General features: G+C 46.4%; 1 protein-coding gene across 1 annotated transcript; it reads right to left on the bottom strand.

Annotated features, from left to right (window-relative positions):
- Positions 1-13,900: 13,900 nt before the first annotated feature.
- Positions 13,901-100,871, bottom strand: ENPP6 (ectonucleotide pyrophosphatase/phosphodiesterase 6). Its single transcript, XM_045552432.1, has 8 exons — positions 100,550-100,871; positions 66,187-66,366; positions 44,288-44,399; positions 35,901-36,042; positions 35,010-35,189; positions 32,300-32,437; positions 19,210-19,333; positions 13,901-14,724 (listed from the first exon to the last, which is right to left on the bottom strand). Exons 1-8 carry the CDS (start codon positions 100,788-100,790, stop codon positions 14,519-14,521), a joined length of 1,323 nt encoding a protein of 440 aa, XP_045408388.1. The 5' UTR covers positions 100,791-100,871; the 3' UTR covers positions 13,901-14,518.
- Between the last annotated feature and the right edge of the window lie 1,591 nt (positions 100,872-102,462).

Genomic DNA, 102,462 nt, shown 5'->3' with positions numbered 1-102,462 from the left:
ATGCCAAGACTGTTACAGCATCCTCTTAACTGGTCTCCCTGACCTAGTGCCTTCTCCTTCTAATCCATCCTTCATCCTGGGACTAGTCTCATCTTTCCAAAGCAGTGCTTTTCCCAGTGGCCTTCCCCTCACGCCTCTCTCATGCCTGCAGGGCAGCGTGCTAACACTCTAACCTGGAAACCTAAATGCTTTGCTAGCTTGCCCTCGTCTACCTGTTCAGTCTGCCTTTCCCATCACGGTGCGCGTTTGGCAGAACTTTTAAAAGCCCAGGACGCAGCAGCTAGAAGGGTTGCCAGGTAGCCAGAGGCACCCATGAGCCTGGCTTGGACCCCGGCGTGCCGCCTTTCCCCTCTCCAGCCACCCGCCCTGCCCGCTGGAGCAGCGCGGCATGCAGACACAGGGAAGGAGGGCGGAGTGGGAAGAGCTGTGTCTGGCAGCGGGGCCAGGCAGTTTGGGTCCAGGGGAGGCTGTTCTAGGACACTTTTGAAAGCACAGGTGACAGGGGAGGCGCTGCAGGCAAAAGCCGTTGACTAGTAAACACACTTAGAAAGGTGGAAAAGAGGAACCGGGTGTTTCAGTGGAAGACAGAAAACAATGTGCTGGTGTTTGGCCCTCATCACTGATGGCCACAGCAGGATCACCTTGGACAGGGCATCTGCTTCACCAAGGACTGTCACATCCCTTTTCTCGACTGACCTTGGAGAGTGGGGATTTAAAACTGGACAGTTCCTCTTGGTGCAGTGACATAACCTATAGTCACGGTGACATTTGGAGCAGCCTCATGCCCATTTTCTGCTTGCCACTGGAGGCGAGGAAATAGATCCAAACCTCCTTGTGTGCTGGAACTTTGCAATCACTGCTTCAGAAATAGCTGAGTCTCCCCGGAAAGCGTGAAATGAGCACTGTTTTGAGTTTCAGTTAATATCTCTGGACCACTGGTAGGGTGACCAACTCGTCCGGGTTTGCCAGGTTTTAGCACTGAAAGTCTCACCTCCTGGAAATTCCTCAGTCCCCGGCCCACCTGGACAGTAGGTCACCTTGCCTCCCAGTAATCCGCTCTGGTATCCTCCCTTTAACAACTAGGTTCATGGAGGATCTGGGTTCATTGTGTGTTTCAGAGTGTGTTTCCTTCCTGCTCTCGGAGAGTGCTCTAATGAGAAAGCAGGCTCCAGGCACTGCCTCCTCCGGGACAGGTCAGCTACTTTTCAGCAAGCAATGCCAGGTAAACCCGGAAGGCCGTGGGTGACATATATGGATGCAGCAGCACCTTTCTCCAGAATGCGGAAAAGCTAGTACTTGGCACCAGAGAAATTTTGGTAGAAAAACTGGAAAAAGCTCCTGAGCTTGTGCTGAGTTGGGAAATGCTTGGAGAGGAAGTCCCGGGAGAAACTGAATCGTGGAGGGGTCCCCAGGGCCTGGCGTTGATGCTCAGAAAAGAACCCGCCCGGGGGGAGTAGGAGGGTGTAGTCTGTTCCAATCTTTAGCTGAGGCTTCTTCAGGACTGTCACTGTTCCTGTGCCTTCTAAACAGCTTAGATCTCCAGGACAGGCCAAATGGACCCCTTTGATTTTCTTAAAATTGCAGTATTTATTTGTGTTTATATCATATCTGCAGACATGCATTACGTGGATTTCCTCCACTGTGTTTCCTCAGCTGCAGTCTGATAATTTATTCTGCCAGGCTCGGCATGTCCTTGACATACCAGGCCATTAACTTGAAATTAGAAAAGTTCTGTGGGGTCTCTAAATTCTTTCCTCTGATTATCAGGCTTTACGAGAGCTGAAAATACAAATCACTGGGCTGGGAGAGAAAAAAAAATAATTGGCCTAAATGGTCATGGAAAAGTCTAAACAGAAGGTTTTCTTTCTCTCTCCACTTGCGATGATTTATTTTTATGGTTTTATGAGACTTTAATGAGGAAACCTTATCTGTACGCCTGGTAATTATCAACCAAATTCCCGTTTCCTGTCAGAAAATCCACACTAAGTAAAACAAAAATGGTGGAATTGGGAGACTCTCTGGCCTCTGACCTGTGTGGCTGAGGCATAACTCACTGCCACGGGGAGTCTGTGACTACGAAGCATGTCTGTGACTTTTCTTGTACCCTGTTGCTTAAACTAGATTGCCACATTCCATTCAGCGTGGCTCAGGACCGCAGCCTGGGGTGCGTCCTGTGGGGCAGGCATGGGGCGAGGGAAAGTATGGTTCCCCCTGTATGATTTCATAGCATTTCTAGTCTGCTCCAGTTCCTTGTGTTGGGTGAATGAGGTCACACCTGAAGCAAGGGCCTAACAAGATGCCGTGAGCTTTGCATTTCAAAAAGTTGGGTTTTGTCCACCATCAATCACAGCTCTTGCCTATGAATAAAGATGCTACAGTGTGGGTTGCTCAGCAAAGTTGCCATGGCCACTGACTCCAAGACTTAGGGGTCGATGCCTGGAAGCATCTTGAGATTCAAGCAGAGAGCTTGTCAACGCCACGGCAGGTGTCTCCGCAGCCTCTAGAACAGGAGGCACAAGCAAGGGGAACTCAAATGAGCACGGCAGACAGCGGGAGCCTGTTGAGAGTTCTTGAGTCTTTTTAGAATTTCAGGGCACTGTAGCACCCAAAGCAGCCAGGAAGTCAGAACAGATCTGAATTTTCAGTTCTAGCTTAGTTAACAAGGTGAGAATCTTTTTTTTTTTTTTCTCACACTTTTCTCTAGGTGTAAAATTTGTCATGCTCCCGAATAACCTACAGATTTATCTCTGCTTGTTCTGTCATTTACAAAGAATCTTGCTAATGCTTTAATTGTGTCTTTATTGGCATCTGGGCCAGTGGTAAAAAGAACCTAAGTAATAATGTAATGACTTATTTTAAATTAAAGGAATACTTTTCAAAAATGTCTTTTTAAGTCATTGCAGATGGGACCAGATAGGTTTGTATCAGATACAAGGTCTACCCCAGGAGAAAATGAGATGGCCCACACTTGCTCTTGTCCTCTCTAGAGTAGGAGCTACCAGTTCCTTCACTCTGTCCCTGCGTCCCTTCCCCATTGGAAAGGTGGGTGCAGGTCACCAAGAGATAGCAGCTCTGTACAGCACACAGTGGTCACAAGCTTTGGACACTGCTGGATTTTTATTATCTTTCCCATTATTAAGTGTACCCTTGACTCCTTCTCTCTATAGTAGGGGTGTTTATATTTAACAGGCTTTCTGGACTGGTGAGTGAGCTGGGCCAAGCCTGTCTGCTCCTTATCTCTCTTGAGAGGCCACTGCAATTAAGTCACCCCTCAAGGTAGCAATAAACAAGGGGCTCCTGACACAGCAGGATTATCTAGAAGGAGCACTGTCCAAGGTCAAGGAATTCTATCCATGAAGACCTAGACAGTATATTGGTCTAGAACAGTACTGTCCAATAGAAATATAATTCAAGTCACGTAAATATTTCAATTTTCTGGTAGCAGCATTTCGAGAAGGAAAAGGAAACAAGTGAAATTAATTTTAATGTACTTTATTTAATACAATATGTCCAATACATTATCACCTCAACATGTAATCAATATAAAATATTAATGAACTATTATATGTATCTATCACCAAGTTCTTGAAATCTGATATATATCTTGCATATACACTAAATCTCAATTCTGACTAGCCACAGGCGGCTGGTGGAAACTGTACCAGACAGCATGGCCCTAGAATACTTACTCCAGATGACTACGTAGCCTCAGCTACCGTTGTTGCTCTGGGTACACGAGTGACTGTATTTAGCAATGGTGGAGAGTCTGCCCTAGAAAATTTTGCTTTTCCTGTCCCCTGCTATTATATTTCTCTCCACGATCCGTTGTGGAACAAAATTTAGGACTAGGGTTAGAATCTGGGTAGCCCCAGCTCTTCTCTGCCTTCAGAGAACCATGTGCCCATCAGTTCACTGCAGACCTTTAGGCTGCAAAGTTTAGACCCCTGGTGGAGAATAAGGATTTTCTTATTAAAGTGCAGATTCCCTGGCACAACTCCAGACCAACCGATGAGCATTTCTGGAGGGAAGGCATGGAAATCCGCCTTGTATCAACATCACCAGGTGATCTAGTACACACCAAAGTTGGAGAACACTACCACAGACTCTCAGCGTGAGATGGTTTCTCTAGGAACTTCTGGTTTTTTCTCACTCCGCCCTTGTTCAGCTTCCTGCGACAGACAGCCCACGTTCACACGTATGCGAGGCGTGTGGCGCCTTCCTCCCGCTGCCCATCAGCCCCGTGCCGTGTGCCGTGAGCCCCTTGCTCTCACCCACTTGCATGCGGAGACCTATATAACACCCACGACAACTGAGAAGCCGCTCTGTGGTATATTTTTAAGACTCAAACTCTCTTTTTGGACTTATTCCCTCTATTTTTGTGTATGCCAGGATAGCTCTGCATGTGCGACACCTCATGCTTACACAACCACTTGCTCTCAGGGGAGTTTGGGATATTTATAAACATCTGCTCATTATTCTTCATCGCACCCCTGGAAAGTATATAAGTGAGATTGCCTGCATTTGGCAGGAGGGAAATCGAGGCATCTGATACTTGATGTGTAAAGAAACTTTGGGTCCAAGGTAATTGGCTGAATTGCCTCTCTCTTTGGTAGCCACCGTCCTTGCGCCTTCACGTCCTTGGCCACTGAACTCTGTTGTGGTCATCGAAACCCATTTTGAAGGATTCCTGATAAAGGCATTTCACTAAGACGCTATGTGTGTCAACTTCCTGCCTCAGGTGAAGAGAGGATTGTTTTAATAGCTATGCTGGAAGACTTCAGGTGGGAGATGTGTTCTTCCATTTCATACCTATGTGGAATGCTATGTCTTCTGGAAAGAAGTTACCTATAGCTCCCAGCTCCCTGGGGGCAAGTGGTAAGCATTTGGAAAGCTGGTGTCTTGCCACCTCTGTGTGTCTTTGCTCCCTGGCAGAGCTGACACAGCGTTACTCATTCTGGGCTGCAGGGGGCGCTAGTCTGCATTTCTTTCTGTATCCCAAGGCCATTTCTCTCTCCCTGCCACAACTATGGAAGCAAACCTTTGCCAATTTCATAGGCAAAAATCTTATTTATTTACAATTTGGATTATTCATGGAGTTATATAAAAATTCTGTTTATTACATATTTGTATGTAGTAATATATCTCCTTTCTCCATTTATTTACTGAGGTCTAAATGATTTCTGTTTGCTTCATGTGGGCTTTTTTTTTTTTTTTTTTCTGCACTCTACCCAGGGTGACAGAGCAAGACCTTGTCTCAAAAAAAAGAAAAGAAAAAAAGAATATCAACAGTTGAGACCCCCCCACCCCCCTCCAGAACATTCAAGTCAGAATCTCCAGTGTGGGGCCTGGACATCAGTCCTTTAAAATAATTTCCTCAGGTAATTTTGGACAGCCAGTTTTGAGAATCAGTGACTTTGGTTAAAACATTTTTATTTGTTCTGATTATCATACGATACCCATAGATAAACAGTACCCACTTTTAGGAGTTTATAAAGCCAATGTGATGGGGTCTTTGGGGTTATCCAAAAATAGTATGGAGGACCCTGGGGTGATGGTTTGGGCGGGGGCTATGCTGAGAGTAGGTCTGAAGCTGTTTGCAAAGAAAGCCCCCTGCCTTGACTTCTTGTCTCAGTGCGTTTGTGCTACTATAACAGAATACTCCGGACTGGGTGATTTATGAGCAATAGAAATTTATGGCTAACAGTTCTGGAGGCTGGGAGGTCCAAGGTCAAGGCCCTGGACAGCTTCAGTGTCTGTGGGCAGCTGTTCCTTGTAGATGGAGCCTTCCCTGTGTTCTCACACAGCGGAAGAGGGTGAGAAAGCTCACTCAAACTGCTTTCATCAGGCACCAGAAGGGCTTCTGCGTCTCGTTTTTGCAGGACTGGCACCCCCTCCCTCTCTGCCTCTCCTTCCCAACGGTGGGAGCGAGGAGGTGCTCTGAGCACCCCCTCCTTCAAAGATAGGGGTTGGAGCACAGCTCCCTGCTTGGCCAGACTTTCCTCACCAGCAGAATGCTGGGGAGAGAGGAGAGGTGTCAACAAGGCCGCCCCCACTTCCTGGGGCTGCTGGAATCAAAGGCAAATCCGGCTCCCAAGGCGTGGGCGGGAGGAGCCGGTGTTGGAAGTCTTCCTTCTCCTCCACGTGCTCAGCTGTGGGTGTTCAGGACTCGGAGCTCTTTCCATTGTGTCTTTCCAGGCAGGGGGAATTGACAGTACGCGCTTGTACCACAGTCTTGTTGAAAAGTCGAATTAAGTGTGGTGAAGACAAAGCTAATTTATCTTGTCTTCCTTTCTCCTCCTTGCTCCGCTTCCTCTTGTACATGCCTAAAGAGGGCAGCTGCTGAAAGGCTGAAACAGAAACTCCTGCCCCCTGGATGCCGTGTCACACAGCCCGTCATTTCTCAAATCCTGATACTTTCTGCAAAACATTCCCTGCACCTGGCTTCTCCGCCCCATGGCTGCTATGTCCAAATTCAGGCGCTCTTCTGACCAGAGCATCCTAACCCTTCTGCTTTATTTGCTCATTCAATCACTGGATCATTTATTCAACAGACAATTATCCACTATTTTGTGGCAGATGTTGTTGGGTGCTGGGGCAGACCCCAAAAGTGAAAAGATACTAACCCTCTGGCTACCATCACACCCTTCCTGTCCTGGGCCTTCTGGGTGGACACAACATTTGCCTCCCGTCCTGCCTCCTGCCTTTGATTTCAGTCCTTGGATTCTGAGCAGCTTGTCTCTGCCTTGGCAACGCTGAGAATTGTAACAAATGACAGAGCCCCGGGACAGCTGACACCTAAGAACGGGTCTGTGGGCAGCTCCTCCAGCCAGGCCAAGCCTGCGGCTTCCCGGGTAACGACAGCAAGCGAGGCAGCTGTGACCTGGCCCAGGGATCTCTGCGTATCCCCAGCAATGAAAGGCAAAGGTTAAGAAACAAAATGAACTATGTGGATGTAAGTGTTGTTGTCTGCTATAACCTCAAAATAACCGGGAGCGACTCTTCGTCTCTCTCCAGCTTTGCACTTGAAGATACACGATGCATGTATGAGAAGGAAGGAGGGATTCTTAGGGGTCATGGTTTCTGCACACAACTTACAAGCAATAAGTCAATAAGTTATGGTTACAGTCAAAAATCCTGTCCAGTTTCTCAACTATCACTCTACCATAGGTATTAGGATTTTTTTGTTGTTCTTTAAAAAAACATTTATTTATTTATTTATTTTTTGAAATATTTGTATATATTTAGGGGGTTCACATGCAGTTTTGTTACATGGCTATACCACAGAGCAGTGAGGTCTGGGATTTTAGTGTAGCCATCACCCAAATAGTGTACATTGTACCCATTATGTGCTAGGATCTGAGTCATCATAACTTGCAGGTAAAGTTTAGTATTCAATAAAATGGGCAGCTGTCATCTCTGGCTGTCGCCCGGTATACTGTAGGTTGGTGTTTCCTACTTATGCTATAAATGGACTTCCTGCCCTTATTAATTCCCAGGCTGGGGTTCTAGACATCAAGCACCTAAGAAAAAATGGCTAGACTTCCCCCCGAGCTATCAGAAGTGCTTTCATAGTATTTTGTATTAATCTGTTTGAGATTTACATTCATTTACCATTTTTTTATTTTGGCATACTACGGGGGTACAAATGTTTAGGTTACATATATTCTTTTACTATTTTTTAAATCCTTCATTCTAAGACTTGAAAATGAGTTAAGGAAATCCATGGGCAGTGCATTTAAGTTCAGGACTCACAGCAAAGCACTGCAGGTGGCCAAGGTAAACTTTTCACCAAAAAGCTACGGAAGAATCCAGATATGTGTGAGGCCGGAAGCCCTCTATAAGATGTTTTATTCTGCTGACCTTGAAATACTTCAGTGTGAGAAGCAGAGAAGCACAGTCCACGCAGATATAAAACAATGAATTTAACCAATCAAATTCAGGCCCGCAGCCATCCCTTACGGCTACGCCCCGTGAAACCTTTGTCCTTGCAGAGCCCGTGATGGTCCTGCGCGATGACATTCTGGCTGCACTGCTGTTCTCCAGGGCCAGCCTGTGCTTCACCCACAGACTGCTACCATTTTCCACACTCGTCAGCCTCCCACTGCTGTCTGGCCTAGGCTGGACCTTGCCTTTGCTAAGCCTTTAACAGCATGTCTCACGGCTGCTTCTGATCTTGCAGCCTCTCGTCCTCTCGGTCAGGGGTACGTGCTGCGGTCATATTCCCAGGGCTGAAGAGGCCCCGTGCAGTGGGGGAGCATCTGCCCCCACTCCTGGCGCCTCTGTCCTTTGCAGAGACCTTTGCTATAGTTCCAACTGTGGCCTTTCTCTGCTCCCTGCACCCATGTCTCCCCAGGAGACGGGAAGTGATTTACCTGCTGGGTGAGCGTGGGAAGGAGCCGCTTCCCCTCCCTTCTCTCTGAGTGACCTGCGCACACCAGGCTCACGGTCCTCTCAGCTCCTCCGTGCTCTGGGCCTTACAGGTGCAAGGCTTTAGGGGGCAAGTCTGCGCAATTCAGAGGTGTGCCGCTGTAATCCATGTTTTCCAAGTTATCAGCTCTGTTGTAAGAAAGGGAGTGCTTTATTCTCCATCTGCCAAACCCTGTGTCTACCGCAGTGAGTTCCAAAATGATTAGGGTGCAGGGATGTCAACCCATGTAGTGTCCCTCAAAGCCTGACGTTCTAAAGAGAGAGAAAGAGAGAGAGAGGAAAGAATTTTCTGCTTGTGAGAAAACTATGATGACACAGAGAAGAAAAATGTAAACGTGTATGAATGCAAGGAAATAGAAATAAAAATACTTGCGAAGTGCAATATTTCTCAGTGCTAAAGGGAAACAACAGTGAAGTGATTGAGGAAAAATGGGGTTGGATCAGAAAGCTGGAGGTTAGATTAAAATGGTGAAGCATAGACATTAAAAAACGGAGCTGGGCGTGCGGTGGATGAAAATGGGAGGAAAATGCAATAAAATGCAAGTAGAATGTGTAGTCATTCACGCATTCAACAGGCTGATAAATTCATTCCAGTCCTGGCAAACCATGCTGAAATTGTTCAATTAAGACAACAGAAGGTCACAGAAAGGTCTGGAGCCTGGGAATGGCCTGATCTGACTTGCATTTAAAAGGTCCTTCTTCAGGTGGCCGAGAGGAGCGAGAGCTGCAGCCCTGAGGATCTCAAGGAAACAAGGAGGCCACTGTACCAGGATAAGGCAGAACTCTGGTCGGGGCGCCGGCGAGGAAGGGCTCGTGGGGCTCTGCTGGATGCCCTGGGAGAGACGGGGAAATTTGCCTGGTAAAGCTGGGGAGAGACTGGACTGGGGCTGTCACAGCGGTCGTGGTGGAAACAGCCTTGATACCGTCACAGCTAGAAGATGGCACAGGCTCCCCTTGGTAGCGTCTTTTGCCCTTGGGTGCTTCCCACAGGCATGAGCTATTTTCAAGAACACCATTTGTGTTCGCCTTCTATAGAGGATATTTCTCCTTGAATTTATGGGACACTCATTTAAGTGTTGCCTATCCAGTGTGGTGTAACCAGAAGTACAGAAATTGAAATTTCTAAGTGATTTGAACCTTTTTAAAAAAATTAAGTATTTTGTTCCACAGAATCATTTTAACACCTCTCTAAACTGTAAACATGCTTTGCAACAAATCCTGCTGGGACAACTGGATATCCACGCGGAAAAGAATGACGTTGTGTCCCTTCCTCATGTCAAACACAAAGAATGAATTCAAAATGGATCATAGGCCTAAATGTAAGAGTTAAAACTGTAACACTCATAAAAAAATTAGAGGAATAAATCTTCATAATCTGGGGTTAGACAAAGCCTTCTTAGATATGACACAAAAAGCAAAACTGACAAAAGAAAAAAATAGATAAGTTGGACTTCATCAAAAATTAAAAGTTTTTGTGTCTCAAAGGATGCTGTCAAGAACATGAAAAGAAAACTCACAGAATGGGCAAAATATTTGCAAATCACATGTATGATAGAGGACTTGTATCCACAATATATAAAGAATGCTTACAACTCAATAATAAGAAGATAAATAACCCAATTAAAAATGGGCAAAGTATTTGAATAAACATTTTTCCAACAAAGATAGGTGGGCAGCCAATAGGCACACAAAAGATGGTCAACATGACTGATCATTAGGGAAATTCAAATAAATCCACAATGAGATACCACTCTGAATTCACAAGGATGGCTATAGTTAAGAAAGACAGATAATAATAAGTGTTGTCAAGGATGCAGAGAAATCAGAACTCTCATACACTGTTCATGAAAATGCAAAATGGGGCAGCCAATTTGGAAAATAGTCTGATAGTTCCTCAAAAGTTTAACATAAACCTATTGTATGACCTAGCAATTCCACTCCTAGTGGTATTCCCAAACATACCTCCACAAAAATGTGTACACCAGTGTTCAGAGCAGCATTATTTATAATACCTAAAACGTTAGAAAAAACAAATGTCCTTCAATGGATGGATAAATAAAATGTCATATATCCATAAAATGGAATATTCTTTGCAAAGAAAAGGAATGAAGTATTGACTCAGGCTGTAACCTTGAAAACATTATGCTAAGTGAAAGGAGCCATCCACAAAGGACAACATATTGTGTTATTTTATTTTTATGAAATATCAAGAAGAGGCAAATCTGTAGAGCCAGAAAGCAGCTTAGTGGTTGCCTGGGGTGGTGGTGGAAGGAAATGAGGAGTGACTGCTAGTCTACTAATGGGCATGGAGTTTCTTTTTGGGGTGATAAAAATGTTCTAAAATGGATTGTGTGACAGTTGCACAACTCTGTGAATATACTAAAAGCCATTGAATTGTACACTTTTAAATAGATGAATTGTATGGTATGTGAATTCAATCTCAATAAGGCTGTTAGAGTTTTAAAAAGTTAATAAGCATCGTATATTTAAAATCTAATCTCTCTCCTTCCTTCTTCCTTCTTTCTTTTCTTCCTTGCTTCCTTCCTTCCGTCCCCATGTCTAATTTATAAGCCTGAGATAGAATATGTTTAGTCCATGAAATAAAGTGTAATTATATTGTCAGTTGGGTAACAAAGAAAGATATCAAGCCCAAAGTGGAAAGTTCATTTAATTTGGAAACTACAGACAGAGAGAATATCTAAGGTTTAAGCAAGTCTCCTTAATGATATTTATTCTTTTTCTCATTCAACACATATTTATGGGACATTTATTAAACATTTGAGGCACTGTACTAGGTGCTATTTTGTGATTTCAAAGCAACACATAAGTATATTTTCCGTAGCACAAACCTGAGACCAAGTTTCAAATGCTTTCTACCTAGTCTGTCAAAGCTACTGCCTCCTTTTCTTCTAGCCAGTAGTTCACAGTAGCTGACTTTGGTTTATCTCAAATTGCTTACAAAGATAAAACACACAATCACATTTGGAAATCTCTTGATATTTACAGAAATGCAATGCACTTTCTTAGAAAATTCATAAAATAGTTGTGTGTCTTGAACAATGTCTGAGTTTGTCTGATAGCACCGTTGGGAATCTTAGAGCCATAAGGAATGGGTGGTGGGGAAGCCAAGTGTGCCTTTCTGGGATTATTCCTCCTCCAGGAAGGCTTGCAGGCCTACTTGAATCTCTGGAGGTGAGTCAGATGACGCTTAAAAGCCCAGAAAGTTTGAAAACTCTCCTCTGTGACTGAACTCAGATCTGCTGTGGATTTCCAAGGTCCCTTTAAAAGTAAAGGGAACTGAGAATTTATAATTCAGGACTCTTCTAGGCTAAAAAGAATTCCCTGAGCCTATGCTAGTTCATGCTTAGGTCTTCAGACTTAATGGAATTGGATTCTGGAGATTAGGCACACAGGTAGGGAAAGCAGCCTTCATCTCATCTTTAATTTCAGGATCGTTCCTTTCATTTATCCTTGGTAGGTCAACCCGATTATTTTCTTCCTGGAATTAGCATGAAGTCGTAAAATAATCCAGGAGAAAAGGTGTCTACACACAGTCCTAGCACATTTTGCTCCTACAGAACAAAACACATTCAGAGAAAGTAGGATTTTCCTGGGGAGAACAATGTAACTTTAAAACAAAAATAAAAGGGAACAAATTTTAACCAAATAACTGAGCCATCAAAATGTATCCATTATTTTAGGCAAAAAGGTTTTGTTTCCATTCAGTGTCTGAATTTTCATTATTGTTTACCAGGATTCATGATTCCTTTTGTATCTTATTCTCATTCATTTATTTAACATTATCTATTGAATAATTACACTTTTTCAGATAAATATGTGAAATTTTATTATGTAACTTACAGATTTTTTCAGGATAAGTGAAGGAGGAAAATGGCAGGAGAGCAGAACAGGAAAGACAAATGCCCGACAGTGCAAGGCTGGGTGTGGTGGCTCACAGCTGCAATCCCAACACTTTGGGAGGCTGAGGCAGGACAATTGCTTGAGGCCAAGAATTCAAGACCAGCCTGGGTGACATAGCAAGACCCCGTCTCTGCAAAAAATATGGTGGTGCGTGCCCATAGTCCCAGTTACTCAGGAGGCTGAGGCAGGAGGATCACTTAAGCCCAGGAGTTTGAGGCTGCAGTGAGCTGTGATCATGCCACTGCGCTCCAGCCTGGATGACAGAGCAAGACTGTCTTTAAAAAAAGAAAGAAAAAGACTGTGCACATATTTAACCCCCTCTTGATTTTGATGATCTAGTGTTAATTTAATCATGTGGATATATCTTAGGGATCCTTCCTTCCGAAGAGAGGAAGGTGGGCCCCACTGAATTCACTGGAACGCTGTCCTTTAAGGAGAAAGAAACTTTGAACAATAGATGTCTTTTGCAACAACTACTGCCCATGTTTTGAAAGTACTAATTTGCTTTCAGCCAGATAACAGAGGCTGATTTGCCTTCTTTCCAATTGATTTGATGGTTTGCCGGAGCTTTAAAAACACATTACATAAATCCTTAGAAATCTTTTGTAAAGGCAAATTCAATATTTGTAAGCAGTGATCCCTTGCTCTCACAACTCAAGGCACAGAGTCGGCTCCCAGCCTTCCTGAATCAGGCTGAGTGTCGACATTCATTTTTCAAGGTAAAACACCATATAAGGCTGCATCATCCAGAGGAGACCTGGTATGTTGCCTTTTCCTGACAAAAAGTCTCTCTTGTACTGTGGATGTGCCTCGTTTAGGGCAGACTTGTTTTTAATGCAATAATAGGGAATGTATGCGTGTGTGTGTGTGTGTGTGTGTGTGTGTGTGTGTGTGTGTGTGTGTGTGAAAATGCACGTATCCCTTGTTTCACAAGTTCTCCTACAGCAAACTTAGGTGACTAAACTAAACTATTTCAAGTCAGGCTCAGTGGTTCTTCACAGGGGTTTCTAAAGAACTGAGGTGGCATTTTGACCAAACTGTTTCCTAATCAAATGGCTGGTCAGTTGGTTAGGACTGGGACCTGGCTCCCATTCCCTACCCGCCACCATTTTTCAGGAATTCTGTGTCACTCGAAGGTTCTCTTTGCCAGGTTAAGCAAGCCTGCTTCAGGACGACTCCAGGCCACGAACTGAGCACCTGCCGATAGGTGCACCCATATTCTCACCGGGGGGACGCCCCTTTCCCGGCCTGTGATGCCGTGTGAGGTGTCCCTGTGCTCTAGACCCTGAATCTGGGGCCAAAGCATGGCACTGTCTGGGGAAGCCTCACACACGCAGGGGGCGGGCAGGCGGCCCACCAGTCTGTTGAAGGCTTCAGCCCGTGGGGCACCAGCGGGGTGAGTCTCTCGGAATCTCATATCCATTGGAAGCTTTGCTGCTCCTCAAGGCAAGGGGAGAAACTTTTGTGCAGTCAGACTTTGGGAAGGGACCCACATCTTTCACCGTGTTCTATGAATTCTTCAATTCTTAGTGGTTTATATTTTCTTTCCTTATTTCTTTCTTTCTTTCTTTTTTTTTTTTTTTTTTGGTTGGTTGGTGGTCCATGCTAACATACATCCTTTCTGGGACTTTGCATAAGATGAAAAAATTCTGCAATCTGGGTGAGAAACAGACAGTAGCTTTTGCTATCATGCTCTTCTTTTCTGGGATGTAAGAAACAGTCTGGGATTGTGGCCACAGACCCCGAGGAGGGCTGCTAGGTGTGGACAGGGAACAGATTAGGGCCCGGTCCGAGGGCCACTGTGTACAACGCAGGGCAAAGAGGGGCCCAGGATTCCAGGCAGTATCCACTCAGAGTTTGGTCGCTGCAGGAGCAGGCCCCTGTTCAGACAGTTCATCCTATATGAACTATATGAAAAGAAAGGAGAAAATGACATATAGCTGAACAAATGAAAGGCTAGGATTTTTCCTACCTTCAAGGGAAACAAAGTTGTTTTTTTCTTTTAAAGAAGTAGGTACTTTTATGTATAGAATCATCCGAGAATAATATATTTACACTTTTTAAGGCCTTGATTGTGTTAATGAAGCTATTATTCACACAGAAAATGAGAATCATTCCACTTTGGAGGCACACTTTGCTGACAGTGTTTTGGGACAAGTAACGCGATCAGTTATGCAAACAGTAGGAGCAGAATCAGGACCAAGGCGTAGCTGCTCGGCAGGACAGGTGTGGCGGTGCTGGCCTGGCCCTTCAGCATGCACATCACCCGGGACCAGGACCCGTTGTTGGGCAGAGGGGCAATGCCCGCCACGTGGCACATGACATTGTAGACGTCCACGGATCTGATTGGCGCGGCTCTGAAGTTGGATTTGAAATCTGAAATGAAAAGGCAAACAAACAAGCTGTCATAGCCGCCCACTGGGCACAGAGGGTGAACCCCGCGTGGAGGAATTACATTCAGGCTCCAGGGGACTTTGGGATTGGGAAATCAGCTCCACCAAGGAGGTGCGGCATGGTGATTGCAAACGTGGACGAGTGGAGGGAAGGGTATCTACTCTTATGAAGGGAAATAGCTTTCCATTTCTATGTAAAGAGGAGTTTCTTTAAAAGATTAGTCAGCAAACAGACTTTCTTTGTGCATAGCTGTGCTCTCTTTCTGACAACAGCGCTTTCCATGCGGGGCAGAAGGGCCGTCTGAAGCTGCTCCGTGTCTGCAGGGCCACCGGGGAGCCAGCGTGGTCACAGAGTGACTGTCTTGCTGGGCTCACCTTAACCAAATTATGGCATGCTCATCTCCCAGAACATCTATCCAGCCAGGACCGACAGCCAGGGTCGATTCCTGCTGCAGAGACGCCACAGCAACTCAAGAATGGCTTCTCCTCTTTCGGGTCACAGGTCTTGACGGGATGTGAAACCTACAGCTTCCTCGGTGCTGGCTAGTTCAGCAGCAATGGCAACCGTTCCCTAAATACGCTTGGAAGATCAGTGGAACATTCCTTGGGAGCCTTTCTCCGACAGATAAAATAAATTAGCCACGTGGAAAGTGAGCAAACTGGTACTGGAGTAAGGGATCCAGGTGAGGGCTCTGACTCCACCAGAGCACCGAACTCGAGTAGTCACGGAACAGAAGGGAAGGGCCGGCCATTCACAGCATAATAAGGGCTGAGGATGACTCTGTAAATTCTTGAAGGAGTTTTAATCGAGCACATCTTCTTCTCCACAAGAGGCACATAAGATGCTAAATGCAAAGCACTTGTCCATTTAAAGAGTAAATATAAGACTTTAGGGATACACATAAGCAACCTCACTTTTAGGTGCCAAACCAGGGCTTCCAACAAAATACCTAAGACTACATTAAGGTTGAATTCAGGGAGGAGATTTGATCCACGATAAAGCCCTATGCATGTGCTTTTAGTTCACCTGAGATTTTTAAAGGAAATGAGTAGTTTGGGGACTGCAAAGCCAAGTTTTTTATCTTAGAAAATAATCTGTATAATTGCTTTGCTGAAATGATCACAGATACTTTATTTAAAAAGCAAACAAATAACAACAGCAATAAATTCCAGAGGTCCTGACACCAAATCCTGCTCCTGTATTTATCCTGGAATGGCAAGTTGGAAAAAAGTTATGTGCAGAAAACTCTGCCTCACAGTATGTTAGATCCAGGGCAACTTCCCAAGTGACAGGATTTGCTCGCTTTGGAGAATTAAAGTAGAATTCAATATAAAGAGGTGCATGGGCTCGACCGCCAGCCTGCACCCACTTACTAGCTGGGTGACCTCAGGAAATGGACGTGGGAAGTCATGACTTCAGTCACACTGTATATGCTCAATAAATGATAGCTATTATTATTAATAAACACATATGGCAACAGAAAACTGTGGATGGAATATATTCACCTTATAAATTATTTGGAGGGGTTTACTTTTCTTTCAAGACAGGGAGGTTAAGGGTCCCCATCCCCTTAGAGTAAAAACTGGCTATAAAATGACTTAAACCCTGCTTGGGGTGGAGAAGGGAGGGCTGCCCTATGTCCCGGCCCCTCAGTATGAAGGCAAATTAGACAATTAGGTGAGGAATCAGCTACAGCGTGAGAAACCAATCTGAAGGTTGTCCCCGAGACACCAAAGCAGCTCGCCTCTCTCCTTCTGACTTTCTGTGTGCCCTGGACATGACAATCCCACTGCCACCACTCGTGGCCATGTCCTTGTCGTGTGTGGGGATGGGAGGGCATGTGAGGCGGTGGCCCATCGGAAGCCTTTCAAAAATCCACTTCCTCAACACTTTGCAGGAAAAACCGAGATCAAATTCTCCTGACAAAAGTGTTAGAAAATATTCTCTTTTTATATTGAAAGTATAAAATCCGATTCTGAGCACGTAAGCAGGAAGGAGAATTGGGTTTTCTTTCCCACCCCCTCTAGTGTGTGGCTTCCTCTTCTGCAGGGATGGGACTTTGGGCTCCACGCAGAGCTGATCCAAGCTGGAATGAAAGCTTCTAGAAAATTCCTGAATAGCAACTGGGGAGGACCCGGACAGGCTCCACTAGCACAACATGGCATTGCTAACCTGGACTGGGAATCCAAGTTATCCTCATGGGTTTACATTCTTTTTTTTTTTTTTTTTTTTGAACATCGAAAACGTGTCTCCTAAACAGAGAGGGTTGTGCAGCCCACGCCTTGCCTGGCTGCCTTGGGCTGCTTTCCCGAGTGAGACTGGCTGGCTGTAGGCAGCTCACTAAATCACACCCCTGCTGTCTTATCTCCAATGTGGAGTTCTCCAGGGCAAGATTAGGTTGTTCAAATTAGAAACTGGGATTAACCAGAGAGAGGCTTTCTTCCGGAATTATTTCCCTTTCTCTTTGCCGGACCAGACTTAGTGACTTCTAAGGCCGTCTCTGGGCAGCTGCAACGATGCCTGCTTGCCTCCCTAAGCAAGACGCGCACACAGTTAATCAGGAGGCTTGCACCTTTATCTCACCGTGCAGCTAGATAGCTATTAAAGGCCTTGCTCTCACATTTTCTCCTCGGTAAACAGTCAGTGTATAAAGCTGTTTAATCTTTCATGAGACCTGGAGCCAGAAACGTGATGGCGTGCGGGAGGCTCTCAACGCTCTATCTGCCTGGAAACACTTTGCAATTAGCCCAGTTCATTTTCATCGGGGGTCGTCTTTCTGTCTGTGAAAGACTGAGGTCTTTTAGTTTTCAAGAAACATATAAGGAAGGCCTCTGTTTGTGGATGAAATCTCCCCCACTGAATTTAACTTTAAGTTAATGCAGCTTTGGGTACTTTGTTGAAACATTTGGGTTTGGGGCTAGATTTGGTTCTGCTTTACAATATGCCTGAAACTCTTGCTCATTTACGCCCCCAACAGATGACTGTTTTGCATTCATGATCTTATTTGTCTCTTCCAGGGAAAGAGGAGAGGGGCTTCTGAATGACAGCCCTGCTGCCTGATGTTCCCCCACAGGAAGGCCACAGCCCTGGAAGGTCTCCAACCTCATCTAGCAGTTGACCTCAACATTGTCTGTTTCTGATTCCTTTAGCTTTGGGCTCTGCACACCTGCCCCTACCTGGTGGCTGTTACTGGTCGATGACAACATGCTCAGGCATCCTCCCAGCTCTTTTAGGCCAATGTTGTGAACCCAGTTATCGCTCCATAAATGTTTGCTGCTCCTGCTTCTGATGCTCACTTCAGGACTTGGAAACTTGGATCACATGTGGGAAAGTATTTGGACCAAGGTGTTCCCTAAGCTCAGGTTCCCAGAAGCACTTGTGAAGGCTGCAGAAACCGACACCTCATAGTTGCTAACAGTGATTTTTATGGTAAGTGGAATGAACCAAGGCAGACCGAATGAGGCACGTTGACATATGTCTTTGGCCTTGCTACATGGGAGAGAAAAGCAGAGCTTGTGAGTGTGATGTCTAACCTGTAATTTGAAAGGAAAACATGGACTGTTGTGGGCTGAACCATTTGATCAACATCCAGAAAAAGGCATTTGGAATGCAGACCTCAGGGTGGGCTCATGATATTCAACGAAGTAGGGAGAACAGTATCGAGAAGGGAGAGTAGCCCATGAGCCACTCAACGGATGGTTGATGGCTTTTGAATGTTTTTTTCCCTTTTTTATTTTTATTTTTTGGAAGAGGGCAATGTTTAGATGGTAGTACAATCTTCAGAGTGTTTGGTAAATTTTTCCCAAGTGTGAGCCTACAGTGCTCTATCAATTAAATCAAATGACCAGATAGACCCTCTCCATCTCCCTCTCTTCCAGCCCCGGGAATTAGTCTGATCAAGAAAGGGCGCAGCAAATTTGCTTTCATCCAAGACACCTCTAGTCATCCTGGCTGAAAGTCATTCTTGCGGTCATTTCCGAGCCTGCCCTTGAGCATGTCCAAGCTTCTGGTTGGGCCCTGAACTGAAAGAGCCCCACAGGGTGGGTGCTGTGGACGGGGAGGTCCGTGGAAGAGCCAGACCCCAAGAATTGATCTCATCAACTTCGAGACTCACAGCTGTCAGCAGCCTGGTGTCCAATAAGCTTTCCTGGACACCAGATAGCTGTGAAATAACATTTTGATGAATTAAATAAAAAACGAATCACCAACATGTGGAATACATTTTCTTCACTGCACTGAGGATTTAAAATTTACAAGGAAAAGTTTTTGGCCATATTTGCCAAAACCAAGAAGCATTTGAAAGGAAGCCAGCGCAAGATGTTTTCCGGAGCCCGGCCAGGTTTGCTGGGCTCTGCCCAGAAAGGCAGCCGTAAGGAAGTCGTTGCAGCCTCTGCTGGCACCAGCCCCTAGGACAGACACCCCCTGGGGAACAGCATACTGGGAGCATTTGGTCATGTCCTTGCCTACCAGGTCCAAAGGCCAGGAAGATGCCCCGCATGTCCATCAGCTCGTTGTCATATCCGTGCCACCCACGCTGCCAGCCTTCCCTCTTGCCGGTGCTGTTCATCCAAAACGGAAGCATCCCTCGATTCTGAAATCAAGCAAGGCAGTTACATGACTCTGCGTCTCAGCAATGGCCACGAGTGGGCGTCTGCTCCAAACTGCCACCCAGTGTGGGACTTCCTCCTCAGCACCCCTGACTGGGGTCACCCCACCTGAGCTGGCTCACTTGTCACTCCAGGTAGCTCAGATCTCGGGCAGCAGCCTGTTATGTTGCCAAGAGCTCTAGTTCACAAGAGCTGAATTGTATCTCATCATCAGTTTTAGGTCCAGTAAATACGGCATGTTAGTGACAGAAGGGAAATTAAAGTGTATATGTGGTATAATAAAAATGTATTTGGTCTTTGTCCAGGTTCCTGACCTAGAGCTCCTAAAACCCATGGAATTTCCCGAGTGGTGGGAGTGTCTTTTGTTATTCATAACAAGCCCCTTTCTCCCACACCTGAGTTTATCCTAAGATGAGTTGGGGTGGGCTTGGGGGGCCAGGTAGCTTCAGAGTGGGGTCACCAGAGGAGCCAACCCAGGGGAGGGGAGAGGCAATGGAGACTGAGAGCAATCATGTGACCATGGTTTACTCACTGGCGCCTACAGCGTGAAATCCACGCAAAGCCCACGGGGCACCCTGGGTCAGGAGTTTCTGGGGCCTGGGGGCTCTGAGCTCTCCCCTCCCATACTTTTTGCATATCTTTCACTTGGCTGTTCCTAAGCGACACCTTTTATAATAAAACTGTAGTCATAAGTACAGTGCTTTCCTGAGTTCTGTGACTCACTGTAGTAAATTATTGAACCGAAAGTAGGGTTGTGAGAACCCTCGAATATGTAGCCCAATCCAACACCAGTACTGGTAGCCTGGGGACCCGGAACTTGCGGCTGGCATCTGAAGCGGGGCCCCATCTCGCAGGACTGAGCACCTTAACCTGTGAGGCCCACTCCAGCTCCAGGTATTAGTGTCAGAGTTGAATTGGACTGTAGGATACCCAGTTGATGCTAGAGAATTGTTGTTGGAAAACATAGTATCTGGCCAATCACTTCACTTCACTAGCAAAGCAGCCAAGGCCCAGAGGGGTCCCCTCGCGACCTGCCAGTGCCCTTTCCACCGTGCAGCCCATCTGGCCTTCCTCCCTCCTAGCGCCACCTGCGGGAGCCATGGCCTCCTCCCTCCTCTCACGCAGGCATCTGAAGACGGCACCCACGCTCCTTGGCCAGGCCTCGGGCATCCTCATTTCCCTCAACCACTCTTCATTTGGGATGGGTTCCAGACCCATCACTTCCCGTCACCCTCCATTCCTTCAGGACCAAATTCTCTTAGCCTCAGATGCTCACTTGTTGCGAAGCAAAGGCTTGAAGGTTTTGTGAATCCTAACAAGGATGCAGCCGGTTGAACGCAGCCCCAGCCGTTCATTGCAGACCAACCATTCATTCCTGACACTCTAGTCATCTTCCTGGTAAGCAAGTTTTAATATTACAAATATTTCAAATGCAGGAGGTAGACGTGGCTGGTTGTGAAGAATGAGCAGAATCAAAACAGCTAAACTACCAGCAATGTACAGGTCGGCTGTCAATGCCAGTGACAGGACCACGTATAATATTTAGGGAGCCAAGCAGTTCCTGGAGAGCTGACACTGATGTCCACTTAATCGTCAAAACATCCCAGCGTAGTTATTTTCCTCATTTTGTAGTTGAAGGGACTATGGCACAGAGAGGTTATGTGACACTCAGGGTCACGCAGCTAGTGCGGGGCAGGCGGGGATTGGAAGCCAGGTCGTCTGCTGCCCGGTCCTTGTGGCCTTTCCACTGCCCACAGCCAGAAGTCACAGCAGTGCTCCTGCTGGCACTGGGCAGCGAGGTGTCACCTAGTCCCTTGCATTCTCACTCAGTGTGGCCAGACGCAAAGCACTAAAGAGATTTTGGAACCGGATCAGCGTAGGGTAAATGCCAGGTGCCACCTTCTGGCTGTGTGATCCCGGCTAGCTACTTCCCTTCTCTGAGCTTTGGTTTCCTTGCTGGGTATGAGGATGGTGACCCCTGCCCTGCAGGGTCCTTAGAGGACAGCATGACTGTGCGCTAAGTCCCCACCCACCCTAGGTGCTCAGTGAGTGGCTGTGGTCTGGTCCGCAGCTGCCGCTGGCAGCGGGGCCGGCGCTCGGGCGGTGCGTAGCAGGCAGCGGGGGCTGGGAGGGCTGAGCCCTCTCTTGCTTATTCAGCTGTCATATCACATTGCACACCCATCCGCTCTCACCCCATAAATCGCCCCCTTGCATTGCTGCTATCCAAGTCTCTCCGTTTCCTGAATTTCCATCATCCCTCGTCCCTCCTTCTCCAGCTGTGGCTTGTATTTTTCCATGGGAATGCTTCGTTAACCTGGTGCATCTCTGACTGTTTCTTTTTGTTCTTTATCTGTTTGTGGTGGTGATCACACTACTTCCCAGTTTAGCTTCGTCAGCTAACTTAATGTGCTGCTTCTGCCTCTCGCAGTCTGCAAGCCAGTGAGTCCCGAAGCACTAAGTAGGGCATCTTTGTCGCTAACGACCTCGCCAGTTATGACCCCGCAGTGCGTGTGTGCCCCATGACAAGCGAGTGGGGGGATGACCACTGGTGGCCTGATTAAAAAATTACTCTCCAAGTTCTATAAATGAGCACATACACCTATGAAAACTCAGCCCTGAAGGTAATTTGGCATCTGTCTGCTCATAGGCAAATCCACTAGTTGTCATTACAATGACAAGTTGCCCCAGCAAAACAACTGCTCTCACTGATTTAAAACAATAATAATACCCTGGCTGGTTACATGAGAAGGTGACCGTTTCGTTTAAGTGACCAAATGGATCACACTTCATGCACAGCCTTCATTTCAAAATGGTGCGTTGGTGATTTTCTTCCTTTGTCTCTCCTTGTGGCTTCTGGCAACTTTGTTTTGTACCCCACATTGTCTTTTCAAGGGCATAGAGATGAGGCCGTGCTGATGAAGGGTTGTGCGTCACCCCCCTCTCAGCCTCCACAGCGGGGATCCCCAGCCTGCCCTCCTCAAGCTACTGGTTGGGAGGCTGACCCCACCCAGCCCCTACCAGGCCCATGGGCTGCTACATAGTGCCACCTGGTGACACCCTGGGGAGGTCCCCAAACCCCCCAACTCTGTCCAAAAGTGAGAAACAAGAGTAAAGGATGGGCTTGCAGGGGCAGAGGGAGGGGAGAGGAGGGCCCTAAGTGGGAGCCCTCAGCAAGCCAGGCCTGTTGTAGGCTGGGCAGCCAGTTCCCAGGGTTGCAGGAAGCACCTAGCCTTCTGCACCATGTGCTGGAAGGGGCAGTTCCCCACGGACAGACTGGTGCAGAGGGGAATCATGGAATCTGCAATCCATGAAGGCAGAGAGGAGTGGGGTGTCCCTGGTAGGGAGTCCAGGTGATGGGGTGTCCCCACCAGAATGGGGGAGAACCAATGATTGCAGGGCTGGCTTATTCAATTCCATGGATGTCTGCTGAGCTGTGAGTCTCTGCCAGGCACTCTGCTAGGCTTTTGGGGTCGAGGGCACAGGGGAGGAGGGCAGCTCTTTCACCTAAAAGAGCTCCTCCTAAGTGAAGGAGGGAGGAGGCTGCAGGGAGGTCAGCGGGGCAGGGGCTGTGTGCATGGGTCATGTGTGCGTGCGTGTGTGCGTGTGTGTATGTGTAGTGTGTGCATGAGTGTGTATGTGTATCCGTGTGTGTTAGTGTGTGCGCACGATTGTGAGTGCATGTAGGCGTGCGGGAGGGGGAGGGAGGGGAAGGTCCACAATGAGGAGGCTGCACAGGAGGCCCTAATAAAGGGTGGGGATGTCCCAAGGCCCTCAGTAACAGGACCTTGGGGACTCTGATAGGGGGGAAGTCCTGACACCAGAGCCCCTGTAAGGAGAGGCCCTGCGTGACCACACACGGAAAGAGCATCCGTCAGAGGGAGATGCCAGAAGGGGCAAGGAGGTGAGCGAACCCGGGGTTTCTGCTCGCAGCGGCTACCTGGGGTCATGCCACTCAAACAGGGTGGGCAGCTGTCCCGGTGTGCGGCTGAGAGCATTGCAAGGATGCACAACTTTCAGTTTTAAAACCAGGACAGTCCCAGGCAGATGAGGACAAGTTCATTACTCTACAGTCAACACCATCTCTACATAAAATGCGCACCCAGTGCAGCGTGTTCACGCTTCCCAGAGCCTGCCGTACACAGGTGGACAGCAGTGCCGGGACCCGGCTTGGCGAGCCACTCAGCCAGGCGATCACTTCCAACAGGAAAGAGCCAGAAGTAGAGCTATACACGAGGAAGCGCTGCGAGAAATGCGTGAGTTGTTCTGCTTGCAGTTTGGGCTCTGTTTGGGTTCCTTTGTGTCGGAAGCCAGGGAACAATTCTGAGATAAGAGTTATCATTCTTAGACTAGAGCTTTGTCCCAATCATCCTTAGCAAAAAAAAAAAAAAGGGAAAAAAGAGAAAGAAAAAAAGAAGAAAGAAAGAAAAAGAAAGAGAAAGAAGAGAAGAGAAGAGAAGAGAAAAGGAAAGCAAGGTAACAACCACTCTTCGCCCCCAAATCGGAAACCCAGTAAATGAAGCTTGTCCGCCCTTGCCAGGGCCGGGCTGTCTGAGGTCACCGTGTTGGGACCCTTCACAGTGCTGGGCTGAACTGCTTGGGGAGCCCCCTTAGAAGTGTGGGGCCGGCTTGGGCATGAGGGCGAAGGCTGCAGGAGGGCTGGAAGGGCAGGAAAAGAAGGAAGCACCGAACAGTCTGTGGTCATTATTCTCTACGTTTGCACAGGGGCCAGGGACTTGCTTTGGCCGACACGTGGGGTGTTTACTCGTTTTTTTCTTGTTATATTTTTAGAATATGTGAGCACGAGTATTTCTCACCTGTTCCTTCCGATTTCTCCTCACTGCAGATCAGATGGTTGCTAAGCCGCAGAGAAAAATACCCCTGAGGAGGCGGGAGGTTCAGCAGCTGCCCGACATGTGGCCCCGGCTCTGTCCTGCCGTCCCCAAATGACTGCTGGCAGGGTGGCCGGGGAGGTTGAAATCGGTCCTCCAAGGTTTCCCTCCCTGACCAGAGGAGCTATTGCGGGGTCTTGTCTGGTCCCTCCTGCTCTGCTCGCTGCTCCCTCTCTGGCTGCCTTCCCATGCAGGCCAAGTTGTCACTCGTTCCTGGAACCCGGAACACGCACTGTCCACAGGGAGCTGCCCACGCCTGGTCGTGCCGGGATGCCTTGAGCTGGCTCTGGGCCAGGCACTTGGATATTTGCATTGGGTGGGTCAGGGTGAGGACGGAAGTCTCTTCTTAATAGTGTCCCCGGGTGATTGGGATGTCAGAACCCCTGGAAGCCATGCACCACCTTCAGTGATGAGTTGTCCTTTTCCTAGGAGATCCTGAGATCGGAGACAGTATCTCACGTCCCTGTGTGTGGCCCCGGGCATAGCAGCATGGGCCTCCCTCCCAGAAAGTCCCTGGGGCCTCAGTGACCGCAGAACCAGGCACAGCCTCAGCTGACACTGGACTGCTTTCCCACGGGCGGAGCCAATACGGCCTTAACCAGCTATTTCCTCTGCGCTCCATTCTCAGCAGCCGGCACCCGCGGGCATTGGTTGTCGCACATTGAGCCATCATCCCTCCTTCCAACTACTAAAAGTATAATTCTTCCAGGGTGTGGGGACAGGGACCCAGCTTTCCCCTTTTGTCCCTTGAAGCGTCGCAACAGATCTCTCTAGGGCAGTGGGAACACCACTGAAATCTGGCCAGATTAAAATAAAGAAAAGGTGAAAACCTGTTTAAGGTGTGTTAGGGTCTAACAAAAATGAAATCGACTTTATTCTCCTAGGACATGGTTATAAGCGAAGCCTCCCACCTCCCCAAAAATACAATAACCTTCTGACATCACCCCAGGCTGAAAAACGCACCCAGTGATGTTCAAGTCAGGGGCGGCTTCAAGCTTCCATGAAAACTCCTGTAACATGATGACAGTTTGGTTGGCTCAGGAGTTTTTGCTGCTAGGGTTGAGGTCAAGCTGTAATTTCTGTTACAAGCCATGTTTTCTCCGATTTTGTGGCATTGCTGTTTTAAATTGTCCTCCAGAGAGGCTCCCAGTGAGCGGGACTCTCGGGAGCCCCTTGGGAGCGTGGTTACGAGCCTCTGCCATGTGCTCGCCACACGCCGCTCCAAAGAGATGTCCCTCTAAGCTTCCCTTTCTCTGTCTTTCGAAGACAGAATTCAATCCCTGGGGCCTCAGGCCTCTGGCTTGACATCAGAGAGTGCCTTGCCACAAACAGCTTGACCCTGAGATGGAAAAGCCACGCAGCAAATCAGCAGGACAAAGGAAGTGAAAGTCCGTGGGATGGAGCAAAGTGTCGGAGGGCACTAAGTGGACGGGGTCTCTTTTTTCTCTTTTTCCCAGGATCACATTTACAGAAGTGCGGTGAGGAGGGAGGGTACGCATGTGTCCCACGGCGCTTACACACACAGCCCTGTCACCCCCAGAAATCCCGCAGCTTCTGCGCCCACGTCTGACTCCCTGGGGCTGTCAGGTGCCCGCACGGCACCGTACTCACTGCCTCCAGAACACAGAAGCCTTGCTTTCCAGATTGTCTTGATTTCCCCAAATATTTTGGGTCCAGGCCTAACTGCCATCCAACCACAGGCTTCGGAATTGAGCCTGGCATCTCATATCCTTTGCCAGTTTTCAAAATAAATCTTTCCTCTGGAGAAAAACATTGGCCTCCCTTAGAGCGTGGGCCTGAGTTTGCTGCCTTCCTCCCGACGCAGGCAGGAGGCCAGATCAACAGCCCCCTGGTTCTTAATCTTTCCCAGGCCCTGGTCCCAGCCCGCCTCTTAACACGGGAATGGTGGCAGGAGGCGGACACTGCCCAGGAGGGGCCGGCAGGGGGTTGGGGAGAGCGGGGGTGTCTTGCCCTTGGACGGCAGCTCTGGGCTAACCGAAGCTAGGAGAATTGCCATTAGTGGTTTCAACACCTCGTCCCTGTTGAAATGTCTCTTCTAGGCCTGACTCAGGCTTCCTCTCTGTTTATTCCACAACCAATTTGCAAACCCACAAAGTGAACAACCTGTCAGTAAGTAACCGAGAGTCCACTGTCTCAGTATGTATTAATTCATTCAATCTGCTAACCTGCACTGAGACCCGAAGGTCGAGATGCCAAAGACCTGCCCGCAAGGAACTTCCGCCCCAGGAGGGCAGAGCCCACAAGCAGGCGAACACGCCAGGTGGACTGAGTAAGGCCTTAAGAAAGTTCTGAGACGGAGGAAATTAGGAACTCCTCGGGTGTTTCCCGGAAGAGGTGGTATTTAAGTTGAGCTCCGAAGAACGAAAACGGGCCGGAGTTGGGATGGAGAGGGCATCCAGGGATTCTACTGACTGTTTATTGAGCTGATTGAAGTTATTTGGAAGAGCACAGTTACCCCACCCTGGCCACTTAAATTCCCAACACTTAAGTCTTGGAGTAAAAAATTACTTCCACGAAAATGAACATGTTGATTCAAATAGATACAAATCGCCCATGTTGGTGATGGGAAAGGAAGAGGGCTGGGGTTGGGAAGAGGAAAAGGGGGCAAAGTGAGCCGCTGAGCAGCTGCAGAGGTTTTACAGCAGCACGTGAGCAGGGAAACTAACAGAGGAAGATGATCTCAGAACTTGCGTTCTACTAGTGTGAAGGAGCCGAGACGCATCTCTAGACCCCACAGGAGCCAGCAGGGTGAGTCTGTCGCCGGGAAACATGAAATCAGGATACACTGAAAGTTCTATGAAACATTTGGGAGATCTTTGGAGAACTGGACAGGACTTTGTACTTAATGGCCACATTTGAATTCAAATCCTGGCTTTGTTACTCAGAGATTTGCAACCTTAGGCAAAGCGTCTAAAACTCAGTCTCCACAAAGACACCTGGTCCCTGCTGAAATTTCTTTTCTAGGGCTGTTAATAATTAGCCAACGTTGAAGGCCTGGCTTAGCCTCCTTAAGACTCAGAGTTTCAGGTGCCTTGCCTAACTCAGTGAAATTGAACTCAGTAAAATTGGGATAACAATATCCACAATGCAGAGGTAGTAACCAGAAAGTACTTAATTCAAGATAGCTATTATTGTCATTGTTGTTATTGAGTTTTTTTAAATTCTCTGGATGTAGTTATTAACTGCAAAATGCAAAATAACTTTGATGTGTATGCATTAAAACTTTTTTGGGAGTCGTAAGGAGCTCATTCTAAAGTCTGTAAGGATCCAGGATGATAAATGAAGGCTATTTTTTACAGCACCTGGTATTGCTAATTAAAGGTGTATGAAATAGCATTAGTAGTCTACTTAGTGGGTCAACATAAGTTATATAAAAATTTTTGTGGAAGGGCTCCATCACCTCAGTTCTTTACCTCTGTTTTTCCCATGAACTGTGGATTGTTTTACCCTGAGGATTATGGATCACCGTCCTTCCCCACCCCCATTAAGATTCCCTATGGTTTCCCATTGGACTTACGATAAAATACCAATTCCTCTAATTTTCGAAGGACTTTCCAACCTCCGGCTCTTCGAGCATCTAGTTCCCTCCCCTGGAGGGGAGCCTCTCCCTGCCCGATCCCTGCCCACTCATCCTTCTGGTGTCAGCCGGGAGCTCCGTTTCTCAGAGATACCGTCCTGCCCCTCGTCTACATGGGCCTCCTCCCCCAAGATACAGTTTCCTCTTTCATGGCAACCTCTTTGTTCATGACAGCACTTACATTCTGCGGTTGCATATTCGTCTAATCTTAGGGCTTGCATGTGTATTTCGTATTTGGCTCCTTCACTGGGCCTTAAGCCCCAGTGGGGCAGGGACTCCCCGTGGTTCCCCACTATGGAATTAGGGCTTTGCGTGGTATGTTACATGTAGTAGGCACTCAACAAATTGACATGTGATTATTTAGACATGTAGCCTTCCCAGCTGAGGGTGGGAGAGGATACTTGAGTTTGGTGGAATACCAATACCCACAGTATTTCTCCACTTGGCGTTGTGCTGTGTTGTTCCTGCCTATCCCATATGCCAAGGACATTTAGCACCAAGGAAATTTAGCGTTGCTGGACCTGCCTTTTCATTATCCTTGGACCCCCAATAGGCACTGTGACAACCCAGTGTGACCCAGCCCGCTGGGGCAGGGAGTGGCAGGTGGCTGACTGAGAACCCCAGTGGAGGTGAGTGAGCGACAGTGGAGCCCACCTGTGGAGGGCTCCTGTGCTCCAGGAAAGAGTGGCCCTCATCCCCTGGCAGGAAGAAGCAATGCCAAGGCTTTCCAGAGGACAGTGACCAGGCTTCAGGTGGGACATCAGTTAGGAAGCCCCATTTCCTGTCCCTGAAGTCTTGGGCTGGACCTATGGAGGTGGCCTGTGTTTTTGCCTCTTTCATCCTCTGGGAACAGGAACCCCTTCAGATTTCTGCCCTTTCGGGAGGGGAGATGGGAGAAAGGACTGACAGCAGTTGGAAAGCCAGTCTGTTTATTAAGAAGTGAGGGGCAGGTACATGCTGGGGGGCCCCCGGCAGGGAGCTTGCTTTCCTACAGCAGTGTCAGCAGTCGTGCTGGATCACTGTGCAATTCCAGGTGACAAGTTAAATCCCTTTCCCTGTCTTTATCTTTTTCAATGACAGCTCTCTAAGCAACCAGAAGAAAAAAGGAACTCAATTAAGTCTTCCTGTTAGAGCAGCTTCCTTAGAGTCTGCGGAACTTACATTGGTGGCAGAAAGTTAGTGTTTGTATGGGAATGGCATTTTTACCAAAGAAGCCAAGTCGCACATCTTGATGGGATGGCAGCTGGGGGGAGAAAGGAAGGGGCTGGGGCTCTATTTTTTGGGCTCCTGCCAGCACCACCTTGCCCTGACTCAGCTGTTCTGCTAATCATGTCTAATCCAGAGAACAGTCTTGTCTGCCTCCAGACCCAGCGAGATTGCTTTCGGGGCTGGGAATGTTCTCGCCCTGCAGATGTGAAGTGTAACCCAGCACAAGAACACCATCGCATGCACTGCGGGCTGGATGTAGGTTACACAGCCAAACGTGACATTCTTTTACCATTTGGGGAAAAATTTTGCAGATAGGAATGTGAGAGATTAGTAGCCCTGGCATAGAGCAGGAACTCCATATAGAACAGAGATTTTAATTCTCTGTAGCTAAGAAAGTATAACAAACAATAGAATGATGTTAAAAAAAAAAGTCTAAGCCAGTAGAGAAAGAATGGGTGCTTGTTTTTTAGGATTTTTCAGAAAGCAAACAAATAAAACCTCAATGTTATATATATTAAAGTAGAATCAGAAATTACAATTTTTACATGTGATGTCTTAAAATCCATAAATTCAAGGATGGGAGTAAAATAATTAAGGTATACAGTCTGGAGGACTACAAAGGTACAAATGGGCGTCACTAAAAAGATACATACATTTTTCTCAGGACTCAGGGTCAAGTATGGTTTTCCAGAGAAACATTTGTGTTCCTACGTATAGACAATATAAGCTATAGTAATAGAATTGATTGTGCTTTCCTCTTTGCGTTGGCTGCTAGGAAGCTCAAAACTGCATTTGCGTCCCATTTTATGTGGTGGTATGTTATTTTCAGAACAAACAATACCCACGATGTAGAGTCATTGGAAGAATTAGAAATAGTAACCAGGAGGTACTTTATTCAAGATAGGTATTATTGTTGTTGTTCATCAACGTTTAAACAGAACATTTTCTTGATATATTTACTATCTGCAAAATGTACAATAACTTTATGTGCATGTCATTGAGACTTTGGGGCAGAGGTTGTTCTAAAGTTTCTAGCGATCCAGGCGTGACACACGGAGGCTGGTGTCACAGTACTCGTCATCACTAACTCACAGTTAGTCTGTGTATTTGTGAGTCACACTAACCTTTCGGAACTAATCTTGTTTTTTCACATCATGTTTATTTCTGATTTCTTTCTTTTTTCTTAAACTTTTTGCTTCACATATCTTTGAGATTACCTCAAATGTCTCTTTTGAAATAATTATATCTTTTTAAAAGCTGCTCAGGTGATTGTTAATAGTTCGGCAATTTTCCTTTCTGTTCTGTGGCTTCTCCCCTCTCCTTAGGACATATGATGTAATAGTGGGTGGCTCTTGCTAATTCATTGAGTCTTACCTCTGATTTACTCAAACAAAAGTGTGTGTGTGTGTGTGTGTGTGTGTGTGTGTTTGCACAGTACCTGCAAAATGATATACAATATAACATAACATGTCCCATGTGGCTTCACCCTTAGAAGGCACTAATTGGCCAGTTTCCTGCAGGGGAGCAGGTACTTGGACCCCCACAGGGTGCAGACTGTGGGGCAGGGGTGTCATCGGGGAGGGATGGAAGCAGAGCCGGGGCAGAAGGAGGCTCCTGGGACTTGTTGCCGGACTTCCTGGGTGGGCCCCGGGAGTGACAGTGCTCTGGGCGGTGCACTTTCTCGCTCTCTCTCCTCACCTCCTCTCTGCTGTTCTCGCTTCAGGGACCCCATCTGCCTGATTCTGGCCTCTGCATCATTTTCGTCTTGTGACTGTGGCCCCCAGGTCTGCACTTCAGACTGTGTCAGGTCTCAGAACCAAAGCTGACCCACGGCAGGAATCTTCTAGCCACCCCAGTCCATCAATTGATGAGACCCTGGTGGAAGGTGCCAGTGGGTTCCGGGCTGAAGTAGGTTGACCATGCAGTTAAAGAAGTTTAAGCATCAGGGTCCCTACACCTAATTTTGTATTCATAATTATGTATTTTTTTTCTTAAAGAGAGATTTCCCTTCATCCAAATTCCATAATCTTCAGAGTCTCACAAAACCTGCATGTGGCTCTGGTACATGTATTTGCTCCCTGATAAAAGTAAGAGAAGTGCAAGGAGAAGCCACACCCCTTCTCTCCTGCCTTGGGGGTGTCCTGAAAGCATGTGATGCCCGGAGCAGCAACAGCCACCTGTGACCTTAAAAGGAAAGCCTAAAGGACTGCACAAGAGCAGATGCAGAGACTTGATATCACTGAGTTGCTGGGTTAGCACCCCTGGGGCTGCCTACCTCCAGCCAATGCGAGAAAGTAAACTGAATTCGAAACTGATGCTTCTAACCAGATCGCTGTGTACCAGGTGTTCCTCTCTGAGGGAACACAGGGGCCACTCGGTCCTCCTGAATACCTGAGATTCGTGTCATGAAACCCCCATTTCTCCAGGCCCGTGTCCCTGGGCTCCCACCCCTTCCCCAGTCAGTATTTCTGCTGATCGTCCTGCCTCTCTCTGCTGGCTTATTCACGAGTCCTGGGTCTTACACTTCTTTGGCCTCAATCCACTATTTTCTTTTACCCTGTAGTGTGATCTAATTGCGACCCACCTTCAAATGCATATCTCAAATACCCCATGCTCCCTTCAGGAATTAATTCCACACATGACATAACCACAGATTCCCCTGGGGGGGGCAGGGTCTTCCCATCGTGGCCCGATATCCTGAGCTGATACAAGAGCCAGGTGCTCCTGCAGTCCAAGCAGACTAGAGGAGGCTGTTGAGGTCATTCAGGCATGAGGCAATTAAGGTTTGGCCCCAAAATGCAAGACAATCTCCCCCGTAAAATCAAGTTTTCAAGCTGGGGACCCGGATCTACAGAGTCTCGTTTGCCAAACATTTTTCTTAAAGGTGAAGCGAGGCTGAGCCTCTCCCTGCCTTTGACTGCCCTGGAGCGATTGCTTTGGTTCACAGTGATCGTTCCGCTTTAAACTGAACAGGTTACACTGTGAGCCTGGGTAATCGAGTTAAGGCCCGTTTGTTAAAACACAGAGAGTCTGGAGCCACGAAGTCTAAACCATGACTCTGGGTGCACGGCTACAGTTGTGTCTACAGAGTCACTCGAGCAAGGCTTTGGACTCTCTGAAGAAGGCAATAATGCAACGAACGGCGCTTAAGTGGAAAAATCTTTTACATGTACAAATCAAATAATTATCATTTGTCTTTGGACTGTGTGATAGAATTTGTAGACTGAATAAATTGTCATATATTTCATAATTACCTCAGTTATGAACCACCCTTCGTCGGCCACTAACGTCAAAGGAGAGACGAATTTCCCTTTCTTGTAATAGAACCTGCTTGGAATGGCTTCTTTCTCGTAGACGGTCATGTGTTCCACGGTGCTCAATTTGTTATATATCTGCAAAGAAAATCAAGAATGATTGATTTTGCACTCTCTTTCTTAAATATATGGGAATATTTATTGGACCTTGGTAGGGAAGAAATTTAAGTAGAAGACCAAAGAAAGAAATTACCAAAATACCTGATAGATTTGACTATGTAAAAATGAGAGACTTTTCTCTGTCTCAGAACACAAAGTGGCTTTATCTAGTAAAGCTGAAGATGCACATACTCTCTGACCTGTCACGTTAGCTCCTAGGGCTATACTGAAAACTCCCGTGCACGTGCACCTGTAGACATGTAGAGGAATATATTAGGTCATTAAATATGAAATGTCCGATTTTGAATCAAAGCTTTAGTTTATTATATCTCAAACAAGAAGCAGTACAATTAACGAAAGTATGCACCTAAACTATCAACGCAGTTTTGCCATCTTAACGGTAGCTGGTTTATGCCAGCAGTGAAGAAGCCTGCAGAGCGAGTAGTAATGAAATTGCGAAAGATGTTATCCACAGCTTGTTGAGAATTGAATACTTTTCCTGGCAAAGAGTGGTCCAAAGCCTGGAAGAAGTGGTAGTCAATTGGTGCAAGGTCTGGTGAATACAGTGGATGACAGTTTCCAGGTCCAGCTGCTGTACTTAGAGCAGCATTGTTTGTGTGACATGTAGTCTGGCAAGAGGATTGGCCTGTCTCTGTTGACCACTCTCGGCTGCTCAATCACAAGTATCTCATCATTTCATCCAACTGGTTGCAGTAGACAACTGCTGTAATTGACTGACCAGGTTTCATGAAGCTGTAGTGGATAATACCAGCGCTGGACCACCAAACAGACGCCATTAGCTATTTTTGGTGAATATTCGGTTTTGGACTGTGTTTTGGCACTTCGTCTTTATCCAACCATTGTGCAGAATGCTTGTGATTGTCAAAAAGAATCCATTTTTCATCACACATAACAATACAGTATAGAAATCGTTCGCCTTTACATTGTGACAGCAAAGAAAGGCAAGCTTCAAGACAATTTCTCTTCTGACGCTGGTTTAATTCACATGGAACCCATCTATCCAGTTTCTTTACCTTCCCTGTTTGTTTCACATGGTCCAATATTGTTGGAATAGTCACATCAAACCTTGCTGCTAATTCACACGTAGGTTGAGATGGATTCACTTCCACTACAGCTTTCAGCTCATCATTGTGCACCTTGGTCTCAGCTCATCCACGTGGGTCATTTTCAAGATTAAAATCACCAGAACGGAACTTCTCAAACTGTCCACATACTGTGTGTTCATTAGCCACATCCTTCCCAAACACTTTGTTGATATTTTGAACTGTCTGCAGAACACATATTTGAAAATAACACAAATTTTTGACTTATCCATGGTTTCATAAAAATTGCTCTAAAAATAACTTTGAAAGCTAATCACAAGCTAAAATATGCATTTGAAAGACTGAGGATGTACCTTCACAATAAACATAAAACAAGAAGTGTCAGAGTGAAATGTCAGAGATACCAACTGTCAAACTTAGTACTTAAGGAAATCGGACATTTCATACTCAATAAGCTAATATATTACAAACAGGAACAGCCCAGATGCCCAGCAACAGTGGGAGGATAAAGAAATCATGATGTGGTTCGACAGTGGAATACTATACAGCAGTAAAGATGAATGAATTATGGCTACAAAGACACCTGTTAGAATCTCAGGGATCTCAGCTTGAGGAAACAGAAAGCAAGTTGCACAAGAACGTGAACAAAATTATTTCTATTATAGTTTGAACAACTAAAAAAACTAAACAACACATGTGATAAGACTATAAAGAGAATTACAGAAATGTAACTCAAAGTTTAGGACAGTAGTTTCCTCCGGGGGGGCAGAAGAGGTGATTGGGTCTGGGAAGGACACACAGATGTCACAGGTGGTGGTAATGCGCCGGTTTCCCAAGTGTTTAGTGAATTTAAAGTGCTTGTTGTAATATTGTCCTTTACACCTTACACCTTTTATAATAGTTCTTTTCTCACTCAATAATTAATAAACAAATTACAAGAACTTATGTATGTCAAAAAGTCCACGCTAAAATTAAAGGGAAACTGAGAAACTGATCTGCCTGATCTTAAATATCACAAAGATCAAATAAGGGGGATTTTTTTCTTTTAACTTGACCTAGGGCATTTCCGATCTACACGTGAATCTTTAAAGAACTAGTAATTGTTTGCCATTAATTTCATTGCTAATTTGATTATGAAGATGTAAACGTTGTATCTATAGTATTAGCAGCAGCTTAAATATTTATGGCTAGAATTAAAGTCAACTGGTTGACGCTGACGTGGCCTTTGGCTGAACTAGGCATATATTCCTGGGGATCACGGAATATAAAATTGAGTTTATCCACTCAACTCTGAAAAAGAATTTACTATAGGGTTTCTGATGGCTCCCTGGGTTATGATTTCCTACTTAAGAAAATCCAGAGTTCTGAAGGAAAGTAGGGTGCGTTTGTAGAGAGATTTTGTGTAAGTGAAAAATCTGGTGACAAACAAGAGGTGGCAAATGGGGGTGTATTCTACCCCCCCCCCCCAACGTCGTGGTGTCTCTTGCCTCCGAGTGTCTCCCAGGGGCTGGCCAGAGGCTCACGACAGGCCCGCGGTCCTTCACTTGCTGCAGGTCACTCAGGCTGATGTACTTGTTCAGCTCAATCACTTTGTCCATCCAGAAGATGTCAGTCATCCCATGATCTGAGAAAATGATGACATTCAGGTTGTCCTGCAGGCCCCGCTCCTGTGGGTGGGCAAAGCCATCATTATAGCACAGACAGAGAGAGAGAGAGAGAGAGACTCTTACACTTAGAAAAGCTTATAAACTACAAATGGTAGGAGAAGGGTATCAGGAAACTATCTGCCCTGATGAGACACGGTTTGAATCACAGCAGAGGCCCTCTGGGGAGGGGCGTGTGACGGCACGGTCCCATGGCTGTACGTGCTGGTGCACCAACAGTGCTTTCAGCTTTCCAAGGTACATTCTCCGTTTTCATCTTCCGTGGTTTTTTCAACAAAGTTCTGTGCTAATATGAGCACTATCACCTGCTCATATTACAGAGGCAAAAAATACAGCGTGGGAAAGTAAGACAAAAGCAAAAACAAAAAAACATGTGTGTTAAGTCATTCTGCAAGTGTGTGGCAGAATCGGGACCAGAACCCACGTCCACGCCGAGCTTACCAAACTTATCAGGATTCTAAGGAACTGGGCCGCCTGTCCACCTACGCCAGGTCATGGTGCACATCTAGGTCACTGCCACCCCCCTGGCCTGGCTGTGGCACAGGGCTGTCCTGGTCCCTCACGAGGCATCGTGGGAAGCAGAGAGACCGGTCAGAGCCGGTGCTGGCCCCGCCAACCACCCTCGGTGAGAAGGAAGACGCTGGGGGCTGGGGGAGGGGAGGAACAGAGAGTGTCAGGGATGAGGTCAGCCCAGCCGCCCTTGCATCAGGTCACCTGGATCCACGTGCTCATGTACTTCAGGACGGTGTCCACAGCCTTGAGGGCGTCCTTTCTCTGCGGAGACGAGGGGCCGTAGTGGTGGCCTTCCACGTCGATGCGCTCGTGGTAGATGGCTGCCAGGTCAGCGCGGCCACTCCTGAAGGGGGCAGGAGAGAGGGGCGTGGTGGAGGGAGGCCCTGCCACCCTGCTCCCTTGTCACCCCCAGTCCTCCATGAAGGCGTTTGAATGCCCTGAAACCCTGCCCGTGGGCCACCACCTTAGAATGCGCAGAGGGAGACACAGGCACATTGAACCGCAAATTGCCAGGCCTGAGCGCCTTGGTGATGAAAGTCAGAGAGTGTGTCTACTGTCACCACCTCTCGGCCATGTGGCATTGCTCATCGTGCTCCGAAGAGTGGGAGGAGGTGGCATCAGGCAGAGGCTAGATCTCATAGCTCCAGCCTCACACCTGCTGTGTCGCCAGGTCGGAACACGAGGAGCGAGCATGAGTAAGTACTGCTCAGGTATTGCTGGACTTCAAGGACGTCTCTAAGTAAAGTGCTACATTGTGTATCTACTTGACTGGCAAAAATAAGAACAGCAATATTTCAGCAACCCTACGGGAGGTGGACAGATGGGTGTTTGGGGCCCAGTGTCAGCAGACACCCCAGGTTCAGGGCCTGACATGCTACAGGGTGCTACAGGGACGTGGTGCTACAGGGACGTGTGAAGGGTCAGCTCCAATGTGGACAGAGAGTGACCACACTTCCAGGAGCCCAGGAAGGCTCAGTTCTGACAAAACTCTCCCTCTGGACCGGAGTATTGATTGTAAAACTCCAGACTATTTCACCCTCGATGCTGGGCTCAGAGACGGGCACTAGTGACGTGAATCGCAGGAGGAGGCTGGCAGAGCCGGGCGCAGAGGGGAGTGCTGTGGAGCAAGCTCTCCTTTCTCCACGGTGCTTCCCACCGTGAGTCCCTCCCCAGCTCTGGCTGTGCCCACGCCCTCCCCATAAAGCACCTGAAATAGATCAGAACAATGATGATGATGATGATGATGATGATGATGATGATGATGATGATGATGATGTTAGCAGTGACCGACACAAGGTGAAGCAATGGAAAACAAAGCTAATTTCTCTGCTTGGACTTTACAAGGGTTCATAGCTAATACTCCTGGCAGATTGCCTTATTTCTCTTGAAAAACTGTATGTTAAACACACACACACACACACACACACGCAATGAACTAGCATGGTTCCCCCTGCCACGGCCTCCCAACACTTGCAACACGAGGACTGAAACGACACATCCTCAGAGCCTGCAGTGCCTTGGGTCTTGCCGTGCACGGGGGAGAGAAAAGAACCCGGTGTTCAGAGAGCTGGGTTTGCCCGCTCAGGGTTAAACGGCTCCTGCTCACCCTTCAGGTCCCAGGGGAGGTATCACCTCCTCCAAGAAGCTACCTCTGATGCCCGAGGCTTGACTGGGTGGCCCTACTTTGTGCTCCCCGGCACTCTAGGGTCACTTCTGGGCTGTGAATTTTCATACTGTGTGCTGTAATTACCCATTTATTTGTCCTTTCCCTCTCTAGATTGTGAGATTCTTTCACCCTAGGGGCGATGATTCCTTGTCCGTTGTATCTCAGCGCTAGCCTAGCATTTGGCATACAGCAGGAGCTCTGTAACTGTCAGCTGAATGTATAATAACAGTAAGTGCTTGATAAATGATAGCGCCTATGGGTCCGGCATTACGCTGAGGGCTTTTACATATATTACCTTATTTAATCCTCAAAACCACCCTGAAAGGTAGCAATGTCTTGAACAGAGAGTTCGAGACAGTTACCAGCATCACACAGCTAGTAAGGGATGGAGCCTGGATCCCAAACCAGGCAAAGCTGCCTCCAAGGCCCTGAACACAACCACTGAATACTCTCAAAGGACTCAGCAGCCCATGTCAATGGGGAAACGTTCTGCTTAGCCTAGCTGGTCTTTTGGAAATGGTTCTTATTCACTTAGAAGGATCCTACCAACCCCTAGACAGCTGCAAGAGCATCACCGTGACGCTGAGTCGCTTCCACTTCCGGATGCTCTGCACTCTGTGTCTGTGTTCAATATGCCTCTAAAGTCTGGAACTGCAACGCCAGGAAAGCATTTGCAGGTACAGATGAGGAAACAAGCCTGAAAACGTTCTGGAAGTTACTCAAGGCCTCACAGATTTCTGAGACAGGGCTAGAACTGGAAATGCAAATCTTCCACCTCTGTAGTCAGGGCACTTTTAACTCTACCAGACTGCGTCTTTGAACATCCACATCTACTCCATCCAGTACGTTGGGGAGCAAGTTCCACATTGTCCTGCCTGGCATCGTCCCTCATTCTGGCCATACTTGCAAGTAGGCACACTTGTCCGCAATGCTGTGATGTTCTGCTGGGTACCCGAGGTGTGCTTCATTAATGGTTTGGAGGATATATCGGTTTCAAGTTAAGTTAAGTGAAATTGCTAGTCAAATGTTCTTTTCTCTTTTTGGAATAAAACAAACTAGCCCCCCGTTAATAAGCCCCATTACCACCCTCCTCCACACTGTGGATTGCATTAGGTTATTATGTGGGTCTTTCTCACAAATGATATTATCATTATTCATACTCACTAATGTGTGAATGACTAATCCAACTCCCTCTGCATCTATAGACAGCAGAGAACAAAAAGTCACTTTAGGGTCCCACAAGTGTGTAGGTGGTGGGTAAAAGCTCGTACTAGATAATATAGCATTTTTATACATATGCTGAAACTTTTTTGCAGCCCATGTTCATTAGCCTGATTGAGTTGATAACACTTCCTCTACTGCTATATTTGAACATAGTGGAAATTTCTATAAAATCTGGCCTTCAGAGAAGCCTCAGCACTTAGTTGTTTTAGGTCCTTGCATCTTTAGCATTCCAGGTGTGCTGATTCACACCTGGTAGCGTATCCTAGGTATCCACACTTCCAGGCCAGGGCTTCTATACAAGGAAAATCCTATTTAATACAGTGGCGACTTACTACGTTGAGGAGTTTTCAGGAATAAAGTTAACTGTTGCACTTTAGTTCAATGAAATACTTTTAGGTCTCTTTCCGTTAGACACCTCACCTTAAAGCAACAATCACTGTGCTGGTTTCTTTAGGGCTATTTACCATTTTCCCAAATCTCCATGTGATCAGAAAGCCAGTAACTGTTGGAATTTACCTGATGGCTTTGCATCAGGAAGCCATCAACCCCAGATGCCAGGAGCACTGGATTTGGGATGCTTGCAATTCGGGGATTACACACATGCCTTTTGTGAAAGGATTCTACGCTGAAGTTTCGTTGATTCACTAGAGACCTAAGTCTTCAAGGGCTGAGAGCACTTGCCTGTCTGGAGTGTAGCTGGCAGACTTAGTTGCAAGCTGTTTTCCACATGGGTCTGGTCTCTGTCCCAGGTTAGCTCATCTGCAGTGGGTTGGCTGGGTGGGGACAGACAGGTGGCTACGTCTGCACATCTGCTGTTGGCCAGTGACGGCTCTAGGGTCCAGGAACCAGGCCAGAGGACATGTGGCCATCAGCCTAGTTACCTGAGAGCTGCAAGGGGTGCCCAGCCCTGGGGTTTCAGGGACACTCGAATCTCCTATCACCTTAAGGTTCTATTCAAATTTCTTTGCCATAAAAAAAAAGTTCATAACGTTACATCCATTTTTCCTACTAAAGTGGGCTGGAAAGAGAAAAGGACTAGGGAGAGGGAAATAGAGGCAGTTTAAAGAAATGGCTCGTTATTAACTGTTAAGGAAAATCTTTCATAACTTAGAAATAAGGCCCCCAAAATGTCTGTTCAATGCCCTGTTAGAGCACTGTCTAATAAGCTTTCCGGAGTCACAGATTTAGCTGCTGATTGTGTTTCAGACTCTGTAAACCTAGCTGTTAATTTGTAGGACACCAATGAGATACAAATTATGTCTGTCTGAGAGAGAAAGCGGTCCCAGGGATTGTGGCTGGATTACCCTCTGTCACTATCGTATCTGCGTCTGACAATGGCCACACCTCATCATCCTCCACCATTCTGTGCCTTCGTCTGTGCGTGTGCGTCTCTCACATCCTCCTTTTCACCGGCCTTGTCATCCTCCCGGCTCCCCGCTGTGGGAAACCGAGCTGAATTTTGGCGTCATCCTCATACAGAGATGTAGTGGACACACAACGAAGTTTTGATTTTGAAAACTCTCCTTTGACAGGGGCACTGGAACTAGACAAATCTGGGATGAAACCCTGGCTTCTCTTCTCACTAACCCGGAGGTCTCAGATGAACAGCAAAAGTATCTCCAAGCCTCAGTTTCCCCATCTGAAAAATCTACTCAAAGGGCTTTGCTGGGTATTAAACGAGCTGATGTTTGCAAAGCGCTTGGCACACAGTGAACGGGAGGGAAGGGGGAGAAATGCCTCCTGTGTCCCCTTTCCTCCCAGATGTCCCTCAATGACTTTCTTGAGTATGTGTGCAGAGCAGGGAGCAGGATCCAGGCTCTGCTGAGTCTGAATCTGATTCTTGCCCTGTCTTCCCCGCAGTCCCAAGGGAGGAGGGACCAAGGGCAGGACCCAAAAGCCAGCTTTGTCATAGCTCATGGAAAGAGCTGTGTCATCATCCCTCCATGCCCTCACTAGTGCCAGCAGCCTCTGGGGCCCTCCAGACAGTCGGGCCTCACTGTGGCTGCCTCCCGTTCCCCCTGGCAGTCTCTGAGCCACTCGAGGCTTGTTTGGGCTTTAGCACCAAGCACCTCTTCCTGCCCATGCAACCATGAATATCCTGCAAACAGAACTTCCAGGAGGATGGACTAAGTGATGCCGATGACAAACTGCTTCCCTTTTTGACAAGGGAGGGACAGTGTGTGCAGGGTGTGGGACTGCATTCCTCCATAGCCCTTCCGAGCCCTAGGCCCCGGGATGGCCCCAGGAGGGGAATTGCAAAGAGGTGGTTCTCAAACTCCTGTCCCAAGCTGGTTCTGCTCCAGGGCATCTCAGAGGTGTGGGTGCAGACCCGGGTGCAGGGCTGAGGGGCTGACTCTGGAGTAGTTCTCAGTCACTGCACACTCAGAAGGGCCCCACAGACTGGGCCCAGAGCCCCTGTGGAAGGAGCTGGGCTCTGGCTCCACCACCTGTGAGCCTGAGAGAGCCCAGGCAAGGTGTGTAACCTTCAGGGAGGCGGCGGCCTCTTCTGTGAGCTGGGGAGAGCAACAGCTGCATAATGTGGGTGTCATAGCAAAATGGGTCACAGGAATAAAGCCCTTTGACACAATGCTAGAAGACGGGTGACAACCACGTCAGTCTCTTTCTCTCTCCTTTACTCTATGCTAGAAGTTGTCTGAGTCCAAAGGGAGCACCTCCCAAGGTACGACTGGGCCAATAAAGCCGATGAGCATAGACAGCCGTGTCCGGATCAAACATGGATGATGAGTTGTCCTTCCTGCAGACAGGTGGCCCTGCACCCACAGGACCCTCTGCTGAAGTGTCTCTGGCAGACCTCCTTGTTCAAGATCTGAGCAGGCCCTCCTGCTTTCTGCCGAAGCCCACCTATCCTGGGTCCCGTTCTCTCTGGTGCTCAAACTAATAGCACAGTGGGCAGAGAAAGACACCTCACAGGCAAGTGCTGACTCAGAGACACTCGTGTACGAAAACTCTGAGTGCTCTTCCAATCACAGCCGGGCATTTGACACAGAGCTGGACAGAAAACAAGAGGTCAGCTGCGGAGTTCTAGACACGCTCCTCCTTTCAGGGTTCTTGGTCCAGACAGACATGTCAAAAGCATTAATGATGCCGTCAAGCCACATTATTGCATGGACAGGCTGCTACATGCAAAGTGGTCTTGACTGGTCTAGACTGTTCTAGACTGGGCACTTCTCTTACTTTGCTCCTAAAGAGGACTAAGTTTAGATTCTTTTAAAGAAAAATGTTGACCTACAACTTTCAGTCCTTTACTCTACTTTGTAAAAAGGGAATACATGGGTTGGCTGAAGGAGGTGCTCCTTTGTCTTTGGGGGAGGATCTGAGTCATCTTGCTGCCTCCCCCCAGACTATTACTGCTCTTCTCTCTCTCTCCTTTCAAGCACTGACTAGTTTTAGAGATGGTGGGTCTCCGTCTTCCCACCTACTATGCAAAGGGGCTGTCTCTGGTGTCCTGTCAACTTTGGTAGCATGAAGACGCCTAAGACAATTGCACTGGCCTGGTTCCATCCTCCCAGGGCATCATTCACGTCGTAGACTACGTGACTGCCATCCCTGGGGCTCAGGGCCAGTTCCATGGACTAGAATACTCATGGTGTTGCGCTGGGTAGTGTGGCAGCACCAGGACACATCATATAGAGGCCTGGCCTGGGGCCACTTTCCTGGGCTTCTGTTTGTTTTTTTTTTTTTTTTTTTTTTTGTAGCCTTTTCTTTCTAGTGGCACCCAGTGCCTTTGATAAAGACACACACACACACACACACACACACACACACACAGACACACACACACACCATCACTACCACTACCAAACCCTTCTCATTCCTAAATGTTCTCCAGGGTAATGATGTAATTCCCCAGTATACTGTTGCCTTGTCATGCTTGAAAAGGGAAAAAGAAGAGCTTCTCTAGAGGAAATAGAGCCCAGTACTTATTCCTCCGCACTCTAGTGTCGCTCACCACAGGGAAATCTGGCAGCCTGTGGGCCAGCACTGGCTGGGGGTCTCATGGCTGTGGGCCATGTGCTCTTCTACCTGTGGTCACTGGGTGGCAGAGAGGGGGAGTCATTCGGCTGTTCAGGCGAGATACCGTGAAAAGGATGACACTGCCAAACAGACTGTTGGGTAGTTTAGAGGTATTTGTATGATATCTATAATCCAAATTTTCCCATTTGGCAAGGCAGCGGGCTGTGGGGATGGCTAGCGTTTTGGATATGTTGGAAGCAGCCGTGGTGAGACGTGGAGCTGTCCCGGAGTTCCAGCTCGGCTCGCTGCTGCGCGTGCTGTGCTATTCTGCTTGCTTGGCTTGCACAAAGCTAGACTGCAGCACAGTATTCCAGCCTGTCCTGTGTGTGGTTTTCCAGCACTTGTGGGCAAGGAAAAGAAAGGAGAGCAGGTAGGAGGCAGGATCACATAACACACAGGATTTGCAAACCATCTGAAGAATATTTATTTAAAGGTTACTCTCCCAGACTCTGCTCCTTCCTTCTTCCCCCAGAAAAAAAAACTTATACTTTTAGATTTGTTACTTCTCAATTTTTAAGTATTTTAAACCCATTTTCTCTCCAACCTGTCAATCAGAGCATGAACCTTGATGTGCCCAAAGGACCCTTTTGATAGGTTTCACTGGAAGTGGGATCATTCTAAGAAGCGGTGAAGGAAGGGTGGTGTTTTCTCCTTTTATAGATTTGTGGGCGTTGGCTGCTCACCAAGATGAGGCGGGTATGGCAAGAATAAATCCGTATCGGGTCAGCTCTGTGTCTGGAGCAGTCTTCGTTGTAGGCCGGTTCATGTGGGTAGTGCTAATGATCTGCACACTGAGCTTAGGGTACCTTGGCTGTTGGGGCGTGCCCGGCTTGAAACCAGGCTTCTTCTTGGGGAGGATGAAGGTCCTACCCTGGTCTCTGCTCTCTGATTCCTGTGGGTCTCCCGCCTGGCCACACCCAGGAAGCCCACTCTGCAGCCAAGGTGACCTCAAGTCCACCCCCGGAGAATTGAGAGCCCCCAACACCCTGAGCCTCTCGGTTGCTGGTTTCTGATGCAGACCCTCACCTGTCTCCCATCTTAACTTCCACTTCCAGTGATTTCTGAGACTGACTTGAGGCTTTGTCCTGACCTGTCTTGCTGATCAGTTTCCCTGACAGACTCACGTGTGCTGTTCAAGATAACATTACTGATTTCTACATTTTTCAGACTGTATGTCATGATTCCACGTGGGAGGGAAGAAACAGATTCTGTGTTCTAATATACTAATAATGTACTTTAACATTTCCAAGAAGGGTTAGGGTAGGCAATTTTCCCAAAGTTATCTGACCACAGATCCTCCCTTTCTGCCAAATACTTATTAATATCTTCTGAGATACAACTGTTCACTATATCATTATTAGGGAAGTGCTGACATTTACATTCCTTCTCTGTTGCCCAATAACATATTAATAAAAAAGGAGGTCCCAACCCCCTGGGGACTTTTTTGCTCTCAATTAAACATTTCCAGAGATTGCCCTGCAAAAGTGAAGTCACTTGCTCACAGTTATCTCCTACTATCAATTGACCATCACCATGCAAGAGGCTCACCACTCTCTGAGACACTATTTCACCCCCACCAGGCCCTCTCCATTCACTTTGGGATCCATGTTTGCCCTGGAAGCAAGGAAGAACAATGGTACGGCAGAGAATTCAGGGCACTTACTTGAATGAGTCAAGAGCATCGCTGACTGCATTGGCAAAATTGATATCCGTTGGGACATTTTTATATTCTAGGCAGTAAGTAGGTCTGACACCAAGAATCTCAACCTCACAGCCTGAGAAGGAAAAAGATGGTAAACAGTTACTCTCTTCATTAACCGAGGTAGGGTATGTGCCTATTTCAGGAAGCAAGCACCATCAGTCAAAATAAGGGTTGTTATATTTTCACAAACTAAAATAACATTGCTGATAGGTGGTGTATTTAACTGTTATCTTGCTTAACTGGAGCAGAGGTTCTCAAATGCCACTCCTATGCAACACTGGTGTCCCATGGCAGAGATTGGCAAGGGTTAGATAGTGGCTATCTTTCTCAATTTGAAACAATACAAACATTAATCAGTGTGCACAGTACCTCAGTTAAAACTTTTTTCCTATGGATTTTTCATGGTGACTAAGTCTTCTAGTGTACTTTGCTTATTCTAGAATCAAGTATTAGGTAATATCTGATTAGTCAAAGAATTATAAAATAAATATTTCAGTCTCCTGTGGTATTACACAAAGACTTAGAGGTAGATTAGCAAGCTAACAATCACTGGGTTACAGCAAGGATTCTGAGCCATGACCTTGCCCGTCCCAAAATGAAGTAAAGGAATCAAAAGTGTTCAGGTGTGAATAAGCTCAGCTTCTCTGCTCCAGATTCTTGGACAAGTAGCAGTAGTGGCCCTGAGGAAGAGATTCCCAACCATATTAGGAGAACATAGAGCAGGAGAGGCATGAGCCCGTCTCAGTTTACGGTAGTTGAGTAAGTACTTATGGGGCACCTACTACGAACTAGTCTCCATGTTCAGACGTAGTGGAAACAAGAACAATCAGTCGGGGTCTCTATCCTGGAACATCCCAGAGTCTAGTGTAGCAGGAGGGGACACGTAGGAAGCAGTGTGACGCATGAATGAGGTGCACACTTCAATGTGGGGCGTTTACTTCAGGTATCATTTCCTCCTGAAAGCCTTCCTCGAGTCCCCACGTTGGGCTCAGTCTTACAGACTTATGGACTTGGTCGAGGCAACAGGGGATGAGGTGGGGCTGGAAGGACGTCCCAGGCATAGAGAGCAGCATGACCAAAAGCTCAGAGAACAGAGGATACTGTGTGTGTGGAGAGCTATAGTGCAATAAGATGCGGGCAATGGTGCCCGGAGACCAGATTGGCTCTTCCTGGTAGCCCAGGGAAGATGGTTCCCCAGGTGGAAGCGAGTGAAGTGGGACAAGCAGGGAGTGTGGGAGGAAGGAGTCCGTCTGTCAGGAAGCACATCAACCCCACCCCAGGCACATGGACCAGCTGGTTATAGCTGATTTAACAGACAGCAGGGCAGCCTTCCGGAAGAATCCCTTCATCCGGCATATCATGGCAAGACCGGGTGCACCATGGGAGACGCCATCCCGCTCTGCCTGATATTTTATCTAGGGAGCAGGGGCTGTCTAGGACAACTGAGAGAGAACTTTTCATAGAAGGCAGAGAGGGATGCTCCCTTTCCCAAGACATGTTTATGGAGGAGGACGAATAGGCTAGGTGACCCAGAAATAAATCCTGCTCATAGCTTCTGGGGAAACACTCATTATCACAAGAAATGACAGTGGAATCTTGACTGGTTATATCACTTTAGATATCTATGTTTTATTTGTTGAAGGTTATTTTTGAACCTCATATTCAGTGCCAGAAACCCAAAAGCAAATAAGACATTTCCTACTCTTTCAAAGTTTAACAGCCTTGTACAATGTGACCAGGTGTCTGCTTCTGGCATCTCTGACACATGTGTGTGTGAGCTTGCAGCTAATACAGTTTTGACCATGGTTTTGCAAATAAAAGAAACAGCATGCTTTTTTATTTTGGTGTTTGCACATGAACACCAAACCCTAAGTGTTTTTTGTATGATCAACAATAAGCATGTTTGTTACTATTAACAAATCATTTCATTTGATTAAAATGAATCTGGACTGAAGACTGGCATAGTAATACAATTTACCTGAGAAAATTACCCTTGCCTCAGGTTAAAGTAGGGGAACAACTACTTTTTTTAAAATTAATTACATGTAAAGTTCTATAGTATGGTTAGAAGCAATAGGTGACAAAGTAAAGCTATTGTTACACTGTTAGGGAATTCTTTATTTTTAGAAATCATAATTGATTTTAATTTAATCAAGGGGCATGTCAGCATCCTACCAAAAGCTAAGCATAGGATAGAAGAATTGAGAGAAATTCCCCCAAAGTATACAAAATTTTCACTGAGTACAAGGTAACAGTTTATCAAAGACTAGGGATAGAACATTAGATTGGAGAGAGATCTTCCGACTTGCAGAACGTTGTGGATAATGCTGGAGAGAAGGAGAACTCCTCAATGACCCAAAAACTTGGCAGCATAAATTCTCTATGTAAAACAGAGAGTTCTCCACTGAGCAAATTCCTGCTAAAGTGATAAGCCTTATCTTTCCTCACATTTGATGCTAGTAGCAAAATGAATCTAACTAGATCTTCAAAAAAGCCTAGACCCAGCTCAGCTACAGGTTAGGTTGACTTTGATGCCACCCTAGAGGCCTGACATAGGAAGGAATATGGACTTTTCTGGGGAAAATATAATTTGCTACACAAGCTATTGTTCTTTTTCATACAATGTTCAACATATAATAAAAAAGCATGAGACATACTAAAAAGCAGTAAAATGTACCCCATAATTAAGAGAAAAAATAATCAACAGAATTAGATCCACAGATGACATAAATGTTGGCCAGAAAGGGTAAATGTGAAGAAAATTCTTTAAAAAATTATTGACTATTTAAAGAAAAATTAATAACAATACATTATGGGGTTTACAACATATGTATGAGTAAAATTTATGGCAATAAGAATATAAAGAGTGTATATGTGGACAAATTGGCATTATAAAAGTAAAAAACTAACATCATTTGTGAAGAAGCAATATAATATTTCAAGGTAGAAGATCAATAAGTTATGGATGTGTGCTGAAATGTCTAGAGTAACAATTAGAAAAAACATAATAAAATTCAAAATCAATAGAGAAGTTATAATAGAATTCTAAAAGTACTCAATCAGTGGAAAAGACAGGAAAAGAGAAACAAGAGAACAAAAACAGTTATGACAAGTAAAAAAATAGTCAATATAGGGGCTTAAACCTTCAAATATCAATAATTACATCAAATGTAAGTCAACTGAACAAACTGTTTATTTAAAAAGCAGAGATGGTTAGACTGGATAAAAACACAAGACCCAAATATATGTTGTCTACAAAAGAAAATTTTTAAAAATGTAAATATATTGACTGGTTAAAAAGAAAAGGCTGGGAAAAAAGCTATACCATGCAATACTAAGTATAAACAAGTCGATATGGTTATATATATATCAGACAAAGTAGATTTCTATAAAATACCAAATAATTAATGATGAGCAACTGGAACTCTTATAATTTGGTGGTGGGACAGTAAAATGATATGGTAACTTTGTAACTGTTCAATGGTTCCTTATAAAGTCAAATATACATCTACCCTATGAAACAGTAATTCCACCCATGGGTATTTACACAAGAATAATGACGACAAAAAGCCTTGTACAAGACTGTTCATAGTAATCTAGTCATAAGAGCTCCAAACTGGAAATAACTCAAATATCCATAAATGTAAGAATGGAAAAACAAATTTTGATATATTTTTGCCATGAAATACTACTGAACAGAATAAAAAAGAATAAACCACTGATATATGCCATACAGGGGTGTACCTCTAAAACATTATTTTGAACAAAGCAGACACAGAGAGTACTTATATTATACTAATAGTGTGATTTCATTTATATGAAGCCTGCGATTGGACAAACCTAATCAATGACAACACAAATCGGGATGAGAAGTAATTGCCTGGAAGGAGGATTGCCTGAGTGATGGAAAAATTCTCCATCTTGACTTGAGTGGTAGTTGCACAGATGCATGCAATTTTCAAAATGCATAAAAAAAATACTCATATAATCATATGATCTGTCCATGTTATTGCATGCAAATTATGTCTCAAAAATTAAAACAATAATAATTTAATTGACTACCTATAACATTCATACTATTTTATTAAGATGTGAATAAACAAAGACAGTAGTGTGCAAAGATTAACAGTAACAATCTGTTATTGACTGGCTGCTATGTGCCAATATATACTTAAGTGGACAAGCACTTTGCTCGGTACCGTCCTTACAAATCCTGTAAGGCAGCTTGTGTGACCTCCATTTTACATACAAGGGACTGAGTCAGAGAGGTGAAAAGATTTCCCCATTGTCACAGGGCCAGCACCAGGAAGAACTAAGATTTGAATCCAGTTTTTTCTGACTCTAAAACTTTAGGTATTATTTTAAAATGGGATCTGGTAACTTCAGACATGCAAGGGCAGAAAATATGCTTTATATACTATTAATATTTACTCAAGCTTACTGAGAAATAAGTCAAAATAAAGAACTCAAGACTGAACACCAGTGGGGTTTTAATATAAACAGCATTAAGCAATGAAATAGCAAAACATAGTTAAGCCTAAGCAATAAACAATAAGGTAGCTATGTGAAAATATTTTATTGAAAAATGAGGTGCATATTAAGCATTTTAAATGTAATAATCTGGATCTAAAGTTCAAAATTATTTCAACAAAAATTGGGAGCATGTGCCAGGGAAGGGAGGGAAGGCAGCTTCATTGTTGATGAAGGGAAGGGATGGTCAATAGATAATGTTTCATTCTAGATATTGATTTAAAAGATTTGAATATACAGAACAGCAGTTGTATGCATAACTTCCAAATCACTAAAGGAAGAAAAAGGAAGCATAAAAAATTAGTCAAATTTAAATGTACATAAAAGTGAAAAAAAGAAAACATCCAAGAAGCATAACAAAGGAGAAAACCAAATCTACTCATTTCAAAATGATTATGAATGGATTAAACTCTATTTTTAAAGAATGTCAAGGTGATGCAAGAAACAAAATCCAACTGTAAACTATTTACAAAATTCTCATTCGAAATAAAAGGACACAGAAAGAATAGACACAAAAGAATGGACCAAAAGAATTCTCCAAAGGTAAACCAAAAAATCGGGTATGTCAATAGTATTAAAATAGATGATGGTATCAAAAGCCTGAAACAGATAGAAATCCACATAAATAGTTGTGAATGTGTGTGATGGTTTATATATCATAAATACATGCACACACAAAGAAATCTTGGAAATGTAAAGTGCAAAATTGCCATCTTGGAAGTGGAAGCTTTTAGTGAAAATTCAAGATATAAAGAATAAATAGAAATATAGAGGATTTGAATGTTAGTACCAATCGGCTAGATTCAATAGATATTGAAAATTTTATCTTATTAGCATAGAATGTGCATTCATTTCAAATATAACTGTTGGAAAAACTGATCATATTCTGGTCTCAATAATTTCCCCAAAGCAGAAATTTTATAGGCCAGAATGCATATTATCTGATCACAAGTAATAAAATTAGGGATTAATCATTAATAGTTAACTAAAAATAAATCCAACTACTTATAAATGAAAAAGAAACCTTTCTGTGACTTGATGTAAAGAGGAATGAAAACTTTACTGACAGGCTAGTTATTAACCACGGTGAAAAGTCTACATTTCAAAACTTCAGGGGATGCATTTTCTTTTAGGTCAGAAGCAAATCAGGCATGTTGCTGTCACCACTGTAATTTATTACTGTTACAGAATTTCTCATCAAACAAGAAAAACAAATAAGAAATGAATTCTGGAAATCAGAAGGCAGCACGAAAGTTCCTCTGCAGGAGCACTGTGAGAACTTTCTATCTGTAACCATGTCAAAACACTCACACTGCTTCATGACACAGTCGTAAACACGCACTCGGCAATGGAAACAAAGTTTCACCAGATTATGGGCAGTGCATACAAATACTTTCTTCTTCTATTGTATTCTGTTCCATTTTTTTTTAATATTGACTTAAATCAACCTCACTGCCAGTATAGACCAAAAACTGTGTTTGAAAAATACCAAAATGAGGCAGATATCTAGGGGTGTTTTCCTGAATCACTTGCATCTGTTGAGACTACAACTTTTACTGTATACATGCTTTGCCTAGCAAACTACTGCTAGGAACATATTCTAAGAAAATAAAGTTGTATATATAAGCATCTTCTTACAATGTTATTTATAAAACAGAGAAGCAATTTAAACGTTTGAGAATATGGTTAAATTATATTATAGTATATCCACATAATGAAATACTATGCAGGCATTAAAATAATCATGTCTTTGTATTTATTGACATAATATTTGAGTGAAAAGGGGCTACAGAAATAGTGTATAAAGGATGATCTCCTTTTGTAAATACTTAAAGCATATTCATGGCTAAAAAAGAATGAAAGTAATTATAACAAAATTTCAGTGGTGACTGGTTTGGTAGACTTTTGGGGGTTTTTAAACTGAAGACATTCCAAATACCCTTCTCCCTTTCCATTTAGTACCATAACAAAGACGAAAGCTTTCTCACTTTCCCAGGTTCCCTTGTAGCTAGGAATGGTCATGTGACCTCGCACAGGCCTGGAGATCTGCTGAGGAGCTCAGGGTGGGAAGCTTTGCTTCCCTGTGAAAGATAAAGGTGCCCTGTGTGCACGCTCCCCCCGCCCCCTCTTTTCCAGTTTGGAATGTGGGGTGAAGAGAGGGTCCCTGCACCTGCAGCAGTCATCTTGAAACTCCACAGCCACAAGCATGAAGGTAAAAAGTCAGTGTGCTGAAATGAAGCAGAGGTGTATATAAAAAGCCTGGGTTGTTATGATGCCATTGCTGAGTATCTGAACTGCATAAAGTACTTCTTGCTGTGTGATACAAATAAACTCCTATGTGTTTATCCACTGTAAACTAGTTTCTATATTACTTGCAGCAAACAGTTCCTAACTGGTACAGAGAGATCATGGTGACTTTTATATTCTTATTTATTGCTTATCTGAACTAACTTTTCCAAAATAAATGCTATTTTTATAATAAGAAACCAAAAACTTATTTTTTGATGACAACTTCCAACTTCCTTCTAATATACCAATTAGGACACACAAGTTCCATTGTATGAATATATCACGATTTATCCATTCTACAGTTTTTGCACATTTGGGTTGTTGCCAGTTTTTAAATATTATGCATATGAATATTTTTGTGCATGTTCTTTGGTGCATTCGGTGTGCATTTCTGTTGGGATATGCACATGAGTAGAAGTGCTAGATTTGGGGTATGTATATGTTAAATTTTATTAGATAATGTCAAAAAGTTTTTTGAAGTTGTTACATCCATTTGCTCCCATCAGCACTTTGAGACTTTCAGTTGCTCCATCCTGATCAACATTTGGATTTATTGGTTTTTAAAATTACTGGTTTTCCATTTTAGTGGGCATGATTGTCAAGGTCTAGAGAAACAGGACCAATAGGATATCCACACACCTATATAAATAGATTTCTTATGAGGAATTGGCTCGCATAATTATGGAGGCTGAGAAGTCCCACGTTCTGTCACCTACAAGCTGGAGGTCCAGGGAAGCTGGCGGTTTCAGTTGTCTGAATTCAGTCGGAAGGTCTGGGCACTAGGGGTGCTGAGAGCAGAAGATGATGTTCCAGCTGAAGCAATCAGGCAGAAAGGGGCAAAGTCTTCCTTCCTTAGCCTTTGTTCTGTTCAGGCCCCCAAAGGATTGGATGGTCCCCCGTACACTGGGGAGGGCCATCTGCTTTACACAGTCCGCAGATTCAAATGCTAATTAATCTGGAAACAGACACATCCAGAAATAATGTCTAATCTGGGCACCCCTCAGTCAGTCAAGTTGACATATAAAATTAACCATCACAGTGGGTATGAAGAATTATCTCATTGTAGTTTTATTTTGCATTTTTTCTAATAACTCATGAGGTTGAATATCTTTCCATATGTTTATTGACCATTTGAATACCCAGTTATGTTAAGTGTCAGTTCAAATCCTTTCCATATTTTTTCTATTGAATTAGCTTTTTCTCTTTTATTTGCAGGAGTTCTGCATATATTCCAGGTGGGCAACTTTTTGTTTGTTTTATTTCCTCCCACTTTGTGATTAGCTTTTGCCCTTCTTAAGGATGTCTTCCCATGAAGAGAAGCTTCTTGTTTTAATGTCTCCTTCATCATTTTTCTATATTAGTGCTATTTTTTTCTTGCTTAAAAAAATATTTTTCTTATCCAAGATCATAAAGATATTCACCCATGTTTTCTTCAAGAAGCTTTATGTTTTACAGTGTATATTGAGATCTACAATCCGCCAGGAATTACCTAGAATTAATTTTCATATATGGTGTTAGATATGAGTTAGAATATATGCATTATTTTATGTATATATCCAATTGATCTCTTATAATTTTTTGAAAAGACCACCTTTTATTACTTCTCAGCAGTGTCATTCTTGTCACAAACAAGACATTGGACCATATATTTGTGGGTCTATTTCAAAAAACTCTAACCTTTACCCTTAGATTATTTGTCTGTTCTTTCATAAGTATCATTTTGTCTTAATTTTTGTGTCTATTTCTAATGGAGTAAATCTTCCTGTTTTGCTCATTTGACTCAAGATATTAATAGTTTCTGCTATTCTTGAGACTTTGCATTTTTATGTAAATTTTAGACTCAACTTGTCAATGCACATACACATGCAGAAACACGTACACACATGCATACACAGAGGTGGGATTTGGATTTGGATTATACTGAATCTATAGATTAATTTTCAGAAAATCGATATAATATTAAGACTTCCAATTTATAAGCATAAAATATTCCTCCGCTTATTTAGATTTCTCTACATTTTTATATAAAGTTTATTACATTTATTCCCACGCCTTTCATGTTTTCTATTTTATTATGCATAGCATTGGCTTTTAAATTTCATTTTCTAATTTTTTTGTTGCTAGTATATATAAATACAAGAATTTTTAAACATTAATTTTATATCAAAATGCCTCTTATTAATTCTAAAAGTGAATTCTTTGGGGCTTTTTCATAAACAGTCATCTGTGAATAATGACAAGTTTCCCCCCTTCTAATGGTTTTACTTTTCTCCCTGCCCACTCCCCAGCTCCCCCAGCTGAATAGGACCCTCAGCATGATGCCGGGTAGAGGTCAGATTTCTGAACACATTTCACCATTGACCATGATGCTGCTGTTGGTTTGGTAGATATTCTTTACCAGATTAAGGATGTAGTTTACTAGTTACTCAAGTTTATTCTAATAAATTCTAGTTTAGTTTACTCAGTTTTTATTGTGAATGGTTGTTAAATTTTATCGATTGTTTTTTATGTGTCTACTGACATAATCAAATGATTTTCTCCTTTATTCTATTACTACTATGAATTATACTGATTGATTTTTAAATGTTAAACCTGGGTTTTCTTGTAATAAACCCAACAGGTTGGCCTATATTATTCTATTTATGTATTGATGGATTCAGTTTACAAATATTTTGTTTAGAATTTCTGTGTCTATGTATATTTGAAAAAGGTGGTCTTGTGATTTTACTTTCTTTTAATATGCTTGTCACATTTTAGTATTAAGATTATAATAACCTCATTATAGAAGTGATTATCTTTATACATTCTCTGAAAGAATTTGTGTAATATTGGTATTTTTTTTCCTTTAATGTTTGCAAACTTCACTAGTGGAGGCATCTGATACTGAGATATTCTTTTAGGGAAGATTTTTAAAGGTTTAATTTAAAAATAGATATGGAAGTATTCCAATTTCATATTTCTTTTTGTCAGTTTTGGTAATTTTTTCCCCCAGAAATCTGTCTATTTTATCTACATTTTCAAATACATTGATATAACAGCAGCTTTTCTAGTTGTTCCTGGAGAGACAAGTTGTTCCAAAACAACTTAGCCTATCATTTTACCAAATAGAAACCCAAACTTCAATAAATAATTTTTAAGCATAAAAAGTTATATTTTATTAGAATTTTTATATTTTATTAGAAATGCATCTCTTAATGAGAGGAATAGGGGTGCTTTTGTAAATTAATTCATATGTCCATGGATGAATAGGACTGATCTCTAGAATGAGTCAAGTGCTCAGAAAGTTGTTCACATAAGTAAGTAGATGGAAATAGAAGTAGTTTGTTGTACCAATGTCATTTAATTCTTTGAACTGCTTCTTTGAATGCCAAAATTCACACAGTGATCTATCATCATAAATTTTTAAATAATATTTCAGCTGACAATTAAGTTTTTCTTAAATAATTTAAAAGCAAACATTGAAATGCCTTTTTTAAAGTTTTGCTATTTTGTCACTAGATTCATTCAGTTTCTCAACACTTACACCAATATTTTGAACTGTCCATCTGTTTGGTGCTGGAGGCATTTATATACTGCAGCAATGTGCCTTAGTGGGATTCTTTATGGGTGACAGGTATGCAAAGTAGGAGAAGGGCATTTTTCAGTCAGCATGATTATAGCAATATATATGAAAGTTGATGATCTTGGAACTGATTCCCTTAAAACTAATATTGTTCTTGGAAGTTCTGGGGAACCCAGTTTGAAGCCCCCTGAACTGGGAAACTAGGCAGCAGCTCTACTCTATGGGTCCTGTAATATCCAGAAAGCAGCAGGGCATGAAGTGGTATTGGGAGTTGGAGGGGAGAGGTGAGATCAAGTTACTCTCTTCAGGGTCATCCCACCACTGAGGCTCTGTCAGCAGAGCAGAGAGGGGAAGAATCTTCATAGCAGAGCAAATGGGGCCTTATAATTTACTATCTATTCAGACAGTCAGACAGCCAGACAATGGTGTGGGAAGATCCCATCTCAACTCATCAGAGATGCCCTGGATGCAAGTCCTGCACATTCCCTGAATTTGGGTGGAAACTAGACACCTCCACGGGCCTGTGAGGAGGGACTGGACCAGCACCCAGGTGGACAGAGACTTGGGCAAGTGCAATCCTTCTCTGTCTGTCCAGATGGTCTCTCCCTGGGGAAACCTCAAAAGGAAAAACATTTTACTTTACATCTAATGTTAAAACCCAGCATGAGTGAATGACTGGCAAAGGAGACAGCCAGCAATAAACGACAGTGACAACGCAACAGAACATGGAATAAGTTAAATTGGTAGTTTAAAGAGAGCAAAGTTAATTATTCCAAGGTGAATTTGTGTGGGTGCTTTGTTTTCTTTTCTTTGGTCTTTGTCAGACAGAACTCAGCAGTCAGGAGCAGGTAGCGTTGTGTGGATCCCATGAGATAGCTCTCTAGGCGGGAGTCTGTGGGCTCCTCTGCTGGGTCTACCGCAGGCCCAGTCTGTGCCGTGGGTGAGCGTTGCACAACCTTGCAGGCTGCTGCCTCCAGGCTTCTGTCGTGGCTTCAGGGGAGGCGTGGGGCTTGGTCAAATGAGATCATTGCAAGTCACTCCGACACGACCCAAGGAAAGCAGGGGTTTCTGAACCTCTGCCTCAGGGATCCGTGGGGAAGAAAACCTCAAAGGCAATGGCCTAGATGTTGCAGTTTCAAAGATCAGTCAGGAGCCTGGGAGCAAGATTTTGGTTTCATGAAAATTTTGAGCACATGTTTTAGCTTTCTTCCATCTTGTTTCCTCATCATTCCTAGGGAATGTTGAAGGGAATTGCACCTAATTAGGGCTCATTTTTTAGGACCTGTTCTTATCTCTGTCTAGAGTCTGCCTTCCCGCTGGGTATTCCCACCTCAGGCTGGCTCCTTCCATAGCCTAACAAACAAATCCTGAGTCGAAAACACAGAGTTAGAGAGAACTTAAAGAACAACCAATGAGGGCCGTCACTAAGCACAGGCACTTTTGCACATGCACAAAAAAATTTTAAAGCATTTCTTCTTCAAAACACTTAATTTCCATCCATCAGAAAATTATTTTGGTATGCTTATTTTTTTCATAACACTATTGGCTTGGGCCAAAAGTTGTCAAAACAAATATGCAAATCTGCCATGTCTACCGTGGGGATGCACAATGCCCCTTAGACGTGGCATCCCTGTGCAACTAACAGCGTTCGCAGCCATACCCGGCAGTCTTACATCAAATCCTTTCACGTGCAGCTGAGAAAACAAAGGCCTCGGGTGGCAGAAGTGAGCGTCTCAAGGTCTCCCTGCCTGCCGGCCACTGGCCCCAGCTCTGGTGCCTCCCCACTGCGCACACGGCTTTCCTGAGTGAGACTTGCTTCCTGGCAGCTCTCTCCGAGGACCACCACGTTGAGCCCATAAAAATCACATTTCTCCAAACTTCCTAGAGCACAGGTCTCCCCTTCCAAGTGCAGCTCCTGCCTGCCAACCCTGACACATCTTGTAACAATAACCCCTGTGAGCTGCATTTTATGTGATGCGAGACAGGTGTGCAACTGTTGAATGCATGTCTCAAGAGAGCTTATTAAAACAGCTAAGCCAATTAACTCTCTTGGAAGCATGTAACCTTTTCCAGGAAAACACATCTGAGGCACAGAAGCTTGTGGGAACAAGTCCTTGGGGGAAAACATGGCCTTTGATCTCAGAGACAGTTTCCCCAGGGTCTGCCTGGCCCACGGGACCTTTGGCAGTGGCTCCCTTCTGATGTGGGGGCTGGGAGGTGCTGGCCTGGGCACGGCGTGGCCCTGCAGACAGGCCTTGTGCGCAGGGCTGCAGGCAAGCTGGGGAGACAAGCTAGATGACAGCCAACTTGCCCGTTAGAGCTGATTCTAAACTCAACTGAAAATGACCCACTGAGCACAAAAAGCAGCTAATAGGAAAGCCAGATGAGAGGAGAAGTGTGGCGTGCCCAGGCTGAGCACTTTAGGAAGGGCAGGTGGTGAAACCACGGCAAGGCATAATGAGGCCACGGGGAGGGCTTTAATCTCCGTATCCGCTGGTTAGCCTCCAATCGGGAAAAAGCCTCTGGCCCACGGTCAGGGACTGCACTCCTCCCTCGTGGGACCAGGTGGGGGATGAATGGCCTGACTGGAATTCCAGCCCCTGGATGCCCCCAGCACAAGCGATCGATAGCATCTTTGTGTCTAAGGCAAACACTTTAAGATCGTCCAAGTTTTGGAAACAATGAAATGATTACAGTGACTCCTTGCCCCAAACAAAGGAAGCCCCCTTGACTTTCTGCAGCACATGGTATTCCTGAGCGAAGCCTCCTCTCTAGGGGGCTGGTTCCCTGGTACCTGGGTCACAGCAGCCTGGGCCTGGTCAACATGCCAGGTGCCGACACGCCCTTTAGTGCAGAGCGCAGTGGGGCTGCCGGAGCTCTAGCTCCTACCTAGGGACTCCTTCCCACCCCTCCACTTTGAGCTTGAGGTCTCTAAGCCTTGCAGATGCCCTCGTCCCCCATGCTGGGGGGGGCCCCTTGGTCTCCGAGGCTCTTAAGGTGGTTCTGAGTCACACCCAGGCACAGCTGGGGCAGAGTGTGTGTGGCACACCTGGACGCTGCACAGCCTCTCCTCTGAGACCGTTGGGCAAGCAGCTGGAGGGCTGGCACCTCTGAGAAACTTGTCACCCCAGGGGCCATTCTGCCCAGGACCATAGCTGCACCCCTGCATCGTCCTGTGTACAGTGCTCTTTGCCCACTGGTTTCTGCCCCCTGAGCCCTGAGACAGGACACAGTCGGGCTCTGTCCTCTGCCCCTTCTCCAGGGACCTGGTGGCCGGCTCCCTCTGCCCATCCCTTCCTGGGAACCTGCTGCCTGTCCTTTTCTGGTCCTCACGGCCTATTCCAGAATTTTCTCAGTAGTTTGAAACTGGGCTTGTGTTTTACTCTGCAGCCTTTGCAGCAGAGGGCGTGCTCTGCAGAGAAGGGAGGAGGAAGGGATGGAGAGAGGCCGAGTGACTGTCCCCAGATCTCACAGTGGGTAAGTGGCCGAACAGATCTGGAATCCACGTTCTGCCTCCTTTCCTTAAATGCCCTTGCCTGAGTTCCCCGAGTGCTCCAGCGAAGTGCCGGGAACGGTAGGGCAAGCGGGAGGGACCAGCAGGGAGGGGCACGTGTCTCTGAACACAAGGGGCTCAGGTGGGGTTAAAGTACCACCTCTGTGTCCCACCATGGCAAAATCGCCCCTACAAACGTTGGATCTGATGGCCAGTGACCCACAGACCCAGGAAAGGCACAACACCAGCCCCCTAACCCACCTTTCTTGCTCCAGGAGGTGTTTGGTGATGACAGAGACTGTGGTGCAGGCTTGGGGGGAGGCCAGACAGTGTGGAGAGGGTGCAGGACGGCCCCCAGCCACCAACAGCCCAGGGCTCCCGATCCTCGACTGAGGACTGACTTAATGCGGGACGTGCCTGGTTGGAGCTGCTTCTTCACTTGGCCAGGACCCCTCCCCTCTGAAGCTGCCACTCCCAGGTGATGCTCTGGGGAGGCCAGCAGGTGCCCAGCAGCCCCAGGCCCTCTCCAGACTTGGGCAGGACACAGGTCACAGCAGCTGGGCCCTCGCCTGGGGCTGCAGTCAGACAGCTGTGGCAGCCCAGCTCGCTCGCTTCCTACTGCCTGTCCTCTGAACTTCCCTTTCCTCAGCCCTGTAGAGCTGGGGAGGGAGGCGGCAGGGAGGGCCTTTCCCTGGGGTCCTCTGGAGAGCCCCTGCTGGGAGAGGGGTCCTCACTGGGGCGGCCCAGTCCAGAGTGCGGGGCCTGCACTGGGCAGGAGGCACATGGAGGTGGTGGGGCTCCCTCACCCAGCCCCTGGCCTCCCACGCCAGCTTCTGCTCTGGCCAGATGGCACTCTCCGTGGGAAGGAACCTGGACCCCACACAAGCTCCGAGCTGGCAGAACACCTGGAACCCCAAGACCAATCCAGAGAGAGGTCACCAGAATCTGTAGCTGGCACTTGACCTTGCAGAACAAACATTTCTTCCTCAGTGGGTCCTACCCTGCAGGCTACAATTCCCATATTAGTTGTTCCTTTAAATTAGCAAGGCACCGAGGACTGTTAGAATGCAGTACAATGTGGCCAAGGTCCCACGTCACCAGCCCCAGCTGAAATCTCCAGCTCAGGGCAGAAGACAGACAGTTCTAGAGAAATGGGGCCTCAGAGAGCCTTGGGGAGGGGGTGCGGCCTGCGGGCCAGGCCAGGTGCTGTGCCAGGGGACAAGGGGGTGAGTGGCCTGAGAATGGACCTTCACGGCTGTCCTGGTGCTGCAGTGACAGGAGTCCTGCAAACACAGTTCCCTGGTGCACTTTGCCGTCACCTGGAGCCTTGCTTCAGGCGCATTGGACGACTGGACCAGTGACTCACTCACCCCAGGGACGTCTGTCCCACCCACTGCCTTCCTTCCTCATCTCTTCCCTTCCCTCTTTTCTTTCTTCCTTCCTTCTCTTTCTATCCGCTTCCATTTTTCTTTTCTTTTATTCCTTCAACATTAAAACATGAGATGACATAGTTTGTTTTCCATTCCCGATAAAGCCGTCGATTGATTCAGAAAGAAGTGGCCACAACAGAGCTGCAAGGAACTGTGAGTGTGTCTCCTGGTACGTAGGCCTCGCAAGAAAACCGCCACGCAATGAGCGTATCAGTGAATGGCCTGACCAGCGGATTTTTCTTTTTCAGAGAAACCTTTTCCCCAAAGGGGGCCCGGCCATCCCCTGCCCCTCAGCACACTGGGAAGTCAAGGGCAGGTAAACGCTTGAAAACCCCTGGTAGGTGATCTTCAATGTGTCACTGTGGACCCACAGGGGCCAGTGACTTGCCCGAGATATATGGCGTGACCTGCAGTTGAGTTGAAATAAATTTGGAACAAAGCACTTTGGCTGAAAATAATTTGGTTAACAAACCAATTTGGTCAAAACAATGATTTTCTTTCAAAGGGATATTTACAACTCTCTAGTTTTAGTGGGGGCTTTTTGGCAGTTTTTGGTTTCGTTTGTGTGCTGTTACTCACGCCGTCCTCTCTTCCTTGTGTTTCTCCTAGTTCATTTTCAGCCAATTCCCAGGGCTTGACTAGCAATGTCAAGAAATTAGTGGAAACAACCCAAGTTGTGTCTTGTGCTATAAAAACAATGCATCTTTGCTACCAAAAAAGTCAGAAATTATAATGTTAAAGAAATTAAACAGCTACAAAGTTCTGAGCTTGCCGGTGACGTCCTGGTTCAGAAATCTGGCTGCTCCCTTTGCGGACCCCATGACGTCAGCAGCAGTGGGCACCCACAATGCCCGCTCCTCTCTCGCTTTCTTGGGGGCTCTGTGACAAGTGTGTGTCAACAGATGTCAACTGGCATCGCTTTCTCAGATGAGATCGAGTCCCTTGTCAGATGGATTCCTAGAAAGTGACGCTGCTTTCCTTTCCTTGTCACAGCTCCTCTGTGTTTTCTCCGGCGTCTGAGCCACTCTTTCTTGGTTTCCTTCACAGGCCCACCCTCGTCCATCTGGTCAGTAAAAGTCACATTTCCTCGAGGCTGTGTCTGGGACCCTCTTCCCTCTCCACGTCTGTGCTCTCCCCGGGCCAGCTTCTCCACACCCGCCTCCGTCACACCTTTCTATCTCCAGCCCTCTTCTCCGAGCTCCAGCCCTGCTGGTTCAACATCCCAGAGTTGACTACAAGCTGATGTCCCTCTGCCTCCAGACTGCCCCCAATTTCAGCGAAGAATCACCATCTGCACGTTCTGCAAGCCAGAGTCTGGGGCCATGCCTGTCGCTGCTCAATCCCTCACTCCCAAACCCAGTCCACCACCTGGTCCTGGCCATTCCAGCCCCTAAGGATGCCTCCAATCAGGGCACTTCTCACCACCTGTGTTGCTGGGTCCAGGTTCGTGCAATAATTTCCCGTCTGGTCAGTCGCCCCTCATCCATGCACCCTGGGTGCCTCCGTCCCATTCTCCACGTTGCACCCAGAGTGAGTTTTTCAACATGCAAGTATCATGCTGTCACTTCCCTCCTTGAAACCTTCCAGTGAGTCCTCATTCCTCTCGGGAGAAGAATAAATTCTTCAGCTCGGCGCGCAGAGCCTGGCCTCAGCCCCTCTCCGTCTCGCCCACACCACACCCATCCTTCCCTCCTTCCCCGTCTTGACCATCCGCGCTTCTCCTTGCCCTTCCAGGACCTTCAGTCTGCATGGTCCTGCTCACCAACACCCATCCTCCCGGATGTTGACTCTTGTCACTTTCCAGGGACACCTTTGTCAACCCTCTGAGCTGGAACCAGCCCCTTATCTGATGATGTCATCACACAGTATACTTTTCATTATTGCACTTTTAATAATTGTGCCTTCGCAGTTATTTGGGTAAATACTAGATCCCCTGTCTCCTTCACTGGATGGGGTGCAGGGGGAGGCGAGCTTGTGTCTGCTTTTGCTCACGGCTGTCTTCTGAGAACCATTCCAGGGCCTCAAGTCACACCCTTTAAAGATGTTCTGTGAAGAAATGGATTTGCCATGATTTGTGAAGGATGGAAGTTCGTCCCTGGATTGCTCTTTAAGAAGTTCTAATCAATGTAGTGGATGCTGTTGAAAAACTATGTGCTCTTTTGGCCGAGGTACCATCCTACAAAAGGAGACTGGGTGTGGGCAGACAGCTACGGACATGCTCGAATGCTGGAGACATCGCTTCTGCAGACGGCAGTCCGGAGAGGCAGCACCTCTTCAATTTCTCTGCAGCAGACATGGTCAATGCCCAGAAACCCTGCACAATTCTTTTGAAGATCGCTTTTTTGGAGACAGCCTCACACTTGAAATGCGAATTTGTGATCTTTCTCTTGCTGGCACAGAAAAGAGCAACGCAGACCTTGCCAAAGTTACTGACAGAGGAAATGATGCAATGTGAATTCAACCCAAGGAGTCTTACAGAATTTTGACCCAAGCCTACCCTTGCCAGATAACTTTAATTACAGGAGCTTAGCTTTAATTTGATACTTTGATGGGTTTTTAACACGTTTCCATTGCATTAAAAAGTCAAATCAATTAGCTATCATAGGCATGTATGTGTTAGCACGTCAAAGACCACTTGGCAATCCTCATCATTGTAGTCTCCTATATTATGTGAGCATGAAATTGTGAGCACAGCATATGTGGGTGTATTTTTCTAGAAAGGAGATCCATAGTTTTGATCAAGTTTTCACAAGTGTAAGAGCCAGAAAACCTGCCCTAAGGCCTCTTCTTGTTCTAAAATTATATAAATCTCAAAGTCTAATGTCAAACTGGTGGTATTATTGGAAAATTTAGTGACTATCCAGATCCCTTATATTTGCAGTGTTAAATATTTGCCTGAAAAAAATTCCAGTTTTTATCCCAATGTTTGGTGTCACGTGCAGAGGCAATGACGTAGCTGTCATGTTAACTCATACCTTTGCATGAGCAGTGCTGGGCTCCGAACTTCCCCTGTGCCTGAGTGCATCTAAGGTCAGCCTGAGACCTCATGGAACATTGTCGGTGACCCAGCAGGGCAAGAGAGAGGAAGAGGCTGCAGATGACTGACAATTCTGCACCAGCAGTCAACAGGTGCCTCTTACTTTTCTAGATGAAATCACCGTGATTGTAACAACCAAAATTTGACAGGAGCTGAGTCGTGTCCCTACCCCTTAACTCCCTACCCAGCCCACTTCTGGAAAGTGGGGCCAGGTGGAAATGTGTCTTTCCCTACACAGAAGGTGCCTTGCTGTTCTGAGCACCTGCCCAGGATAGGAAGAAGCCAGGAGAAGAGCCTGGACCCACACTCCACACTGTCCCAGGGGCATGTGAGGGTCGCACCCAAGTCCTCCTGGCTGCTGGCTGCAGGGAGTTGACGTTGCAAAATGCATGGTGAAAGGTGGAGAACCTAGAACCCCAAGAGTTTTCACCACAGACTCTTGAAACGTTGTTATTTTTTATTCCTTTTCTTTTTGTATTTTATGATAGCTATGAAAATAAACTTAAAAACTGCAGCCACCATGTAAGGTAGCATGGATTATCCAAGAAAATCAAACTCTATTTCCATACAGTAATTATCCTCCCATATTATCTATTTTTCCTTCTTCCTCGAGTCATCCCTCTCTGCTTTGGGTTCCTGTCTAATATGAAGTAATTATCGGAGCCCCTTCCTTCTCTCCCTCAATAAAATTCCTTTGTCGTGAAACTGGAAGGATGGAGTGGAGGAATAAACTTAGTGAACAACACACACTCAGCTCTTGTCCTTTGTAGAACACTGCTGGGTCCCTTACACAGCTCTGGCTGATTTCTGGGGTCTGTCCAAAGGAATCTTTGATTTAAGGCCCAGGATCATTTCCCTAGGCATTTCTCTGTGCACAGCTCAATGGCACCATTGGGTGGAGCGCTAAAGGGTCTGTTAACAACACTAAATGTCTGAAGACTTAAGGCAGGGCATTTGGGAGTCTTCGCCACGGATCAGTTCTCAGCCTGCTGCTTTATCTACCTGTCAGGAAGACCTGCACTACCGCCACTTCCCAACTGCACTTCTAAATATTGACTAAATGGCCAGATGCTAAGTGTCATACCCCAGCTCACTGGAGCAATGATTTTCCAGGCCTCATGGAGAGCTCTGCGCAATGTCCTATGGAGAGCGAAGGAAGAGGAGGATTTAAGAAGAAAAATAAAATCAAGTCATGATTAGAAGAAATGCCCCTGCACTTCACTTAATCTTGCAGAGACTAATGAGCACTCATGGGGCTGGTGGCTGAGGCTGGAAGGGACCAAAGTGGACAGAGAAAGAGCAGCAGCAACCAGGAATCCCACAGCGTCCACCAGGAAGGACAGAGGGAGACGGGGCAGCCCTGCGGGCAGGTGGGGCAGCAGGCTCTCAGCGAGCTCCGTTTGTGCATTCAGTTTAGAAGGACTGGACAGAGTCTAGACAGAGACTTTTTATTCCATTTCTACGAAGACTTCAACACAGCCAGATCTTTAGCGAGTCTCCATTTAGTTCACTGAGGAAACTCTAGGAGACTATCTTTTTAGCTTCTTTCCTCCTGACAGTTAACATGCTAAGTGATCTTAAGGCATTTTTGTCACATCACGTTAGCTGTGGAACTGTGAATCAAAGGAAGTGATTGGTTCCTTCTTGCCCTTAAGGAGCTATTTTGGAGGAGCAACAAAATATTTTTCATGCAAATTTACTTTCAGATTTTTTTAGATACTCAGTGATATATAAATTCAGAGTCTCCAAGATGAGGTACGGAATAATGCGCCGACCGGCTGCAGAGAAAAGTGTGAAATACGGTGTGTGGAGGAGGCTTGTGGGGTGCGGGGCAGGCTGTGTTAGAGCGGGGTGCTCTTCAGAGCATGAAGAACTGAGGTTCCAAGATAGAGAAAGTTAAGCTAACCTGATGTCATGGAATATGGCCCTGATTCATCGTGATGGTCCTTGGATTTGTTTTAAGGTGGTGCCTTATCCATGCCCTCTCCTAGGCCTAGGCATGCATTTGGGGACAATCCTGCCTCAGAGGGTGCACAAAGGGCAGCAGAATATTTTCATTTTACACTGTGTCACACTGGGCTTGACCCCGAGCCCGGCTCCTCTTACAAGCCGGATCAGCCTGGGCCATGAACCAACTTGCTTCCTTAATCTAATGTCCCCCTCCATGCAAAGTCGAGTCTCCTTGTTAGGTCATGGAGTCCTTCTGAACCCTTCCTGTGCTCAGAAGGCTCTCGTGTCAGCCGAGCTGGCTGCCAGGGACAGAATCCCAGTTGTCTTCTGAAGGAACCGTGAGCAATTCCCCTGCGACTCAGCTGGCAGAGCCGGCCTGTGTCCGTCCGTTCTCCGGCCCAGTTTTGAATTCCTGCGGCCTCCTCTGGCCCTGGTGAGCTCACCCTGGGATGCCGTCGCTGGCCGGGGGCCGAGTCCACAGCATCCACCCCTGCCGGGCTGTGGGGCTGCCTTCCAGGTCTCCATCTGGCTGTGCTCTGTGCTCCTGTGGGAGCTGGCACGGCCCTGGTGCCCCTGCAGCTCTCCACGGGACCACCCCCCTGCAGCTCTCCATGGACCACCCCCAGCGAGTATCCTCCAGACTCCTGCTGCCCTGCCCTCAGTGCAGGCCATCTGGGTGCAGCCTGGGCCTGCCCACCCATCTCCTCTCTGCCCGCTTCCTGCCACCCACCCCACGGCCCACCACCCTCTCGCAATGCCATTGGCAGCCACTGCCCCCAGCCCAGGCCAGTGAGGCCCCCTCTGCTGCTTCTCCCACCTCCTACCAGGCTGCTCTTGACTTTTTCTAGGCCTCCCCTGATATCTTCTTCCGAACGGCGACCACCAGTATTACACTATCAAGAATTAGGGGAAAAGTGTCTACAGCCAGGTGCGTGGGAAAGTCAAACTGTCCACTTACCTAAAGAACGAATCCCACCCATGGAAAGACATTGGTAAGCTTATTATTTTGTTATCGCCGAATCCTCTCATCCTTCATGAAAGATACAAAACTGTCAAAATTGAGAGCATCCCGAGGACACAGCAGTTTGCAAGACTACTCACCTCGATGATCTGAGGTGCGCGGGAGGAGTCTTAATCCAAAGGGACTTCATTTAATGCACCACCAAAAGATGTGAGTGCTTTGAATTCTCCTTTTAATATTGATATTTTTCAGAGGAGCTCAAAAATCTATAGAAATGGTGCACCAAATTCTTCGTTAAGGCAAATAAGCACCCTGTAACCGATCTCTCCTGTATATACAAAATTTTGCATGTGACAGAAAGGCACGGTAGCCTGCAGTAGTGTTGCTGACCCAAGGGAATCAAGAAATGGCATTGTGTCTGGTCTGATGTTAGCGAGTGCAAAACAAAAATGTGTAAAACGTGTCCATGAGACATATTTCTTCAATAAAGATCCCATTTTCCAAACCCTGGCTTGGTGTTCAAACGGTAACTCTACACTGGTTGTCCCCGGAGACTCCATGGTGTTTTGATATGTGGCGGGTTGGGGGGGCCTGAGGTTGGCACTCACCTGGCCAGTAGTACATGTAGACCTTCCTCTTGGCCTTGGTCAGAGTGACCCACAGAGGCTCCGATCCGTTCCACCAGAGAGGCATGAGGCTCTCTGTGTTGACACCGATGTCAAAGGACATGTTGGTGTTGGGGTCCCACATGTAGTTCCCGACCATCTGGTGGACCTCACAATGGCGGCCTGTGTCAACGAGAACCCAAAACTGTCAGTTTATTGTGCTGAGCTTTTTCATTTTTATCTTTGTTTCCTGATTATAAAAGTGATTCATGCTCATTTAAGAGGTACAGAACAGCATAAAGATCTGCTTTCAATTTTTTTTTTGTTAATATTATAGATGTTCCATCTTTCTTAAACTGTGCCTTTAAGGCAAACAGTCCATTGGGATGGCCACTAATTTGGTTGAGGGTGGGGTCATTTTGAAGTTAACCTCTCCAGTCTGAGTTGTTTTAAGTTACAATGAAGACATTGTGTGCAGGGCTTGAAGTCCAAATATGAATCAGAATGGAAATCCCTGGATTCTCCTAAGACTTGGGTTAGGTGCTCACTCCAGAGCCCTCTCTGCACCTTCCAAACCCACTCCCGTGAGACCAGAAATCTAGCTGTTATGGAGTTTATTTTCTCCTTCCTTGGATAAGAGCTGTTGTTTCAGCGCTGAACAATGCTACAACCTATGACATTTGGAGCACAACGGTGAAAAATAGATTCAACTTTGAGAAACAAAGGCAGAAAGCAACTCTGCAAATGGAGTGTTATATAGCAATGAGGGTTGGTTCTGTTAGGCGCAACTTAGTCCCAGAAGACAAACCAAAAATGAGAGATGCGATCGCTTGGACTCTTTTGAAACATTATGCTTAAATTATTTATTTTGGAGCAATCTGTTACATCTTTAAAGTAAAAATAACACAAACATTGGCAAGTGCATCAAAAATTGCTGCAATTTGAGAGAGCGTCATTTGGCACCAGAATGAAACATGCTTTGCTGTGCTCCCTCACTGTGCTAAATCAAAGTGGCTTTTTTGTGTTTGTTTTGCTGTTGTTGTATCTTCTCCCCCCACCACCATTTTATTTTTAAACAAAAACAAAGAGAAGCCATAAAGTACAATTTTGAAAAATTTGCACACTAAAAATATCATAAAGACAAACCTTTTATTTCATCCCAGAAAGCCAGGCATTCCACAAACCACGCTCTGAATGTAGAGCCCAGAGCACCAAACAAAATGGTTCTTACCCAAAGCTGTAGGGTTAGTGTTTTGATCTTGACCAAAGCTTTCACATGTGGACTAATAAAATTTAAAAATAAAATAAAATAAAAGCATGGAGCAATTTCTCTAGTGGTTAAAGAACTATTACTTGTATTCATTCCTTCAACCAACATTTATTAAATGCTCTTCCATGTGTTAACACACTGTGATAGGTGCAGAGATTCTACTCTGAATAAATGTGGTCCCCATCCTCAAGGGGCTTGTCCTTTACTATCAACAAAGGGTCCTCTGCATAAAAGAGACAGGCCGTCCGGGGCTGGGGCTGAGAAGGGGACCGGGTTGCTGCCGTAACTTGAGAATCGCGATGGTCCCGCTCTGTTGCTGAGGATAATTCCTGTTATATTCTAACTAACTCATTAAAAGTCAGGGCCTACTTCTTATTGGTTCAACTATACTATCTTTTTCAGTATATAAACATTTAATAATATTAAGAGAGCCCCCCTTACGAGTAAAAGTTCTTACCTATTTTCTTTATTCAAAACGATGCCCTCCATATCAAAAATTTTTACAACCCTAACGATGCTTACTCATCCTTTTCACAAGGCAAGGTAATCACGGTAATATGCACGGGAAAATGTCTCCTTTAGGGACAGCCTTTCCCTGCAGATGCTAAGTGCAGGACGGCATCTCGCCTGGAGCCAGTGGACACAGCAATGGCAGAAGCGCAAGATCAGAAGGGAGTGTCGAAAGCATTACGGACATTGGCAACCAAAGAAGAGTCTCTGAATGAGCCACCAGGGAAGAACCGGGAGGGCTGGGATGTCGGATATGGGAAGAACAGGAGCGATGCTGAGTGGGAGGGGTAGAGGGATCTCTGCTTCCAAGTTTGAACTGTTGGGACCATTTTAGGAGAAATGCATGAACCCAAAGGGAAGTGAGGGCTTCCTGAGACGCGGTGTTCACCAAGTGCTGCATTTGGAGAAGCAAGAAGCAACCAAAAATAATTTGTAAAGTTCTTATAATCCGTCCTCGTCTATCTCAGAAGCCCCACAATATCAGTTGGTAAAATTCCATCTTTTCAACACAGCACTCTGGACCCTAAAGTGTCCAAACTTTCTCATTCTCCCGGGTTCTCTGCTGTCTGGGTAGAAAGTTATAAGGAGCTTCCTGTGGATTGAAGAGCTGTTGTATGACTGGACTGTGTGTGTGTATGTGTGTGTGTGTGTGTGTGTGTTAGGGAGAGAGAGAGAGAGAGAGAGAGAGAGAAAGAACATTCTACCAGAGAGCTTCTGTAGGGTGACGCTCTTTCAACAAGAAGGTCCCCTCAGACTCCTAGTTAGAAAGTTTGTTTTATATTTTGGTGGGCTGAGCTGGGAGGGTGCACTAGTGCCCAGGGCCTTCCCTTTGCTCTGGGAAGGGCCGCCTCCCCTGGAAGCCAGCAGGAGGATGGTGCTTGGAATCCTCTCTCCCGGAGGAGCTGGTTTTCCTGCCCACGAGCCCCACGAAGCTGGCAGCCTGTGTCTGCAGCAGTCTCAGCTCTCAAGCTGATCTCCCTGCCTACCCTGTCTCCTCTCGTTCTTTCGTTTTCATTGCCTGGGTAGAAGTGGTGGCTGAGAGAACAGAATAGAATGCAACACAATGTACCAGCTTCCGCAGCCCACAAGCTCTCATCTCCATATTCCTGCCTGACCCGTATCTATTTTTACACATCTGCAACTCTTCTTGATTTTTCTGCGGTTTGTGCTTTCCAAACGGAGCTTTGCTGTGGTTTGCTTATTTGGACCCTCTGCTCAAGGCTTGAGTAGAAACTTTCCTGACATCCTCACAAACCACAAATCTCAGGTGGTTTTCCGGTATGATGCAAGAAATGTCTATTTCTGCTCTTCCTTCTCCAAATGACAACTGTGGGTGCTTTGAAGTTTGCCTTTCTCAGAGAGAGCTCCTGGAACAGTTCCCGTTCCTGGGGCTGCTGTATGAACAGGACAGGATGTGACACCTTCAGTTTTTATTCCCCAGAGTCTTATTCGAGTGTGTTCTGATGTAATGACCATCACTGGAAGTTTCTTGGCAAGCACCTGTAAACCTCTATGCCATGTTATTATATGTTCTCAAACATCTGAGAATTGGCTGGACTTCACACTATATGAGAAAATAGAGGATCCCTCCATCCTATCTGTAACCGAAGGTCACAAAGTCTTTCTCCTTGACCATCTTGAATCAGGCTCCCCTAAGCCCTCTGCTTGACTAGACCCAACCCTGGACATCCCTCTCTGTCCTTGTGGAGGCCAGTATGAGCAAGAATCTTGCCAAGTCGGTTCAGTGAAAGCCCTCCATCCTTGGTATGTGACCACCCTCAATATCTTATCTGTCTCCAGCAAGAGTTCTGTTGAGCTGACGTAGCCAGAATCCTTCTACCCCTGTGTTTCCTCAAAGTAATTTCCCACCACTGCCCCCCACCCTGCTTCTTGGCTACCAGTCCCCACTTGTCCTTGTTGTATTTGGAGTAGAGCCCAATGCTCTCCCCACTGCAAGACTCCATTGCAGTGGTCTCTATACCTATCGAATGGTTCCACCTTGAAGAAAGTTTGCCGTACCATCTTTAATAAGTGTCATAAATAAATTTTTCTTTAACAATGGATATTTATAAGGTTGATACTACTTAGTTTTCAGTCTTAATTTTTTTATCATTATTTTCAAGCAGTGTCAGTTCCTTTTACAGTTCCTTACTTCATTTATTCTATTTTTTTATTCACTCAATGTGCATTTGTTAAATAATTTTTACAGGCTAGACATATAAAGATCAAAAGATATGGTCCCTGTCTTAGACTGGCTCACAGCTTGGTATGGAGAGTACCACGGCACAGCAGTTAAGGGAACAAGTCTTGGAGTCAGATTGCAGAGGTTCAAATACAAGCTCTACTATTTACAGTCTGCATGACTTTGGACAAGTAGCTTCGACTCTCTGGAGCCTCAATTTCCACATCTGAATAATGGGCATAATAATAGCTATTGTGAGATATATACATATTCAGTCCTCCTTTTGCATGGCAGTGTGAGACCATATAAATGGCCATGCAAGCTGAAACCATACAAAGCTATCTTGATAAGCAGTGGGAAAAATTATGATTGTTCTGTGACCTTTAAAAATTTTTGCCAAAATATTAAAAATTCTCTTACTGTCAGTTATAACTATAGGGAAATGAAAAATTATAAAATAATCATTTATTAGTATAGTATAATATGAGATATTAGAAACGTTGAGAATTAAGGAGGTTGCTTTTTTTTTTTTGTCTGTAAGAAACTTCAAGAACGGTTGGAACAGTGCTTGCCTGCTTCTTCTAGAGGTATAACAATATGAGTGAGCATCTCTTTTACACCTTGGTTAATTGCCTTATGGTTTCTAAGTTTAGATCAGCTTCCAACATTTCATCCATTGTGCTTTAATGTCATGAAATATCTCCAAGAATTCCACTGAGGTGAAATTTTTTTGCTAGTGTCACTTTCTCTGAGATATCTTCATCCTTTTTGTCACAACCACTTTCTTCTCTTATGTCAATAAATTCACCTTCACTAAGTTCCTTGGGCTGCATAGCTAGGGCTTCTTAAATGACTCCACTGTCAGTATCCACTTGGTCAACTATTTCTTCTGTAATTCCATCTACATTTGATTCAAATCCTGTAGAAATTTTTCCAGTGCAGTGAAAGTTTCTGCCATTCTGCATGCATATTACTTGCTGTTACTTTCTGCCATGATGCTTAAATTGCAGATTTCACACCATATTTCTTCCAAAGCTCAGCTAAAGAAACTGCATGATCTCCTATTGTGGCATCAATAACCTGTCTGAAAGTACATCTAAAATGATAGGCTTTAAAAGTTGAAATGACTCTTTGGTCCATTTGCTGGATTATTGAAGTTGCTTTTGTAGCAAAAAGCAAAATTTCACATGTTCATTCAAGTTCCCATGAGAATCAGGGTGACTTGGAGCATTATCCAATAATGCTAATGTATCAAAAGTTAAATTATATGGGTTTATTACTGGGAGACAAGGAAGCAACACAACTACATACTTTGCTGTCTGTGCATGAGCTAATGAACAGACGAGCAGCAGCCAATCACCAGCAGACTTTGAAAGAGGTGATGTGATTGGCCACTAAGCATGATGCTCATTTGTTATTTGCACAGTGATTTGTGGATGGAGGAGATAGCAGTGAAGTTTTTTATAGTTTATGCTACAATAGCTCCAATTAGGGTTGCCAGGTTTATTTTAGTTAATATATTGCAGAAACTGAAATTTGAACCATGTTATTGGAGAACTGGTATTATTTAATTAAACTGCGGTAATTGATAGTTTTTGCATATCTGAACTGTGCAAACAATGGGTGTGTGTGTATATATACACATATATGCTTATATATAGCACATGGTAAGCACTGTTAATAGTAACTTATATGTTATTATTAGAGGAGAGAGTCATATAAACAAATGTAATCCCAAGGTCAGACGGAGCTTTCTCTCTCATGAGCTGTTCAAACCCTATTTCCACAAAGATTCCCCCAATTCCCCCAATTATGTAGAAGAGATTCACATAATTGCAGGCATCTCTGGCTCTAGACTTTTCCTTCCATAATATATGGCACCTAGAAAAGAAACTCAGCCCTTTGCTATACGACACAAAGAAACCCCCTCACATGAAATATTCCTGAGTAGGGTGAGCTTTATTGGGGCTTCAGTAGAGTGAGGAGGGGAAGACTGAGAACAATACAAAGAACTTGAAATTGAATATCAGACATCCAAGTTCTTACATGTCTTTCCAGCTACCACCCCTGCCCCCTGTGGGTGATGTGCCCACCTCTGGGACATGGTGGGTACAGTGGGGACATGAGAGGAATGTGGTCAGACAGACCAGTTTGGGTAGGGGTCTTCCCACTTCCCAGGAGTGGGAATTGAGGTGAATATGAACTTCTCAAAGCCTCAGTCTTTCTACCTCTAAAATGGGAATACTATTATTTCCCAGGCTAGAGTACAGTATTAAGATGAAAATAGATAATGCATATGTGATGCTTGCTGTATTCGAGGTATTGTCTAAGCGCAACTGTTACAAGTTGAATTGTGTCTCCCCCCAAAAGATATATGGAAGTCCTAACTCCTAATACCAGAATGTGACCTTATTTGGAAACTGGGCCTTTACAGATGTCATCAGATTAAAATGAGATCATTAGCATGGGACCTAATCAAACATGACTGGTGTGCTTCCTTATGAAAAGTGGAAATCTGGACACAGAGACAGACACGCACAGAGGGAAGAGGTGTGAAGAGACACAGGGGAAGACAGCCATCCACACACCAAAGAACGCCTGGGGCCACTAGAAGCTGGAATAATCAAGGAATGACCCTCCCCTAAAGCATTCAGAGGGAGCAGGCCCTGCTTACATCTTAATTTCTGACTTCTGACCTCCACAACCGTAAGACAGGGAATATCTGTGGTTCCAAGCCACCCAATTTATGATACTTTTAGGCCCGGGAGACTAAGACAGCATTTAATCTCTACAATAGCCTAGGGAATAAGTACTATTAAGTTAACGCCGCTTTACAGGTAACGTAACTGAGGTCCAGAAAAGGTGACTTGCCTGAAGTCTCACACCAGTAATGGAGCCAGGATTCAAACACAGGCAGCCTGGATCCAGACTCCTTCAAGCTCGTATGAACCAGAGCACACTACAGTTCTCAGCACGTAAGAAGCCCCGAGAAAGGGAAGCTGCTGTTGTTATGCAGATGTTATGCAATCTGTAAGGCTTCCACCCACGAGGACAGGATGAATTCGGGGGAACATGTCAGTTCAGGAGGAAGGTCCCAGGGAAGTGCTCGGGAAGCTCTTTGCCTGGGACTGCGGAGGGGTGAAAGTCACAACCTGGGAGCAAAGGCCGAAACCAATGTGACCGGAATTTGCTGATCAGTTTAATAATAAGAATAGTTACCAGTCCTTGGCAACCTCCCACGTGGCTGGAACTAGGTGCCTTACACTTGCAGCGTAGTCTTCAATGTAAGCCTAAGAGACAGATAGTAGCATCTTCATTTTGCAGCTGGGAGAACTAAGGCTGGAGGGAGCTGAGCGATGAGGCTGGAGCCCTGCAGCTGGGGAGAGGGCAGAGCCCCGGCCCAGCCAGGCCTCTGCGACTCAGCCTCTGCCTTGCCGGCACCAGCGCCCACCTGCCCCCCTCCAGTGTGGCACTGCCTCATCGGCTCACCCAGGGTTGGTCCTTTCCATAGAAATTGCCTTTTCAGTCAGGCTTGATTCTGAGACTAACAGCAAAGTAACCACATGGAGGGGCACAGATCTCCAGAATGCCGGACATACTCTTACCCCTTGCAATTGCTATCATGCCTGTTTACCATAAATACCTCTGAAGACAGGGACACTAGCAAAGCAGACAGTAATGCTAGGTTTCCTCTTCCTCTGGAAGGAGGCCAGCTGTGGAAAGAGAGGCTCCCAAAGTTCTGAAATCCGGGGATCTCAAGTTAATGAGTGCATGTTAGAGACTTAATGTATATATTAATATATCATCTCAAATTGACACAGTTCCAAGAAGTAACTTTATATACCTGATTCAGAGCCAGGCAGCTTGAGAATGTTAAATAAGTCAGACTTTCCCACTACGAGACTGCTCTCAGTACTTTTCCTTGAATTTGGAAAGTGTAAAGATTAGTTTAGACCCTGCTTGGATTAGTGAACTTTCAAATAACTACTTTATAACCCAAGACACTTGAAAGAATTAACCCTGCATTGCTCAAAGTACCTAACTTACAAATTGAAATTTGCCTTGCAGATCACCTTTGTTGAGAAATAAATTTTATTTTCTTAACTCGTTCAAAGAGATACTTTGGTATGTCAAAGAAGTGGTTTCCAATGAAATATGTAAGATTAAGTTGAAAGAAAAGCTCACAATTTGCACATCTTTAAAAGCAACTACTGATGTATGTGCCAGACACAGTCGTGATTAGAGTCTGAGGCACAAATATTGCAAGACCGAGATAACAGGCTTTGATTACAGTGTGAAGTGTAGGGACTCCAACAAAAATAACCCCAAAATGTTAAAAGGAGAGACATTTTTGATTGGAGACATTCATACTCATCCTTTTGAGGTCACTAGACTAAAAAAAGTGCACTGTTTTCTTTTTCTCCAATGCCCACTAGCTTGTCATCATGATTTACCAACTAGAATACAGGAAAAGAAACAAAAATGAGTTTCCTGCATAAAGACAAAAATATAAACTCTGAAATTTTTATTTAAACATGTTTTACTTTTGGAAAGCTAATTTTTATAGAAGCGCAAAGAAATTTCCACACGAATCCATCCTCACCTCTGTGCAGAGTTGGAAAGGAGCTGAATTAACTACTCAATTTAAAATGGAATCTCTTTTGTGACACATTCCCATTTTATTGAGTTCTTTTGGGGACTTCTTAAAGGATGGTAGATGTTTGGAGGGAGAAACTTCTTATTTGGGGCACTTATCCTTCCATATATGAAATTCCACCGACACCTCTGTCCTGAAGCAGCTCCATCCTACCTCCTCTTCCCCACCAGCATCAGATTGGCTGTGTTCCTCACACTCATGGAGATGGTGACTTTGGCAAAAACCAGGCGCAGCCCCTCCCACACTGTCTGCCTGTGGGTGGGGTTTGGGGCATTGCATTCTCTTCCCCTAAAAGCACCCGGGACAGGAGCTCTGCTCATGCCAGGGCAGAGGGATTGCTCTTGTTCTCCAGCTGCCCCACCTGTGACGGGGGCCGGGGTGGGAGGTGAAGATAGGGAGTTTAATTCAGTTAAAAAAAGAAAAAAAGAGAGAGGCACATTTAAGACTTGGATCCAAGCCGTGTTCTCCAAACTTTTCAACTGGTGTAAAATGGCCAATGGGTGATCTCTAACAAAAAGGATCAGATACCAAAATATTACTGGAGCTATCGTAAGTGCCAGGAATTGAAAGGGAACAATCAAACGCAGGTGTTTAGGAATGAGAGCTCATCAGCGACTTCAAACAGCTCAGTCGAGTGTAAAGCCACTAACTGACAGGAACCCTCATCCCCCACTCCTTTGTTAGTAAGAAACAAGTGGAAGAAAATTTTTTTGTTGGCGTGGCCAGTTTTGTCATCGCGAGGACTTGCGAGGTGGGGATGATGCTGGTCTGCGGGAGTTCACTGCCTGGGCCAGGTGTGCCCGTGAACAGGTGAGACCAGCCTCCCCAGACTCGGGCGTTAGGACCACGGCAGCCGCGGCTGCTACGCCCTGATCGCTGATCACTGGTGAGCAGCAGCCGAGCGGATGATGTTCGGAGCAGACTCCGTGCCCCACTTCATGATCCGTGCATATAATTCTCACGTGCTCTTCGCATACATAAAAGGTGCTGAAAGCTAATTTGCCTTAGGGATGAAAGAGTAACCCCGAGCGAACAATCCGTCACTTTGCTAGGTGCAAGAAGTATCCTTTTGATGTATTGAGTTTCCCAGTCCAAGTAGTAGAATAGGGGAACTTTTTGAGTTAAAAACAGAAGCATCAGGGAGGATGTGAACCGGCAGGAACTCAGAACCTACGACAACAGCCCGGTGGAACGAACACTGGAGCCCAACAGACCGGACCAAAGTTTGCGTCCTGTTTCCGACACGCACCGCCGGACCTCACGCGACGCGGGAAACTTCAGTGAGCCTCAGGCTCTGCCCCTGAAAAGGGAGATGGTCACACCTTCCCGCAGGATGTGTGGCACGTCGTGGGCCTGGGTAAATGCATGCCAAGGCCTAAATTCCCTACCAAATAGCACGCACTTTAGCACGGCTTCCAGGGAGGGTGGGGCTGGGCTGCAGCTTTCTGACTTGGTATTTACACCATCTTCTCAGGCAAACTCTCAAATCCCCTTGACGGAAGAGAAAAAAAGCACTACCACGTCTGCCTTGCCCAGGACCAGAGAATCTGGAAGGTTTGCTAAATTCAGAGAGTGGCAGGGCTGGGACGGCTGAGCGCGCCCCCCGTGTGCCGGGGCGATGCCTGGCCGCGCACTGCCCTCTGCTGGCGGCGCCGCGCACCTGCGCCCCCGTGCGCTTTGTCTTCGCGTGTCCGGGTTTGAAGGCCCCAGAGGACTGACGGCTCAGGGCTGCTTGGGAACATGCTAACGACGCCGAGACTGCAGGCAGAGGCAGGGCCCCGTGCCTCAGGGCAGCAAACGTGAACTGCTGTTCCGCCAAAGCATTGGACTGTCGTCATTTTAAGTGTCACCCTGTGTTCCCACATCCTCATTCTCCTACCTGTATCTTCGTTTCTCTTTTGGTTGATGATTTTTTTTTTTTTTTAAACCACAATTTGGGATGGTCACTGTAGTGGACATTTAACTTCCAACACTCCTTGGTCCGTACTGGTGCAGCCCCTCCAGCCCATGGGGGCTGGTTGAGGAGCTTCTAGGACCCAGGCTAGGACTCTCTAAGAGGGCAGAGGGTGGGCGACTGGCCCAAGCTAGGCCAGTGAGGGAACCACACCCCTGTGTTGCTCCAGGGTCCGAGCTGGGTGGGAAGAATCCTTTCCTCTTGGTGGCTGAGCTGGGAAGAAACGTCCCCAGTGTAATGACTGCTCTCTGGAAAGGGACACTGAGGCTGCAGTGGGGCCAGGTGACAACAAGAAGCAGGTGACAGGGACAGGAGGTGGGAGGAGAGCCCTGAGTCCTGCTTCTGGTCCACCCCTGCCTCTGCCTGCAGGAGCCTGGGGGAGCAGGCGTGGACATCTGCACTTGCTCCCTCTTCCTCTTCCTGGTGGCTCTGCCTGTGGCAGTCACATTTCTGGCGGCCTTGCCCTCCTCCTCCAGAGCGCACGGTGCTTGGGCTGGGCCCTGGCTGCAGAGGGTGACACCTGACCACCTCTGCAGACCAGTGCCCTGGGCCTGGGCTGTGGGTGGCCTCTGAGTGCCAGGCCTCAGCTGTCGTGCTCTGCTCCTGGCCCCACAGCCTACCCTCCATGGGAAATCTCATGCTCTGGTTTGTGTTAAAAGTGCTCACAGTCCAAGTCGACCTCTCCTGGAGGGCTTAGATACAGTTTAAAAACTCTCTATTGTAGCAGTTTTCAAGTGTACAAAACCAGTGTGACAACAAGGAACAGTGTTCTGCCCGGGTTCCTGTGTCTTCCTCCCCACCCTGGCACATTTTTAAAGCGAATTCCAACATCCTGTAAGTCATCAATACTTCTCTGCCTGTCTCTGGTCTGGAAGGATTTTCAGTAAGCCCACACTGTTGTTACCACACCCAACAGGATGAAAATAACTCCTGAGTGTCATCTACCACCCAGGACGTGTTCGGTTTTCCCCGGTGGTCTCAAAAGTGCCTCTGTCCAAGTGGTCTCTTTGAATCAGCACCCAAACAAAACCCATGCCTGGCATTGGTCATGTCTCTGGGTGTCCTTTAACCTGTTATAGTTCTCCTCCATTTGGTTTATTAATTATTCTCCATTTATTTATTGAGGAAACTGGGTCATTTGTCTTGAAAATACCACGTATTCTGGATTCAGCTGATTATATCTTCATGGTGTCATTAACATGTTCCTTCTCCTGTATTTCTTGCAAACTCCTAGTTCGATCTAGAGGTCTGAGTATATTCAGGTCTGATTCCTTGTAGGCAGAAGTCCACTGTAGGTGGTGCTGTGTACTTCCTCTTGCGTCATGTCACACGGCTCATGATGTGCGTTCAGATGCATCAGTGGCCTTGGATGGCGCCCCCCTCCTCTCCCTGCTGTGAAGTTCCCCATCAACTTTTATCTCGGGATTTTAGCCACCATTGACCGGCACCTATATCCATTCCTTTTATTCCCAAGTGAAACCATTCTCTGGAAACAGGCAGCTTCTTTTGGCATTTCTATCTGGACTGTATATTCTTTACATTGACGTGAGCAGCTGCATCGGTTATTTGCTGCAGGGTAGCAGACAACCTCAAACCTTAAGTGGCTTAGAACGACAAGAGTGGCTAGTTCAGCTCACAAATCTGCCGTTTGGGTGGGCCGTGGAAGGGAAAGCTCTCCTCTGTTGTTTGTGGCACCAGCAGGGGCAGCTCAAAGGCTGGGGGTCACCTGACACCCGAGGCTGGAAGGACCTGCAGGCCATGGGTGGCAGCTGTGGGCTGGGGCCTCAGCAGGGCTGTCAGCAGCTGCACCTACCTGTGGCCTCTGCGTGTGGCCGCTGGCTGCCTCACGGCATGGAGGCCGCGTCCCGGGAGCGAGACCGCAAGGAGAAAGTACTGGGCGTTTCTATGACCTGGATCCAGAAGTCGCATAACATCACTTCTCTGGTATCTATTGGTCAAAGCTCTCACCAAAGTCTATCCAGGTTCAAAAAGAGGGACATGACTTGACAGGGGAGTGCCAGTGTCACATTGTCAAAAGAGCGTGTAGATCGGGATTTGTTACGGCAGCTTTTTTTTTTTTTTTGGAAAATAAGACCCTGAGAAAATAAATTCAAGTAATTAAGGTTAAGTGTCATAAGCCAGACACATCACAAGTGACATACATTTATCACAGCTTTATCTAAGCCATTTAAAAAAGAAAACATTGCCACACTGTGGCTGCTCTTCAGCTCCTTTTCTTGCCTTGGGAAAATAGATGTATTGATATAGTTGGTTATTTAAAGACTCGTATATTCACATAACATTAGCTTAAAAAAATTTTTTTTCTACCCAGCATGTGTCAGGCAGCTGGAGATGCTGGGATCGAGCAGTGAGCAAAACGCCAGGCTCCCTGCCCTCCGCGGCTCACTCACCAGTGGGAGGGGACAGGTCACAGACGTGTAAACCAAGTGGTGCAGGGAGGTGGCCCAGAGTACCGGAGGGACAGGGAAGCAGGAGGGCGCTGCGCTACTCAGGCAGCCCAGCAGGACCTGGGGAGGAGATGAGGTGACTCTGGAGTTGCAGAGGACACAATGACAGAGACGCAGCCGGCCGTAGCCTGGTACAGCCAGAGTGCTGCAGGGAGAAAGTGCGAGAAGGGTGGGCCGGCAGAGGGCGGGAAACGGGAGACAATGTCGGAGGACAGGCTGACGTGTGCGGCACCATCGTGCAGATTTCGATTTTATTCTAAATGTTGTGGAAAGTACTGGCAGGGTTTCCTTTTAGATAGGGTCTTTGAGGGACTTCTCAGGATGGTAGGTGTTTGCAGGGGGAAACTTCGGACTCCCAGCCCTTATCCTTCCATAGATGGGGATGAGATGAGCTGGCAGCGTCCTGGCACGGAGACACTTTCTAGAAGCTGGGAATGGTCAAAAGGTTAAACACACAGAGAGAGCTTGAAAGCTGTCCCTGGATCCAGCGATCGGGAGGTCTCGAGTGGGTTTGGGAAGAGCAGTTATGGTAGAGGGGTGGCATCAGAAGCCTAATTGCAACTCATACATTCGCCCAACTCTGGCCTGGGCTGAAGCCCCCTAAAGGGCTTCCTGCTGCCACCCTGAGCCTCGCTGGCCCCTGTGCCCCACGCCCCAGTAGCCCAAGTGATCTTTCTAGAACAAAAACCATATCATACGATTCCTCTACTCAGAACCCTCCAAGGTGTTCCCGACACTGGGAGTGAGAGCACAGTCTGCACCATAACCCACAGGACCTGCGGTGGCCTCTTGTCAGCTGGGTCCTTCAGGAAGCAGACAGCAAGACAAACTCTGACACACAAGGAAAGTGCCGGGAGAGCACTGGTTACGCACGGAGGGGAGGCGGGGGGAGGCAGGAAAAGCTCTCATTTGTGGTCTGACATTGGTGAAAGGACATGGGGAGGGCAGGGATTGGGCAGAAAGGCCCTCGGCAAGTCTGGGAAGCTTCGGCTAGATGGCCGGGGGTCCTCTAGCTAAACTCGCCCGTTAGAGGACTAGGCCTGTGCTGGGACCTGCCCTTGCTCCGCCATTGCTCAGGTCACCCTGGGAGCAGGGAGACCTTGCACCAGGGCCATGGACTCCGGGGGCAGCAGCTGGGACCGTCCGTTAGCCATGTCCCCTGCAGCAGGAGACCTGCAGCACCACGTCAGCCCTCCATGCACCTCAGACCTCATCTGCCGCTCTGCTTGTCACCCTCTCTGCTGTAGCTGCACCAGCTCTTGGCTGTTTCTCCAACACCCCACGTGTGCACCTGCCTCAGAGCCTTTCCCCTTGCTGTTCCCTCTGCCTGGAATGCTTTGCTCTCAGATTTCTAGAGGCCAGCACCAGCGCCCTCTTAAGGTCTCTGTTCAAATTCATCTTATCGGACAGGCATTTCCAGACCACCCTACACACAATGGTACTCCCTGAGCATTCTCGGTGGCCTGAACTTTCTCTAACTTTTTCCATAGAATTTATTACTGCCTGACCTTGTTTATATTTATCTGTTTTTATCTGTCTGTAGCATTTCACAAGAATTTAAGTTTCAGGAGGGTAGAAACTTTGCACCATTTTGTTCATTTTCATCCTCACGGCCTAGAGGAATATATTTCTAGGCCCATGGAAAGCAATAGGTACTTTTTATTTTTTTTTAAATAGGTAATTTTTAAACAAATAATTGATGAGCACCTACTGTGTCCACACAGCCAGATCTGAAAATATTTGTTTAATAAATGAACAAAGGAATGAACCAGGACTGTTCCAGGAGCTGGGGCTAAAGCACTGAACAAGATGAAGTCCCTGCTCTCAGGGAGCATTCATTCTTTAATAAAAACAAGATTGAAATCCTAGCATTCTGGGAGGTTGAGGCAGGAGGACTGTTTGAGGCCAGGGGTTGGAGACCAGCCTGAACAAGAGTGAGACCCCATCTCTACTAAAAATAGTAAAATTAGCTGGATGTGATGGCACATGCTTGTAGTCCCAGCTACTCGGGAGGCTGAGGCAGGAGGATCACTTGAGCACAGGAGTTTGAGGTTGCTGTGAGCTATGATGATGCCACTGCACTTTAGCCAGGGCAACAGAGCGAGACTCTGTCTCAAAGAAAACCCAAAAAACAAAAAAACACAGGATTGATTACTGGATGCTAGACTCATATTTATGGAAGCAGAGATATCTTGGTATAAGCCTCCTTGTGTTAACTTTAAAGGAGCATGCTCACGTACAAGACTATCCCAGGAAAGAATATAACATGGCCCATGGGTTGAACAAACCCAGTGGCCTTTTGTTTCTATTCTCGTGTTTATGTTTCACTTCTAGAAGTCAAGTGCTGGTTTATATTGTGCCTCAAGCCTTTCCCAGTGGTATCTCCTTATGAAAACGTTAACTGAGGTTGGCTTCTCTGGGGTAAATTCCAAGGCTTACAATGCAAACATTTTCTCAAAATACCAACCCCATTCATTTAACAAAATCAAATATTGTCCTAGGTTTTTGTTCCAAACAAAGAAGGCAATTTCTTCCCCAACTGCCATTTGCACCCCTCCCTCACCCCCCAATTATCTAAAGATCTGGGAACCTGTGTTCTACTTGTGTTACGGACAGGGAAGGCAAACGACCAGAACATTCCACCCTGAAGCTGCGTCATGGTCTTGCCACTCACTCTAGGTTTGCTGGCGGTTGCTAGGAATAACTCCATGGGACCACGGACAGGCATCTCACGGAAGAGGTAAAACAAGTCCAGAAAAAGCCACATGTGAAAACTGGTGACACTCTGCTCCAGAGGTCAGAAAATGTAGGAGCAATTTAGCTGGAGGAAGAAGCAATTCTTCGGAGAAGAGCTTCGGGAAAATGTATTGTCAATTACACAGGGCAGGCTTATTTCAAAATAAAGACATCTCAGAGGCTCACACGTGTGAGAGTCATGGTTAATCCCCCGGGGTCCACCGATACAACCTTTTTTGCATTTCATTTGTTGTTTATGTGATAGACGAGGTCCTGACTTCACGTAGAAGGCCAACTCTGGCCTTGTTAACACTTAGACTTAAACCTGAACAGATCTAGAAAGATTGCTAGGAAGCAAAATGACTGACAAGGTGATTAAGCAAGCAAATGTATTTGCCGTTCTTTAAAAACCTACTTTCCTGGACCTTCCATCTGTGGCTCCAGGGTGGCCGTTTGGTCTGGGAGCTGCCTGGGGACTGAGGCTCCGTGTGCAGAGTGAGCCGGGCTGTGCTGGGGAAACGGGTTGGGGTCAGTGTCATAAATAGTGCCTCGGTGGGCGCCAGGGGACTCCTCCTCTCGGCTCCCACCCTGTCCTGACGGGAACTCTAAGTGGGGGTTACTCCACGGAAACCAGAGGGGAATGGAGTCTATTAGATATTTCCCAACGAGAATTAAACCGTGTTCCTCAGGGAAATTGGTAGTGAAGGATGTGATTTGAAACAGAAATCTCTGGCCTAGGTTTCTAACCCCCAACATCCTACCTCAAGCCAGGCCATTTTCCCTCCTTTTAAATCATAACTTTGAGTCTTAACTAGGGGTGGGGGAATGTAAGGACTAAATTCATGCTTTTAAAAGCAAACGTACAAGTGTGCACCTTCCTGTGCCAGGCAAAGCTGAAGTGCCAGTCGGGCTCAGTAGCCAGGGCAGGGAGCGGCCTTGCCTTCCCATCGACAGGCAAAGGCCAGGGAGTTTCTGGAGGAAACAGACCAGAAGAGGTCAAAAGAAGACAAAGACGAGGTTGCAGTAGCATTTGAAGTCACTCCTTAGAGTCCTCAACAGCCTAAGTTTTTAGGAAAAAACTTGAGCCCAAAGAGACTTGGTCTGAGGTTGCAAAGTTTAGCTCTTGCTGTAGACCAGACTAGAACCCGCGTCTCTTGCTTCTAGTCTCGCCTGGATCTCGTCCCCTGAATGTCTTCAAGAGACAGAGAAGGAGTGACCAGGCCACAGCTCAGGATTCGCCTGGGAACCTGCGTAGGAAGGAAACTCACGTGAGGGGACAAGCGATTGGAGTTGGCAATGAACTGAGAGAGTATAAAATACGGCTGAGTAAAGTGCAAGGTAATCCTGTTTTGGCAGAAGCATTGCCTTTTTATTTCATGTTATTAAAAAATCATATTCTCCTGCTGACCACAAAACCACCTGGAAGCAGGATTGCTGGACTAAAACAGAATACCTCCTACCGCACACCAGGGCGCCTGGGGGAACTGTTGTTTCTGAGAACTTTTCCAGACTCTCCGTTATATATGGCTTAAACTCCCAAACCTAAAATCTCTTGGGTAATACAAAAGAAGTTGTTTAAACCACCCGAGAGCTGGATTACTCACCAATCAGGAATTTAGTGAGAAGGTAAACCATAAGAGTTTAAGTTTGGTGCCCACTTGCCTCTTGCAGTATTTGACAGAGTTTGCAAAATAATTATTTTCATTTCTGCTTTGTGTGCCTAGAACCTGTCTTGGGTTGCAGGTGGACTGGCGTTGGGGAGAAGAGGGCAAAGAGAGTCAAAGAGCTAGGTTGGATCTTTGCCCTGTGTGTGATCTTTGCCACGTCTATTTGGATGTTTTATCTGCTGTAAGACTAAAAATATCACCCATGATAGGTTGGCAGCAGGAATTCCTTTCCTGTTAGGAGTGGGAATGGGGTAGGGGAGAGAACAGCTAACAGGGACACTGGCTAACAATTTAGGATAAAGTAGCTTCAAGTAACTTTAAAACAAGTACAAGGAGGCATTTATTGAGTGTCTACTGAGTGCCACAGAGCATGAGACAAAGTGAGTGGGATGTAGGGTGAATTAGATCCTGCCCTCCTTGGGACCACTGTGCCCCCCAGGCCCTCATAACCGTGAACTAGAAACAACTTGTCCAGAGCTGCATCTTGGTGGTCTGGGCAGTATCCCAGATGGAGCTTTTCAAAAGAGTCTGTATAAGCCATTTCTCACAACTGTGCAGCCTTGACCATTGCAGATAACTAGCTAAGTGTCTGAGGTTGAATCCTCTCTTTTATACTCAACCCCAGAAGCGCTTATTGTTCACATTGTCCATTGAGACACACAAAGGAGGGCTTAAAAAATAGTTCCCTAGGTTGCCTAGTCTGGAGGAAGCCTGGAAGGGCAGCGACTCATGCAGCAGGGGTGTCTGTGTGTGCAGGTGTAGGCCATGTGCATAATGCAGCCACAGGATGGCTGTCTAAGGCAGGGACACGGGGGCTGCACAGGACAGTGCTGCTCTGAGAGCTGCTTCTGTGGATGCAGGAAGGAAGAGGCAGCATGATACAACGGGAGGAGCACGGGATTTTGTACTCATAGTTCTTCCATTTAAGGCATCTTGAACAAGTAATTTCATATCTCAGAGCCTTGGTTTCCTCATTTTTGAAATGGGGACCATTGTGACTACTTTATAGAGTTTCATGAAGATTCATTGAAATAGTATTTGAATGCACCTAGCACTGAGCGCGGTACAAAACACAGTAGACATTTGGGAAATGTACATTCTGCTCCCTGCTTGGCTGAATCTGGCCGCTTGTAACAAAGAAAGACAATAGGAGGGTTGCAGAGACACAGGCGATCCATTGTCTTCTCTGATTCTGACTCTGCCGACTGGAGGCAGCATGTGGAAAATGCAGAGTGATGGATGGGGAGACAGGAGTCTTCTATTCTGGTCCCGATTTACTCACTTCCTGGCTAGGTGACCTGAGACAAGGTACTTAACCTCTCTAGACTAAAGTTCTCTCATCTGTAAAGTGCCTTTACACAACTCCCAAGGTGATTATAAGGAACAATTGAAGGCATTAAGATTAGGAAGAAAGATGTAACTCTTTTTATTTGCAGAAAATATGATCTTGCATATTCTTACATGAAGAAAATCCTCAGGAATGCACAAAAAACTATTTTAACTCATAAAAAATATTCAGCAAGGTAGCAAGATACAAGATCAACACCCAAAAATCAATTATATCTCATATACTTCCAAAGTGAAATTCAGAAAGTAATTCCATTCACAATAATCTCAAAAAGAATAAAATACTTAGAAATATGTAACAAAAGAAGTGCAAGCTGTTCACTGAAAACTACAAAGCATTACTGAAGGAAATTGTAACTGAAATAAATGGAAAGACATCCCATGTTCATGGATCAGAAGACTAAGATAGTAATTCTCCCTAAGTTGATCTATAGATTGAACACAGTCCCCTATCCAAATGCCAACTGGATTTTTTGCAGAAATTGACAAGCTCATCTCACATCTTATATGAACACAAGTGACTCAGAATAGCTAAAACAATCTTCACAAAGATGAAAAAAGTTTGAGGACTTACACATTTCAAAACTTACCACAAAGCTGTAGTAATCATGACAGTGTGATCCTGGAATAATGATAGACACATAGATCAACAGATTGATGTAATAAAATTGGAAGCCCAAGAATAAACTCTAACCTTAAGATCCGTTGATTTTTGGCCAATGTGTCAAAAAAAATTCAGTGGGAAAGAAATAGTCTTTTTAACAAATGGTGCTGCGGCAACTACTTCATATTATACACACAAATTAACTCAAAATGGGTCACAAACTTAAATGTAAAAGCTTGAAATATAAAACTCTTATAAAAAAACATAGGAGCAAATCTTCATAATGTGGGGTTAGGGAATTATTTCTTAGATATGATGCAAAAAACACAAGTGGTAAAACAAAAAAATGATAAATAGGACTTCATCGACATTAAACATCTTTACACTTCAAGACACTCCATCAAGAAACTGAAAAGACAATGATACAGTTTGGATGTTTGGCCTCTCCAAATCTCATGTTGAAATTTGATCCCCAGTGCTGAATGTGCGGCCTGGTGGAAAGTGTTTGGGTCCTGAGGACAGACCCCTCAGGAATGGCTGGGTGCCCCCCCTACAATAATGAGTGAGTTCTCACTTTATTAATTTCACATGAGAGCTGGTTGTTCAAAGAATCCTGGCATCACCTCCTCTCTCTTACTCCCTCTCTCACCATGTGACATGCCTGCTCCCCTTCACCTTCTGCCTTGATCGGAAGCTCCCTGAGGTCCTCACCAAAAGCAGATGCTGGCACGATGCTTCCCATAAAGCTACAGAATTGTGAGCCAAATGAACTTCTTTCTTTGCAAATTACCCAGCCTCAGAGTAATTTCTTTATAGCAACACAAAACAGACCAACACAGACAGCCTGGGTGAAAAATATTTGCAAATCCTATATCCCATAGGGAGTTTATATCCAGAATATTGAAAGAACTCCTACAACTAAAAATAAAAAGACAAGTAACCTAATTTTAAAAATGAGTAGTATGATTGAATAGACATTTCCCCAAAGAAATTATTACATAGCCAATAAGAACGTGAAAAGATGTTCAACACATTAGCTTTTAGGAAAATGCAAATCAAAACCACCATGAAATGCCACTTCACACCCACTAGAATGGCTAAAATTACAAAGACAATAACAAGTGCTGATGAGGTTGTGAAGAAATGAGAAAATGGGAACCCTCACATGTCGCTGGTAAGAATGTAAAATGGTGCAGCCACTTTGAAAATCAGCTTGGAAATCTTTCAAAATGTTAAACGTAGAACTACTCTGTGATGTAGCAATTTCACTGTTAGGTATCTACCCAGGAGAAATGACAACACATATCCACACAAAGACTTGTACACGAGTGCTCTTAGGAGTATTATTCACAATAGCCTGAAAGTGGAAACAACCCACATGTTTATCAGCTGGTGAATGGATGAACAAAATGTGCTCTATCCACACAGTGAAATACTTCTTGGCAATAAAAAGGAATAACATATTAACACAACCTGGATGAACCTCAAAAGCATTATGCTTAGTGAAAGAAATCAGATGCAGAAGAACACATATTGTAGGATTCCATTTTTTTCTGAAATGCAATATAAATAAATAAAAGTAAATATAGATTTACTTTTTCAGAAAAAGTAAATCTACAAAGACAAAAGAGTTAATAGCTGCCTAGGGCTGGGGTATGAATGGGGAGCAACTATAGGGCATAAGGTTTCTTTCTGGGGTGATGAAACTATTCTAAAATTATATTGTGGTGATGGTTGCACATCTCCATAAATATACTAAAAATCATCGAATTGGACTCTTAAAATGGGTGGATTTTATAGTGTGGAACTTACATCTCAATAAAACAGTTAATAATTTTTAAAGATCCATTGAGATCACCACAACATATCCATCTGTAGGACCTAATTAGCATATAGCATCTAAGTCACATCCTCAAGATTCCCAGCTACGCAGGCAAATACCAGCCCCCAAACCTCCCAAATGTGGAATTTACCTACAGAGCATTTTTCCTCCTTTCTGCTCCCCAGGGGTTTCGCAAACCCTGCTGCTAAGTACAAACCCCCTAACCTAAAGACATTTTTGTTTCTTATTTTTCGGTTTGATAACTGACCTTCTTTTGTTAGGTATTTCATCTTTCCTTGATTACTTTGACCCTGCTCGGATCCTAATTCTCACTTTAGGTCTTTGCTGGAATGGTCTTTGTAGCTCTTTACCCCTTTGCCTCCGTCATCGAGCCCACTGAATGTAAGTGAGCTCGCCGAGGTCCCTCCTTCTCCCCTCTTCCCTCATCTACTCGCGCCATCCCCACCTCTGCCCTCGGCTTGTGCAGTGCCGACCACACACAGGCCCCTCCTCCCGGTTTCAACCTGTCCGAGTCCTCCAGGCTTCACTCAAGTAACCATCACTTCAGCGAAACTTCCCTCTCCACCACACACTGCCAGACATGATCTTGGCCTCCCCACCCCCCCGCTGCCTAGTCTACTCTGACTTATGATTATGTTCATTTCAACACATATCTAATTGCTTTGACTTCACTGCAAGCTTGTCCAAGACAGAGGCCATACCCTGGTCATCTTTAGAACAGCCCTTCTCACATAGCAGACGTTCAGCGTGTCCTGGAGTGGGTAACATGCATGTTGGCATGTACTGTAGGAATGAATGTCAACACATATGTTGGTGGAATTATCAAGATCCGTGGTTCAGACAGTGGAAAAGAGATTAGCAAATGGGTGAAAATAGCAAGATCTCCAGGCATCATCTAACTCTGAAATGTTACTATCTACAGGTCAAAGCCTTTTAGAGGGGGGACATCTTATAATATTTTGGCTTGAAAGGGAAAGATAGGTGGAGGAAAGCCACGCCGGGGCTGGGCTGTGGGCTTGGGAGGGGGGAGTAGAGCCCTTGTGGAGGGAACATTGGTATCAACAAAGAGAAGGACTGACAGTTCCCAGAGAGGCCTCCAACAAAAACAGGGGGCTGCAAAGGGGGAGGTGAGGAGGACCTGCTGAAATTCCATCCCAGCGGGTGGGGGTGGTTCATAACTGGCCAGGGGAACTCAACTCTGATGCTCCCTCACTAGGAGGCTGGGGATCTGTCTGCAGTCCACTGAGGGGGTCTCCGGGGGGCATTTCCAGGACACCCACCCAGCTGGCTAGTCAGTTCAAAAGAATAGGAAAACAGGTGGTTGGGAATTGGGTAAAATCACTGTGTTTTCATTTGATTCTTTCAGCTTTTAGCTAGCTGCTGTAATCCGTGTTGACACAGGCTGCGAGTGAATTCCTTGGAACGAGCTTTTCTTATCTGTTCCATCAGAACTTGGTGAAATTATGTAAGGACTTGAAGGGACAGCAGCCAGTTCAACACGACCTATGGCTTTGGGAAGTAGGGAGGACGGCTGAGCCAAGGCCAAGCACCACCTGCCACCTTCTGGGTGGCTCCACCTCCCTCGTGGCCAGATCTTTGGTGAAGCGCGCACACACACACACACACACACACACACACACACACACTCTCTCTCTGCTTTGAACCTCATCTCCATTTCAGCTTACACATCCTGGGCGATCTTAATGGGGGTGAGAAAAAAGCAAAAGTAACCCAGCGAAGCCTGACCATGAGAGCGTGGAGTGCCCAGAGCCACCCTGAGAGCCTGGGCAGCCTGGGTGCACAGGCAGGAGGGGCCAGAAGGGAATGCCAGGGCCTCCATCTGATCACCTGGGGGTCGGGCAGGCACCAGCCCTAAATCCAGGCCTGCGCTGGTGTGGTTCCACTCTCCTCTAGCTGCCGGATCTGACTCTTAGGCCCGTGCGTCCTTCTGTACAATAAGACAAATGCACTGGCATTTCTCAGTTCTCTTCTGCTTTTCACATTTTGCAATTCCGAATGTCTTTTGGTGGAAGTTTGGATTGGGGTGTAGTGGGTTTTGTTACATATTCCCAAGCTCATTCACATAGTTTTAGTGTTATATTTTACACAGACGAAAGTACACTAAAATGAACTATGAATGTCACACACAGAAATGTACAGGGAGGGGTGTCATGGTTTGGGACAAGGCCAGCTGGCTAAGCCACAGGGGAAGGGACCAGACTGGGAGTAACTGGAACCTGGAATTAGATCCACCCCAGAGGAATAGCCCTGGGCACTGGGAGGTCCAGGATGGCAGGGTAAGCCTGGTAGGGGATGGCCTTCTGCCCTGAGGAGGAGAAGGACTTCCTGTGCGAAGATGAGAGGAGGGAACTTAGAGGCATATGGAGTGTGGCTGGAAGAACCCAGAATCCAGGGAGATCAAAACAGGCATATGAGTGCATTAGGTAGTTTGTTAGAAAACAGTGCAACCTCAGCTAACCGGTGAGGTCCAGTAACAAAACTCTAGTGCCCAGTGGAAAGGTAGCTAACTCGAGGTTTCCACCAGAGGGTGGGACAGAAGTGCAGTTGCCGGCACTGAGCCAGTGCAGTCCAGCAAATGTGAATAAGGTGCCTCTTCTGAGCGAGCACAGGTCCCTGATGTGGAGACTTTCACACTCCACCACCCCGGAGGGAGCGTAGCCAGCAGGAGGGTAGAGAGTTGTGCAGACTGGCCTGCCCTGCAGAGACGCTCAAGGGACGCACCCGGGGGACGGCAGCCCTTCAGAGGCCGCGCACGAGGTGGGCTCTCCTCCACTGTCTTTCGTCCTGCTCCTCAGAGGGGCAGTGGCAGCTCCCAGAGGTGGTGGCGTTCAGAAGAGGATGGTGACAGCGACCATCACCATGGGTCTCCTGAGCCCTGGCCGTTCGCTGTTCGCGTGTCTGCAGTACGGACGGAGGAAACCAAACCACAAACGTCGCTGTATGTCCACTAGGCTGGGAAACATCTTTTTAGATAATCTTTTAATGTGACTATGTTTCCCAAAATCACAAGTGGGGGGGGAGCTTAATCAATATTGAATAAAAATATCTGCTTAAGCAGAGATGAACAAGTCCCATCAGATATGGATGCATTTTTTAATTTAATATTACAAATAGATAAGGAATTCACATTGTTCAAAAAGATAGGCAACAAGATGTCTCTGTCCCGGCTTTGCCTCCCGTCTGTCAGTTGCTACCAAACTAGGTAACCACGGTTCTTTAAAGAAACCACGTTCTCCTTCTAGTTAGCAAACATCGTTTGCTGGGCCCTGAGGTCTCCGGACGGCGCAGGCGTCTCCCACGGGGGCTGCCCCTACCCCCTGCCCCTGGCAGAGCCTGGCCACACAGAGCGAGGGACATGCTGCCTCCAGCCCACGGAGCATTCGTGACCAGAGACCAGGGGAACGTGTGTGGAAAGTTTTTAACATAACCGGCCACGTCCTCCCAGAACATGCTGCTTGGAACATCTCGGGCTAAGTGACTTGGTGGCACTTCCTAAGTGTCTCCTCTGAGGTGCCCTGCTGCCTGGACACGTCCCACCCTCAACGCCCTCACATCCTCCCTCTCTGGTGGGCTCCGTGATAGGATGTCCTGCAGGCTGGGGAGTGTCCCAGGGAGCGTCCGTGTCCCCTACGAACGGGAAAGCCGATTGATATGCCCAGAGAGGGAAGAGGGTGTCCACAGTCACAAGGCTGCGGGGGACGGCCCCAAGGCAGTGACCCTGTACATGTCGTCCTGAGTCTGGGCTACAGAGGGGGAGGCTGGAGGGGGCTGGGGAGCCTGGGCCAGGCTAGACCTGTCTCGCACTAGTGAGTGGCTGAGGAACCCAGTATTTGAGGTTTTCTCCCAAACACCTACGTGTGTTTAAGGTTTTTGCCTTCAGCCATCAGAACAGCATGTTTTCTGGAGTCCAAATCCTTATACACACAGACAGCTTCTCGGGGAAGAACAGACATGCTACGGGGCCGGGGACTGGTGTGTGTGATTCATGTACAGGATCCAGAAGAACAGAACCTGTTGGCCCAGGGACCCCTCAGGCAAACTCTGTGGGTGTCCCATGCCCAGCATCCACAGACAGGGGACTTCAATCTGCTGCCACCCGCCCCCTCGGCCAGTCCTCGTCCATCATGGACCCTCAGGGTCCAGTGGGGGTCACTACAGGCCACTTTCCTCAAATGTACAAAACAGGTCAAAGTGGAGTTGCTGGGGTCAAAATAGGGTCAGGGGACACAGAGTGTCCCTGGGAGCCCGTCCCAGCCACCCTTCCCCTCTGTCACCACTAAGGGGCCCCTGGGAACCTCACTGCGGTATCTCCAGCCTCTAGAACATTCCCAGCACACACCTGGCACTCACAACGCACAGCTGACCCCAGGCCCCATCTGCCCAGTCTTCTCATGTTAAATAGCAGGGACTCAGGGCCAGGAAGATGAGCGATTCGTCCCAAGTTGAATGGCGTTTCGGATGGGGAACCTGGGTTGAAGGGACGAGACTGCTCACGGCCTCCCACGGCCCGGCCTCCCGGCGCACCTGCGACCCACGCGTGGCTGTGCTGCTCGTGCAGACGTGTACACGCGTTCTCACGACCGTCCCACGGTCCTGCTGCCTCAGACGGGGCCACCGCAGACGCACTCGCTCTCCAAGGCGCCCGGGGGAGTCACCTCATCAGGAAGCAAAATAGCTTCCATATTCTGCACCCAAATCCAGCCCCGGGCAGTCCCTTGTCTCAGTCACACTGCCCACACGTCACTCTGTGACCCGCGTGTTGTGTCTTTTCTCCTTGTTACCGAAAGGGCTGAGCATGGGAGTTGGTTGAGATTAAGCAAAGTATCCAACAGGAGCCAAATGCTACACATGGGGCCCACGGGAACCCCAGACCTGCCCCGGGTCCCTGCCTGGTTGGGCTGTGGACACAATGGGCCCATTCACGGAGGGGGACTCTGACACACGAGGAGGTGTTGTTTAAAGTGTCTCTGAAATGAGTGTCAACCTGCTGAGTCAGGCTCCCTCCGCATTCATTTTAAATGTCCTCTAACCCGTTTTTGGCATAGGGTTCAGGACAGAGCGGGTACCGAGAGCAGCATGGCTCAGGCGAACTCCCAGAGGCCTTGGGGGGAGGCCCATATGGCCTGTCCATCAACAGCGGGGTGGGCAGGCAGGGGGGCCGGGATGCCCAGGTCTGCAGACCGCAGGGGCTGACGCGGGTGAACCTTCGGAACAAGGCCTTGCTGTTACTGCAATCGAAAGCTTTCACCACGTTTTAAAGCTTTACCCACTACTCTAACCACCCCCTTCTTCGGGGAGGGAGTTTCCAGCAGCCAAATGCCCGACAATCAGAGCTACCTCTCATCACCACGGAAGCCAAAAGAAACATACTTTTTGAAAAGTGACACTTCAGTGTGGAGAGGTCTGTTGATGGGAGCTTAAATAATGATGTGCCAGGAGACATTAGTTTTGGAAATTCTTAGAACACATTTTTTTCTCAGGGCATGGCTGGTGAGTGCTCTTCCCAGCTTCTGTGGCCCAGCACCTCAGCTACCCTGCCCGCTTCTTTAGGCAGCTTAACCCTGGCTCACGACAGAGACCGCAGTTTTAAGTGGAAAAGTGGAAAGATGTTGTTAGGCATCTCTGAAAAGTAAGTGACACAATTTAGAGAAAAGTTCATGCGGGTGAGGAAATAGAGACTAACTGTGCATCTGTGACAAATATTCTCTACCAGCTGTGTGGCAAGCAGAGAGACAGGAAGTCCATTTACTGGGGTCTATTGGGACCCACAGGATCAATTTCTCTCCGTTACTTCATGGTATTCTGCATGCTTCTGAAACCCTCCTTTAAGACATTGTCTCTGGCCCCCTAAAGGGCCAACTCCAGGTGAATACCTTACTCAACTTGGAATCTAATTTGATGAAAATTTCCTTCTCCAAATAAATCTCACTGAAATAAATAAACAGCCCTTCACACTCTCCCGTCTCTGCTAATAGGAGCCCCTTTATTCAGACTGCTGAGTATCTCACGGCCTTGGAACTGCTTCAGGCTCCCTTCCTTTCGGTGCTTTCATATTCATGCATCAGCCAATCAGCGAGCTCCGCCTCAAGGGTGCCCTTCACTAGATGTTCAAATGTTTGAAGTGGAAAAGGAGGGAAGGAGGAGCTTACCAGGCTGTCCTTGGTTTCGACCCATTGCATGCGTTTTTTGTTTTGTCCTTTTCACAAACTCATCTCTCTGTAACTCTCCAACCCACGCCTGGATGGTGCACGGGTTTAGCGCCCTTCCTCTGACTTGTAAGGCTCACTTCTCCTACTTTGCCCGCGCCACACCCCTCATCTCATCGCAGTCTCTGAGCACTATCACAATGTCCTGCTGGCTCCTCTGTCCCCTGTCCTGTGAGAGCAGCAGCTCTCATTTAGAAGTTGCTTTTTCAGCCTGGATCCCAGAACAAAGACGAAAGGGGACAGAGTTCATTCCTAATGGCCAGGTGCACAGGTGAGGAGTAAACCTCGGTGGCGGGAAGCCTCAGGTACAGTTGGGGATTGCTTGTTCCTACAGCATAACTTAGCTTCACCTTACTGATCCAGTGTGTAACATGCACGGTGTTAATAATGGTGATTTCACACATGTTTTCTCATTCTGTTTGCACAACAGTCCTATTGGGTAAGTTTGACTTTCTCCATTCTACTAGTAAAAAAATACTAAAACTCAAAAGGAGCCTGTTCAAATTATGGAAGCAAAAGAGTGATAGAGTAGATTAAATTAGATCTTCGGTGGCAAATCCACAGCTCTTTCCACTATACCACGTGTTATGGGTTGCAAATGTGACCTTCTTTGGAAATAAAGTCTTTACAGGTGTGATCAAGATGCGATGATGTCGTTAGGGTGACCCCTAATTCAATATGGCTGGTGTCCTTGTGAGAAGAGGAGAAGGGACACACAGAGACACACAGGGAGAAAGCCACGTGAGATGTTGTTTTAAGTCACTCAGTTTGTGGCAATTTGTGATGGCAGCCCTAGAAAACGAGAATGCCATGGCTATCTCAGTCTCAGGGCAGAAATCACCAGAAACTCTCCCTGAGTGGGCATGTGGCTGAGGAGTCCTATCTAGCATTGCAATCATGTGTGTACTAGATTCCAACTGCTGCCATGACAGAGTACCACAGCCTGCATGGCTTAAACAACAGAAATGTATCTTCTCACAGTTCTGGAGCCCAAAAGTTCAAGATCAAGGTGTCGGCAGGGCTGCTGTCCTCTGAGGCCTCTCCCCTTGGTTTGCGATGCCCCTTCCTCCCCGTCTTCACGCCGTCTTCCCTCCGTGCCTGGCTGGGCCTACTCTCCCTTCTTATAAAGACGCCAGTGATACCAGATTAGGGCCCACCCTAATGGCCTCATTTCAACTTAATCGCTTCTTGAAAGATCCTACCTCCAAAGACCGTCACATTCTGAGATATTGGGGATTGGGCCTTCAACACATGGATCTGGGGAGAGACACAAGCCAGCCCCTAACATGGCCTCGTGTTTTCAAATATCTAAGGAGCCTCCCGTGACGCGTGCGCCATATACGCAGCCTGAGGTGGAGGCAGAGGACACAAGAATGGCCTCGCCAGGCCCTCGAAGTCGCTGGACTCATCCTCACATCCCACAGACAGGACCATGTAACATTGAGCCTTCGATATCCTCCCACTGTTTTCCACACTGGCTCTGAGTCATTTGTCTCTTGCAGTGTTTTGCTGTTGCCTATGCCCTCTTGGCTTGGGCAACCCTGATGACAGTCAAGTTCTCCCTCGGGCTCCGCTGGCGACCAGTGTTCTGGTGTGACTTTCTCCCAACTCCCAGCCTCGCTCACCCCCTGCTTGGGCACCGCCCTCTTCCTGGGCGACTCTCTTCCCAGCCCTCTCGCTGCCTCTGACCTTATAGTCAAAATGTAAAACACAACTAAAGGACATATTTTGCAATGTGAGTGCAGAAGATGACCAGACGTACATGGCAGTTAGTTCACCTAAATGGCTAATTGCTTTCCTGTGAGCAAAGCATACTTTCAGTTTTTTCTCCTCTGTACTAGTTTAGCAGTAACTAAAATCAAAGTAATCATCAACAATTTCCCTGAAATTGAGTGTTTTCATCATTATTACAATGCTTCTTCCTGCAATACATTTTATTTGGAGAAAACAGAAATAAGCAAGTTGGTGCTGTGATGGACAACGAGGGGGGAAGGAGAGGGACGGGTCACGGCCGACCGTCTTAGCTCAAGCGCTGGGGAAAGGCAGATCCGCTGGAGTGACTTCGGGGACTAGATGTGAAGAGAGCAGAGATGCCAGCACTGGGTCTTTCTAGGGGACAAGCAGAAAGGAACCAGCCAGAAGGAACAGGGAGGAGGGCACACCAAAGATGGATCATTTAACTCAGGAGGTACCTAAATCCGAGGCAGATGACAAGCTGGGGACCGTCCCCGTGTAAGCGCCAACCTTGCGGAAGGAGAGGGGAGGTTGTCCGCACCCTGCCTGGAGCTGTGGGCGTGCAGAGGTCTGTGAACAGCCCCCAAGTGAAGCCTGAGTTCTGCAGGAGGCTGAGGATGTGGGCTTTTTCCAAAATGTGATTGTTCAAGTACTCTGTGCATCGATTTCCTTTGGTCCGAGTGACAGTCGGTTTTAATTTAAATCAGGTATTTTCTTAAAAATAGCTGGTGGGGGGAGGGTGGCGTGTAGGGGGGAAGCATCCCTTACTCTGCTGTCTGTTACTCCAGAATGCTGGGTCCTAGTTATCTGGGTAGAATTTGTGTCACACATAATGTCTAGGAGTGTGACAGGAAATACATTGGCACAAATATTAATTCTAAGCAGTTAATGTCCAGGGTTTTGCTTCGATTCCATGGAGGAGCACACTTACTCTGGCTCCCACGGCCTCTTGGAGTGGTCCTGGGAGGCCCTCTGCCCCCGGGTCTCAGGCCACATGGACAACCTCCTGGCCACCCCAGGACTCGGGCCCAGGCCCTGCTGCCTGAGCAGCTACTGTCCCGCCTCAGCTCTGTGATGCCTGGAGCAAAACACCCCACCTTCCTGCACTTCATTTACAAGTATCTAAATTTGAAATAATAACACACTGTATACCAAACTTGTTTCAGCATATGTTCATCTCTTGGTAGGTTATTTGCAGTAAAGATAAAATTCTGGACTGGCTTCCCCACTACTCAGAACATTTCTGGGCCACTTTCCCTAACTGCTTAACCAGAAGTGTTGGAGAATCACAAACAAATGTCGCCGTTAGCCTCAGCAAAACGACGCTGAGTCACGCTGCCTTTTCTCTTCCCCATGACCTGGATTGAAATCACTGCTTCCTTCATTGATTTCATGTTAAACTTCACTTAAATCAAATGTGGATTCACTCCAAAGAGAGAATACCTTTACAAAAGGAGCCACAGTAAGATATTAATATATTAAAACAGAAAGCACTCCAATGGCGTTTAAACTGTGGTTGTGTTTTAACTAACATTAAGTTGATCCACACACAGCTCTTCAGAAAGAGAACTCATGCCCAAAGTTAAGACATGATGACACACGCCACACTGGTGGCTGTTTCCTCCAGCTCAGATCTCACCTCTCCGAGATGCCTTTTCACGCTAATCCAACTGGAAGGAAACTCTCCTCTCCTGGGGTCGTCCGTAGCGTGTTGGGAAATGACCCCCGTCCTTTGTGAATTAGCTTGCTCGGGCTGCCGTAACAAAGTCCCACAGACTGAGTGGCTTCAACAACAGCAATTTATTTTTTCACAGTTCTGGAAGCTAAAAGTCCACAAACAAGGTGTTAGCAGGGTTGACGTCTCCTGAGGCCTCTCTCCTCGGCTTGCAGGCGGCCTCCTCCTTGCTGTGTCCTCACATGGCCTGTTCTCTGCCCATGAATATTTCTGGAGTCCTTTCCTCTTCTTATGAGGACATACCAGTCATCTTGGAATAGGGTCCCTCTCTAATGGCCTCATTTTACCTTAATCACCTCTTTAAAGACCTGATCTCCAAACACGGTAACCTTCTGAGGTCCTGGGCATTGGAACTTGAATTAGGGGTGTGGACACAAGGGCACAGCTCAGCTCATAGCACCTTGCCGTCCTTTTCATTAGCGGAAGTCCATTCTCGGAGTGTCTGTCCTCCTCAACTGAATGCATCCTCCCTGGGGGAGAGGCCCTGTGTTAAGATTTTGTGCTCCCAGAATCGATTGTTTGATTGATCTTCTTGGCCACTATTGGAATTCTGTCTACATTTGTCCTGAACCAAACGTGTTTGGAGGGAAATAAGTAACCAGCCACAGCGGCTTCATGTTGGAGCCTGGGCTAGAGGATTTCCAAGGTTCCTCCCAAACATGCCTGTCAATTTCCCATCTCCATCCACACGGCTTCCCTGTGAGATTCAGCTGTTTGCAAAATTCAGGGAGTTCCAGCTGTTTGCTTAATTTCTACGTGAAGGCCTCCCAAGAGGGAGCCAGTCCTAGCTTTTTTAAATTCCCCGTGCATGGCTTAGTTCCATGTCTGCATCCGGCAGCACCTGAAATCGAGACCTGATGAGGACCTGGCAGTTCATCGAGTTCTGTTTTGCAGCTGGGAAGCAGGCCCAGGCAGTGCAAGGGCTGCCCAAAGTCTCCCTGCGAGGACTGCAGGCAGGTTCTCCCAGCGCCGAGGCCAGCATCCATTCCAACGGCCCACCTCACTCCTCCTTACGCCAGGGGAGAACACCAAGGGCTTTCTCTCTATAAGCAATAATTCATGTAGTGAAGTGAGAGTATAGCCTCCCTTGTGAATTCTAAGGAACACTAAAACAGCATATCTTTCAGTACCAAAAAGATCTAGCATAACAATTTTATTGGTTCATAAAATCTTCAAATGCTCAAACCATATGTTTAAGTACAATTCACAATGGCTATATCCTTCCTTTTATGAAAAAAAAGAGGAGTTTTTCAGCATCGGGTAGAAAAATAAGTATGGATATTGGGAAAAATAGTCTAAATTTAGCCCTGAGTCAGTTCCAAGACGGGGGAAATAATACCAGCTTCGTGGCCTGGCATCTCCCAGCTGCAAATCCTGCTCTGAGTCTGTAAGTTTGCTCAGAGGCTACACAACAAGTCACACTCAAAGACATTTGTACATAAACATGACCGTGCTAGACACATCCTGTGTATAGTACAGCCTCTATGAAGATGGAGGAGCCAACTTATAGACCAAGTCGACTTTCACATCAGAGAATATATTCTGCCATCTGACAATATACAGACATAAGACACATGGACATCTTGCAGCTTCCTCAGGCCTCAGTTTGAAAATGAGGGTGAGATCTTCTTCAGACACTCGTGGGAACCGCACTGCCCCACTGTGGAAAGGGCTATTCTCTTAGGACTCCACAAGGGAAAATACCCAAAGACTGAAAAGAAGGTGTGTCTCAATGTGACAGAGGCTTTGTGCAAATTATTCCTTCTGCCAATATCAGGAGGGTGGGTCTGACAAACAAAAGGCCATGTCACTGGCTTGGTTTCTCTGTAGAGTCTGTAATGGTCCCTTTTTACTTACTCAAGTCCTTTCTAAAATGGATTTTGTTCATTTTCCACTGAGATCGCAGAAGCTGCACGTGGCAGTTTATGAACTGGGTCCCCCAGCAAGGCCCTGCAAGACAGCTGGCGTGGGGGTGGGCTGTGTGTGCGAAGCCCCTGCACAGAACTGAAGTCGGCTGTGACATACAATCACATCTATGTGTGACCCAGCAGCTTGCAAACCGCTTCCCTGCAAGGGGAGAGGCATGCCAAGTAAGGACGAGAGGGACTTTTGTTAATTCTGTTTATGTTACAGACTGGTTGTTTGTCTGTTGGGAGAAATAAAAAACAAATAAATAAATTCCTTGCTTGTAGGCAGTCTGAATTTTTTCTATCTCTCCATGCCTTTATTTCTAATTCTCCAAAGTATCTCTTCCCTTCAATTTTGGGCATCAGTTTATGGTTTTTTTATGTACACATATGTATCTAGTACCCATGCACAGAGTTAGAAATATTTGTCCGTATTTCTAGACTCCTTAGACTTTGGTTTTCTGTGGAAATCCATAATGAGACAGCAGGGTTCTCATCCCCTTTCTGTTAACATAATTTGCAGAGTTTTCCCTGCGCTCAGAGCACACGGCTAAGTCCCTCATAACCAGCAATAACAGTGCATTCTTAACAGCCTCCCTGGATAGTTTGTTAAATTCTTTCTGAGAGCCTCTCACTGCGCTCACAAAGGTTAACTGAAAAACAAAGCAAAGCTTGGAGCCCCGCTATGTGAGCAGAGAGAAACCTGCACGCACTGGTGCACAGACAGGGGAGCAGGTCTGCGAGTCACGTCCGGAGTCCTGGCACTCCCAGAGGAAGGTCATCTTTAGGCAAACCAGCCTCTCCCAAACCCAGGCAGCCTGGCTTAGCTGGGGTTGTGTTTGTTTCGTTGAGTTTTTGTTTGTTGGTTTTTTTTTACAGATGCTGGATGTTAAAAATGAGGAATTTGAACTACACAACAGATTTTTTCTTCTCCTTGTCATTTTACCTGGCCAAAAAAGGCAAAATAAAAAGTCGGGAGTGGGGGGAGTGGCATTGCTGAGTAACACTGAATGATATGACCCGAAAATTCACATCCTCCCCAAGTAACGCAGGAACACAACTCCCCTCTGAGGAGTCTTATGGGCACTTCCACAGTCAGACACATTGACACACAAGCCAGAAAGACTCCAGGATGACAGATGACTGCAGAGCAAAGGGACAGAAGGAATTTGATGTGGACGCATGAAGACCTGTCGATTTTTCAAACTTGAACTTAGAAAATAGCTAGAATTTCTATTTCTAAAATAAATAACCACTTGTTAAATCGTCAAATATCATCGATTGCTGTAGTTCTATGTTCTCCACACTGAGACTCCAAAACAGGTCCTTGGGGTAACTTTTCGGGAGCAACATAACCATGAACACAAAAATCTTCTTGGCCAAGAACACAGACCTTGCCTACCTTTGGTATCCCATAGGACCAGGAAATCCTGAGCATTTAAATAAGACTCCGATGCCAGGAGCCAGCTGTTCCCTGCGTGACCCCAGCCCTCCCTACCCCCCGAGAAGAGCACACGGTACTCACCGGTCATTAGGGTATAGTAATTGGGATACGAGAGACTAGGGAAGTCTGGGGTCAAGTAATCCACTTTTACTCCCCTGCTCACAATCTCTTTGAAACCAGGCAGCGACTCCAGGGCCTCGTCACTGATGTAGTCTGAGCGAAAGCCGTCCAGCAGGAACACCAGGAGCTTCCGGCGGGCGGAGGCTGGCTGAGCCAGGCCCAGCGCGAGGGCCAGCAGGAGGGCCCCGAGCTTCGCTGCCATGCTGCCAGGAGCCCGCCAGAGCCCGGCTGGCACAGCCGTCGCCTCCCAAAGACTGAGGATGGAGAATCTGTAGCTCTTCTCTCTTCCAGGGGCTGGACCTTGAGCTGCTGGCCTTCCTGAGCCAAGCTCACTTGCAGGATTTAAAGGCACAGCACCCCCTTTTCCACACATCCACGCTCACCCTTTACTGGGAGGTCCAGAGGCCACCTCCCTCCGATAAGCCGGGTTCCCAGACAACCCAGAGCCAACACCAGGCGAGAGAGTGCAACCTTATTATTTTTGGTGGATGTTCCAGAAATACAAGCACCCACAGAGAGGTGGAATTTTAGAAGATGACAAAGTCAACACTAACTTTGCAGTTGGGCTAACCAAAGGGAGGGGTCAAGGAGAAGAACAATCTTTTAATTTGATGTTATCCCCGTCGTGGCCTAATTTAAACTCTGACTTTTTCACTTACAATTTGCTGACGCAAACATCTTGACTCAGTGGACACACAAGAGACAATAAGCTGCGGTGGCCCATCTGCAAACTTCCCGGCAGCATCTCCACAGCCAGAGATTAAAAATCAAATCGTTTGCCTGAGTCTTGGGCACTTTTTTCCCCGATGTGCATCTATATGTAGTGTTACTATTTTATGTTTCAAATACAAATAAACTGCCGGTGCCAGGAAATGGAGGGGTCTCGCAGAAGAGCCGTAGATCCAGAGAGACGTTTCCAGAGTTGGACAACAGGAGGTCATTACTGGCAGGTTGGCTGGATGCAGCATTGCCCCGGGAGGGCAGGAATGAAATAGGGAGCTGGCGGTGGGACAGTAGCGCTAGAAATAGCCGTGCAGTTTCAGGACAGGACAGACGAGGCAGGCATGGGTGGGCCAGAAGACAGAGCCCCACCGCATGTCCAGGTTCTGGGCTTCCCCAGAGTGGTTCCTTCACCTGGTATAAAATTAAATGATGCAATTCGTGTAGAGGCTTATAAATCAGGCATGGCACATACGTAGTGCTTAACAAATGTTATATATTACTAGAGTCACAGCGTCGCTTGGATCCTGATGAAACTTGCCAGGCTCAGGGCAAAGCTTCACAGGGACTGAAGATGGATGGACACCGGCCACACCGGCTACTCTAAGCTCGATCAGTTCTAAAGTGCCGCTCCCACCTCTGCCCTCTGCCTGAGCCTCTCCTCCCCTTGTTCTATTGTATTTAAAGTCAAGCCCTTCCACGGGACCACGGGGCACTTCCTAAGTGATGCAGCAAAGAAGGAAACACATAGGACCATTCCCATCTCAGCTGATTAGCACAAGGGTCAGACTTCTTTTTCCAATAGGAGACAATGCTTTTCACAATTAACTTTTTAAAAAATTTTCTTATAAAAAATTAAAAAGAGGAGGTTTGTTACTTCGAAAACAATGTTATTCTTATTTCTTTGCATTGTAAAGTATTATTGTTGCTCTAAACAGGAAAAAAGGAAAGCAGGAAGGAAGGAAGGAAGGGAGGGAGGGAGGTGGGTACATTCTGACAAGCTGATGGGCTGCCTGGTACTAGAAGAAGCAGCTCTTCTTACGTGAGGGCCCATGGAGGTGCCGTGCCAGTGCCTGGGAGGCTCAGGGGGGTTCTGGACCATGGGGCTGGAGCAGCAGTGCCAGTGCAGACGGCTTGCCTTGGGGTGGTCCCTG

This window comes from Lemur catta, chromosome 5 (genome assembly GCF_020740605.2).
Source record: "Lemur catta isolate mLemCat1 chromosome 5, mLemCat1.pri, whole genome shotgun sequence".
Taxonomy (NCBI): Eukaryota; Metazoa; Chordata; class Mammalia; order Primates; family Lemuridae; genus Lemur; species Lemur catta.
The sequence above is the reverse complement of the archived record's forward strand: the minus strand, read 5'-3'. Positions and strand labels throughout refer to the sequence as shown.

Bases quoted from the DNA above. Each gene is read 5' to 3' on its own strand.
- ENPP6 (XM_045552432.1), bottom strand. From the start codon at position 100,790: ATGGCAGCGAAGCTCGGGGCCCTCCTGCTGGCCCTCGCGCTGGGCCTG. The intron at 36,043-44,287 runs GTAAGTGCCCTG...TGCCCCCTTCAG, and splicing joins GATGCTCTTGACTCATTCAA to GAGTGGCCGCGCTGACCTGG. The intron at 14,725-19,209 runs GTAGGCAAGGAC...TTTTCATTTCAG, and splicing joins CTTCCTGGCCTTTGGACCTG to ATTTCAAATCCAACTTCAGA.